At 45.6% G+C, this 144,179-nt stretch overlaps 1 protein-coding gene across 3 annotated transcripts; it reads left to right on the top strand.

The window, feature by feature from the left end:
• Positions 1-25,932: 25,932 nt before the first annotated feature.
• LOC144791326 (autophagy-related protein 16-like) lies at positions 25,933-85,685 on the top strand. 3 transcript variants are annotated; one of them, XM_078666000.1, is made up of 8 exons: positions 25,933-26,089; positions 29,690-29,771; positions 49,899-50,007; positions 54,517-54,590; positions 73,781-74,032; positions 76,962-77,024; positions 84,356-84,440; positions 85,059-85,685. In XM_078666000.1, exons 1-8 carry the CDS (start codon positions 25,999-26,001, stop codon positions 85,278-85,280), a joined length of 978 nt encoding a protein of 325 aa, XP_078522126.1. In that variant the 5' UTR covers positions 25,933-25,998; the 3' UTR covers positions 85,281-85,685. The 3 variants fall into 3 exon arrangements, with proteins under 3 accessions (XP_078522126.1, XP_078522127.1, XP_078522128.1); XM_078666001.1 differs by having other exon boundaries at positions 26,012-26,143; XM_078666002.1 differs by having other exon boundaries at positions 26,014-26,135.
• Positions 85,686-144,179: the final 58,494 nt, after the last annotated feature.

Genomic DNA, 144,179 nt, shown 5'->3' on the forward strand with positions numbered 1-144,179 from the left:
TCGTCGTGTTGCTGGCAGGTCATTGTGCAAGCAGCAACATAGTTGTTGCAGAAGTGCTGTCGTCGGCTGACGAACTGGAGTCGAAGGTGCCGGCATTTGTAGGCCAAGGTTGCGGTGCGGGATGAGGGTGGTGCGTTGTGTAAGTAATGAGTGGTGCCCTCGAACCACGGTGCAAGCAGCGGCATTGATGTCAGCGTGGAGGGTCATCATCGTGAGACCAGGGATGCGGTTTGAAGCAGGACGATGCTCCGTGTTTACCACAAGGGGCGTTCACAGGTCACTCTGCAGGCAGCGGCGCAAGTGATGGCGTTGCGGTGACTTGAGGGTTATCAAGGCGGCAGCGTGAAGTGAGCCGGTGCGAAGTGCAGTGCCCACAGGTCACGGTGCAATCAACGGCTCGGTGGTGGCGTCGGTCATCGATGAGACCAGTGTTGCAGTGCGAAGTGCAGCGGTGCCCTCTTCTGTGCCTTTAGGTCACAGAGCCGGCAGCGGTGCCATTGACGGCGTTGGGTTACCTGTTTTCTCTGTGGCAGCTGAAAAATCCAGTTCCAGAAGCCGGTACTCAGAAGAACTTGAAGTCTTTAATTTCCCTGAGACTTCCAACAGAAGGCAAGCTCTATATCAAGCCCTTGGAGAAACTCAAACAAAGAAGTTGGAGAAAGTTCAGTCCAGTCCTTTCTCTGCCCAAGAAAGAAGCAGCCACTGCAGACCTACACATCAAATTGGTAGTTCCTCCTCATAGCTTCTCCAGCTCTTCTTCTTGGCAGGTTTCTGAGTCCAAAAGAGTTCTAAAGATCTATGGTCTGGGTCCCACTATTTATACCACATTTCCCTTTGTTCTCTTGTGGCAGTCTCTGTGCCTAGTCCAAACCAGTTCCATCATCTCTGGTCCAGGTTCCTGGCAGGAGGTGGAGAGAGCATTGTGTAAGGCAGACCAGGCCTAATCAGGTGCAAGGAAATCTCCTCCCACTACTCTAAATACAGCCCAGGTCTATTCAGCCCAGCCTTGACTCATCCAGGAAAGGCAAGATACACCTCAAACCCCCCCCCCCCAGTGGCTGTCTGCAGTGAAAGCCCATCCCCAGCCCTTGTCACTCCAAAGCCAGACGACAGTCAATCCACAACCCAGCAGAGGCACACAGGATGGTTAAGCAAGAAAAAGCCTACTTTTTAAAAGCTGCATTTTCAAGCACAATTTAAAAAACATCTTTACTAAAACTATGTGTGATTAAAGTCTGAGTGCAGGCATACTAAACTCCAGTCTCCTATCGTGTCCCACTGGGAAGTTACACTTGTAAGATATTACAAAGTAACTCCATTCTATCCTATGGGACAGATAGCCTTTCAATAGTGAAAACGTAATACACTGTATTTCACTATCAGGACATGTCACACACCAGTACATGTACTACCTTTCTCATACACTGCACCCTGCCCATGGGGGTACCCTGGGCCTACCTGAAGGATACCTTACAGTAACAAAAAATGAAGGTTTGGGGCCTGGCAAGGGGGTTCACTTGCCAGGGTGACATGGCAGTTAAAAACTGCTCGCAGACACTGCAATGGCAGGTCTGAGAGACACTTACATGGCTACTTCTGTTGGTGGCGTAACCAGTGCTGCAGCCCACCAGTAGCATTTGATTTACAGGTCCTCACATACCTTGTGCACTTTACTAGGGTCTTACCAGTAAATCAAATAAACCAATCATGGAAACACCGATCCTTAAACACAATTTTCATGGAGAGCATGTGAGAAGTTGGCCTGGTATGCTGTTCACAAATTAAAGTGGGCACCTTGCACCAGTCCAAACAACACTTATGGTGTTTAAGAGGTCAAAGATAACCTTAGAAAGCTATCCAAGTGGTAGCTGTGGAGAGCAGCCTTTAGGCTTAGTCTTGAAGGAATGTTAAGCAGCTTGTTTGACCAGAATGCAACCTCATAGTATTGGTTAAATGAAAGGAGAACCACCCTGTAGCAAAAGGTGGATTCTTGTCAAAGAGTACCTGATAGCAGAGGGACAGAGTCTAGGTCACTCAGGAGTTACCAGGGGCTCGGTAGATAGATGAGCACGATGTCGGGTGTTTCAGATGCATTGAGGGTGTTCTTAACTCTGCAGCCACGGGGACCAGGAGATGTCGAGGATGACCAGGAGCCAAATACGAGCTGTCCCACAAAGGATGTGGAGTGCTGAGGAGTCGGTGTCCGGCGGGAGCATCAACAAGCCTTGGCAATGGCAACCCATGCAGAAGATCAAAGAAGGTTACGGTTCGGACCAGCAAGGTCCAGGATACTCACCACTGTTGGGGGAGTCAGGGCAGGCCTTTAGCAACCAAGGGGGCACAAGAAAAGCAATGTTGACCCTCAAGTGGACTCACAGGCCAGAGGCAAAGAAGTTGCAAGAGGACCTCAAGCAATTTCACCAAACAGCAGCCCACGGAGCACTCGGTGTGAGGAGGCCAGAGTTCTTGATAGGAAATGGTGCCAGAGGTTGGGGCTACTTGGAGAACAATGCATTTGTTCGGGAAATGCCAACAAGCGTATGCACTTGCAAAGGAACACAGTGCACAGGGGTACGGGTATTGCAGCCCCCACAAGAGATTCTGGCCTCAAACTTGGTAAGAGGGCACCCCGGACCTCGAGAGACTTAGAAACCCACCTCTTGTGTTGCTGGAGAATTCGGAGTCTGTAGGAGCTCAGGATCAGCAGACTTGTCAGTCGTGATGTGGTGCCGGCAGATGCAGGGGAGTGACTCTTTCCCTCCAAGGGAGATATCTTCAGTTGTCCTTGATTCTCCAGAGGTCCTGCATGGTTCCTGTATGGTGCACGGGCACAGACGATGCCTCAGACTGAGAGAGAGATGAAGTCGGGCCCAAACAAAGTCCAGCGAAGTCCATAGTGTCCAGACGGTCGAAGCTCAGCTCAGCGAAGTTCAGAATCTTGTCCATGTCGAATCTAGGGTCCTACAGCCAGGTAAGCCCTTTGTTACCCACAGGAGGGGGTTGGAAAGATTCAGGAGACCCTCCCAGGGGAGAGTTTGGACAGTTGGGAGGTTACTCTCATGTCCTTTGTCCAGTTTCATGCCAGAGCAGGAGCCAACGGGTCCCAGGACTGGTTTGAACTGGGCTATGCACAGGGACACCAAATGTGCCCCTCACACATTGGAGTGTAATACAGAGAATTAGATTCAAACAAGGTGACATTCAAAAGATACTAAATAATGCTGAGTAGCGATCTAACACTGATGAACCAAGAGTATATAATTAGCTTGCACATAGAATAAAGTAAAGACCAAGTCAGGGAGCTTATGCGGTGCTATGTGCCCAGAAACTAAGGCAGAAGCGTGATTAGAGTGCATGGCGCAAGTTCGTGCAAAATCAGTGTTGCTCACTGAGTGTGGATAAATCAGCATAGAAAAGTACAAAAAATGTGTTGAATCGATACAGAAGAAATGAATGACTAGTAGTGATGCCTGCGCTTTTCAGGCATGCTAACTTTACATGCCAGGTTTCTCTTCTTGTTGAAGCAAAAACCCTGGTGTAACTGTGTGCATGGTTACTGAGATGACTTTGCAGTTTTCTGTTGAAGAGTACAGCATTACTATGCAGACCCCCCAGGAAATTGCGGCATAGATTAGCAAATTTTTGCAGCACAAAAATTGACATTTTGCGGCACAATATTGGAAATTTTGCTGCGTTTTTGCGGCACTTTATTTTACTCATAATCGTTCCTTTTCAACTGAAAGAGTCAAATGTTTGGTGCCAAATACGGCAAACATCCAGATCAGAACCTCGATGTAAGTACGCCTGAAGAAAAGTTAAAAAGAAATCATCCCTAAAAGTATTTAACTAAACATGTTGATAGAGCGCGCGAGGTCACCCAACCAATAATTTCGCCGTTTCCGGCTTCGGGCCCATATACTTTCAATTCACAATATTCATTGACCGGGTGACTTCACGGGCTGCTACCAATTTGTGTGAATTCCCTACTGTTATTTCTCAGCGTACCCGACTTACCATCCACCGACACGGGTACCTATGACCACAACGGATCAGGGAGCTAGCTGTAAAGGAAAGGCAGCAAAATACAAACTCAAAATGACATTCAATACTGTTGTAAATGACCACGGACAACTGGAAGTTTTAAAATCTTTATCTAAAGTTCGTTTTCGTCTAGCATGAGATTTACAAGAATAAGACAATCAATAATCAAGATAATGAAAAGTACATAACTATAGAGAAATAAAGTCAGGGTAATCATGGAAATGCTAATATGCGATGCAACAGAAAACGCTATGCATTTAGGGCAATAGTTCTTTAGACAGTTTAAGTAAGGCCGTTCTAGACCATATCAGAAAATGACAAACTGCAATGCAAAATATGATTTCTAAAAGGTAGGGTAACATGGGAACACATTATGAAAATATGCAATGTCTTTACGTTTCAATAATTGCGGCAAAAGCATGGAAAAATCAACATATGCAAAGGTGTGTCTTTATTGAAGCAAAAGACAGAAAATAGAAAGGTGCAAGTTTAAAGATTTAGAGCAATATTTACCTAGACTGGTGTGGAAACCAAACCCTGGCCAAGGGTCAGTTAAGGACAGGAAACCCTCAAGGAAGGATACCCCTCAATGGACAGCAGGTGCAGAATGGACACCCAGGACAGGACAGGATACCCTCAGATTAGGAATCAGGACAGGACCTCAGGACAGGAACCCCTCAGGACAGGACCGCTCAGGACAGGACCGCACCCGCAGTTTGGAAGCAACGCCTGCGCTCCACCCTCTCTGCAGCTATCGATCAAGACCCCGATTGGGTCAGCGAACTCCCAGCAAAGTGCTTCGCCAGCACTTTAAGGTTCAGTAGAACCTTAGTCTATGGTCAATTTCGGACAGAGTGCTCCGCAGCTCTCTGTATCTTCAGTCACCTATTGAGTACGATGAGTCAGTGACAGGTCAGCTAAACCAGACAAGTCGGACAATTTCCCTAGGTGAACCCAGGGTAGATATACTGTTTGGGGACGGTGTACCACCCCCCAATGTTGCAAAGTGTCAGAATCCCTCAATTTGGATTGGTCCTAAGATAGGATTTGGGTAACACACCAATCAGAACACACTATTTGGAGGCCTTATTTACATCTCAGGGCACCGCCTAGCAAGATTGGGGTTCCCATGAGAAAATTGCGCAGAGTACAGGGAAAGAATACATTTTAGCAACATAATAGAACAATATTGTGATGCTGCGGGACGAAGGTGCTGCTTCCCAGGGTGGCTTCTGGTATCAACCTTCTTTGGCAGCAATTCAATGCCAAGATGACTTTTGGCGAGTCTGCGCACAAGTACCCTCCAAGATGGCTTTCGGCTCAGTCAGACCCCCATTCCCCGCGGTACATGAAAAGTAAGCGAGAACAAATTAATACATAGAAATAACATTATGAAAACACATCACAGGGTTTGTACTTTCAACTTATCACTAAGAAATATACTTATGCAGTCTAAATGTTAGCTACATACATACGAGCACAAGAGCAGTGGCACGAGCAGTGCCATGTTACTGGCAAAGCTATGCATTACGCATGCGCAACTATTTCCCTCCAAACCTGCAAACACATCAGGACACGTGAGTGTGACTGACGCATGCGCAGACACTTACTTCAAAGCAGCGGCCATTTTTATTGACTCAAATAAGTCGTTTTAGTAAAACACATAGGCAAGCTTCGTGGACCTCGTTTAAACATAAAATAAACGTTAGTAAGACGTACAAATTATTACGTTGTTACACATGAACGAGGTTCATGACAAAAGCAAGTCGCAAATGCGAAGCTTTGCTTCATCAATCCCCTCTTTGATGATATTTACTATCATCACAAAAAATAAATGGAACCAGATGCCAACTTCTCACACCTTATACAGCTCTATCTCTTCCAACAATCTGTTCAACTTTTCTTTCTCATTTTTAGTAGGGTGAGAATTCTTCACCCTTTTGTATATCTGATTATTTATCTCCTCCAATTCAAGCTCATCCACACTTCGTTTCACCCCTCTCGCATTCACTTGATGCTTTCTGGTGTGCTTAAGGCATTTGCAACAGACAAATATGAAGAATAGGATGAGACCTATAATTCCAATTGGCATCAGTACCTTAAACAATAAGCCTTTACCTACGCTAGCAAGCCAATGACCTACATTTGAGAGACCATCTACCAGTCTCTTCCAGGCACTGTCAACCTCGAGTGGTTTGAGTTCCCTTTCCAAATTGGTAATGTTTTTCACGTATCTTTTGAGCTGTACACTTTTGTCCGGAATATAAGTGCAACAATGTTGCACCTTCAACATCCGGCAGACTCCGCCCTCTTTTGCTAATAAGGTGTCAAGAGCAAGCCTGTTCTGCAAAACCATTGATCTGATCGCAACCATTTCGGTATTGACCAGCAGAAATCCATGAGCTGTGTCAGTAGACAACACATCCACTATAGTAGACAATTTGCAAATTCTGTAAGTGTTCAGAACCACTCCCACTCCAGGTATCAGTGCACTGAAAATACTACCCATTATTTCACCTACACTTTCTCTTTTACTACGCACTAAGCCATTAGTATTTTCATTGCTTCCAGCAACTCCATTCACATGGTATATTTTCGGGAAGACAATGCCAAAATAGCAGCTTCCATACCAGTGATCCGGCAATTTGAAATAAGCCTTGTCCCCACAAATATAATAAATTCCAGGAAACACAGGCTCTGACCCATTTTTGAAACCCCAACCTCCAATTACCTTGTAATTATGTTCGCATTCACTGGAACCAATGAAAATGTTATTATAATAGCTACTCTTCTCACGGTGAAGACATAGCTTGCCTTTCTTTTCAAAATCCAGCAACAGAGCAGGACCCGCCCCACCAGTTGAGGTGCCTTCCATGTTCTCTGCCCATCTTGGCCTTTTCTGTTTCTCGTCATCTGCCTTTCTTTGTATTTTAATTCTCCTTTTCTCTGCCATGTTCAGGAACATCTTTTCCTGCTCACGCAAAGAACAAGTCAAGTTATCTCTGTGTGCGTCACCTATGTCAATATTACCTATAGTCAGAAAGTATTCGCCCATATAGCGAGTAACGTCACTTTGTGTATGTACAGGATTCAAGTTCCCACGTATAGGAAGTTCAGAAAAGATCACGTCATTGTTAGAGTAATAGTACTGTAACGGTCCTCTTTTGTAAAATAAACTAGCTAAAATGCTACAGGAGATTCCATATGTCAAGGGCAGGTGATGGTATGTCACGCCTTCAGCTAAAGAGGTAGGTAGCTTCATGCAGACATAGCAATCTTCAATTTCCATAGTCTCTACATAGTGTATTAACAAGTTTGCGAAAACATTTAAGTGTGTCTTGTTCTTAACTCTGTGATAATGTAGTCCTCCCTCATCTGATGCTTCTAAGTCTTGTTTTGTTTGTCTCAGTGCTCTCTCATATCTGGCTACACTCTGTGTTGTCAGCTCCTCACTGTCAGTATTTACAATTTCAGTAGGGACAATATTAGTATTTTTGCTCACTGCAAAGGGAATGAACACTGTTAGTCCTATCCAAACTAATATCAGGACAACTATACTACATACACATACCTTGCAGCAAGTTTTGCAACAGCTGCGACTAGGTCTACCACTCACGCTTGAATCAGACATTTTTGGCTCAGAAGAAGTTTCTCGACCCCTCTTTGTGACTTTACACGAGTAGCTTACTTTGTGCAAATTCACGGTGGCTCGTCTTCTTCTTTGGCAGAGTACTCAGGGACGGGTTCTCCGTCGCTCTCGTCAGTTAGATCAAGATCTTCAAATTCTTCCAACACAAGTGTCCATTCAGGTGACTTGTACTTTTTGTTTTGTCTCTTTATTCGATCACTCCTTCTTTTGGAGGTACCTTCTTGTTGCTTAGCTATGCGAGCACTTCTCCTTTCTTCTGCACGTTTTTCTTCTACCGTTTTTATCCTTAGCCTCAATTTCTTGACAAATCCAGGCTCAATGTGTTTTCTTTTCTTAAGTCTTTTAGTTGGTACTTGGACTTCGTTTTCTTCTCTTGCCCTCTTGTTCTCCTTAGTTTGTGGCAATTCTGTTTCAGTTTCTTCCTCTTCTATCTGACTGTTTCCAGGGCTAGCATCTATTTCTTCTGCCTGGTTACTAATCTGGCCTTGTTCAGGACAGTTTTGTGTTTGTTTTTCAAATGTCTCTGTTTCTGTTTCCTGAACACGTTCTTCTAATCCTATCTGATCCTGTTCAAGCACTTCGATCTCTGGACTTTCTTCTGCTCGAACTATTACGCTATGTCTAGTCTGTCCCTTCCCGACATCAGGAGTCAGTGGAGGAGTATCAATCACTTGTTCTGTATCCTTCACTTGTTCTGTATCAATCACTTGCTCGGTATCATTCACTTGTTCTGTCCCTGTCTGACCTTCTCCTTCCTCAGTTTTGATGTGAATCTCAAGATCCTGAGGTTCTTCGCCTGTGCCTTTCTTTTCCTCTCTAGTCCACTCTCTACCTTCCCAAAGTCGCTCACTTGTTCGAATGGGGTCTTCAGTGAGATCAATCAATGGTATCCACTCCTCTGGCCATATGCTCGGCAGCTCGTCTTCAGCTACTTCTGGCTCAGCTTCTTGGACCCCTTCAGCAGGCTGGGCTCTTGGTAGTTCGTTATCAACTATTCTTGGGCCAACGTCTGCTGATTCTGCAGCTCGACTGGTACTGGGCTGTACGTCGTCAGCTACTTCTGGTCTGGCTCCTGCAGAGTCCTCTGCTGGACGCCCTTCTTCTTCAGGCTCTTCGTCTGGTAATACCTTCTGGGTGTGGCTGGCGTGTATCCAACGTGGAACCCCTGCACACTTTACTGCTGTGGTTGTTACCAGGATCACCTGACGCTTCTCTCCCCACCTGGGCTCCAGGCAGCTCTTCCGAGTATGCTTCTTTATCTTGACCCAGTCCCCCGGGACCAGTTTGTGGAGAGGAGTAGTTGGATTGAGGATGGCGTCTTCTCCGATCTGGCGAGAGATAGAACGCACTTGGTCACCCAATCTCTTGCAGTATTCAAGCACCAAATCACCAGTAATACTCAACAGTTTGCTTCCTGGCACCCATGCTTGTCTCATCACTCTTCCCATAATGATTTCATGGGGACTCAGGCCTGTCTTGCGGTCAGGAACACTTCGGAGTCCCATCAGGACCAAGGGCAGGGCCTTCACCCAGGTCATGCCAGATGCATCACACAGTTTTGCTAGTCTGTTTTTGATAGTTCCATTTACTTGTTCCACTATTCCAGAAGCCTCTGGACGGTATGCACAGTGAAGCTTTTGTGAGATTCCAAAGGCCTTACAGAGTTCGTCGATCACCTCATTCTGAAAATGTTTGCCTCTATCTGATTCAATAGTGACTGGAACCCCGAACCTAGGTATCAGTTCTTTCAGTAAACACTTGGCTACGGTCAGCGCGTCACTCTGGGGAGTAGGGAAAGCTTCCACCCACTTCGAAAATAAACAGACCATGACAAGGACATATCGCTTCCCTTCACAACGGGGCATGGTGATGAAATCAACCTGGATTCGCACAAAGGGACCCCCTGACCTCCCAATTTTTCCCAGTTCCACCACAGTTTTCTTGCCTGCGTTCATCCTTTGACATGGCAGGCACCTCTGGCAGAGGGACTCTGCTACTTTCCTGAACTTTTTACTGTACCAAGTCTGTTGGAACACTAAAATCATGGCGTCCCTACCAATGTGTGATCCTTCATGTATCAATCTCGCCATTGTGCTAAGTAAGTGTCTAGGTAACACAGGCATACCAGTTGGGCCCAAGATGACACCATCCACACGTCTTGGTCTACACCCATCTTCCTTCCATTTCTCTCTCTCTTGCCAAGGTGCCGCCTGCTGCCACTCTTTCACTTCATCCCATGTAGGCACTTCTTCAAACACTTGAAGTTGGCAGCTGGTTCCTGGCCCCCCTCGTTTTGGATTTATGATATACCGATCTCTGGCGCACCATTGGGCCACTCGATCAGCAAAATCATTTCCCAGTGATACAGTGTCCATGCCGTTCTTATGAGCAACACATTTTACCACTGCCAGTTCCTTTGGTAACTGGATTGCCTCTAAAAGGTCTTGAACCACTTTTCCATTTCGAATAGGGGTACCTGATGAAGTCAGGAACAACCTCTGTAGCCATAACTGGCCAAAGTCATGCACAACCCCATAACAGTACTGACTGTCAGTATACACTGTTATGCGTAGGTTTTTCCCAATTTTGCAAGCTTTTATCATAGCGATCAATTCGGCTACTTGTGCAGACTTTACGTCAAATAGATAACCTGCTTCTTCAATTTTGGTTAAGGAGACTACCGCATAGGCAGCACTTAGGCCTCCTTGTTCATGTCTTAGATATGAACCATCCACAAATAATTCCTTGTCATGCTCAGGCAATGGTGTTTCTTTAATGTCTGGGCGTGGCTTGGTATTGAATTCTGTTAAATCAATGCAATCATGCTCATCATCCACTCCACCTTCCATATCCATTGGGTCGGGGAGCAAAGTGGCGGGGTTCAGAATACTGCACCTAACAATGTTTACATTTGCAGCACCCACAAGAATCCTCTCGTATTTAGTCAGCCGACTAGGGGTGAGATACTGAGTTTTTGTTCTGGTCAGTAAAATTACCACTCCATGTGGAACATACACAGTTACCGGATGTCCCATGACAATGGACTCACTCTGCTCTAAACTTGCGCAGGTAGCAGCTACTGCTTTCAGACAACCTGGTAATCCAGCAGCCACTGGATCCAGGGTGGCAGAGAAATATGCCACAGGCCTTCTCGTTGTGCCATGTTCTTGTGTCAGGACTGACAACGCGCAATTATAGCGTGTGTCACAGAATAGGGCAAATTCCTTGGAATAGTCTGGCATTCCCAACGCAGGGGCTGTACACAGACAATCTCGTAGTTTGGTGAAGGCTGTTAAGCTTTCATCATCCCATTCTACAACATCTGGTGTTCCTCTCTTGGTCATTTTTATAAAGGGCCTAGCTAGGACTGCAAATCCCAGAATCCACTGCCTGCAGTATCCTATCACTCCCAGGAACATTCTGATCTCTTTCTGAGTACGGGTAACTGCATTTTTTGAATTATTCTCACTCTTTCTGAAGTTACTTTCCTGACACCTTTGTCTATCTGGTGCCCCAGATATTTCACTGATTTTGCACAAAACTGTAGCTTGTCAGGGGCCACTTTATGTCCCTTCTCACTCAAGTGATTCAGTAGGGCAATGGTGTCAATCACACAATCCCTATGACTTTTAGATGCCACCAAGAGGTCGTCTATGTATTGCACTAGGACAGAGTTTCCAGGTAAGACCAAAGTTTCCAAACATTTTTTCAAGATCTGATTAAAGATAGAGGGGCTCTCTGTGTACCCTTGAGGGACCCGGTTCCAGACATACACGTGACCATTGAAGGCAAATGAGAAAAGAAATTTGCTATCTGGATGCAAGGGAATGGAAAAGAATGCATGACATAGGTCTATCACAGTGAACCACTCAGCATCCCAGGGAATCTGATACAGAATCACTGCTGGGTTCGGGACAATATGGCAGCAGGGAACTACTATCTTGTTGACTTTTCGTAGGTCCTGCACTACTCTGTACTTGCCACTAGGCTTCTTGATGCCCATAATCGGTGAGTTACATGGGCTACTCATTACTTCCTGTATGATGTTTCCTTCTAGCAATTTCTGTATTTCCAGAGTGACACCTGTTCTCACTTCTGCATTCATCCTGTAGGGTTTAGTATTGGGGTATACTGCATTGTCCTTGATTGCTATCTGTATGGGGTCCACGTTTTTCATTAACCCTACATCTTTCCCAGTAAAGTCCCATACCTCTGGCTTCACTGCTTCTTGGAGTTCTTTGGGCAAATCCTGCATGGTCATTCGTTTAATTTCTGAGTCAGGTCTGATTAACATTAATTTATAAATGCCGTCTTCATCTGGGGTCTGAATTTCAACACCCTTTGGTGTGCAAAAGATGGTACAGTTCATTTTGCACAGCAAATCACGTCCCAGTAAGTTCACTGGACTGGTGTCGCAAACGACAAATCTATGCATCTCCTTAAAGTTTCCAATTGAGATCTCCATGGGCTTGGTAACAGGAGTACTAATCAATTGATTAGATACACCTACTACTTGGATTGCTTCTCCCGAGAGGGGTAGGTTTGGAACGTCCACTGTTCTCACAGTAGAACGGGTAGCGCCAGTGTCCAACAGAAAAGTGACATCATTTCCGTCAACCTTCCCTTCAATGTATGGTCCGGACTGGTCTACCGGCAAGGAGGCGCCAAGTACGCACTCCTCGTCCTCCCCTCTCAGGCCCCGTTAGTACTGGTCATCACAAAGGAAGGTATCGTTTAACAAATACTGCGAAGTTGCTGCATTTCTGTTCTCATTGCTTTCCCAGACTTCTATCTCATCACCCTCTGTGCCTTTTCCCTTATGTACTTGCTTTGGAGCTCGGGGCACTTGAACCGTTTTTACCTGTGGTTGAGTCTTTCTTGGTCTTTCTTTCTGCGTCTGTGGAGTTAAATCAGGTGTTTTGGGGTTATCGTCAGGCAAATAAGGACACTCGTTACGCCAGTGTCCAATTTCTCCGCACTGGTGACAGGGAAATTTCTTCATAGCCTCTTCCCTGCTCATTTTGGATCGGGGCTTACCTCCTCCCCCAACCCCAGGACCTTGGTTCTGAGTGTTTTTGACCATATTACTCAACTGTTTTTCCTGCTGTTCTGCGAGCTTCACTTGAGCCCACATGACCTTTTCCTTGAGAGCCTTTTTCTTTTCTGCCATCTCGTCCTCGCAGTACTTTGCGTACCGCAGGACCTCGTCTATCTTTTTGGAGTGCCAACAAATTTTGTTATCTTTTATCCACTGGCAAATTTCAGGCCTTAAACCGTTTACAAACCTGTAAATGAAATGCGTCATATCCTTCATCTCGATGTTATCTATACCACTGTATGTTTTAAACACCTGCAACAGCCTTTCATAATAGGAGTGCACTGTCTCGTCTCTCTCCTGCGTTGTTCTATCTATCCTGGTCCAATCAGTTTCCTTTGCGGGCACCTTATTTTTCAAATGCAGCATTACTTGTTCGTATTTTTTCATCACTTCAATCGACGGCTCCCCTGTGTTGGAGTCCCTCGGGTACTCCTCACTAGGCCAGCCTATGGCTATTTTACACTCGGTCCATAGATCTACCGGGACCACAATGTCGAAAAATCCATCCAGGTCTTTCCATAGGCACTTTTGCACCTTTACGAACCTTTCCACCTGCCGATACCAGTCGACTGGCTTTTCGCGCAATTTCGGGAAATCGTTAGTAAAGGACACAATATCCTGTCTGGACCATGGAACGTGCACATACCTCCCACCTGGTACTTCACGCATGGGGCATAACGTTTCGGGCTTGTCTACTTCTCTCAAAGGGAACTCAGGGGTCGCTTGTCTGGATCGAGCCTCATCTTTCTTTCGTGCCCACCTACTTTTCCATTTTTCCACGTCTCCCCATTTTTGCAAAATTGCAAGCAACTCCTTAATCTGCAGCTTTTTCCCTGACACATTCAAGTTCTCTATATCTTTGTCTGAGAATTCAGCTCGGTATGGTTTTTGCAAGGGCTTGGATCTGGAAATATCTACCCCCATACTAGCTGCAGTGTCTGTCAGTTTTTCGTGGAGCACTCTGGTACTTCTGGTAAGGCTTTTGCACATAAACAGTAACTCTTCTTCAGAGTAGGTATTTAACCTGTCTAATCCCACATTTCCTGCCATTAATTCCTCTATTTCTACCCTCAGTTTGTAGAGGTCTAAAGGTTTCGTTTGCGGAGTCTGTTTTTCTAATTCACGACTCCAATTTTCAATTTCTTCCGGAGTTACCAAAGAAACATTCCTAGTACCTGACGTTGATTCTAATTTAATTTCTTTCGCATTAAAAGGATTATGCCTCTTCTGCACTCCCTTTCCGTTCTGTTTGTTTGGCAGGTCCAAGAACACAACTTCGGACTCGCACTCACTGGACTGATCGTCTATCAGTAGGGGCTCTTGCCTCGGCGGGGCCATGATTGGGTTCATAACTGGAGGGTTTGGACTTCCTTGATTATTCCCATACAACGGAACCACTGGTCCGATTGTTACCGGAATAGTCAAAGCTTCAGGACTGGCATTTAACTGGGAGATTTTCTGAATTATTTCTGTCCTCTGTCTAGCTATGGCCTCTTGCTCCCTTTCATCTAGTACTCTTCCTAAGGTTCGGTCAGGTATTATCTGTGGGGTCAGGTGAAGGGTAAAACTCGGGGCAGTAGGATGCGTTTCACTTGGTCCTCCACCATAATTTGGTTTAGGGAACAAAGTTCCGGTACCAAATGACCTGCGCTCTTTCCCATATGGAGGCTGTAAAAAGGGCATTCCTGAACCTAATGGCTTTTCTTCGTTTTCATAAAGAGGTCTGGGGAAAAATGCTCTTTCACGGGAATATTTTTCCTCCGGGCTTACGGGCATTCTAGGATATATATCTCGTACCTCCGCGGGTCCGGGATTCTCAAAATAGGGCAGCACCTGGCCACCTCCCCCCCTACTTAGGGATCTGTCCTCCTCCTTGATAGATGGACGCTGGGGATTCTCTCCTACACTGGAAGGTCGGGCTCCCTCATTATAAGGGGGCGGGCTTCGCGTAAAAATGTCATCTAATAATACATCGTCTGACTCCCCAAGCGCTCCCCAATGCTTACTCCTTTCTGTCTTTTTCTCTCCCGCAGAAGGGGTACCCGCTGGCATCATGGGAAACAGACCCTCAACAATCATGCTCTGTCTCCACTGTTTCATCCTTTTATCCCTGGTCTCTTGTTTCAGCCTTGGGTACCACTTGGTCAGACCTTTGTCCAACCGGGGTTTCTCTCTCTCAAAAGCCTCAATCTCCCATTCCTCTAATGCCTCATACTGCGTTAGTCTCGGTCTGGGATGCAATTCATTCATGCGGGTTCTCAAATTAAATAAAATCCTGCCATTGAAAGTACCGTCTAACGGAAAAGCCAATATTCCGTCATCTTTTGTGTACTTCACCCAATTTTCCAACCACACACAGGTATTGTACCCTCGGTCAAACATCATGAACGAGGCGGGAGTATTCGGTGGCGGGACAATAACGCCTTCTCTGGACTTAATTGGTTTGTCCGTTTTGAAATAATTCTTTACACTATTTACAAGGGACAATTTTCTCTTAGTTCCGTACATAATATCCTATCTTTTGGCTTTCCACTGATCCCTTTCAAACCCTTGGCTTCTTGGATCGGGTCTAGTCTCTGGACAATACGAGTGCCACATACGATTTCTACGCTTAATTCTGTTTACAAAGTTACCTCCAATCAGAACGCGTCTTGCAATTCCGTGCGACCAATGGGGTGCACGCGTTCAAATAATTTCGGCCAATGGGTGCGCGGCCCCTTCGTGAGACTGTCCTCACGCTCCGGCGCTTCACCCCTCCTTTACAATTCCAGCCCCGCTACCCGCCCGCTGCTTCTACCAATCCCAGCGCGGCACGGAGTGACGTCAGAGACGCTTCGCGGCTGACTCCCTCCCTTCACAAGGTAACGGAAACTTTCTTTCTTTCTAAAGTGCTAGTGCTTGGTTATTTAACAACGAATACACATTCGCCACAGTGCTCAAGTGTCTAGACAGGAAAGATTTCTTTTACTGCAAGTAAACTACTTCCATTTACTTTTCACGCGCTGCGGGTAGATCTCTTCCGCCTACCCTTCACTCTAGCATCGGTGAACCTGTTATTCCCCTAAACTCATCCACTTCTCCGGGATATATCCGAGTCTAAGGTTTCCCAGCGGACCCCTCTGCTTTCACCCAAGCTCCGAGGAACCTGCTACTCTTCCGATGTGACCCTTACTAGGTTACGCCACAATGGGAATTTTGCCAATGAACCTCGTTACTGACATTTATTCACACATGTATTCAGAAAAACCCTAGTTAGTGCTTCCCGGTTATCCTAACCTGCACCTAACTTTTCCTTAAGCCTGCGACCTCAAGGCAATGGATTCTATTCACCACTTGCCCTTTCAATTCCCCGGGGAGTTCGGACAACAATGAACGAGACGGTTTACAAATGCATGGATTAGTACATATAACAATATAAGAACAAGAATAACGATGATAAAACAATTCATGAATTTCAAAGCAGCGTATTCACAAGAGATTGATCAGGTCCCTCGGAACAGCCGCTCTTATAGCAGCATTAATATACTAGCAGCTACCGACTTAACTAGCCTAACTAATCCTGCCGAACCTTCAACTAGTCCCTAACCATCCTCTGCTAGCCAGAAAAACTGATAGAGCGCGCGAGGTCACCCAACCAATAATTTCGCCGTTTCCGGCTTCGGGCCCATATACTTTCAATTCACAATATTCATTGACCGGGTGACTTCACGGGCTGCTACCAATTTGTGTGAATTCCCTACTGTTATTTCTCAGCGTACCCGACTTACCATCCACCGACACGGGTACCTATGACCACAACGGATCAGGGAGCTAGCTGTAAAGGAAAGGCAGCAAAATACAAACTCAAAATGACATTCAATACTGTTGTAAATGACCACGGACAACTGGAAGTTTTAAAATCTTTATCTAAAGTTCGTTTTCTTCTAGCATGAGATTTACAAGAATAAGACAATCAATAATCAAGATAATGAAAAGTACATAACTATAGAGAAATAAAGTCAGGGTAATCATGGAAATGCTAATATGCGATGCAACAGAAAACGCTATGCATTTAGGGCAATAGTTCTTTAGACAGTTTAAGTAAGGCCGTTCTAGACCATATCAGAAAATGACAAACTGCAATGCAAAATATGATTTCTAAAAGGTAGGGTAACATGGGAACACGTTATGAAAATATGCAATGTCTTTACGTTTCAATAATTGCGGCAAAAGCATGGAAAAATCAACATATGCAAAGGTGTGTCTTTATTGAAGCAAAAGACAGAAAATAGAAAGGTGCAAGTTTAAAGATTTAGAGCAATATTTACCTAGACTGGTGTGGAAACCAAACCCTGGCCAAGGGTCAGTTAAGCACAGGAAACCCTCAAGGAAGGATACCCCTCAATGGACAGCAGGTGCAGAATGGACACCCAGGACAGGACAGGATACCCTCAGATTAGGAATCAGGACAGGACCTCAGGACAGGAACCCCTCAGGACAGGACCGCTCAGGACAGGACCGCACCCGCAGTTTGGAAGCAACGCCTGCGCTCCACCCTCTCTGCAGCTATCGATCAAGACCCCGATTGGGTCAGCGAACTCCCAGCAAAGTGCTTCGCCAGCACTTTAAGGTTCAGTAGAACCTTAGTCTATGGTCAATTTCGGACAGAGTGCTCCGCAGCTCTCTGTATCTTCAGTCACCTATTGAGTACGATGGGTCAGTGACAGGTCAGCTAAACCAGACAAGTCGGACAATTTCCCTAGGTGAACCCAGGGTAGATATACTGTTTGGGGACGGTGTACCACCCCCCAATGTTGCAAAGTGTCAGAATCCCTCAATTTGGATTGGTCCTAAGATAGGATTTGGGTAACACACCAATCAGAACACACTATTTGGAGGCCTTATTTACATCTCAGGGCACCGCCTAGCAAGATTGGGGTTCCCATGAGAAAATTGCGCAGAGTACAGGGAAAGAATACATTTTAGCAACATAATAGAACAATATCGTGATGCTGCGGGACGAAGGTGCTGCTTCCCAGGGTGGCTTCTGGTATCAACCTTCTTTGGCAGCAATTCAATGCCAAGATGACTTTTGGCGAGTCTGCGCACAAGTACCCTCCAAGATGGCTTTCGGCTCAGTCAGACCCCCATTCCCCGCGGTACATGAAAAGTAAGCGAGAACAAATTAATACATAGAAATAACATTATGAAAACACATCACAGGGTTTGTACTTTCAACTTATCACTAAGAAATATACTTATGCAGTCTAAATGTTAGCTACATACATACGAGCACAAGAGCAGTGGCACGAGCAGTACCACGTTACTGGCAAAGCTATGCATTACGCATGCGCAACTATTTCCCTCCAAACCTGCAAACACATCAGGACACGTGAGAGTGACTGACGCATGCGCAGACACTTACTTCAAAGCAGCGGCCATTTTTATTGACTCAAATAAGTCGTTTTAGTAAAACACATAGGCAAGCTTCGTGGACCTCGTTTAAACATAAAATAAACGTTAGTAAGACGTACAAATTATTACGTTGTTACACATGAACGAGGTTCATGACAAAAGCAAGTCGCAAATGCGAAGCTTTGCTTCATCAATGTAAAGGGTCCATACTGTGCTTACTAGAAACGTGGGGCATAAATGTACCTGTTCATAACAGATGCAGAAGAGGCAGAACCACTTCAAGCTGTAACCAGGGGCGTAACACAGGCCCCGCAGCCCACGTGGTGCAGGGGGACCTAGCGCCAAGGCAGAGCTCCTGATTGAGCCCGGAGGGGGCCCCCCTAAGTACAGTGCAGGGAGGCCCCCTCACTTTTCGTTACGCCAGTGGCTGTAACAACACACTGTCAGCAAAGAGGAAGGGAGTATCTTAATCTCAGTGTAGGCCTCTAACTTTCGGGGCTGTAAATCAAAGCCCACGAGTGTACAAATGATAGTTCATTAATGCACTGCTAAACTCAAATGATTTCTGTAGACCGAATGTCTTTCGAACAGCGTCAAAACGAACACAGACACATGGCAAGAAGCACAAAAAAAGACACACCTTCGGAGAAATGTCAAAAACACCATTTTCTTATCTCCAAATATTATGCAAGCTGCATCCAGCCAGACCTACCACGTGCCCAGATTATGTCCACAATGCCATTTAGCAGCGGTTTAAAACTATCGGTTTCGATACCCTTCCTGCTCCAGGTGACTCCTGCGTGTCCTCATATCACAGCGCTCTATCTCTTTGATGTTAACTGGAGGCGCTGGGTCCTGAGGTATGTTAACAATTGATACAGATTACCACTAATCTGCCCCCGAGGTGCTTGCAACACCCGATTTTGAGGGCACTTTTGTAAAAAGCGCAGCCTTTTTGCAAAAGTGCCATTTCGTGATTATTTTGCAAATCACGAAATCCTGGGGGGTCTGGCTATGCATGTCCTCTAGTTTGCTTCTTTAAGGACAGAGAAAGGCCGCACAAAAAGCCATATTTTTGAAGATCCACAGACTGGAGACTTCTTTCAGACCCTCCAGGATTTCGGGATTTCGCAATTAGCAAAATAATCGTGAAATTGGCACTTTTGCAAAAAGGCTGCGCTTTTTACAAAAGTCCCCCTGAAATCGGGTGTTTTCTGTTATTTTTTGGAAATAGATCAAATGTTTCGTAAATTCTTTTGGTCAGGCAAGAGACCTTGCACTAAATTAGAAACCCTACAGCTGAGATCGGAAGAATGCGGGATTGGGCTGCCCCATATTAAAAAATATTTTCGGGTTGCAGTTATGGTTTGGTGTGGACGTGCAGCTGCGTCTCACGATTTTGGATTTAATTTTTATCTGCAGCAAATGTTATTAGAGAGCAACATACAGTTAGTGTCCTTTCTCAAGATCCCCAGAATACCCAAAAGCAATAGATACAAGAGTTTGCATATAATTCTAGATAGCTTTACTCAAATAAAGAAAGAGTTTTAATTTTCCATAATTCATCTGGATATCAAGTTACGGCACTGTAAGAATTTGGGATTACAGGCCGATCTGCAGACTAGTAAGAACTGGGAAAGGCTAGGAGCCCATCAAATAAAAGACCTAGTGATCAAGGGGACGTTGAAGACCTGCGATCAAGTCAAAAGGGGCAGTACAGGGCAATTTTCTGCTCTATTATCCTCTTATAGGCAGATATGTAGTCTGGTAAGAAAATTACCATTTCCAGAGGGTCCACTCCCCAAGGCAATTAGCTATGCCTTATATGTAAGGGAAATGGTGGGGATAGGGAACTGGTATTGAATCCTCCAGGGGTAATTCTACAATCGGATAGTCCCCACTACTCTGCAAAAAGTGGAGGGGTCCACGAGGTGTCGATAGATGCATCATTATGGAAAGCTTATAGTGAAGGGTCTAATATGGCCATTCGCGGACTAACTTTTAACGCATGGCCCATTTCTGTAAATGGCAATTACACTAAACCCCGTCTAAGCTTAATAAAAAGGCCCCAGTGGTGTAATCCCAATGTTTTAGATGCAATTACTCGATAGGAGATTGGACTCGTGTCTGATTCACTTGCTTCAAGTTGACAGACTACTGGAGCCAGATTTTGCAATGGGTCAGTAGGAAACTTTCTATAAGACTAGCCCGCGATCCCCTGGTTGCCTTTTTTAGGATTCCAAATTCAAATTTAACAAGTCCTATAAAGCAGTTGTTTTTATTGCTTCTCTTGTAGCTAAACCCCTGATTTTACAAAATTTGAGACTGTCGGAACCACACAGATTTGGACATTGGGTAGTATAGATGAGTCAAGTTAAAAACAAGAAAATACTCTACTCATTAAGGGTGGGGGCAGTTCACAAGTTTATCCAGATTTGGGGAGAAGATTAAATCTCCCAAGAATAGTAGCAACAAAGGGGAATATAAGGCATATACAAGGTGGGTAATGGTGAGTTAGAGGTAACCATAGAAAGACTCTATCAGGCTGCCAATAAGTCTGCTCGGAAAACTAGAATTAAGCTGCTAAAATAAGGAAAACTGATCACTCTAACGTCTTAATTTTGTAATACAATCTCTTTTAATGTATCAAGCAACTATTTTTGTACAAATGCTATTTATTTCTCCCGATCTTTTGTTTCCTCGTTCTCTGTACCATTGGTCTGTGATTACATTTATAAATAAAGCTTTAAAAAAAACATTTTTGCCATTTTTCTGTATTGTCCCTTCCTCTTTGAACCCAATTACGTCTAGGCCTTTTTCAATTAATGGGGTGAATAAAACTGGGTGGCATTACAGATGATTGACAAAAGATCAGGGTGAAGTTTGCTTTTCAGCTCTCACATAAAAACTGCTTTTACTGAAAATTTACTTTGGGTCAATCCACTGCTCATCATTGGTTGGATTTCTTCTCCGTCTCATTTGGTTGCTTTTTAATTGATAGCTTTATTGCCTCTTCTTATGTTTGTCCTTACCCTGAAGCATATTATCTTTTAGAGAGTATAACTTGTATCCTTCCATGATGTACATCAGGGAACTACATCTTTATTTAGCGCTCCGTGGGAGTGCTTGTGTTATTTCTTGTTCTCTCCCTCAAGTGATGCTTCCCACATCACGTCCCCACCCTTCTTGCTCTCCGTGTGATCTTCCTCTGAAGACAAAAGTGCCAGAAATCCTTGGCGATTTCTGCCAAAATCTTGGATTTCGTCCCGCCCAACTTGTTGGCATACCGTACCGCCAAAATAGTGTCCATGCGGAGAAGTATGCAACAATTGGTCTGGCGTGGAGATAAACAACGGATCGCAAAAGACCCTGCTAGTAGTTCCAGGCAGTTTATATGGAGAGACAACTCCTCCTGAGACCACCGACCCCCCATCAACAACGGACCGCAATGGGCTCCCCAGCCCCACAGACTGGCATCGGATTCTATCACCACCTCTGGGCATGCTCCGAACAGGGCTCGCCCATTCCTGGACTCCATATGCTCCAACCACCACAGCATCTTCCACCTCGTTTCCTCTGAAAGAGGGACCAGATCCGAATAGCAAAGGCCTTTCTGGAGATGACGGATCTTTAAACGTTGAAGCGCCCGGTAATGAAGAGGGCCTGGGAAGATTGCCTGAATGGAGGAAGCTAACAGACCGACAATCCGAGCTATAGACCTCAACGACACACTCTGTCTGGATAAAAGTGAAGTCAACTCCCTCTTGATGTAACGAGTGGCAGAGAGGGAGTTGACCTGGAAACCCAGAAATTCTATTGACTGAGGTGGAAGGAAGATCGATTTCTGAGGGATTATCAGAAAACCTAGAGATTGTGAAAGAGTGATGGACCACTCCAGGTGCGTCACCAACTTTTGAGGACAATCCGCCATGCTCAGAATGTCGCCCAGATAGATAATTAGACGAACACCCCGGGCTTGCAATGATTCTACAACGGGCCTCAGAAGCTTTGTGAAGCACCAAGGTGCCGACGAGAGGCCGAACAGGAGAACCTTGTACTCGAACCAACTCTCCCGCCATTGGAATTGCAGGAACCGACGATGAGGACCGTAAATGGGAATCGATAAGTACGCATCCTTCAGGTCGAGGCTGACCATCCAGTCCTCTTCCCAAAGAAGATCCCTCAGAAGATGGATGCCTTTCATCTTGAAGTGGCGATAAACCACTCCTCCGTTGAATTCTTTGAGATTGAGAACTAACCGGGATCCGCCCCCTTTCTTCTGGACCAGGAAAACTGTGCTTGCGAAACCCTGAGGATGACGAGAAGTTCGCAGAATGGCCCCTTTTTGCAGAAGTGTATCGATCTCCGCTGAAATGAACTCTTGTTCTTGAAGGGAAAAAACTAGGGGAGTAGGAGAATGAGACTGATGTTGGGAACTGTAGAATTCTATCCTGTAACCCTGAACAGTCTCCAACTCCCATGCATCGCTGGAGATCAGACGCCAATTTGAGAGAAAAAACTGAATCCTGCCCCCTAAGACAACCTCTGAAGCTGGGATCAATCTCACCTGAAGCGTTGGAGTCATGATGCTCTCCTTGGGCACCACCGTAGCGACCTTTCTTGTATTGACCTCTCCCTTTACGAGAGGGATAGAAGGAGGCTCTGGTATTGTAGCCAGAGTCTTGTCCTCCACCCCTTTGGGACTAGAATCCCCGCTGGGTATTCTGTTGAGAGCCGCGGCCGCATGATCGTCCCCTGTATCGCCCGGCCCTTGCAAAAACCGGGCGAAAGGCTCTCCTAAAGGACGCTTGAGCCTTATCCAGCCCACTGAAAGTTGCAACAAATTTCGTTAACTCCCTTAGGAATGGTTGGCCAAACAACAAACCCTGAGCTAACGGGCCGGACTCGGGCGAGGACAGTTCCGTCAGTTTGGGATCCAACTTAAGAAGAATGGAGCGGCGACGCTCACAGGACATCGCACAATTGGCATTCCCTAGTTGGCATATTGCCCTCTGGGACCATTCAATCAATTCGTTCGGATCCACAAGAGCTGAAGACTCCTTGGCCAGAAACCCCTGGTCCAAGATCTTCGAAAGGGGTCCTAGCAAATCCAACAACTGATCTTGGCAGGAACGCCATGCCCTGTCAATACCCTTTTTTGAGTCTTTTGCATATTTTTAAAGATATGTGACCATAGTAGGGTCCACCTCCGGAGTGTCAGCCAAATTGTTCGCCAAGTCAGGACTCTGACACGCATACCGAAGGTGAGCCCTAACACCTTTTTCAAAAGGCTGTCGAATATGTGCTTGAACATATTCAGCCACGGCTGGAGACGGAAGCCAAGAGGAGGAATTAGGATGAATAATATCAGAGGGCTTGAAAGTGAGAAGCTGAGGATGCGTCGGCGCATCAACAAAATGCTCTTTACGAGCTTTCTTAGAAGGTAGAGGACCATCTTGATCCGAAGAAGAAGGTGACGTGGAACCATCTGTATCCGTCAATGGAACCTGCGAGGACAAAACCTCTTTGGAGGATTTACTACCAGAATGGTCACTGGACAAAGCCTTCGCTAATTTTTTTTAATCGGACTTATGAGGATTGTGGGGGGACTTTGAAGAGGAAGTAGGCCCGGACGTGGAAGGCAACCAACCCTGTTGCATGGTGTATTTAGAGAAGTGGCGCTTCAATGGTGTTATTGCGTGAACCAGCACCTTTTTCACAGAGTGCTGAATGCCCTGGTCCAGAGCATCAACTAAAACCTGCTTCATGGAACCAGAAGCATCTTCGTCATAGTACTCATCTTCCTCATAGTATTCTTCCATGTTTACACAAAGTGTACAAAGTAATGCCCACTAGAGGAAGGAAGTATGGATTGCCGAAGGCAAAAAATCAGGGGGAGTGGCTCAAGGCCCCAAAAGAAAGCCAAATGTGACAGGAATGAACATGACTGAAATAAAAGTAAATAGAAAGTGGAGGGAGGGCTTGCTTGAAACAGCCACTCTAGGCAAAGCCTATGATGATTATGCAGCCCAAAAGTGGATTTTCAGAAATGTGGGCGTAATTGGGGACAACACAAGCAGGCTGGTGGGCAATTGCGCTAAAAAGGGGCTTTTCTCCGGTGAAATCCGTGAGATACGGACATAAACACACAAAATGGCTGCCGCGCATGCGCGGAACGGCCGCCTGCCGATCTAAACACAAAGAAAGGACTACGCGATGTAATCGCGTAGTCCTTTCAGTCCCCCAAACTCCCTCTCCACAAAAATACAGATACGGGTGCACAGCGCCCGACCGGAGGGAGTTGAACACACGCTCCCCGCCAAGCACCGCTGAAGAAACGAAGCGGAAGGAAAACCTGACACCGACGCGAGCAGCACTAACGCGGCGGCATGAAAACGCCTAAATACAGCTGGCACACAGCGCCGACATAAGCAGCAGTCAAGCGGATGCAAAAGGCAAACAAAATAACATGAAAAGAACGAGAATAAAGTCATAAGCACAATTCAAGATAACATGAGGCACTTAACTAGCTGCGGAGCAGCAACGAAAGAGGATTTGGTATTCTCCATAGGACGTTTTATACTGGTGACTCTATGATCTGTCATGTGATACCCAAATACTCATGGGTATTGTAGTTTTGTTTTTTCCATACTGTTTTCTAATTGGCTGCTGAGCATTTCTATTAAAAGAAATGAGAAAGCATAATCGGAGCTCCGGTCCTGACATAGAATTTACAAGCATGGATTGGGACTTGAGTAACACAGCTGTGTGATAATTATGGTGGCAGCATACTCCGTCATTACAGGAATTAGAAAGTGATATACACGTTATGTCTTTAGCATTGATTTTTAATTGAAAGTACCTGGTTCGTGCTGAAGACTACAGTGCTTGTTTGAGGGACATACTAGCACCAGCTCTTGTTAGATAAACATTTTGCTAAGCCACTAACTTTTAGCCTTCCTGCACAGCAGCCACCCTGGTGTACAACACGTATAAAGCAAATTGGCAAAGTCAATAGGTCTTGCATGAAAGGCGAGATCTATTGACTTTGCCAATGCTTGTTTCCAACTGTTATCTCTACCCGATCAAAAGATTCTCTCAGCAGCGCCATTTAGTGGTCATACAAGGGTTTTGGCACAGTACAATATAAACAAAGACTAAGTTGTGTCACACCAATTCATTGAAAGCATGATTGATTTGGATAATGAGAACTAGCTATACTGACGTAGTCATCTTAGAAAGAACCTATAGCTGTACCAGTTATTCCCAACCAAAATAAAAACAGGACTAACAATTTCGGCGTGAGACTACAGAAATGAATCGACATAGAAAAGGAGACAACTCGGAAGTCGGCCATCCTAGAGGAACTAGACAATACCGAGTGCGCGATTGCCATCTTGGAGTGGAGGTACTTTCCCCAAACTCACCAGCAAATAATATAGTATTTCCTGAAATGGATAAATATTTCTACAGATTTCTGACAATGGAAGAAATCTAATTATTTTTATTGATTCACTCCACGATCATGTGGCCCCAAGGTTGGACACGGGTTCAGGGGCACTCTTCGTGGTTCATTTTCTCTGTCTGGATTGCACAGTGGGCGTACCTAATTTGTATGGTATTACAATACCTAATTTGGTCTAATTTGTGAAAACAACTTGTTGGTGTTTCCTGTTTCTTATTATCCAAGAAGAACATTTGTAACACACGCAGAGATTGTGAATTCACAACAGGGAACTAAACCTCCTATGATGCACTCTTGTTTTGACGTAGAAACGCTCATCCGCAGCACTGGGCTCTTTAAACTGAAACTGACATGGAGTTGACCTGGAAAAGGCACATCAGAGCCGAGCTGCAGAGGAGGGACAGAAACCAGAAGGAGGGCTACGAGGGGCTGCTGGAGACATGTAACTAAAACCCACCCACTGCGCCACGAGGGTTGCTGAAAGTATGGTGGGAAAGTTAGTTGTTACTGGAGATATGTAAACGTTGGCATCCGATCCAGCTGTGTTCTGGCAGCTATTAAGGCATATTTGGAAATCGGGTGCCCACGGCAGCATGCGGAAATGTGTACCCCTCTGTCCAGCCCGGTTAAGCGAATCATGCTGGAAAGCAAAACCAGGGGACGTTTTAGACCAATAACCATACATTTCCACAGTGCGATCCTTTAGGAAAAAGTGTGTGTGTGGTGGAGGGAGGGGTGAGTCGTGTTGGGAAGAGCTAAGTTTACAATGGCAGTCTGAGCGGGGCTCACGTACCCTGTGTATTTTTCTTGCATTCTGGTACTTGTAGTCCCGTGTATCCGATTTTAAATGCAGGATAATATTTTCATATCTGTCAAGTTTTAAGATTGGGTAGTGTGGCATTTTCATATTTTTACCGTTTTGGAAAAAGTAGCATTTCTAATCTGAGTCACTATTCTGTTACCCATCTTTACTCGCCCAGGTCGACACTCCATCTCAGATCCTCTCACTCATTATATGTCCGCCGTAGTACTATGGCAGAACATTGTACAACACAGATGCTGTCAGAGATAAACATAAAGCAGAGTTCACTGGTCAAATTCCCAAACTGCAGGCAGCGTGGACCCTACAGTTGCACATTTGTTTTTATCTGGAAATGTCAAGGGATTCATCAGGACGCCGAGAAGGAAGGAAGTGCCAAACAAGCATTGGCATAGCCAATAGGTCTTGCTTTTGGGGCCTTATATGTATTTAGCTATGCAGCACAAAATCCTTGGTGCAACAAAATCACCTGTTGCATGGCTAAACACTTATAAGGTACAAGGTTTAGCCATGCAACAGCTGATGTTGTTGCACCAAGGATATTGTGCTGCAAAACTAAATACTTATAAGGTCCTAAAGGCGAGACCTATTGGCTATGCCAATGCTTGTTTAGTAGGGTCGTTCAGTTGTACATTATGTCTTTTTGGTATATGTAGAGCAAGAAAAATGCTTATAACACTTTTTCATTATAACTTTGAACATGCTCCATAGCAGCCATGCTGCTCTTCAACACAGCTTAAAAACATTGGCAAATGCAATAGCTTTCGTAAAACACCTATAAGGTCCCAAAGGCGAGACCTATTGGCTATGCCAATGCTTGTTTAACCCACTGTCATCTTTGTGCATGCCTTGCCCGTTTCGAGTTTATTTTTAACAAAGCTTCTGAATGTTTTCGCTTTTTTTTTAGTGCACGTTGGGCTTGCCAAAAACATCACATTTTTAGCCCAGCGATACTGTTTGCGTCTCAGAAAAGGAGCCAGCGGTCATGCCGTCGCTGTAAAGGTGTTAGCCAATGAAAGAACGCTTGCGGTTCAAACCTCGTTTTCTAACCCAATCAACCTGTCATAGTTGAGCTAATGCGCTGTCATTGAGGGTAGAAACAAACTTTTTTTTAAAAATAACAAGAACATGTGCTGCAGGGGATAGGAGTGCTGAGAGCAATCGCTGCAGGACTTATTGGCCTTATATGGAGCGGTAAATAAGAAAAATACATTTATATTTGAACCAATTACTGTCTTTTCTAAAGCGAACCAACCCGGTAGCAAATAGCATCTGCGAGACTCTCCAAAATATTGAAGAAGACATTTTTTTTTTTTTAAAGAGCTGCGAGGGGTGTGGAAGAGCAGGTTGAGGGAACTGGAGGCAGGGAGGAATAGGGAGTGGGCCGGGCGGAGTTACAGGTGAGCTTTAGGCTGAAGGCAGGGGAATAACCATTATCTAAAAAAAAAAAGCCAGTGTGGGCAGAAAAAAATAGTGGTGCGGGGAAAGAAGGAGCAGTGTGGAGTGTGTGTGAGGGAATATTGGAGGGCAGAAGCAGCAGACAAGAAAGAGATCATGTGGGGAAAGGAGGAAGCAGCATAGAGCGCACAAGAGGCAGTGCTTGAGAGGGCAGGAGCATAAGGAGGGAGAGAGCGACCACAGCACCAAATCGCCAGCTAGTTAAACCTCTGTTTAAGCCCCTTTATATCGAGCTCCCGCTCAATGCGCATGCGCATTGAGATAGGTCGCTCGACCTAAATAAAACAACATAAAAACAAGCATTGGCGCCAAGTGAATAGGCCTGGTGTTGGCTTTCAGGTTTTAGACTTACGCAGTCATTGTTTTGTTGCCAGGTCCTACCAGTCTTTAAAAAAGAAAAAACACTGTCTAAATAACAAAAACATTTCAGTCTCAAAATGCACATTTGCCACAGTAGTACCTGGCACTTGAAGGATACTGCTTGTGTGTGGATGTGCTTCTTGAACAAGGGCAGAATGCCTCAATCAGTGAAGTTAGCAATAGCTGGAGTCAGCTAACCCATTACCTCATGCTGTAAAGTAAACTGTAGTGGGCGGAATTAAAATCTGAATGACGCAATAACATATCGATGCTTGAAATTGTTAAAGTCAATACCGTAGCAGAAGTATTACTCAGTACACCAAGTGGGGTGGAAGAGGGCATTCTTGACCATGAAGAATTAAGCAAAGACTGAAAATTACTAGGCCCAAGTTATATACCTTCTCGGCTTTATCTTTGAGTAGGAGAAATTCAGGTCAAGTGAAAGGAAGATGTGACAAGTCATTGTTGACAAGTAGCCTCCCTGTCTTCTCACCATAAATAGAGGTTCAGTTTAGCTGCATCCAGTCCCTGTTATACATGATGACGATATTTTACTTGCCAGGTATGTCCATGTGGTGTGGGGTGGTGTGAAATAGCCGAGGCTAGTGAAATGGAAACACTTTCTTGCTGTAAAATGAGGTGTGGCATATTCCAAGATGTTTTGTAGCTGTCGAAGAAACAGCATAGTGGGTGGCGGATGTGTGCAAGCCTCAATTCTTCTTTAAGGCAGCTGTAGGGTTGCCACCGTTCTCAGCAAAAAAAAAAATGCCATTTGTTTGTGTCATGCTATTTTTGAAGGACTAAGAATGAATTTGTGTAAAATTCTTGGTGTTCTTTTGCAATATTTTCACTATCCAGCTGTATGCTTGAATGAAGATTGGGAAATAATTTAGGCAGCTCTGAAATACTTTGACATTTTTTCATCAGTGTTCGCTGGTTTAGGTTTATATTTCAAAAAGGAAAAAAAATACCGGTTTCACTGCTTTTCCCATTTTTTTTGACTGGCATTGACATTGAACAGTAAAATAGCAGCTAGGGAGCAATATTAGGAGGCGTTAAATGTGAACATGGACATAACACGTGTAACTAAATCTGCCTTTGGACGTAGGGTAACTGAGGCAAGCTGCGGATCATTAGCTGGAGAAAGGTTTCACTCGCTTCTCTCAGTAACATGGGAATTACTTGGGCACACTGTGGAATCAGGACTCTAGGTAATGAAGTCTACAAGCATGAAACCTCCCTTCATAATATGTGCGTGATTGGGGCATGCTGGCAAGACTAGACTAATGGAAACTCATGCTTAATCGCTTCAAGTGGCGTTGACTTGGTCCTTTGGAGTCATGTGAAGCATAGAGAAAACCGAGCTCCTTTGTCATTTTTCTTATTTCATGTGTTTTCTCGTAGATCTGAAACTCCTAGATCGCCTGGACTTGCAAAACTTTCTAGCAGAGAAACTGCAGCTGGAAACCCACAGGAATGACTTCAGGTGAGTCGCTGAGTGGTTCGTGGAGGTAGGGTATGTGGGGGACTGTCAGTATGGGTAGAGGTTGTGGGCTGTGAAGATGAAGGAATTGCATGGGGAGAATAGTTAATGTCTGGAGTGGAGAGATGGTGTGGGGTAGAGAGAAAGGATGTAGAGGGTGTGGGTATTGAGGGTAGGGTGCACAGGGAGCAGGGTACAGAGGAAAGGAAGGATATAGGGAGGGGTAATGGCTGGCGGAAATATGACCGGGTTGGAAGTTTGTTGTGCTGTGGGTGGAGAAGAGTGTAGTAAGACTGGTTGCATTAAAAGGGACATGGTATAGGGTGTGACAGTGAGACGAGGCAGATTCCCCCATAAACACACACCCCATGAACATATTTTATTATCCCTGCTATCGCAGTTGTGATGGTTGCTAGAGTCTGAATGTCTTTGTGCATATTAGTTCATATATTTATTTTCCATTTTACCCTACTCTTGGTTGTAAGTTAGCTAAGAGTGGTATGTGATCGGTTACCATTTGGACAAGGTAGCCACAGTGGTAGGTGGGAAAGTATCACAAGTACTTGTTCTTGATTTGTGATTAGCCCTTCATGTCACCCAGCATCTTTCTTTGTTGTTCCAACCCCCCCCCCCCCGGGCTATGCAGGTTTGTTATGAATTATCTAGAGTAGTTGGCCAGGCCCAGGAAATGTGTGGTCTCATTAATTTTTTGGATGGAAGTGAGGAACGGAGAGGCCAATCACACCGTCTCCCATGGAGAGGACATATGCAAACAGCTCCACTTGGAGTTTTCGGCGTTTTGATTTGCCTCTGTGTGTCAGTGTTCTTTCAGATGTTACAATGTCCCTTCAGTCGCTGATTGTGGTCATTAGCAATTGTTGCCATCCATCAAGCTATCCATTACAGACTTCCAAAGCCCTGACAGCACTACTTAAATGGTTTTGAAGTCCCTCTTACATCAAATAATACCCTGAATGTGAGGCAGCAATACACTCGAAGCTCGCTTGCTTTGAGGATGTCATCATATTGCCTGATTTGGTATCTCATTTCAATAGGTTGTATTCAGTGTTGGTGTCCAATTTGAGAAAAAACTGGACTCATTGATATAGGCATGAATTGCTGTTATAGTGAGGACCTTTCCCTTTTGATTGCTTGTTTGGGATCCTCATGTCCCTGCAAATAATGATCTGGCAGGATTGGTTGGCCTTGCACGTGACTGCTACGGAGGGTATGCCATGGGTGGTGTTGATGGCACCTCCTAACTACAGCTCTTGCTCTGCTTGATAACCATTTTGAAACAGATCCTCTTACATTGTATCACCATTGGTTGGACAGTGGGAGTCGCATGCAGTATATCCGATCCTCCATGAGGTATGCAAGAGCCTGGAAAATGCTATGTATTTTTAAGTAGGTCTGCCAACCTACACTGGCTGACTGTTAGGGCAAATTCAGTTAGCTACTTGTTGTTTTGCAGCACAAGCACATCCTAAAGCCTGCCTCCATCACAGAAATATATGCTGGATTCTCCTTGTCACCATGTCCTATGGTTCAGAGCTCACTGTGACATAGGACTCAAATTACAGCTACTAGATGAGGCCCAGCAAGGTTGAATTTAGTCTGGAGTTGCTTGTATTCTTGTTCAGAGAGGATATAGGCTTGAAGCTCGGCATGGACTATCCCTTTTGGAACGTGTCCAAACTGATTTCTGTATGGTTGGTCATTGTCTCTAATGGTACCGACAAGCTAAAAACAATGGACTTAAATGCACCTCAGAATGATTACAAGTTGCAAAGATTAATTCAAGCATTCCATCCATTAGTCTTTGTACTATTTTAGCATGGTGCATTCAAAGTACCCATTGAGGAGAAGTAATTCCAAACTTTTTTTAAAGAAAGATCCTTGAGAGTGTGGCTGTCAGGAGTGTACTGGGTTTGAGCTGTCTGTATTAGATAAATGACATGGGGTGGACGATAATGTCCACTTTGTTACTCTGGAGTGTGAGCACCCTTGCTCTGAGTTACCCAAGTAGCAAGTCTGTGACTATTTGTGGTTTTTGGTGTCAGAAATATGACAGTTATGCTTTTATCCGACAAGGTTTGCAACCCAGACATGTGCTTTGTGGTCTGGTGGGGTAGACCATGTGCACCTCTCCATCACTGTGCATGGATGCTGGCAGCTAATCAAGCTATAAAGATCAGGCATTGGTAGCAGCAACTGATTATGTAGCAGAGCAGGCTATTGTAATGGTGCCTGTACAGGGATAGTTGCCCCCTAGCCTCTTCTTTTTAAAGTGTTACTTTAGTCCCTTACACCAGGTGCACCATCCTTTTGTTCATGGGTGTTGCATGTATGTTTAAATTGCGTAGTGTTGTGTGAATTAGCGATTACAGGACCCTTTTTGTTCCTGATAGACTCTGTAGAACTATGACGTAAGTGTTCGGGTGTGGTGAATATAGTTCATATTTAGAATGTTGTGTTCAGAGTTACACACTGAGGAATAAAGACATGTAATACTAATCTTCGTGTGTGCCGTATTCATTTTTGAGTACCCAGGCTGGGAAGGACGCTACAACTGGCGACGAGATAGGGGATAAATAACCCAAAGATCAATAGTGCTCTCCTAGAGACTTTGCCATGGCCCAGCAAACTGCTTGTTCGTGCCACACGTGCCTCAGTCGAAGTAAAGATCGATATTTGGCATATGTGGAGTCAAAGCGCCGCTCTAGCCAATGTAAAATATTTGATGATAATGAAAGTCCTACTGAGAAGGGTACTCATCATTGGCCAGAAACCTGCTGTCATTGCCGCAATATAGGTACTCTGCCACAATGCTACACAGTGCTATAAGTCATACAGAACGTTAACGCTAAAGGCGAAAACAACCAGGTATACAGAGAAGCGCAAGAAGCAGCGACAGACAAATGTTAGAAAGTGCCAGCAGCAAAAATAGCCAAATACAGAAAACACTAAAGGCAGTAAAAACCAGGTTGAGAAATCATTGTGGTACTTACCAAGAGCTGAGTAAGAAGAGTCATCATAACACAGCTGTGGGCACCTTGACCCAAGTAGAAGACCCGGGGTTGTGAATATCGAGCAGTTGATCCATGAAGTGGACACCACCAAAAGTGCCAGGTGTACGCCGCTCAACTCGAAAGACATTCAAGAGTTGAAACGCACAGATGATCACGTAAAAAGAAGCTCTACACATCAAGATTGGCCATAAAGACCCTGAAGCAAGCATGTTGCAAGGACTTTCTGATCGTATGAATGGTGCAAGTCTAGGTGAGCAGCATAGACTCTCGATGTCTGTAAGTTTCACAACTGGTTATACAGCTGCTGCCTTCCTGAAACCACCACCTCCATTTTACACTGCTAAAAGGCAGTATATTGGTGGCAGAAGGACTGCCTGTATAGAAACGTTTGATGAGTTGATCGATGCACTGGAAGAAACAGACAACAAAAAGATTGTCAAATACCTTTAAAAATCTTGCTGGTGAAGGATAAAAAGAGGAATAAGGCAAAGTCACATATCGTCAAATCAAATAGCATTGAATCTCAGTTCAATCCAATGTTGAATGTTGATTACAAAAGATATATTTTCCGTCAAAAATGTCAGAAAGCTGGTGAATCAGTTGACAGATTTATTGAGAGCCTTTATATGCCCATCGAACACTAAATTTAATGATGAAGAAGCTAAACGTCTTCGAGTTATCGACAAATGTCTGTCCGATTCATTCAGACGACAATTGCTGAGAGAAACCCTAAGTCTGGAGCAAGTTCTCATGACTGCCAGAGCCGAAGAAAGTGCTGATTGACAAGCTGTGACATGGAGGCTGGCGGTGCCCAGGATGAGTCGGTTATGAACATGAAAAGTAAGCAGAAACACAAAGCTAATGGACACAAAGTGATGTCCCTAAAGAAAGAGAAACTATGCTTTAGGTGTGGGTTTTTGTTTCTGCACAAATATAAATGTCCAGCCATTGGAGAATTATGCAAAGGCTGTGGGAAGGAGAATCATTTTGTAACTGTTTTCAAGGTGAAGGTAAGCCAAGTGTGTCATGATGAGAAAACAAAATGGACGCTCAAAAGTTCCAGAAGTGACGGTCTACGCAAGCCCACAAGGCTAAGCAGCAACATCAGCTGAGGTAAAGTGACACTAAACGAAGTCGATCGTCGTCTTAATCTTCGTCCAAAAGTTTGTCAGTTGCATTGTCAAGTAACAGTGAGAAAGATGTGTGTTTGAAGTTGATGTTTATCTCAGAAAAGCATGAGCATGTCGCACTTGCTGCAAGAAAACACGTCAAAGAAAAGTCAAGGAAAAATCGACGAGTGCATTCACAAAAGTCATTTAAACATTGTCTGAAAATTACACTTCGAGTAAACAATTGCTTAATACATTTTATTATTGACAGTGGTGCGTCGATAAATATCATGCCCGAGGAGAAATTCAATGAACTGTCTCCATTGCCCCGTCTGACACCATCGAAGACTAAAGTGTATACATAGGCTGCATCGATGTTCATTTGCAACCATGAAACACACAAGAACAAAAGTACAAGTACACATTCATATACTGCAACATACTGCGTCAAGTGCCTGTTTTCTCAGTTGCAATACTGCTACTGATACAGGACTGATGTCTGTGAACTGCAATATGAATGCTCATCATGAAATAGTAAGTCAGTTCCCATTGTTGTTTCATGGATTGGGAAAATTTAAGACCAGTGCAATTGCATATCAATAAGGACGTAGACTAATTGCATTTCATTTACAAGAAGCTATTGAGAAAGAACTTGAAACCTTACTAAAGAATAACATCATTGAGCAATCTAATGGTCCAGCTCGTGTGTTTCGCCCATAGTGGTAGTCCCCAAAAAGGACAGTGAATGAGCTGTACGCATCTGTGTTGATATGCGTCAAGCCAGCAAGGCAATTGAAAGAGAATGACATCCTGATCCGCACATTGCCAATGCGTCAAGCCAGCAAGGCAATTGAAAGAGAATGACATCCTGATCCACACATTGCCAACATGACCACACAGCTAAATGGTGACAAGTACATGATGATATATTCTTTTTTGGAGCTACACAAAGGGAACATGATAAAGCTCTTACACAAATGTGTCATTTACTTGATTATGCAGGTGTTACTTTGAATGCAGAGAAATTTGAGTTCCTCAAAACAAAACTCCAATTCTTTGGCCATATCTTTTCCGATGGGGGCACGACTCTGGATCCTGCTAAAGTACCAGATTTGTCTGCTACCAAACCCCCACAAGATGTTACTATGTTATGTTTGTTCCTTGGCATGCCCAATTACTGAGATACATAAGAGACTTCACATAAAGAAATGTTTCATTCTACTGGTCGCATGAATGTGAACAAAATTTTAGGAAAACAAGCATTCAATTGAGAATGCCACTAAATCGGCCTACTTTAATGCAAAGCTCCATACAAAGGTTGTTGCTGACGCAAGCCCGGTTGGGTTGGGTGTGATCTTTGCCCAACACAGTGGACACCCAAATGCTCAAAAGCAAGCAGAAGTTTGTCACAAACTGAGCATGCCTATTTCCAACCAGAGAAAGAAAGTTTAGCAGTGATGTAGACTTGTGAATAATTTGATGCATTTCTATATGAAAAACCTTTCACTCTTGTAACAGATCATCAAACATTGCTTTCCATTTTTGTTAACCCAAAAGCCAAGATGCCTCTTAGAATTACATGTTGGCGTTTGCGACTACAGGAATATGACTACACAATCATACACAGACCAGGTCGATATCAAAACCCTGCTGACTACTTTTCACGAGTGCGAGCACAGTGCCCTGGTAAACCCTTCCAAAGCGGCCAAAGCCTACATTAACTTCATCGTAAAGTCCAATACACCTGCCGCTATTTCATTAGAGCAAATCATTGCTGCAACTTGCAAAGATAATGACATTTTTACGCTGACATCATTGCACATCAATACTGAAAACAGCTCATTTGACCTCTCCCATGTGACAATGAATATCAAAAGTTCAAAAATGTGAAAGGTGAACTGTCCGTTACTCCAGAAGGTTTTGTCTTAGGAGGTTCAAGAATTGTCATACCAGAGAGTCTATGACATGAGGTTAATTGAAATGGCTCATGAAGGACATCATGGAATTGTTGCCATTACATTAGCTGTCCGAGATAGAGTTTGGTTTCTTTTGTCCCATACCTTATCTCCCAAAACCACTCAACATGCCTTGACATGCCTCGACTATGTATGATCTGCCAAAACATGCATGGGAAAGAATCACTTTTGGTTTCTTTGGTCCTTTTGACAATGGACATCAACTGATGGTGGACATCAATGAATGCCCCTGTTTTTCATTGGTAGAAGATCTCTCATTAACTACTCAAGAATGAGTCATCGAAAGGTTAGATGGTATTTTTACAACATGGGGCGTTCCTTCAATTCTAAAGTCTCACAATGGCCCACCATCAACAGTCGAGACTTTCTTACTCATCTCAATGTGAAGCATCAGAAAAGCAGACCTCTTTGCCTACAAGATAACTGCACTCAAACGCTTTATGAGCACACTTAAAAAGAATGTCCAGCGTGCTACATTGGAGAAGCTTGATTTGAAGTTCGCTCTCCATGCTGCTCTTCAAGCTTACCTGTTAACTCCTCATTTAGCAACTGGTGAAAGTCCTGCTACGCTGATGATCGGGAGAGCCATGACGACCAAGTTACCACAACTGTCCAACAGAAGATCAATAACAGCTGGTGAACCTCGTCAAGCAGACTTGTGCTGTAAGCAAAATATGAAAGTATATGCAGACAAATGTCAATGTGCACACATTTATTTCAATAAAGGTGATCGAGTATTTGTGTGACAACAGAGAAAACAAAAATCTGATGCTCTCTTTGATGCTTAACCCCTTCAAAGTTGTGACTGGTAAAGGACACATGGTGACTGCTCACCTTCCCGGAAAGTCCTTTTTGCAAGATTCTTCACACCTCAGGCAACTGCCTCATCATTCGCTAGTACTAGATGTCAGAGATGAGACTGTAGAGAGCCCTTTGATTGCGCCTGACCCTACATCCCCAGTGCAAGTCATGGATGCTTCTCTTCTCTCTTCCCAGTCAACACGTTATGAACATTTGGTCAGAGCCCCACGATGAAAAAAAATAAAAATATATATATTTTCAACAAACATCCAAAAGTTAGAGGGACGTTATAGTTAGGAATTAGCATTTAAAAAAACCTTAGAAAAACAAAGGTTACAGAGATGTTCTAGTTAGGCTCAGGATTCACTTGTACAAAACCAAAGAAATTCAGAAGTTCTAGTTAGCTGAGCAAACTATAACTTTTGCCCCCCGCAATGCACTGCTTATGACCTCACATATAACATCAGCTAAATGGCCCACTGTCCCCAGGGCTGTACCCCTTGGGGCCCGGCCTTTTATTTATTCGTGTGTATGTACTAATATCCTAGTGGCCCCCTCCCAGGCCATTTTCTAATGAAAACAAAGGTGACACTGCCCCCCTCCCGGGCAAATAAGGCCTTTATTTATTTTTAAAAAATTCAGAGGGGGGCCCGAGCAGTCCCCCTCCCTGGGCCAACTTCGGCACCGGGGTCTGATCTCTTTGTTGAGAACCGTGGGGGGAGTCTCAAGTTCCCCGTGGTCCTAGACGGCTCCCAGCCGCCTGCGGGAGCCAGCACTGCTTTAGGATTCTGGGGGCTGCTGAACATGCAGCTCCCTGGATCCCTAAGCAATGTCTGTCCCCCTGTTCATTTCACATCTGGCAGGGAAACAGACACTGCTCTGCTTTCAGCAAGCAAGAGCATTTTTGCTCTTGTTTTCTGAAAGCAGAGGAGGTTTTCTATGACTTTGCGGGAGCGGTGCTCACGCCATGCCATAGCAAACTGTAATGTTTTGGGGGTGGCCAGCCCAGGGCATTGCTAGAGCCGACCCTGGGGGGTGGTGGTTCCCAGGGCCATGTAGGGCTCCGCAAGGGGGTCCGCGTGGGACCCTCCTTTATAAAGTAAGCCCGGAGGAGGTAATGGTGGTTGTCCTCATGTCCAGGGATCCACAGCGGACTCCATTATTGTATTTGTGCCCCAATGAGGGGGCGGTCCTCGGGGCTGCATGGTGGTGTCATAGCCTCCCCACGCATTATTTATTTGAACCCTGGGGAGGTGGCAGTCCCCAGGGCTGAGGGGGAGACCTAGGGCCTTCCCGCATAGTTTAAAAAAAATTATTTAAGGTACGTGCCGTGGGGAGAGGGCATTCTCTGGGGCAGCGGGGGCTGAGCTGTCCCCCGGATTTTTATACAACCATGCCCTGAATTGGTGCTCCAGGGAGGTGGTGGTACCCGGGGCAGCGAGGGAGCCACGAGGCTCCACTGCTTATAATTACATTACTGCCGCAGGGAGGTGGTGGTTCCTTGGGCTGCGGGGTAGGCCATAGGACCTCCCCAGCATTATTTTTAGATAACATTTGTGCCCAAGGGAGGTGGTGGTCCCTGGAGAGCCACAAGGCTCCTCCGCATACATTAATGATACTGCCCCAGGCAGGTGGCAGTCTCAGAGTCTTTAAATAGCTGTAGGAAGGGCGCGCCCCTCCTCCTTCCTGTGCACAGTTCCCCCCCCCCCCCCACCGCCGGTCCTGATGCACCTGTTTTTTTTTTTTTAAAGCAAGCGTGGGAGCCTACGCTTGCTTGCTATTTTAAAAAAAGAATTTGCAGCAGATCCTCTGCAAAATTACAAAAAAGGCTTTTTATCTGGGAGTCTTGGTATTCTTACCGTGCCCCCTTTTCTTTTTTTTTTAAAAACTTGTTATCTGGGACCCAGCTTCCAGCCGAGTCCCAAGATGGCTGCCAACACTTCCTGGTTGTTGACAGACAATCACATTTTAGTAGGATTTGCAAGTCCCCAGATATCTATATTTTTTAAAGATAGATATCTTAAAAACTACTGAATGGATTTACACCAAATCACAAAAAGCACGCTTTCTGGATCAACATCTAGCTTTCTGCCATTTTTGATGTCATTCTGTTCAGCAGTTCGGGCTGTAGTCGTGTTCAAAAAATGAAAAATCACCATATAATTAACATGGGAAAAATGTGTTTTGGGACTCCCCTTTTTTCTCGGCGCCCGCTTGACAGATCACCCGAAACTTTCAACACAGCATCTGAACCAAAAAGAGGACGTTTTGTGAAAATTTAGTGGAGATTCATCAAGCGGCCAAAGTTATTAGCAAAACAAAAAACGCTATTCCTATGGAAACTGTGGTCTTAACTACACCAGTAGGTAATATATATCTGTAAAAAATATATATTTTACAAGGGGGGAGTTATAGTGTTTTGTGAGTTAGCGATGACTGGACCCTTTTGGTTCCTGATGGACTCTGTAGAACTATCACGTAAGTGATCGGGTGTGGTGAATAGAGTTCATGTTTAGTACGTTGCATTTGCAGTTACACCCTGAGGAATAAAGGCGTGTAATACTAAACCCCAGGTGTGTCGCATTCATTTATGAGGACCCAGGCTGGAGAGGACACTGCACATGGTATAGGTGTGATAACATGAGCATGGTGAGTATGTGCTGAGAGTGACTAATGGTACACCAGAATCCAATTTGCATCTCCTGGCTGTTCATGGTGTTCAAGATAGAGGTTGGAAAGAGCATATGGGACAGAAATGTGAATTGCGAGGCTCCTTGAAACCCTTCCTGATGCCGTGGGAGTAAACCAGACTTAACGGTGCAGAGGGACAGGATACCGAACAACCTTTTGAAATGTAGGGTTAGTCTTTGCCTCGTCCTACTCCTTTGTTCCCAGATGTGTTACCTCCAACATGTAGAGCGGTAGCTGCTGAATGTAGCAACCTCACTCCTTTGTGCCATTAATTTGGGTTTCTATGGCAGATTAAGACTCCTAGCCCCAACCTTCCTGCCCTTCATCCCTAAAAGACAAAGATTGAAGAAAGCGCAAATATCAGGGACTTCATTAACCCAGTCCCATATCTGTGCCTATGGAATCCATAATCTCTCCATGAAAACGAAATATAAACCTTAGACTCATTGTCAGTTACCCAGGAATTCTCAATGTCTCCATCCCGTGTGTTGGAGACAAATGTATGTGATCCACAGCTGGTGTGATTGACTGCCTGCTTCCCAGCCAGGTCAAAGGACGTAAATGGAGTCCAAAAGATCTTACTAAAAGGGCTGACCACCTTTCCTAAGGAGAGTCACATGCCCTTGCTGCTGAAAAGAGAAGCACTGGGAGTGTCACCTCTGGTCAAGGAAACTGCTAATGGAGATCCCAACCCAGTTGCCAGGAAGAAGAGGGGCTGATGAGAGGATGTACGGAGTAGACCTTATCTTGCACCACCTGCACTTGAAAGGCAAGATGGAGATAAATAGTTCAAGAAACCATGGTGAACCTCTGCTATCTGTTTGGAAAATGGGTGTTCCTGATTTCCACAAAAGCGGCCTCGAATCTGACTTGACCCTCTTGCCTGGCCTGAGAGTTTGACCAGATTTACCAATGCAGTTAAAATGTTGAACCCTTTCCCCAGCTGTGTTTTGCCTTTCCCAGTGGCTGAACATGACGGTGCGCTGGGTAACCCCATGGCTGTGGCACCTGCAATGAGTGGATGGGTTCTGTGAAACTCCCTCAGACAAACCTCTGGAACTGAAACTGGACTGGTGGTTTTAGAGCAGTGCTGCAAAGTATTCCTCTATGATCTTTGACTCATCTGGGTATTCTGGATTGTGGACTTCATAGGGCAATTTCAATAATCCTTCTGGACTCCCATTTTATGTGTCGGTGGAGTCTCCCCAGTGATCAATTTTGTGATGACTCTTTTTTTTGTTGTTTTTTTGTTTTTTGTTTACCGTTGGGGTATGATTGGGCTTGTGGCAGCTACGAAACCCGCTTGCTCCTGACTCCATTATAGCAGCTCTAAAGCCATCGGAATTATACAGGAAAAAGCCAGCCAAGAGGACCTGAGAACTGATTGGGTTGCCACAGTGGTGGCAGACCCTTCCCAACTGAACTAGCAACATAGAATTTACAAAGTAAAGGCATATATAAAACACAAGCATGAGTAAGACTTACAATATCCAGATTCGAGCCATTACTGCCTAACTATTACAGGAAACGGCACACCGGCATATACATTTTTATGGACAGACCCCCACAGTCGTACCAAGAGAATACTCTGTCACCACAACCCAGTCTGAAACATTGCTTTTCATTTTCTCACTTACTTATATTTACTAGCAAAGTTTGGTATCCACCGATATTTGTCAGTGTTGAATTATTTTGTATGCAGAGTAAAGTCCATTTTCTTTTTATTATTCTGTGCTTTACTGGTTTCTGAGTCTGTATTCACACACCGCCTCCCTGAGTAAGTTTTGGACTGATCTGCCCTTCTATCATGAGGGCCAAGTGCTAAAACTGTGTACTTGGGGCTCTGTTTTACACTTCTTAATATGATGGCCCCACGACATCATGGGTAAACTGACCTAATTGATACAGGTGGTGCCCAGTAGCCCCTTTTTGACCTACGACCCCCAAAGCATTTCTAGCGTCCCCGTGGTTTCAATCACAGGCATTATTGGCTAGTATTTGGATCGGCCCCTGGAAGTTGGGGTGAGTGCAGAGAACTTTGTTGTATTTTTGGACTATTCAGATGGAATTGATTTTTATCTGTTTTTTCAGTGAAAACCTGTCTCTCCCTACCCTGACCCCTCTATCCCTTTGGGTTCCAACCAGCAAAAATGATAATTCGCCTAACATCAAGTTGATGCTAGACTCTGCTGAGTAGCATCCCCTTGCACATTGAATTTCTTTGCCACACATGGTGCATCTTCTTCCTTTTTCAAACAGTCTTTCTTCTCACTGTAGCTGCAGAACCTCAGTCCCTTTTGCTCTGGGTTTCAGCAGCCATGTGTGAGTAAAGGGACTATGGGGCTGATTACTAGTACGGCAGTCTTGGGACCCCCGTACCATTGTTGGTGGCCTGCGCGCCTAATTACTAGCAGTGCGCTCGGACCACAAGAAGCCTGCCCTCACCACCAGTATCTCGGGCCCTGCCGCGGTGGGAAAAATGACGGTCTGCGAAGGAGCGGTGCCCGCATCGGCACCACAGTGGGATCACAACCTGCCTTTCAGCCCACCTTTTCATGGCGGGGTCCCTGCCTTGAAATGGTCGGCAGAAAGGCAGGGAAGGGGCCATAAAAACGGTCCGAGAGCAATTCAGCAAATTGGGAATGTGACTGGGGGCACATGTTGTGCCCCTCCTATGTCTGCACTGTCGTGCGCACACTGTGCGCCATGCACGACATGGTGCATGAAACAGTGCCCCCGACGTGCAAGTGACAATTCACTGAGGCGGCATGTGCTTCGGGCTTTCTCTATGAGCCGAAGCATGCGGCTGCCATGGCACTGCTGCTGCAACACCGCCAGCCCCGTGGCAACATTGTAATGCGGCATCTGGAATGCGACTGGCTTGGCGGCATTCTCCCTTCTGCCGCCGATGCGCCCGCACAAGTCATATTCGGGCCGTAAGTGTCCGCTTGTCAGCCTGCTCTGGTAGTTCTTTTATTGCTACAGATCCAAAAACAGCTTCAGTTTTTTCTTTGCTTGCAAGAGCATGTGGCCTGAAATAGGCTCGACATTGCTGGTAGTTCGATGCACGGTTCCTTCAGGAACTGTTATCATGTGGTGCATAGTTATCCAACACATAAATATTTCAGCTCTAGATAAGAACAATTGTTAAGGTATTTTGATTCTTGGCCCTACCCAGTGATACTCAAACTACGAGTAACCCCTCCGACATATTCATTAACTAAGTCAGTCAAAAAGTGAACGGGGAGCAGTTCCAAAATATATCACACGATTAAATCATGAATACATTATCTTAATATATTGGTTTTTTTTTTTACCAATTTATTTATTACAGAAGCCATGTCACAAAAAAATCTCATTTTGTTACGGATATACTGCTCCCAGGAAAATAATTTCACTTCCATTCAAGTTTCTTATATTTTCTCTGTTTCAAATAGCCTATTTTTTTTACTCTTCCGGATGTTTTTCGACAGCTGTAACATTCTTTGAAATCTTCATAGTGTCCTCTACTACAGTTGTTCTCTTAATTAGTGTCTCCACTATTAATGTCTTGTATTTTAAATCAAGAACTAACCCTTCACATTGATAAAACTCACCTTTACCTCCTACTTTTTGCTGCACTATCTGCAGGATTAAGAACTCATTGGCAGATTGACTTGCAGAACCAAGTGTGCGTTCAGTTTTTCGCAATCTTCCATGTAGTCATTGTTCACGGCCATCTTCGGGAGTGTGAAGAAAAGTTTGCGATCTTCCTACCTTGCCTGTTGAATGTGGAGGAGAAATTACTTTAGCAAAATGTACACATTGCAAAGGATGCCACAACCAAAATTCCCTGTTATCCCTAATAAACACCACACTAACAACGGCCATTATTGCACTTACTTGGCAAACACAGAAATTGGAAATACAGTTGGATACAATGCAGGCACTTGCAATAGCCATGATTAATATTGAAGCTAAAATCGACGTCCTAACTGAAAAACTGGATTCAATGAGGACACAACCGATCGCCAGATGTTTGTGCCTTCTAATTGTGGAGAAGCTGAGCTCATTACCAGAAGTCCTAACATCTATTGTTACAGAACTAAAGCAAAGACAACAGGACATCATAGCCCAGCTATGGGATAGGGATCAAAGAATAACCGAAAGATTTTCAAAAGATGGTAAACAAAAAGGAATGAATAACTCTGCGGACGCAGCTAGCTCCTCCAATGCGACGCTGCAAACTCTAACAGAAACGAGGGGAGTAAATCTTCTCGTGGGTAATTCCGATCTAGTAGAATTGATCTTGACACCTATGAATACACAAGTCAGTAAACCACTCCTGACGTCTAGGAATACACAAGTGAGTAAACAGGATTTGCTCAAGGTTACTTTCCAACTATTCTTGCACCGTTGTCCAGCCAAAATATAGCCACAAATGAGGAATCCGTAACAAGCAAGACCGTGCACAGCAATGCCGATGGGTCACCAACTTGGAGTATACTTTAGAACCCTGCAAAACCTTCTCCAGAAGGGCAAAGAAACGTTTGAAAAAACACGCAAAAAAAACAAAACAACAAAACAGGGCAAAGGAACTACTGTCAGGCTCGAGAGAACCCCTTGACACTCAGTGTCAAAAAGCAAATGTCAAAATGGTTCTAATTCAAAAGAACCCGGTACCACAGAAACTTGTCCCGATTTTTCAAAAGAAAAGCCAGACAAAAAATAAATGTGAACCCAAATTGATCATAACCCCGACCATCGAGGAAAGTCCGGCTAAAAACATAGCCAAATTAATCATAACCCCGACCTCGGAGAAAAGGACGGCCAAAATTACAGTCGAACAACCAGAGCAAGAATTAAAAAATGACTTTGCAACTAATTACCACAGACAGCCACCCTGCGGAGCAGCACCAGGAAAACCAGCGGGAAACTTGGCACGAGGCTCCAGAGGGGGGGAACGACAGCAATCACATTAATGAACTATACCGAGCCTTGGGGTTTACATGATGTTAACGGCGACTCTGGAGCAAAAGCAATACCTGCACAAAGCCAGGCATTACACTCCGCTGCCACTAGCCAAATGCTCCAAGAGCACAGGAATGCGGAGAATACCATCATAATCTTTACACCAGAATACACCTCACGGGGAACTTCCGACATTTTAAATAGGTCCATCTTACAAATCCTAAAACATATCCAAGAGCTCTCCTCTATCGTGACGGAAGATCTCATCCAAGTCCAATTTAAAACGTTGGACAACAATACATGAAGAGAATCAACCATACTAAAATGGAACAATGGTTCCATCCCACAAAGAATCATGAAAGAGAGAGACCGATTTGCAAACTGGGGTATATGCCTAAAGAGGAGAAATACCCATTCATGCTAAAAAGTGGATTTTACCCTAAATCAGTACAGAGCCACGGAAGTCTTAAAAGGGATAAATTACGTTCCTCGCACCATAACATTTCTCAACTTAAGAATTCACTTCTCGCCCAATTCCAGTCAAATAAGGCAAACGTGTTCCTAGCACACAAGGAAAGGGCCATCCTAACAACAAACTGAGCAGAGCCTTGAAAGTAATCTCCTGGACCGTTTTTGGGCTAATAACCACACTAAATAACAAGAAAGCACTTGAATTTCTACAGTCTGGGGACCTGTTATGCCTTCAAAAAACCTGGCTACTTGCCCCAGAGGTGATACCCGGTTTCACGGAATTTCAGGAGCCAGCAAAAAAATACAATATATACAGAAGACCTTCGGGGGGTTTATCGATATACATACGCATCAGCAGCAATATAAAAATAAAACCCCTACTTAAAACGGACACGGTTCAAGTGGTTTTATTGCAAGGCATGAAATTAAATGGAGGTCCAGTAAAGATTGTACTCTTGAACATTTATTTTAACAGCAAAAAGTCTCCCAGACATATCGATATGAGGACACTAGTGGATATGCTTGAAGAGCTACTAAGCACCCAGCCAAACTGTGGGATCATAATGGCTGGGGATTTTAACACCCAAAATCTTGGAATGGCACCAGATGAAGCACTGCCCACGGACAGAGCAGGAATGGTAATGAATTCATTCTTAAATACGCATAGATTACAATCAATACAAAGGAGTCAGCAGCCGGCAACAGCCATGACTAACGATCCGCAGAGGATGATCAAATTAACGATTGATTATATTTTTGTGTGCAATCTTTTGTACGGTCAGGTGTCGGAATTTCAAACGCCTTTCATCCAGAGCAGTGATCATCTCCCCATGGCCATAGTTATCACTCTACAAGCGAGTTAGCTCCAGCCCACTGTTCTTGTGGGCAATACAAATGGGGAAGAAATCCATGTTTTACCGAGGAGACTAAAGTGGAACAAAATAGACACATTAGTCCTAAGTAGGTGGAAAAGCGATTGGCCGAAAACAGCCGAAGAATTCACAAGTGGCAATATCCCTGAGAATTGGATCAAACTGTCAACCAAGGTATATCATCTCTTAATAGGTAAATAAAGAGGGAACCCCCCAACATTTAGAGAAAGGCCTTGTTGCCAATTCCAACCTCGGTGTAAAAAAGCAGAGCAAAGTAAGAGGCTACTTAGAACAACCTTACGCAACCACAAGCCAGAGGGAAAAAAACAAAACACATCAAAACCTACTTTTAGCAAGGAAAACACACAGAAAAAATGTCTGGGATCACACAAGGAAACAAGACTCTGAATGGCTGCACGTCTTCACTTTGCTCACTCCAAGCAAACAGGCGACATTCTGGTTGTATATTAACAGGCTCTCGGGGCACGGCCATGATCGACGCAATGTGGTCGCCAGTGACAAATGGATAAACCATGTAACTTCACTATACTGCGGAGCCCCTAACCCGCCATCATGGGGCACTCAAAGGCCCCTCATTATCAAGAGTTGGCCTGACACTTCTTCCGTAGATACACCTGGACTATTAGTGGCAGGGAAATTGACAACCATTGAAGAAACATCTGAAGCATTAACCTCAGGGAATCGTGTGTTGGCATTCTTAAAAAATATCAGAAAAGATGGGGCACCCGGCCCTAATGGCCTACCAGGCCATCTTTTCAAAGAAGATTGCGACTTCTGGGGAACCGTACTCACGCCACTTAGTACTGTCTGACAAACTCAACAGTCCCAACGAGACTTGGAAAGGCTCCTTGTTACAACCTATCCACAAGAAGGGAGACACTGGGGACCCCTCTAATTACAGGCTTATTGCCCTTCTGGACATTGAGGTGAAAGGATACGCCAGTCTCCTCCTGCAAGACCTGCAGGACTGGGCTAATGAAAATTAAATTCTACCTGCGTACCAAACCGGCTTCAGGCCAGGAGCATCTACAACGGACAATATTTTAGCTCTCGCCTACTTAATAGAACAGTCCGTGCAGAAAAACTTGCCTCCTCTCTTTGCATGTTTCGTGGATTACTCTGCTGCTTTTGATGGAGTCAATCAGAGTCTGTTGTGGCAGAAACTGCAAGACTGGGGGATACCGGCAAACCTGTTGACAGCCTCAATCAGTCTCTACACAGGAACTTGGGTACGGATAAAACCCGCGACAAATTCAGCCACTAAAAAGGTTACAACAGACAGAGGGTTAAAGCAAGTTTGCGTATTGGATCCTCTGCTTTTTAATCTTTACGTGGCAGACTTCTGAAAAATTATATCTATCGCTAACCTTTTACCCCTAAAATCGGCCCAAATAGATTATGTTTAATGCAGTACGCAGACAATATGGTGTTACTGGACCACACAAAAATGGGCATAAAAAATGAACGCAGGAAAAACAAAGGTAGTGATATTTGGAAAATATACCAACAAACTCAGACAGCAGTGGAGACTGGGTAATTTTATAATGGTAACAGCGACCAAATACAACTACCTGGGGGTGTGGCTGATGAGCAACAGGAAACCGACAGCACATATTGCTTCCGTTGAAACAAAAGCCAAAGCAGTAACGTTCGCTCTGTGCAAACTGTACTCCAAGTTAAGCAGCCCTTCGACCAAAGCAGTTAGAAAGGTTATAAATGCCAAATTCCTCCCGGCAATCACATACGGTCAGATAGCATTCCCAGCAGCTTTCTTTAACACCATGGAACATGCCAACTGTCATGCATTTAAACAAATCTTTCAGATTCCCGCTCACGCTCGCAGTGCTCTGGTGCGATTGGAATTTGGGCTGAATAAACAGAGTTATGAGCATTGGGCCTCAATGGTGCTGTTCCATCGAGGGGTTTGCGAAGCCCACCGCACACAATGAAGTCAATTTTAAAGATCATTTTTATGAAAGGAAACAATCTGTGGCGTGAAGGCCTGCATACTGCCTGTAGTGAATTGAATCGCGACATGACCAAACTGCAGAATTTTATTGACAAGCCTGGTATCCTAAAGTCCATACTGAAAAAAAAAGTCCGATTATTATAAAAGGAAGAGGACATGAACAAACTGAACTCATCCAGTAGTAATATTGGAATACTTGCAAGTTCCTATGAAGACCACCTACGGCACCCATACCTCGACACGGCATTAAACAAGGCGATTTTAAAACAATTTTTTATGGTGAGACTTCTGGTTTTGCCGATTAAAGACATCAACAAGCGCTGGAAAGCCTTAGCGGCAATAACAACTTGCCGACTTTGCCACCAACACAAGGAATCCTTGGTCCATCTAGTTTGTAGATGTTATTGTTTGTTACACGCATGACGCACTTAATTGAAACATTTGTTTCTAAAACATGGGATTGGCAAGGTTTGCAAAGTTTGCATATAAGGCTAAAGAACTCTTAAGTAAAGCCGCACATCACACCTCTTTGAAATGAAATTCTTGGTACGAAGAACCCACGCTTCATTTAGGATTGTACATCTTTTACTTTATTGGAATGAAATCGCCTAAGTATATTTATTACTCGGTTTATTTATGCCACTGTCGGACTCATGTTCTTTAACATCGAAACTTTTAAATTAAAATATGGTTTGAACATTTCGAAGATTATTATGAATGCATATTATAACTCGGTGACTCCAACCCTCTCCTGCAAGACTCGCAAAGTTTGCACACAAAGGGAAGGACCCTTCAGTATTGAATTGATTTATTGGCTTTATACCAGTTCTTTATTGATCTTATCTGTTTTTAAGTGCCGTTTGTAAAAATCATCTTCGTTTGTTTTAGTATATACAATATATCACAACTCGCTAGCCATGCATTCATTGTAACGAAGTGAGTGAGTCCTGGGGAGATTTTATTTAAAAAAAATTGTAACAATTTTTATTAATTGACACAATAAACTACACATTCATTCATTCATACTTAAGAAATTTATAAGTTTTTTTGTGGCTGGGAGAAGTGTGCCCTGTCCATGATAATATTCGTCCTTCTCCCACACTGTTCTGTCTCATACGTGGATATTAGATGGTGGTCTTAGCAAAGGGCTCCTGATGTCAGAGGAACAAGAGGGCTGCAGAGCAAGTACAGACTCAGTCAGAAAGTTAGCATCTCCTGCACAGATTTGCACCTATGCACAAGAAAGTCCCTTTTATTACTCGAACCCTCATACCTGGCATCCCCGATACATGCTTGTGTGCAAGAGCTGGCGTGTTGACTCTCAGTGCACAGCAGACTTGCCGCCTATAAAATAGTATGTCCATTCTGCCCCGAAAATCTTTTACGGAACACAGAATGGTGAGTTCACAGATGTCCACAGATCATATTCATGCTGCAGAACAATGCACTTGACAATTTCTATTTTGGTGTTTTATATAGGAAATCAAACAAGTGTCAATGCTCAACTCTGCCTTGAAAATGTGTGAAGTGCTGGGCACCTACCCAAAAGACGCACTGGGTGAGCGGTCAGTTAGTCCCACGTCATGAGGGTGACCGTTAGCCAGTCAGAGTGCTTAATTTGCACCGGTGCTCAGCACCGGAATTTAATTCTTAACACTGCACTAATTTATGGCGGTTAACCACATGGTGGCACTGTCTGTCTATTTTTTAGGAGCCCACATTAGTTTAACAACTGAATACACACTTATAAAATAACTACAGTGTGTCCACTGTCCTGGCAACGTTTATCGTTATTGGTGGCCTGAAATTGTACAAACTGTCACATTTGTAGTAGTGGGTGGCTTAGTAGGAAGCGTTTATACTGGCATTTGGAAGCGATGGCAAGAGCAGTGGGTAGTGCAAGTTGTAGTGGCCTTGTGGGCTATACCTTGGGCCATGGCACTTGCTTTTATTACGAATTCAGCACTAGCCAGTCTTGCTTTTTTCCAGCATGCTCGAGAGGCATCCTGTGGCTCAGAAGACTAAACATAAAATGAGAACAGTGAAAATCCAAGTCCTACCGTGTTTAGTGCTTTAGCCGGAAAAATCAAGGCTGACAGACTGAAGGTCATCCTCTTGACCTGAGGGCTGGTAGGTAGGTGTGTGAACTCCCATATGGTGTACAGGCGGTGTGTGTGGCAAAGGGCATGGGCGCCAAGTTGCGAAATCTCCACCATTAATACCTTTTTTGTTTTTCAGTGGTTCCCCCACACATCACATGACCCATGATACCCTGTGCCTAGAAGCAGTACATCTACGCATACAGCACCAGCTGGATCTGGCAGAGCTGCTCAAGGCCCGCGCAGAGGTAAGCTGGGTATGCACCAAACTGCACAGGGAAAAGGCTGCTCTAAGCATGCACAAAACTGCAGATACTGCCCATGTTCAAGACTAGAGACAAGACCCTGTGCAAACTTGAGACTGCTATGAACACCCCTGAGTCTGTATATACACAAGAGGAGTGTGTATCCAGAGCAGTCTGTTACAAGACCTCACAAGCAACTCAAGGCTTTTCTCTTCAGTGGTGCCGGAACAATTTTTAGAGTGGGGGTGCTACCATCAATGTTACAAATGTAGCTACTGAGCCACGCACATTCAGCGGGACAGTGGTAAGGAAGGGGTATGTAGACTCACAAATATATCACTAAAGCTTGGTGTGGTAGTGCACTGTCAATTACCGAAAGCATATTTTCCATTGAACGGGCCACTAAATTTGAACAGATATACAGTTTTCCTGAAAAAATGATATGGTGTACAGATGACAATGTGAGGAAATCGTGTTTCAGTGAAAAAATGTCTTTTGCACATCACAAGCTAACTGTCTTTTTTTTTATTCTATTAAAATGTTTGTTTCCAATTCACTTCAGAATTACAAAACAAATGCTTCATTTGCGCTTTCTCAACTGCTGATGTATTTTGAAATATTTCTACAGTTATTTACTAGCTATTTGAATGTTATGTGTTGGAAAAAAAAAATAGCACCCTACAGCCTTTCCTTTCACACTTCTTGTACTGCAGCAAGATTGTCACACAGTCCACTTTAAAAAATCCTTTCACTTTGTACTCACCGACTGAAAAGTAAACATTAATCTTCGTGTTAAGGGAAAAAGCAACAATTTGGCAGAAGGCATAGCCTAACTTTTGACTTCTGTCTTTCAATGCACTTCGAGATAAAGACAGTTTAAAGGCATCGTTATTGGTTATTCACCTTCAGAACACCAGCTTGGTTATTTCGGAGGTGCCTCCGCATCCACTGCACTTCTACTTCCAGCGCCTATGCTTCTCACACTAGAAGATGCACACGAGACGTCTGGGTCCTGCATCAGATATGTGAGAGCTTGAAGTGCACCACTCTGCGTTCATACAGAGTGATGAGATCAGTTTGTAAAGAATAGAGCTTCAAGTATTTTTAAGAGAGGATGCCCTCCGGGGTCTGATCTGCCCCAAGGTTGTTACTCACTGCTGCAGTCTGCACAGTACCGGGTAGCCCATACCATTAAGGTGGTCATTAGTAACTCCTTACCCAAGGCAAAAGTCACTGACCAGGTCAGATGCCTTCTATCCTTGTAACCGGGGGCGTAGCACAGGCACCTGCAGCTCTTGTAAAGCAGGATAGCCAGTGGTTAGTTTGTAAAAAAGAAAAAAAAAGTAGTAGTACTAGGGTTCTTGTCAGGGTGAGGGTGTGGCATAATGACCAGAGCTGCCGACTTCGGAGCCGGGGAACTAGGTTCGAGTCTTGGCGTTGGCTCCACATCCTGTGATTCTGGGCAAATCACTTAATCTCCCCGTAAATGAATGTGTGGTGCTCATGAAAAGCACCAGTATTGAAGATTAAGTGCCGCACAAGAAACCACCGGCTTAAATTAAGCACTGAGAATGCCCCTCCCCGACCCTTTAGGGGCATCTTCCATTCTTGAGGGGGGACACTTTTTAGGTCTCGGCCTGCGTAGGCTGCGCTTGCGCAGTTTCGCTGGCGAGATCTTATGTTTTCCAGAGTGGGGCTTGAACCCACCCCTCTTCTCCATTGGCTGGCTTACTAAACGGAGGCCAGCCATTGGAGGAGAGGGGCGTCTGTCCATTTAAGCCCAGTCTTTTTGGGTTTGAGGGGTGTGTTTTTTCGTTTCTTTCTCTCCTCTTCCCATTGGCTGGAATTTTACATTCCAGCCAATGGGAAGAGGAGAGAAAGAAAAACACGCCCCCCAGTCGGAAAATGACTGGGCGTTTCTCCGAGGCATTTCTGCTGGACCTCGGAGAAACATGGTGGTGTAGAGCACTCCTCTCTTGTTTTTCATTCGCTTCGGTTTAGCTGCTCCATCACTATTTTCTCTTCTCTTGTGTGCTCGTTCTCTTCTCTGCCTTTCTTATCCCCTCCCTATGCTCTGTTGCTAAAGGAAGGCCGTCACGCATCGAGTTCAGGCTTCGTTCTCCAGACCGAGCAACACCCCCCTGCCTGCGGAGAGAATGGAGGAGCCCGACCTGGCCAATCGAGGAATACGGGAGTTGGAGGGTGTGCCGTTGTGCTGCAGAGGCCCAGAGAGATGGGCACGTTGGTGCTCAGGGAAGGACGAGGGCACCTTCCAATAGGCGGTTTGCTTTCCTGCGCGAGGCTCCAGCGCCGATCAGGAAAGGGTCTCAGGAGCAGCAGCCTGCTTGTGATCGTTTTTAGGCCCCGGCGGCGCCCTCGGCTTGAGCTGCGGCGTGGTTTGCCTGGGTCTTTCCCCGAAGCTCAGTTGCTGCCAGCCTTGTTAGTCCGGGTTTACGGTGGGGGATGGGCCTCACGTTTCAGTCTGGGAGAGCGCCCACCTTTAACTAACATCTAGGAGTCGTGTGGGGCAAAATGGCGGCAGCCGTGGCCTATGGCGCAGCAGCCCCCCCTCTCTACCGGCCCCCACCTGTACCTCCCGAGAGTTGGAGGTGGTGCGGGGAGCTGGATGCCGAAGAGATCCAGAACCGGCTGCAGAAAACACTCTGGGAGCTGTGCACCCGCACAAAGATCCTGATCAGGAATTTACCACAGGACTGCAGCAGCCAGGTATCTCCTTGGATGTAAATGGAAAGCGTTTTTAGTGCCTCTGTTCCCTGCTTGTGATCGTTTTTAGTGCCTCTGTTCCCTGCTTGTGATCGTTTTTAGTGCCTCTGTTCCCGTGCCTCTGTTCCCTGCTTGTGATCGTTTTTAGTGCCTCTGTTCCCTGCTTGGGATCGTTTTAGTGCCTCTGTTCCCTGCTTGTGATCAATTTTAGTGCCTCTGTTCCCGTGCCTCTGTTCCCTGCTTGTGAACATTTTTATTGCCTCTCTTCCCTGGGGCGCTACTGGGCAGAGGTGGGCGTGTGGTGAGGGGCAGTGGGTGCCCAGGGCATGGACGCCAGCGCACCGGCTGACCTGTGTCTCTGTCTGTGTGTGTGTGTGTGTGTGTGTGTGCGTGTGTGTGTGTGTGGTTCTGTATGTGTGGCTCTGTGTGTTTGTGTGGATCTGTGTGTTTGTGTGGATCTGTGTGTGTGTGGCTCTGTGTGTGTGGCTCTGTGTGTGTGTGTGTGTGTGTGTGTGTGGCTCTGTGTGTGTGTGTGTGTGTGTGTGTGTGTGTGTGTGGCTCTCTGTGTGTGGCTCTGTGGGTGTGTGTGTGTGGCTCTGTGTGTGTGTGTGGCTCTGTGTGTGTGTGGCTCTGTGTGTGTGTGGCTCTGTGTGTGTGGCTCTGTGTGTGTGGCTGTGTGTGTGTGGCTCTCTGTGTGGGTGTGGGTGTGTGGCTCTGTGTGTGTGTGTGTGTGTGGCTCTGTGTGTGTGTGGCTCTGTGTGTGTGTGGCTCTGTGTGTGTGTGTGTGGCTCTGTGTGTGTGTGTGGCTCTGTGTGTGTGTGTGGCTCTGTGTGTGTGTGTGGGGCTCTCTGTGTGTGTGGGGCTCTGTGTGTGTGTGTGGCTCTGTGTGTGTGTGGGGCTCTGTGTGTGTGTGTGGCTCTGTGTGTGTGTGGCTGTGTGTGTGTGTGGTTCTGTGTGTGTGTGTGGTTCTGTGTGTGTGTGTGGTTCCCTGTGTGTGTCTCACTGTGTGTGTGTGTGTGTGTGTGTGTGTGTGTGTGTGTGTGTGTGGCTCTGTGTGTGTGTGTGGCTCTGTGTGTGTGTGTGGCTCTGTGTGAGTGTGTGGCTGTGTGTTTGTGTGTGTGGCTCTCTGGGTGTGTGTGGCTCTCTGGGTGTGTGTGGCTCTGTGTGTGTGTGTGGCTCTGTGTGTGTGTGTGTGGCTCTGTGTGTGTGTGTGGCTCTGTGTGTGTGTGTGGCTCTGTGTGTGTGTGGGGGGCTCTGTGTGTGTGTTGGGCTCTGTGTGTGTGTGGGGCTCTGTGTCTGCTAATACTCTCTACTACTCTGTAATGCTCACCTATTGCCATTGTAAATGACAATACCGTTTATTTATGTTAAAAAAAACAAAAAATGAAAGAAATGCCATTTGAAATGCCAATAGCTCTAACTTTAACAAAGACGAGACCATTGCATTGTAAATGCTTGTTAGTCCAAGGCCCGTGAATATCTGTGAGATATAGAAGACTGCGGGGCCTTTCTTCACAGTCTCCAGGGCAGACCGTTCATGATTTTTTGTTACACCACTGTCTATATCTGAGGACTCCAAACATTGGCAGCATAATAGAACTGCCCTGTAATTAAAGGTAAAGTTCCTGATTGTGGCTCAGTTGTGCAATAGGTGATGGTCCTCTCAGGGGTCAGTGCTCTGCATTTCTGCACTGGGGCAAAGAGTCTCCACATGTCTCATCAATGATGGAGCACTGCCAGAGACCACACAGCATAACCAGGCACTAATACTTCTTATCTTCACCACAGCTTGCACAGACTGTCCTCGAGCTCAATAGAACCCTCCAGCTGAAGGACGTAGAGATCCAGGATCATCGTGCACGGTGAGACTCTGATTTACATGGGGCTGGGGCAGCAGGAGGAGGGGACACAAGGAGGCTTCACGGTCTTAGGGGCAGATAGCTGGGCACAATGAGGAGGGGGGGGAGTCTGTGTTGGGGCAGCAGGGCGATCAGCATGTCATCCAGTGTTTACATGGCCACAGAGCCTCTCTGCTATGTTTTTCAGGGGAAAATATGAGTTCCAACTCGAATATTAGTTTTTAAAAGTGGCAAGGTGAACTTGAACAAGTGCGTCCAATTTCACATTCATGTTGCATTTTGATCCATAGTGCAGGTAGGAATGAGAGAGGTATTCATTATTGGGAGAGGCTTTTTCCATTATCATGATTCAGGCCATGGATACAGACTACCTGTTATTGTGTGCCAGAAAATAATTATCTATGCCATGCACGAGAACGAGCAAAATGCCCACATTATTGGCTCTTAGCTATACCAAAACAGGGAAGAGTCACCAGCTTTACACACAACACCTTTTAAGTAAGCATAAAATCAGAACGTAACTGTCTTTGATAGAGATGTGACAGTGTCCTTACACTGCAAAGTGACACACATGTACTTTATACATTAAAGGGGCACAGTGCTGTTCAATAACCAAAATGATATCCATATTAGTGGGGCAGGTCTTGATCAGTCCATCTCAACTCTGGAGGTTCATGCGCATCTGGACCAGGAGTGAGAATGCCCCCGGTACAATTATGTGTCTACTAGACAAAGGTTGTCACCCCATGTCCCCACAGTTCAGCTTTTTTTGCATTTTGTTTTTCTTTTCAATCGAAGTCTATTTTGTCGTGTGAGAATTTTAGGAGAGGTATAGATATCGTTTTGTATATCTCTGGTTATTACTTCTGATGACCTCACCAACTACCGGCTTATCACTCACCAACCATTCATCTGCAAGATAATTGAAAAAAACTGTCTATGTTTAACTCCAAGATCACATCAAAGATAACCATGTTCTGCACAACTACCAGTCTGGCTTCCCATCATGCTGCAGCACAGAAACTGTTATCTTACACATCTTAGACGATGCCCTCCCGACCACAGATGGACATGACCCCTGCCTCCTGATTTTGTTGGACCTCTCCGGTGCCTTTGATGCAATTGACACTCCACCCTCATGCACACCCTCCAGTCTCAAATGAGATTTACCAGCAATGTCCTTCACTGGTTCTCCTCTTACCTTTCCAACCAACAGCAATTTGTGCACATGGGCACCTCCAGGTCCTAAAGAATCCCTATCACCTGCAGAGTTCCACAGGGTTCTCTACTGTCAACTCTCATCTATCTTCAAATGCTACATGGAGCCACTTGGTGCTCTACTCACAGATGCCAGAATCAAGTTTTACCAGTATCCTGATGATACACAACCCAACTTAAGTCTCCTCAGCTTTAGATATCTTATGCCTCACACACTATAGGTGCATCATCCAGACCTGGATGTCTAACATCTACCTGAAGCTCAACCCAGCCAAGCCAAGGTTCCTTTTATTTGCCAAAAAGCACATACAAGAAACAATACAAACCTGGCCCAATGACATGAACCATGAAGGCTTCACACTCCAACTTTCACCAAATACCAAGTCATTTGGATTCACCTTGTCCACCAACCTCACCCTCAGGGAATGCATTACCTAAAAAACAAAGAGGGCCTGGTAACTGCACTCTCTTTTAAAGAAAGTATAACCATTTCTTCAATAGAGCAGATTCAGAACTGTTGTTTAAGACCCGGTACTCTTATATATAGATGGTGGTAATGCTCCATGGACTCCCAGACTCAACTCTTACGGCCATGAGAAGGCATCCACCAGCCCCTTTGAAAAACATCCAAGCTGTTCTATTTGTGAACACAAGGTCTTCACACAGAGACCTCTCCAAAGTGTTGCAATTGCTACTGGACATAAATGTTCTGGGACCACCTTCCTCTACCCCTTTATTATTCCTCAGTTCTAAATCCCCCTAGATACCGTGATAAAGTAGGGATCAAAGGATCAGTCTATGATTTTGCCTTAATGCCAAATCAGTAAGTTTGTGGTCTGTTCATTTTTCTGGTAGTGCCATCATGCCCTATTCACATTCCCAGAGTTGAAAGGGTCGAGTGATAATAGGTTTTACTGATGCTAAAGGATTCCATAACTCCGTGACTCGTTTTTACTTTTGGCTCTCCAGACTCTGGAAAAACTTAACAGAGGGACTCCTATACAAATATGTCACTATAGGTTACTCTTCTATATATACTGCTGAGTGAGAACATTGAGCATCTAATATTTTGTAAGCTACAGGGGGCTTCCTTCCCAAATCGTGAGGGCCGTTGTCTTCCTGAAACCATTTTTTGCAAGATCTAAACAACTTAGAATGCTCAAAAACCTCTAGGTTTCATTCAGACACTCAATCTCGGTATCACTCTGCCTTGATAGAAGAGCACCTGTATATTCACAAATCACCCTGGTTGTCATCTTGTGTGACCTCCTTGTTCATTAAGGAGTGGGGCAGTGCAGCTCATGTGAAATAATGCCCCTGCGTCTATGCCGTTATGGTACTGATCCTCGTGATCATAATCTGCGAAGGCATCTACTTTTGCGGTGGGGCCTGGACCTCCCCATGCTCAGTCTCTCTGAGCTCAGTCTCTGTGCAGATGGAATCAGGTCCTAGGGCATTCTGTCATAGTTTTTCTTCACCTTTTCAGTTCAGAAACAAATGAGGCTCTGGTGCTTTGTGAGAGAAATGCCCACCATCCGTGTCTGCAGACAACTGCTGACCGGCCTTACACATGAAGAGTCTTGCTTACTTCATGTGAGGAGGGGTAGCTGCCTTTGTACAGGCTTGTCTTTTGTTCCTCTTCTGCTGTTCACTCCGATCAGGAGTCTGGCTGATGAGGGGTGATACCCCGAAACCGGTCCCAGGATGCTTGTTTCTGGTCCAGTGAGGTCCTGGCCGGGCAGTTCAGACTGGACTGTTCCCATGGGGCCCACGGTCAAGACTGATTTGCATATGGCTGGATATAAACTGGAATGGCTTGGGGAACACAAAAACGATGGATTTAGGCCCATCCCATATCTCTGTACTGGGGTTAATGTATGACATTGTTCAGCATTCTGTCCATCAATTATTCTTTTAGCATTTGTTGCTCCGATCAGGAGCAGACGGCATCAGCCTGCATACCTATCTCAGGAAACCTTTCCTAGTCAGCCTGCTGCACCAATAGCCTTGTTCCCCATGTCCACACACATCCCACTCCTCTGCACACACTGATCTTGGATGGCCCTTCTAAGGTGCTCTCCCCTGCTCAGTGCAAGGTAGACTGTTCTTTGTCGCTGCAAACCTCTCCCTGCAGCTTTCCTTTGGCTTGCATGTGCATTGATGTGGCTTGGGGATGACTGCTGCAGTAAACTAACTTCTTCAGTCCAACTGACTGGTCATATTCCTGCCTCTGGCCTGTTCCTAGCTCAGTTGCACACAGCACCTCCTCCTCGTGGTGCTGAGAAGACCTTTAGACCAGTCTAACACCACCAGGCCTTGAGCTTCAAAGGACTGCATCTGTTTCTTTGTTTTCAGAGACCACCTCTGAGATCATGTATCATTCTCTTCCATCATTTCAGGCTTTTTCTATATTCAGGCTTCTTTGGAACGTAACAGGTGAGCGAGTGAGTCTCGCAAGGAATTTTTTTTTTGTTGTGGCCACAAACCCTTAATCCACAACTTAAACAGAAAATACAGTTTCCTACATTACTTTCATGGTGTACATATTCTTCCAAATAATGTATTTTATTTCCAAATTCATGGCATCATTATGAGTAAGCTTACATTATGCAACTGTAGTATTAACAACATCTTCATATCCTAGGAATCATAGTTATCCTCATCGTTTTCCATTCTGTGTTATGGCACGAACTAGTCCAGAGTCTCTTTGACTGCTGACTATCCAGTCAATGTTTAGTTTGTTCAAAATAATACTGTTTTAAACACTTTCTAGAATTCGAGAATGGAGTAAACATCAAATACTAGTGTAGGTAACCAGACCAAACACGCTGTTTACCTGGTGTTGCTGACTGCGGAGGGAGCCTTGTCCCTGGGCAGAGAAGCACTTCGGACCTATGCGTGGCCGCTGAGAAGGGGAAAAACTACACATCCCAGCATTCCCGGCCATAGGAGTGCAGCGGGACCACGCCCACAACCGCGCCTGGTCGCGCTAAAAGCGCGAGACTCTTTCGGTGCAGCGGGGGACCAAACACGCTGTTTACCTGGTGTTGCTGACTGCGGAGGGAGCCTTGTCCCTGGGCAGAGAAGCTCCGTTGTTGCTGCGCTGACCCCTCGCCGCCACCGCACTTTGGACCTGTGCGTGGCCGCTGAGAAGGGGTAAAACTACACATCCCAGCATTCCCGGCCATAGGAGTGCAGCGGGACCATGCCCACAACCGCGCCTGGTCGCGCTAAAAGCGCGAGACTCTTTCGGTGGAGCGGGGGACCAAACACGCTGTTTACCTGGTGTTGCTGACTGCGGAGGGAGCCTTGTCCCTGGGCAGAGAAGCTCCGTTGTTGCTGCGCTGACCCCTCGCCGCCACCGCACTTCGGACCTGTGCGTGGCCGCTGAGAAGGGGTAAAACTACACATCCCAGCATTCCCGGCCATATAGTGCAGCGGCACCACGCCCACAACCGCGCCTGGTCGCGCTAAAAGCGCGAGACTCTTTCGGTGGAGCGGGGGACCAAACACGCTGTTTACCTGGTGTTGCTGACTGCGGAGGGAGCCTTGTCCCTGGGCAGAGAAGCTCCGTTGTTGCTGCGCTGACCCCTCGCCGCCACCGCACTTCGGACCTGTGCGTGGCCGCTGAGAAGGGGTAAAACTACACATCCCAGCATTCCCGGCCATAGGAGTGCAGCGGGACCACGCCCACAACCGCGCCTGGTCGCGCTAAAAGCGCGAGACTCTTTCGGTGGAGCGGGGGACCAAACACGCTGTTTACCTGGTGTTGCTGACTGCGGAGGGAGCCTTGTCCCTGGGCAGAGAAGCTCCGTTGTTGCTGCGCTGACCCCTCGCCGCCACCGCACTTTGGTTCTGTGCGTGGCAGCTGAGAAGGGGTAAAACTACACATCCCAGCATTCCCGGCCATAGGAGTGCAGCGGGACCACGCCCACAACCGCGCCTGGTCGCGCTAAAAGCGCGAGACTCTTCCCGCGTCGCGGGAGCGCCGGGCGAAGCCCGGGCAAAGGGCGGGCGTCTGTGGCCGTCCGAGGCAGGAGGAGGACGGGCAGGGCCACCTCCCTGATTATTGACTCCTGTTGCCAGGTACCCCAAGTGACTCTTTGTTGTAGGTTTAAGGTTATCGCCATGGGTATTGTATCCTCATCTGGGTTGGTCCTGTTATAGCAATGGCAACTCGCTCAGGCAAAAGCCTGAGGAGAGAAGGGGGGGGGGCATGGTTGGCACCATGGACCAGTTCATCACCAGTGTGGCCACTGTTATTGACAAGGAAATTGCTATGGCGGAGCGCCGCCTCTCTCAAGATCACTCTGGTGACAGGCGGTCATCGCTGGGCTCGATAGCTTTGGTGCACTCCCCAGTGCGACTGCTTGATCCATTGGCCCCCGACCATTCGCCCTTGGACCACTCCCGGGTGGCCGCTCTGAGAGCTAGCATAGATGGGTTGGAAATTTTGACGGCCACTGTACTCCATGCTGAAAAAAACGCTGCCCCAGACTCAATGGTTAGCGAGATAGCCACCCCTATCTTACCCCTGGCTAATTCTGTCATTCACCCGGTGTTGACCCCTCTATCGGCCCTTGTGGTGCAAGCGGAAATTCACTCAGTTCCCACCAAAAGAAAAAGATTACCTAGCCCACGGAAAGGCAGATTGGCTAAAGCACACATGGTACCCCGGAGGCTTGGCACTAGGACGGGTGGCCTGCACAAGGCAGGGGGGCGGGATACTAGCTCGTTACAGGGAGAGAAGGGGGAGGGCCCACCTGGAAGGCCAGTGGATAATGTCTGCAAAGAACAGACTGGTGATCCTGCAGGGCCTCAACCCCCAGACTCTCTCTTAGTTGTGAACATGGAGAAAATGATGAAATCTTTGCTGCTCCCGGTGCTAGATTTCAAGGGTTATCAGATCGGGTGGATAAATTGGAATAGACAACTTTAGATAATTTTTTCTCCCTAAAATCATTAATTAAACTACAGTTAAGAATTAGGGAGGATGGGCTGGGGGGAATCAGATAGTAGGCAGATCCTTATAGTCCCACAAGGCTTAACTACCATAACAAGCCCTACACCAGCTGTGCCTGTGGTGAATGATCTTACATTGCACCCTGCTGTTACTCTTACAGGGGTAGTCAGGAAACCTGGGACATCACTAACCAAGGCCGCAGAGAAACAAAAGACTCCTAAGGCTAACAATATTATTTCAGACAAAAAGACGGCACGACCTAGAGCTGCTGGCACTCTTGGTCGTGCAAACCCTAATACTTCAGCCGCCACTCCAGCACCCTCTATTGCACCCGAGAATGTAACCCCAAAAATAGATAAACCCGCAAAGGCCCATGCAGTGCAGTCAGGTGAGGGTCACAAGGCCAGAAGGACCCCTAATGCTAACCTACCCCCTGACTGCCAGCCTTTTGTGGCAGTATTGACCGGGGTGCCCGTCCTTAGTCCAGGTAAGCACGAGACATTTGTTGAATTGTATAATAAGACCCTATTCTGGCTTAAAGAAAACAGACCCTTGCCGAATTCCTGGGAGGGACGGGTCATTCATGTAAAGAGAGTTGGCTGGATAGGCACTAGGCAAAAAAACATAAGCGGGGATTGTATTATAGTAAACTTTGAGGACCCAAGAGTTGCTAGTTATGTGTGTTGTTTCCCTGCTAGGGAACACAGTCTACCAGGTAGTGGGGGAACAATTGGCATTCGTGATCTTAGCTATTTTAACCCCCTAAATTTACCAGTGAGTTCAGTTGGAACCCCTGTGTGGGAGGACCGGGGTGGCAGGCAAACTCGCGGAAGTCTCTCTCAATTTAGCTTACTCTGCAATACCCCATGCCAGCCGCATGGTCGGTTTTGGCATGGCTATTGACATTCTATCTGCCCAATACGGGAGAAGCATGAAGAGGCACATGGGGACATGCTAAGTAGCAGTTTAACGCTGAGAGAGGAGCAGGTGAGACCACCTACTAGCATCTTTTCCTTACCAACCATCTCCAGGGGGCACACACCTGCAGCCTGCTCTGAAGACCTCGCGTCGGCTCTGACCACTATGGAGGCGCTTGAGGGGGAGATTCCACCATCGGTCTCTGTGGCGCTGCCCACCACAGAGGGGGCTCTTGCTATTGCGTATGCCCCCCTTGTAAGTTAAGTAGCGGTAGGGCGGGGAGGGACCGGTGGTGTGCCCCTGAAGGTGGTGAGTTGGAATATAGCGGGTCTCGCACGGAACATAGGCATACCAGATTGGAATTCATTTATTGAATCATTCGGGATCTGCTTGTTCCAGGGAAACCTGGTGTCTGGAACCACGCCATAAGGTGGGTTACTCCACCTACTTTGTCCCTGCCGTACAATCTCCTGGAGGGAAGGGAGGCCCTTCAGGCGGTCTACTAATCTGGGCATCCATTTCCCTGGGGTGCTCTATTAAATGTACAGTCACCAAGTCACCTGACCTGCAGAGGCTAACTGTGAGAGGGCCATCTGGAGGGAGAGCGCTCGAAATTTTTAATATCGATGTCAGGGGCACAAGGGGCGGTACGTCCACACTGACTGCTATTGGCATTGATGAGGAATTCAGAACTGTCAGCGCTGATTCCTTTGTCATGCTAGCTGGGGATTTCAATTGCACATTTGAACCCCTCGCTGTGGAGGATGTGCTAGGCACATGTGATGATGATGCAAGGAGAGGTATCCCACCCCGATCAATCACCCCAATTAGAAGTTGGACCCAAAGTGTTATTGATCTTAATGCCCTCTGCTCGGAATATGGCCTTAGAGCAACAAATGGCAGATCAAACTCAGACCAATCGGGGGCCCATACGTTCAACAGAGTAGGTCATTCCTCACGGATTGATTATATTCTGCTGAACTATCAATTGTGGGCCTACCTGATAGATATGGTGGTCTTGCCGTCCACTGACAGCGACCACAATCCTTTGTTCCCTGTCTTTGTCCCCCTTGTGGATGGGAAGTTCCCAATCCTCAATCCCTCACGTGTGGAAAGCAACACACGAAGTATGCCCCTCAAATTGTAGTAGGCGACTGAAATGGAAGAACATTATTGGCAATGAGGGTAAGATCCTGGAAGTAAAATCTATAATGGCTAATATTATGCCCCACTTAGACTCCCCTTCTATCAGTGCGCACGAAGTATCCGCATTGTTTGCCCAAACTACGAACGCCCTGGGTGAATTGTTTCTAGTTCGCAGTGCAGGAAAAAGGGGTAACATGAGAGGTGGCATTAAGGGCAATGTTGGCTGGTTCTCACCAGCATGTCGAGATGCCAAAAGGGAACTAATAAAGGCAGTGAAAGCCAAGGATGGAGGCTTGATTAGTATTACAAGGGGTAATTACAGGAAGGCGATAACTAAGGCAAAGGCTGAGTGGGAGAACCAGTTTTGGTGTGACCTGAAGGTGGCAAGCCTAAGGAAGGACGCAAAGGGTTTCTGGGACCTAATAAGAGTTCGGGATAAACCAGTGGATTCCATGATAACATTTAATATACCGAAGGGTGCGTGGTTTGACCATTTTTCCCAGCTCTATACACTGGTCCCGGGCAATGGGGCTATCCCGCCTGAACGGAATCCCTTGGATTGTATCGAGCTTAATGATGAGCTCTTGTTTACAACTAAGGAAGTTGTGGGGGCGATCAAGTGTCTTGTCCCCAATAAGGCAGCGGGCCTGGATGGCCTCCCAGGGGACCTGCTACGTATCAACCCGGAGGAGTGGGGGAAACTAAATTGCTTCCTTGCTGAATGCTAGTTTTGTGGGGGCAGCTATCCCGGACTCATGGAAGGGAGCGGAGGTCGTCCCTATCTTTAAGAAAGGGAGTCGGGACGACCCATCCAACTATCGCCCCATAAGCCTCCTAGATTCCCCGCAGAAGGTGGCAGGAAAAGTCGTCTTAGAAAGGGTCTTGCAGTGGGTTGAGGAAAAGGGTATTCTTTCTGATTTTCAGACCGGTTTTAGATCAGGTATGGGGACAATAGAGCAATCTTTTCGGCTCATGATGCTCTATTGGAAAGTGGTTGTACTGGGCAAAGGCAGTCTGTATTTGGCATTTATAGATCTACGGACTGCCTTTGACCTGGTCCCACGCAGCCAACTCTGGAGTGTGCTCGATGAGCTCGGAATCCCGCCTTATCTATTAACTATGCTGATTAAATTGCATGCTGATAATTTTGCGCAGATCAGGTGGGGTAACCAGGGGCAAGAAACATCACGAATACCTGTAAATACAGGTGTCCGCCAGGGATGTGTTTTAGCCCCCACTCTGTTTTCATTGTATGTCAACGGAGTGGTGGAGCACCTGCTACAACATCCTACAGATGCACCATCCCTGGCTGGCAGAAGAATGCCTACCCTCCTATTTGCAGATGACACCCTCCTGATCTCGAAAACCCCGGTAGGCCTGCAAGTCTTCTAACTAGTTTTAAGTCCTTCTGTGATGCAAGGGGCTTAGTTATTAATACAGAGAAGATGAAGTACCTAGTCCTAAACCCCCCGAAGAAGACAGTTAAACCACCAATCTTAGACTCAGTCTCCCTCGAGAGGGTTACGGAGTTCGATTACCTCGGTATTCGCCTCTGTGACTCCATGAGTTGGAAATGTCACAACCAAAAGATGCTGCTGACCCATAAGAGGGTGGTGGGGGCCCTTCTTAAGGAACAACATGCCTCATCCCTCAAACCTGTTGCACCTGTATTAGACATCTACAGGGCAAGGTGTGTTAGTGCAGCGCTCTATGGGGCCGAACTCTGGGGGGTACAAAATGTGGATCAGCTATCCCGCTCAGAAAGCAAATTTCATAAGGACCTAATGGGGCTCCCCTACAGTACCCCAACTCTCCCACTGCTCTTAGATATGGGTACTAGGCCAATTAGTGACCAGGCTAAGCTCTGTCCCCTTCTCTTGTGGGCGTGAATCTGGAGAGTTCCAGAAATGTCTAGCTATGCAGATGGCCTAAGAGAGGTGTTGGGGTTGCCTGGTTGGACTAAGATCTGTTGGTTGAGAGAAGTCAAGCGTCTTCTTGTTAATCTTGGCCTTGGCGACGCTTGGATTACCAGAACTGCCCCCCCAAAGCCAGTCCTGAAGAAGTTATACTGGAACTGGGTAGCTGATGGCAGAAACAGTAATGCCAATTTGTGCAGGACCACCATGGACTTCCTCTTGGTAAAGGATGTGTTTTTCTGTGAGCCATATTTGGACGTTATCTCAAATCAAATGGAAAGGGCTCTATATTTTAAATTTAGGATAGGTCTACTTCCCGTTGGTGAACTGACCTCTAGGTGGAAGGTCCCGGCACAGACAACTTCTTCCTGTCCATTCTGTGAGAATAGGATAGAGTCAGTCCCTCATTTGTTGTTCGAATGTGCGGCCTATGTAGCTCCCCGCTGCAGATGGTTAAAGCCACTGTGTAGAGAACTTGGGACCAGACATTATAAGGAGGCCCTGCGAATTTTGAAAATCGATCCACGGCCCCTGTTTGCATGTGGCTTAGCAAAGTTTCTAGGCTGGGCCTGGCGTATTAGATCAACTAGGCTTTTGTATCTTGTTTAATTTGCATTTTAAACTGTTCCTATCTAATTTATTGGCGCCACTAGTAGTATGAAATGTATGATTATTTTTCTATGTATTGGCTCCTTTTATCGCTTTTAAGTGTATCCACTGCTTTTTAAGATATGTATTATATCGAAATAAAGCCAACTTGATGATGATGATGATGTAGGTAACCGCGGCAAAAGTGTACAGGCATGTCTACCAAACGATCTTGCTCTAGGTCTATGCTTGATGGTGCGTATCACTTCGGTTGATTTTTTTTATTTTTATTATTTTTTTATTTTTAGCTCTGCTTGCTCAAAGTCATTAATGAGCTTATTGGTCTGTGGCTCAAAATCAGTTCTGGCTTCTGCTGTTAATGGGTCTGATATATTTCACTGCACATGACTTAACATTTATTTGAGAATTCCATTCTTGAATTGCTGAGTTTGTATTGAAATGCCAATTTGACTTATTTTTAGTGTGTCAGGCCAACAGCATCAATTATTTTTTCCAAACATTTTTAATTCTTTCGTAACGGGAAATAGCATGGCAAATACAATCCACCACACTCAAGACGATCAAAGAAAAAACAAATCATGTGGAGCCCTTCAAACATATTCTTCCTTTCAGACAGGTTTTAACACAATTATCATGTATAGCATCCACAATCCTATAAGTTGCAGGAGCCACCTCTAACACGGGTCTCTGTTGGTATAGACTTGTCTTAGAGCTCATTAGATTATACATGTCACAACAGTAAGTCCGGGTAGTCCAGAGTCAACCGCACATCACATCATGCTAAACCAGGTGCCCCAGATTCTTGCATGTTTCTGTGGGCAGCCTCTGGCCTTGTAGGCAACAATTTTTCTTGATATTGTAAATAATAAGCTAATTGTACAATGTGTTTTGTAAGTCCAATTCTAGGTAAGTCTGCACTTAATCTGAGTGCCATGATCTTAGTTGTGGAAACCACCCCCAGAGCATGAAAAATTGGTGTACAGGCTGCGCACAGATGTAAAAAAAATAGTGGCAATAAGTACTATCCCTCGTTGACTTCACAGCCAAAGTATTCCGTAACATTTCTTTGCTTTTAATGAAGCGTAGCATTGCACTTCACAATTTTGATGCCTCCATCAACTCTTAGATAATAATATTAAATGGCCGAAGATGTTAAAGTCAGATGTTTGGTCAAAAAGCACCAAAATGACAACACATTTGTGATAAAAAAATTCTGAACCAGAAAATGGGACATTAAGAAGAGTTGGCGGGGAGTTGTTCCCTTGTTATATTTATTTTAACTCCAGTTTGCAAGACACTTCATACTTGTGAATCTGTAGTATGTTCACTTTCTTCAGACTGAAGCTGTAGTATGTCCACTTTCTTCAGATATCTCTTTTGTAAAGGTTCCTTTGCAGTGGGGTTGCAGCTCCTGCGGTCAGTAGGATTTACTGAAGATTTTTAGGATGAGCATAAGTCAGGCCTTAAAGAATTTAGGAATTAGGTCTGCATGAAGAATACTGTTTATAACGCCAGCGATCGATGACACGCATTTTTCATTATATTCTTCGATCAGCTTTGTTGGACAAGAGCACAGCCCAACTTGTTAGATTTGAAGTCTTAATTATGAATCTCATATTATCTAATGTATTTTACGGAAGTCAAAAGTTGTAAGGGAGTCATTATTAGACAGGACCCATGAGTCATTTTTATCTAGACAATAGGACAAAACTATGCTTCTCACAATTTACTGTGTGGAGAAGTGTGGCTCACTGGTTAGAGGAGGCAGACCTGGTAGCAGAGGTCAGCCCGGGACCAGGGTTCAGTTCCCGTCTCGGCGGGGTCTTGAGTCCTAAAATGTCCATGGACTCGACAATTCTCGCTCCGGTGCCTACTCGATTCACGGGTTCACACTCTGCGACTCTGGGCAATAGCTTGCTTAATCTCCACAACGGCCCCTCGCGGCGGGATGCCTGGCTTTCACCTTGCGGATACCCTGCCAGGGTTATCTCACAGGGGAATACCAGGACAGGTTCCCTAAGCAAGCGCTTAGAAACCGCTTGGTGATTTGCGCTATATAAATTCCTGTACATTACTCAAAAATTTTGTATCCACACATCCGCTTGATCTACTGCTGTGATATCACTCAGTGGACACTCTAATATTTATATTATTTCAAATAGCGTTTTTAAAACAAAATTCTACAGGCATTTTCTGACTGTAAAAGGCTTACATAAGATTGAATGATAGGTGTTTTATGGCCCTCATAACTTTTTTAGCTCACTAAGCAAGATCTTGGATTTTAAAATGATTTTTATTGACAAGCATATTGGTATTTTGGCAACCACATCTGTAACGTCCTCCCCAGCCAGGGTACATGCAAATGATCACATCACGCACGAAGTTTGATATTAAACATCTTTATTCCTCAGGTTGAAACCATTAACTGAACATTCTACACCAGTGATTCTATCACCGACACCCAAGCACTTACGTCACTGTTCTACGGAGTCCTTCAGGAACCAAAAGGGTCCATTTCATCTCTAACTCACAAGAAAATACATTTCCCTCTATGTTCAATAAAAAGTACAAATAATACATGTATACATCACAACTCTTCAATAAGTCGTTTTGGTGCTCCAATCAATTGGGCAAATCGGGTCATGTGAGGTTGTGGAGATACAGGAGAGGTGTCCATGACTGGCACTGGTGACAGAGAAACTGGTATAGTCATTGGGCTCTCCGGATTCTCAGGTAGATGAGTCTCACTTCTGACATCTGGAGCTGGCGAAGGTCGAGGCAGGTCCTTAAAATACGAAGAATCTTGCATAGTGGACTTTGCAGGACGGTTAGCAGTCTCCATGTGTCCTTTATTGGTCACAACCCTCAGTGGGTCAGCATCAAAAGGAGAATCAGACTTGCATTGTCGTTTCTGCCTAACGATTACTCAATCTCCTCTTTTGAATACAGTGATTCAAGAATGGCGGCGTCTATCCGCATAGGTCTTCATTTTGTGTTTGTGATATGAGTCAGTGGTGCAAAGTTTATAAATATCAATAGATTACTCATTGGTCCATTGTGGCAGTTTGGTTCCTATGGCTCTCCCAAACATTAAGGTGGCAGGGCTTTCATCTCTGGTCGAACAGAGAGTTGACCTGCATGCACAAAGTGTTGCCAGAAGAACTGATTTGAGTACAAGCTTTTCCAGTGCAGTATGCTGAATGGTCTTCTTTAGGGTGCTCATAAATCTCTCAACCACACCATTCATTCACCTGTGGCCAGAGATGTGTGCTTTTCTGATGCTTGACATTTAGATGAGTGAGAGCATCTTTAAATTCTGGACCATTGAAAGGAGGGCCTTTGTCAAATTTCAAAATTGAAGGAACACCCCATATTGCAAAAATACTTTCCAATTTCTCAATGACTGTCATGAGTAATTGACGGCAGATCTTCAAGAGGAAAGCGAGAATATACATCAACAATTACTTGTAGATGTCTGTTGTCAAGAGGTCCAAAGAAGAAAATTGCAATCTTCTCCCATGCATGCTTTGGAAGATCAGACACTTTTAATGGATGTGGGGATGTCCTGGATGACAAGCAGTTGCACAAAGGACATGCCTTTAACTCTTTTTCAACTTTTTCGTCAAGAGGAGGGGCCCACACCCAGTTCCGTAGAGCTCGTTTAGTAGCAACAACTCCATGATGTCCCTCATGAGCCAGTTCAATAACCTGTTCTCTCAGACTCTTGGGTATGACAATAATAATAATCCTGTATTTGTAAAGCGCACAGCTACCCGTAGGTTTCCCGGCGCTGGGGGCAGTCTGGAAGATTAAGCAAGCATTTGCCCAGAGTCACATGGTGCTGGGCAGACGCCTGCCGCCGGTGCCGGGGATCGAACCGTGATCCCCAGCGTCCGGCATCAGTCGCCCTGGCCGTTGCGCCACACCTCTTCCTCATTCTTCCAATTCTCGACTCTTGTAAGATGATGCCTTCTGGGATAACTGAAAGTTCTTCCTGCACATTTTTGAATGTCTGGTATTCAAAGTCATCATGAAGGGGTGGAGTATGGTTTTGCCACGATTGACGTGTAATAAGGTCTTTAAGTATCAGCAAATCTCTGTCAGTGCTCGTGTCAGAAATTATTTGTTCCACCAATATGGCAGCTTGGGTACTGGATTGCCCAATAAAGTTAACATAGGCATCTGCTGCTTTAAAAGTAGTGCCATGATACTGTATTGGTACACGTGAGAAGTAGTCAGCAGGGTTTTTATCTTTTCCTGGACGATGTGAAAACATATAATCATACTCCTGCAATCGCAAACTCCACCTCTCAATGCGAGGGGGCATCTTGGCTTTAGGATTGCCAAACATTGTGAGCAATGCTTGGTGGTCGGTGACAATGGTGAAATGTTTTCCATACAGGAACACATGAAAATGCTTACAAGCCCACACCACAGCAAGGCTTTCTTTTTCAGGTAGTGAATAAGCACGTTCCGTTTAAGACAGACTTCGGCTAGCATAAGCCACAAAGTCCCTTAGAGCATTGGGATGTCCAGTGTGCTGAGCAAGGATGGCAACCAACCCCACTGGGCTTGCATTAACAACAACCTCCATTTGTAGTTTTGGATCAAAGTTTGCCTTTTTTAGTGGCGTTCTCAATTGCATGTGTGATTTTCTTGAAGCTGTGCTCACATTCACTTGACCATTGAAATGGGCCATATCATTTTGTTAAGTCTCTCAGTGGGGCACTTACAATGGCAAGGCCATGTGTGTATACCTTGAACAGTAACTGCCAATACCACAGCAGGATCGCAGCATAGTTGCATCTTGTAGGGGAGAAGTGGATGACAAGACTTGTGCTTTATTAGGATCCAGAGTCATTCCCCCATCTGAAAAGATATGACCAAAGAACTTAGTTTGGTTTGATGAAACTCACACTTTGCCACATTTAACGTGAGACCTGCATCGGCAAGTATACAACACACTTGTGTAAGAGCTTTATCATGTTCCTTTTGTGTGGCCCCGCAAATGTGTATGTCATGATTGTAATTAAAAGCATTTGTGACTGGCTGTATTATGCGACATATATGACATCCTGAAAACATTCTGCAGCTGATGACACTCTGAAACTTAGCCTTTTATATCTAAATAAACCAGCATGAGTCGAAAAGGTGGTAATGTACCTCAAGTTTTGTTCTGGTTTGAGTTGATGATACCCTTTGTTCAAATCAAGGGCGATAAAGACCATTCAGCAGCATACTCATGTCAGCAATATGTGGACCTGGATGTTGTTCCCTTTCAATTGCCTTGTTCCTTTGGCACATTTCAATGCATATGCATACAGCTCCTTCACCGTCCCTCTTTCACACTACCATGATGGGTGATACCCATGGCGTCGGACCAGTGGATCACTCAATGATATTGTATTTTACTAGTGTCTCAAGCTCTTTCTCAGCAGCCTCTTGTAAATGAAATGCAATTCGACAATGCCGTTGAGCACCAGGACGAATGCCCTAATTTATGTGAAGTTGCACTTTGATCTTCTTGAGTCTTCCTAGTCCATGAAACAAAAATGGAAACTGATTCACTGTATCATGATGGGCATTGAAATTGTAGTCTACAGAAACCAACCCCATGGCTGCAGCAGTATTGAAACCGAGTAAACATGCACTCAGTGAAGTGCCTGGCAAGACCTGAATTGGTGGTAGTACTTTCGTCTTTTTATGCTTCGCATTTGCTATGACTGAACCTTGACTTTGCAGTGGCGTCGAAGCAGCCTGTGCATACACTTTCGTTTTCAACAGGGTTGAACAGGGCACTGGAGACAGTTCATTGTACTTTTCCGCTTGCATAATGTTTATCAACGTGCCACTGTCTATGATAAAAGGTATGGAGCACCCATTCACTTTCAGTGTGATCTTGGGACAGTGTCCATATGAATTTTACACTTTCACTTGTCGACCTTGCTTCGACCGACATTCTTCTTTGCACAAAGCTAAACCTACATGTGCACTTCTTCAAAGCAGTCAACATTAATATCGCACACCCTTCTTCCTCACTGTCGCATTACAATGACAAACTTTTAGACGAGAAATATGATGACAATCGACATTGTTCAGTTTCTACTTGCCTTAACTGAGCTTCGAGCGTCACTTCTTAAACGTTCTGGCATCTATCTTGTTTTCTCAACGAGACACACTTGATCTTTCTTCCATTTTGTTTTCTTGATGTGACGCACTTGATCTTTCCCTCCCTTTGCAAACCGTTACAAAATGGTTCTCTTTCCCACAGCCTTTACACAATGTCCAATGGCGGGACATTTACCTTCATGTGGAAAGGAAACTCCACATTGGAAAACTTATTTTTCTTTAGAGAAATTACTTCATAGCCTTCAACCTTGTGTTTTGGTTTCATTTCACACTCCAAACTGATTCATTTGGGCCATTCCAGCCTCCATGTTAGCTGCTTGTCTGTCAACTGTTTCTTCCGCAGCCAACAGTACTGGCTCCAAGCTGAGTGTCTCTTTCAGCATTCGTCGGTTCAAGAAATCAGAGAGACAACTGTCTATTACTCTGAGATGTATGGCCTATTCATTATTGAATTAGTTGAACTTGCAATGTTAGATGAGCGAATCGAGTCTTTCTAAAAACTCATTCATCGTTTCACCAGCTCACTACCTTTCCTGACTGAAAATGTACCTCTCAGTCGACATTTGGCATGGGATTGAACGTGGTGTTTAATTTGACGGTAAATCACTTCACCTTGTGGTATTTTCTTTATCACTTCCTTTACTCCTTCACCTGCTAAATTCTTTAGATATTTAATGAACTTTTTGTCATTTGCTTCTTACAGCGTATCAATGAAATTATCAAAGATTTCGATCCAGGCAGTCCATCTATCACCAATAGTTCGCCTTTTGGCGGTATCGAAGAGGGGTGGTGGTTTTAGGAAGGCAGCAGTATCCTCACCTGTGGAACTTTTCTGCTGTCTGGAGCATAGCACCCTCAGGCTGCGTCTGCTGCCAGCTGGTACTGTCACCTTCGTTAAGCACTAGCTGTGTGCTGACATTTCAGTTGTTGCGTCGCTCTCTGCTTGTGAGGCACTGTCTTCTTCTTTGGTGGAATGTAGCGGCTTTGTTTCTTGTATGGGTTCTTCACCTTTCTCTCCTTTTTTATTGTATCCGATTTCCACTGCCTTTAGAGTTTCATTGCGATAGAAATGTTTTCACTTTTATATCTTTCTTGCATTTGGCTATCACTACCTTTAGCTCTTCTCTGTACCTGGTTGTCACTGCTTTTAGCGTGGTCATATTGTATGAACGACAGCTCTGTGTCTGGTTGTGGCACATTATCTCTTGTCTAGACTTTACCAGCAAATTTCTAGCCAACGACAAACAAACTTGCTGTAAGGCTTTCACTGTCTTCACTGGCCTGCACTGGCTGGAGTAGTTCTTTGAACCCACATACACCAACTGTCGATTTTCAATTCGACTGAGGCATACGTGGAATGCAGCAAGCAGTTTGCTCAATCACAGCATCTCTCCGGGAGAGCACTCTTGGTTCTTTGGGTTGTGGGGTTTACGTAATCCCCTATCTCATCGCCATTTGTAGTGTCCTCCCCAGCCCCGGTACGTGCAAAAGATCACACCTCACACGGAGCTTGGTATTAGACGTCTCTATTCATCAGTGTGTAACCATTAACTGAACATTCTACATCAGGTATTCTATCACCCACACCCAAGCACTTAGGTCACTGTTCTACGGAGTCCGCACTTAGGTCACTGTTCTACGGAGTCCGCCTGGAACCAAAAGGGCCAGCCTTCTCTAACTCGCAAGACACTGCAATGTCTTAAGCAGTTTAGCTACTGAATTTGTTTGCCACCTTTCTTTGAGCGAAATACTGGCCAGTTGTTCACATTCTGGGGTTATGGAAGGGTCTGGAGATGGTCCTTGAGTAACATGCTGTTTAATCCTCTCTCATTTTATAAAACAGCAGTTTCTGCACCTTCTTACTATAGTAATGATTTATGAATATTGTGGGTAGCTAGGAACTGCTTCTGAGATGATTTCCTCTTTGATTTGTTGTTTTGGGCTTATATTTCATGGAAGAAGAAATACCGGCTTTACTAATTTAGTGCAGTCTGTACATTTTCTCAAATTTTTGCTTTTTAGCAGTGCTTGCTTCTCTCTGGTTGAGGGAAAGGATCAGTGAATGTGTATAGCCTCTTTTTTATGACTAATGGAACCTGCTGAGATATAACTCAAAAAGGGGGTCAAATGCAGGAGTTATTAATGAGACCATACTCTAGTAACAGAGCGTACGTAGAGCGTCACACACCTGTATACTTAGGAATATGTAGTGAGCTTTGTAGTGATGGGCGCCTGCCTTTACCTCTTGACTAAACCATGGACTGCAACTGTGTTTTTCCCCCTCTCTTTTGCAGGATTTCCAAGCAGGCGCAGGACATCTTGTCTCTGGCCAAGAGGTGCCAAGATCAAAAGGCATACGTGGAGGAGCTTGAACGACAGCATGAGCTGCTGCAGGATGAGCACAGTGTCCTGCAGCTCACTTACCTGGCAGTGGACGAGAGGCTGCAGAAGACAGAGAGCGAGAACAAGCAGCTTTTAGCACGATGGATGGAGGAGAAGGCCTTGGAAGCTGATCGTCTCAACCGCTGCAATGAACAAGAGGAAAAGTAAGGTTCCTAAGTTGAAAATGGGCGGCTGACAGCTCTGCTGCCAGTAAGGAGTGACTAAGGCTCATGCAGCCATTGGGAAGGCAGTGGACCATACCCTCTCAGGGACAAGACTGAGCACAATAGGAGCATGCTGAAGGAAGTAGGGGAGTCAGACACCTATGAGAGGGGCCAAAAAGTTATACTCCCATGGTAGAGCTGGGCAGCTATCTACCCAGACAGTGAGTGGCTTTCTACAGTGAGGGATAGTGAGCAATGCATACAAGAGTGAGACTGGTATCTACACAACCAAGTAGACCGACACCTCTCTGCCACTGAGCAGGAGAGCTAGGACCTGCTCACCCGAGGGCAGAGATGGTGTGAAGGAATCGAGTTGCTTACCCAAAGACATCAGATACTCAGAATCCAGATGAAGTCACACACTCAGGGAAGATGCAAGGATCTATGCATCAAAGCCACAGATATACGCCTGGAGTAAAGGCATGTATCTATACAACCTGAGGAAGAGGCAGGGAGTTTTCTAGCCATGAGATAGGGAATTGTCCTCCAAGGGAGAAGGCATAAAGTTCAGCACTTAAGTTCAAATAAAACGAGCCACACATCCGGCGATGACAGGAAGGCACGCACCCAAGGTTGGCAGGAGAACCATACTCCTAGGGAGGAAACAGCCATGCATTAAGGGGAAGACAAGGACTGGCACATCCTGGTTGTAGAGGTGGGGGCCTTTGCATCCAAGAGGTAGAAGAAGGGAGTGTCCTGCTTAAGGGGAAACAGAGAGCAAGGAGACTTAATAGATAGCTGTACACCCATGTTGTATATGGAAAATACTTCCAGAACAAGAGAAAAAGGCAGACAACTTCACACCCAAGGTGTAGAGGTAGGGACCTGCAGACATTAGCAAGAGTTAAAGACCTGCACCAACAAAAGGAATAAGGAACCCATCCAGAATGTTATGGAGGTGAGTGCTTGTAATGGTAAGGGGAGAAAAAGGGGCAGGGTGCAGCTTGCTCATGTGGAAGAAGATGAGACGAGAGATGTATGCCCTATATCGTAAGAACCAAAGAGCTGTATTCGTAGAGGGGACGAGGCAATGAACTGCATGCCCAGAGTAGGTAAACAGAGTGGGAAAAGGCATGGAGCCTCAGCACCTGGGAAAAGGTAACGCGCTTTTGCACCCATGCAGGTGCATTCAGAAGGCAGAAGCAGACACCCCAAATACTTGAGAAGTACTGAAAGCCACTCATGCAATGCCTGATTCACAGGGACGTGGAGATGCGTCTCTATGACTGAAAGTAGGTATCTGTACACTGTGAAAGAGTAATTTAGAATCCTCTACACAAAAAGAGAAAAGGAGGTTTAACCACTGCACATTCTTTTAACCAAAGCATGTCAACACTACAGTGTGTTGCTGAAGCCAAACAGATACTATCAATTTAATCAATGTGTTTTACCGCTCCCTAGGCTAACAGTTCAATCTTATTGGATGAGGAGGCTTCACACACACTTTGTGGAATGCTTCGTCGTTGGCCACTTCACCTCACCCTAGTGAGACAGTACTACCAGGGCGGATTCAACCTCATTTTGATGTAATTCTTGATTATGCTTCAACTGGATAGAGCTGGGATCCAGATATATAAAGATTCCTTGGGGTAAACGTAAAGGAAATACCTTTTATTCACAGGTATACCCCAGATACGATTTAAAATAGAGGGTGGGATGAATATGGGTACATTGCCCTGTTCATCCGCTAATGAGCCAAAAGCTCATTAGCTGATGAACGGTGCATAGTACCTTTACGTTTACCCCAAGGTATTTTTTAGATATCCGAATCCCAGCTTTATCCAGTGGAAGCTTTATCAAGAGTTCCCTCAAACTGAGATCAAGTCCTCCCTGGTAGCACCATCTTACCTGGGTAGGTTGAAGTGGCCTGTGATGCAGCATGCCACTAAGTGTGGGTGAGGCCTCCTCATCCAATACGCTTGGGCTGTTAGCATAGGGGATGAAACTAATTGAGCAAATTGATAGTATCTATGTGGCTTCACCACCATACTATAGTGTTCACAGGGAATTGTGTATCCATATGGAAGACAAGGAACTATTTTGTTATGCTGATTACAAAATTAAACCTGATTGCCTTTATTTATATTTATTTATGACTCTTTTAACACATACCTCACAGATCAAACTGTCTCCAGGTACATACCAGGGATAAAGGAAGATGGTTCTCCTATATCTATTAGAGCAAGAGGTAGTTTATGAATCTCTCTGAAAGCCAGTAGGGTCAGGGTGTTTCAATATTAAGGAAATGATGATTTCGATAGGTATGGAACCACCTCCAGGAAGCTTCAGTCTTCGATTCATAAAACTATAAAAGTGGGAACAGTTTGAAAGCTGTAGTTAGAGGACCAATGTGTGGGAAAGCTTTGCTACATGGCCACTGGGGTACGAGCTAAGCCAAGCCTTTATAAATGTTGCAAACAACTTTAAACCTGATTATGCCACCACCAGGCAGCCATCAGGGGCTTCTGTGAATAGGGCAAATGAAATCAATGTTATAAAGTCTTTTTGTCAGCCTACAAACTGTATTTTGAATACTCTGTAAGCAGTGGTGTTACTCCATACACACTTTTGATTGCTGCATAACAATGTATTACCATTGCTTCCTAAACCATGCTTCAGCTGTGCACATACTGCATACCCTGGTCCATATTTAGCTGCTGTTGATTTTGGTGATGTTGTCTGTGATTGTCCTACAATGCCAAAATGGAGCTGTGACTGTTTTCTTTTCTTTGTATTTCTTTTCGTTTTCTAAATCTGACTTTAAAATCTAGTATGAAGATTGATTGTTTTTGCTCAAGAATGTATGAGATATCCTTCTCTGAAAAATCCATCCTATTTGCTTAGCTGTCTCTTGTCTCTCTGTCATCAGGTATGGGAAATTACTGACCAAGCTTCGGCGCAAACTGGAAAAGATGAAGAAATCATCCATGACGTAAGCAATGATAATGAGTAATAGCATATATGATGTCTGTTGAAAATAAGCGTACAGGTAGCCATCTCTGGTCAACTGTTTTTGAAGTACAAAATGTGTTACCCATCACTAAAGAACTGATGGGCAAATCTCAACTTTGAACTCCATAAAGCGCTTTTCCCAAACTGTGGGTGATGACCCCCTGGCGGGTTGTGAGTTGTATTTTGGTGGGTAGTGAAAGTCCAATCAAGAAGTAAAAATGGCTTTAAATTCTGTATTTATCTTATCACATTTGCTGTGCTTCAAAGACAGAGGTGAAATGTCAGGCCATGTGTGAGAAGGTGGCCTGGTATATGCTGTCCACTAATTAAAGTGGGCTCCCTGTACCAGTCCACACGACCCTTATGATGTATGAGGTCAAAGATAATCTTTAGAAAGCTATCCTAGTGGTAGCTGTGGTGAGCAGCCTTCAGGCTTAATCTTGAAGGAATGTAAAGCAGCTTGTTTTACCAGAATATTGCCTCGTAAATGACGATATGAAAGAACCACACAGTAATTATATAAAAATATGTATTTATGAATATAACACTCTCTACTAGTCTCTATGTGAGACTAGGGCACAAAGTACACAATACTGAATCAATAGAACATTCGTAAATGGCAAATTACACAGCGGGCTCCGGGGGAGGCCTAACCATATACTAAAAAAATGGTATAACAATAACGACTTGACTAGAAACAGTGCCTAGAGCACGTAGGATTGCTGCGACCCCACGGAACCACCCAAAGGAGTGACACCGGGAGCTCGTGGAGGACGGGTGTAGTGAGGAAACACGACCGCGAGCTCCGTACACCTCTATGGGGGAAAGTCGCGGTTGTAAAGTTACAAGTTAAGGACACTTCTACGAGGACCTCGAGCAAACCCTCTGGAACATAGGAGGTTCTTAAGCCAACCCACCAGTGAGTACCGAGGTACCTGTGTTACCTATCCCTGTGGAGCCGGGTGCATAGGAGTCAAGTGGTGTCGGAAACCTTTGTCGTTTTTCAGTGGAGAGTTGCAAAGAAGTACTGCTGCCAGGAGGGCGAAGAGTGTCTGGTGGAATCCAAGCCTGGATTTAAGGTGGGAGGAACCTGAAAGCAGAGGGGACAGAGGCTGGGTCACTTCAGGTGACCAGGGGCTTGGTAGTAAAATGCCCACCGATGTCGGATGCTTCAGGTGTGAAGAAGTGTTGCTTGACTCTGCAGCCACGGGAACCAGGAGACGTCGGGGATGACCAGGATCTGAAGGTGAGCTGTCCCACGAAGGATGCCGAGTGCTGAGGAGTCGATGTCCGGCTGGAGCACCAACAAGCCTTGGCAAATGCAACCCAAGCGGCCAGAGTAAACAGGTTACGGTGTGGACCAGCAAGGTCCAGGGGACTCTCCAAGCAATGGAGAGTCGGGCTTGTCTGGAGCAACCAGGTAAGCCCAAGAACGAACAAGGTGACCCTCGCCAGGACCCACAGGACTACGGACCAGGGATCGCAAGGAGACCTCAAGCAAGTTTGCAAAGTACCAGCCCACAGGACACATGGTGAGTGGAGGCCGGAAATCTTCTGTGCAAATATTGCTCTGGAGCAGGACTACACGGAGTCCAATGCACAAGCTCAGGAATCGTCAACAAACATATGCAACTGCAAATGTACGCAGTACACAGGGGTTCGGGTTGCACGCAGTGGTGGCTGGTGACATTTGAAAGTGGTAGGGCGTAAACTTTCTGTGGGAGTGCACAGCAGCGAGCGCAGCGAGGGAGCCCAACATCTTAAGGGGGCCGGGGGGTTGGGGGGATCACTCTGAACTTCAAAGAGTGTTAGTGTTTGGAGTGGGAATGTGACCCGTAGGTAATTCAGAACTGCTTTTGATGAAGGCACACATTTGCTTTGTGCGACTGTCCTTTAATTGTTCCAATTGCCTCTCACGGTCAGAGGAGGCAATTAGAACAATTAAAGGACAGTCTCACAAAGCAAATGGGTGCCTTCATTAAAAGCAGTTAGTTCTGATAGTTATAGGCCCCACCTGGAAAATGATACGAAGCAGAACAAAAAGTGTGGGGTTTATATTTGACATGCTCAAGTCTCCGGTTTGCGCAGAATAGTGATAGAACTTCCAAAAGGTAATGCACAAAAGTAAACATTCTTTATGGCCTTTGCTGCGAAGGAATGGTGAATGTCTCAGGCTTTTTCTGCTGGTGCAGCAGTTCAGGGAATGAAAGAATGAAGGAGTGAATAAAAGAGGAATTGGGTACAGCACTGAAAACTGAATGTCTTGGCGGAATGAGGGCAACATTGCGGGTGTATGCGTTTCCTCAGAAGGCAACAGATAATTTTTACTTAAGTCCTTTCTTCCTGCGCTGGTGAGAAAAGAGGCCGTTAATGGTGAAAGAAGAGGCTGTTAATGGTGCGGGGTACAAATGTTCTCTCCTTACAAGTTTGTGGAACCCCCTTTTCATGGTACTGTTATTGTGCTTAGGAAGGAGTGCAGGGGCAGACATCTGGAAAAATTTTACATCCTTTGAAATTTGAACTTCAGTGCTGCAGGGTATTCTTTTATGTTTTTGTTGTGGAGTTTTATATACCGCGAACTAGACCAGGAGGTATCCGAGCGCTTTACATGCGCACCAGTTTCGTTACAGATGGACACATTTTTGTTGGGCACGAGGAGATAAAGTGATTTTTCCAGAATCACAGGATGTTGAGCGTTCCTGCGGAGACTCTAACGATCCCCCACCTCCAATGTCGACTGCCCTAGTTGTAAGGCCTCAAGGTACAGAGTATGATTATATATATATCCACAGCCCTCTGAGAGGCTCCAATGCCCCCCCCCCTGTGGAGCGGCTCAAAGCGCCGTCAAGGGTCGTCACAAGAGAAAACTGGAGATATATAGGCACCAATTTCAACAGCAGCAGATTAAAGTGAGCTGCTTTTAGAGTTTGGAGCATGCACGCATCAGACATATAACGCAAACATCTCGCTGGCTGCAGGAGTAATTTACAACAACGTGCCGCCAAAACAGTTGAATGAAAACACGTCTAATGTACATTATGCAAATATATTTTGACTAACACAATCATTACATTGTCAATAGTTATTCACTTTTCGTACATTTTAACTAACGTATGCTTCTCTCAAATGAAGACGGGTTAGTTAGGTTTTCTTTTGAGTATAGCCCACTGGTACGGCCTCTTTTGTGCGGCCCATTGTCCTATTTACGCTTTGTCACTCTACTCTGGGATGTCCCAAGAAATGTTAGCGCAAGTGCTGGGCTGACAATGGAAAGGTATTTATCCAAGGTGCAGTCGGGTCCGGCATGACTCATGTGTGGGGGGGATTTGGGGGGGTGTAAATGTACAGGTCCGTCTCTCCAGTCACGGCCAGCATGTCTCGGGGGTATGCGCCGGGTGGGGGATTGGGGGGGCTTGTTTAATTAAATAAAATAAAAACAAGTACACTTACCAGGATGAGGAATCTCCTCCGTCAGTCCCGCGTTGCTCGCACCACGTTTCCGATTCAAGGTGGCAAATCAAAAGACTGGGGGCAGCTACTCGGCAGTATCCTGTCATTTGACAGGGTATGGGGCGACTGCAAGTCACCGCCCGAGTAGGTTCTTACTTACAGACTACTGCACTACACTAGGCATGCACAGCATGCCTAATGTACTGTCAATGGAGTGGCCGTGCTAAACTAAAAGCGCCCCTGGCTCGCAGTTGCGCAGTAGGAATCCACTTCTGGACTCCTGCTGCTCTCGCCTCCGTGCATGCGCTGTTTGTTTTTTTGTTGAATGAGTGACTCATGCGCACTTGAAGCAGCTGCCAGCACAGGCCGGAAATGTAAACAGACTGCCGTCTGCTTACATTTCTTGCTGCCCGTGAACAGCGTTTGCTTTTGATTCTAACTAGTGGGGCGCTGCCCCGGCGCCCCTATGGACCAGCCGCCACTGGTTGCACGGTCCCCACGAGGGATACTGGTCTCGGAATCGCTGAGAGGGCAGATCGAACTCAGGGACCTTCGGGAACCTACCTTTTGTGTTTCTGAAATCTCCCGAGTCCTTAGGAGCTTGGGAGAACCAAACCGGTCAGATGCGTCTAGGTGCCCGCTTTTGCAGGGGAGTAACTCCTTTACTCCAAGGAAGATTCTTCAGTCGTCCAGTGTCATGCAGGCAGTCAAAGTACTTGGTTTCTTCTTAGCAGAATCTTGTCCAGGTAAAATCTAAAGTCCTGTAGCCAGGTAACCCACTTTATACCCATGGGAAGGGGTTGGACCCTATTCTGTGAACCCTCCTGAGGGTTGCAGGACAGAGGGATGGCTACACCCATGTCCTTTGTCCAGTTTCGCGCCAGAGCAGGAGCCAATGGCTCCCAGAACTGGTTTGAGCTGGACGATGCACAGGGACACCAAATGTGCCCCCAGTGCAGACTTTCTGGCACTCTGAGTGCACCCCCCCTGCCCCAACGCACGAAATCCTGTCTGGGAGGTGGTCACACCTCCCTGTGACAGGATACCTATTGTCATGGCTTCCTCTGCTCGAGCTTGGCTCAGCAGCAGGAGAGCAGAATCGTGTCTGTGGCTGGCAGCATCCATTTTGTGCTGCCCAGGTCGTGAAAGCTGGTACAGGGTAAACTGGTGACCCACAGTAGTTGTTCTAGAAGGCTGTAATCATACCTCCCACACCAGTTGCTGGTGTGGAGGTATGCTTCCAAGGTGTTAGACACCAAACACGACATGTTTCTAAGCAGCTGTTTTAATGTTAGCATTTACCACGAGGTTATAATGCACTTAAACATATATGTCTGGCTCCATCACAGACAACCCCGGCGAAGGGTCTCCGAAAACTGCAGAGGGGCTCTGCTCATGCAGGGGCACCCTCACACGTAAAACCCAGCACCCTGTCTTCAGGATTGTTACGGCCTGCCATAGGGGTGACTGATGGGTATTTAAGTTAGTGATTTAAATAGATATAGTGAACCTATATCTTAAGTAAGTGGGGCAAGCACCAGCCTACACAGTCTGCTGTAGCAGGCTTGTCGTGTCAATTTAAATGGCCTCTCATGGGTGGCATAACACATGCTTCAGCCCATGGGAGGCCTCTGAGGTACCTATGCCCTGGGTATATGGTGTACCATATACTAGGGACTGATAAGTGTACCCCAGTATCCAATTTGGAGTGTACCTAAAGTACATACATTCAATTTAAGGGAGAAAGCAGATAGACTGGGGTCCTGGATAGCAGGATCCCAGTCAGACTAGGCCAAAAGCAGTGATACTTCAGCAAAAAGTGGGGGGGAACCATAAGAAGCAGATCCAACTATGTCTTCTGACTTATTGCTGCTTGTGTTTTTTAACATGGAGATTAGTGTTTACAAACTCTTACTTTTCATTTGGAGAAAGAAGCGTAAAGTGAATTATGTGACAATCTTTCAAAGGTACAGGGAGTGTGAAAGGAAAGGCTGTGGGATGTCATTTGTTTGTAGCGCACAACAAAATGTAAATGCAGGGAAACAAACTATACACATTCAGCAGTTAGAAAAGCAAAAATAAAGCACATTTTTTGTAATTGTGAAATGGTGTGGAAACAAATAATTTATTCGTAGCAAAGGAGACCAAGACACTTTACTTGGTGATGCACAAATGATAAATATTCACTGAAACCTGGATTTTCAAATATTGTCATTTGTGTGCAATATAGTTTTATTTGTAAAACTGTATACCTGTCCAAATTTAGTCACCATTTCAATGGGAAAATGTGCAGTCTGTAAATGATAGTGCACTACCACATGATACTTAAGTTACATAAAAAAATATCTCCTGCCTCAGGTACATTAAAGCTAGGTGGGACGCAAACGTTTGTCATTCTAAGAATTGGGTTGTGGTTCTAAAAAGCTTGGGAATACTCTTTGAGACGCTCATACTAATCACTCACTCATAGTCACAATTTCAGCATCTGTGAGATGCACTTCAGGCTCTCTGTACCACCTCTTATGGAGAAAGAGCCTCTGAGAAGAGAAATACAAGGACACTGGCTGCAGACTCAGGCCTGATGTGAGTGTGCAGTAGTGGTTACCAGGTGATCAGGAGAGGAAGGTATAGGACAGAACAAAAAAGGATGCAAGAGGAAGAGTGATCATGAGCAGAACCCTGGCATGTCAGAGATCGCATCACACCAATTCAGAGATATTTAGCCTAAGAGGCTTACGTAGCCGGAATTGGAGGTAGTGATAATTGGAGACAGCATTCCCTTCGTTGAGGTTTGAGAGGTGAGCCATATTGTGTTGAAAACATGTAGAATTCAAGACCGTAGCGCGCTGACAGCTTTTAGAACTCAAGACAGCTAGCCCGCTGCTCAAGTGAGAGTGAGGCCCTGTGTTGTATTGTTCAGTTTTGGGATAATGGAAGACTAATTGCACAGGATTTTGCCTGTTTCCGTCTATTATTTCTTTTAAGATAGGACTGAGATTTCCAGGACCTGTAGTTCTATGGCTTGTGGGCTGCTGGCTCCAACATGGATTGTCCTACCGTTGCAACAGAATAGTACAGGTCCCACTATTGTTGCCAAAGTGGTCACTTGGCCATATAGAGTGGCACATAAAATATATTTATGTGCCACTCTTTATTTTTTTGCTGTTACCTATGAAATGTAATTGTGGGTGGCAGCAAAGGTTTGTATTTCTCTTGTCTTTCACAGCTTCCATCTTGCACTTGTGGTGTCGCTAAGCCAATAATGGTCACACTCAATAGGTTTCCAGTGGCTCCCAGGCAGTGCAGGTGCACATATAACACCCTGCTACAGGTACAATTTAAAAACATGTTGATTCCACTTCAGCACTATGGTTAAATATCCATTTGGATCCTTTCTTTGCTACTTCTTGTTTTCATTAGATTTCACAGTTTTGCCTAATGAACAATGGTTGCATTTTGGCCAACAGTGTGCCTCTGGGGCTGAATCTATCTTGCTAGTGACTGTCTTTTAATGAACCCCAAAGTCTCGGGTTCACAATTGTCCAGTTCTGTGTGGGAATTCTGAGGAGTTACAAATCCTAATTTGCCAGGGTAAAAAGGTGAGGGTTGTATTTACTGGAAACCTTCCCTACTCTAATTTTCTCATCCAGTGACTTTCGCTGCTTACTTAAAGTCTCGTCTAGCCTGGAGCGGGCTCCTCTCAAGGGCTGTAACGAAAGTCAGCGGAGCTTTTGTCCCATCTACTCCATTGTGCTTTTTGATTCCTGAACATTGGTGGGACTTCTGAGATTGGTATGAATGTTTATCGTATTATCTTCATAGATTCTTGTCCAGCTGCAACACATTGTTTATATCCCATAGGTCTCAAGCTCATGCTGTGGAGGAGCTAGTCACTGACCCACAGAGTGGGGATACAACTTCAGAATACGACTGCATTGCCGAGCAGGTAAGACTCGCGATTGAAACCCATAATGAGCATTAGTAATTTCAACATTGATCAGAAGCATAAAGCTTTACATTGAAACACGTGCTGCAAGTGATTTACATTGCATGTCGTTGCAACGCAAAAGGTGTGCAACAGTGGGTAGAAGGTGTTGGATTTAACTCCAACATCGTCCCTACTGTTGCACACACTGGAGTTGGAATAGAAAATTAATCTATTCCAACTTTCAGCACCCCCCTGACAGAAAGTCGGAGTAAAAATTTGCGTTGCAACGGCATGCGATGTATTAGCATGCGTTGTAACGTCACATATTCGATACTCTATGTTCATGAATACATGTACATACATTACCTAAAGCAGGGTAGACCAGCACATGTCCAGATACATAAATGGTTTCAGGATAACCTCTGATGGATGGATATGATTTCAATGGAGATTAATTGTATGTGAATGTAGCTTATTGGGATATCCTGAATTTCTAGCATGAAGCTAGTTGTTGTAGACTTACGTTGGGCATGTGTGACCTACAGTCAAGCGAACATAAGCTGTGAACATTCAGCGCAAACTTGGAACCTGTCCTGCATCTACTTGTTTCAAATTGCGATCTTTATCTCTCTCTAGGAGCTCTGGGAAGTCCAAACCGATGTTCTTGACCCCTCTGCAATGCAAGAAGACACAAAACCAGGCACTGGCTGCTGTTATGTAGCCACTGAAGGAGACCAGGCATCCCCATACTTCCTGTGCACCGCGGACGCATCCTTGGACCCTGTACCCTCAGGAGCAGATGGGGAGTCATTGGGAGAAGTAGCAACAGAACACCAAGTGGAGAAGGTCATCCCATGAGGGTCTGTGATTGACGTTGCCGTCTTCGGAAGGCCAGGTGCTGCAACAGAGGCATTCAGTTTCCCAGGGATTTGCATCAATATAGGACAGTATTAGGGCAAACTCACTTGACCTCAGTCACTTGATCTCGCTTCAGCTTGAAGGTTGACTACGCAATGGGATGTGGGCACTTGTGGAGGGGGCACTCCCGCTTTCATTTTTCGTAAAAAGTATTCTGTTGGATTTCAGACCTTTTAATTTTACTATTTAAGATTCGCTCTCTGTACATTCTCGCCAAGCCTCCCTGCAGCACCGGCAGGTCCGTCTGCAGCCTACTTTAGAACCAAACTATGATTGCTTTCAAAAGCGAGACCCATTTTAGTGTTATAAATACAATAAAGCAATTTCTTGTTCTTCGGTTTTGGTCGGGAGTATCTGTTGTTGAAGAGTTCCACAAAATACAGCTAGCTACCAAGATATTCACGGGAGATGCGCAACCACCTGGACCAGCTACTTTCCCATTTGCTGGTGTCCCCAAACTATGAATAGTCCATGGAGATGCCAGCTGTCTTTATTCTTTCACTACAAATTACTCGCCCTTGTCTCTTCCATTGCATTTTTTTTAATTCTTTTACAAATGTTTCCCAAATATTTAACTCTAGATGGTGATTCTGTGCATTCACAGCCCTTACGCCATGTAGGACAATGTGCGCAGGTGGTGAGAACCCCCACCCTTGTTTGGGGCTGGGACTTGATTTTCATTGTTAAACTTTGTCCCAAGGCAAGTGTGATAACAGTAGAAAAGGGAGAAGGAGACGGAAGAGAACATAGGAAAACAGTGACAAAGGGAGAAAGCAGAGTTATAAAAGAGCCTGAAAGAGAAAGCATTGGGTGGTGAAACAGGCATGAGGTGGAGTAAAGACTAGGCATGCTTGGTAATCTGCAACCCTGGCTTTTGCAGCACGGGGGGGCTACTAAGAAAGACTTCAGGCCTCTGAATTTATTTTTATTTATTCTTAGAAATTAAACATTCAGGCGAAAAGAATGTAAACTGCATTATGGCTAACATGAGTGACAGCCAAAGTTTGCAAGATTTGATCTTAGTGGTGATGTGTTTTATGGGCATTTGCGCTTGACAGCTCCTTAAAAGCTAATAATGTTATTTTGGATTTAACTTTGAAATTCTTTGTACCTCATGAAGCTTTCTCCTCAGGAGTGTTTTGAAGTAGCCCACGTTTTTTACATCCAGTGCAGTATACCATAACACTTTGAGCCTCCCATGCAAAACATGTTAAATTCTATTTACAGCACAAGATACTGCCAGTGGTGCTATGTGAACAGGGCACAGACTGCAAACAACCTTCTTACAACATTTAATAATAGGTGATAAAACTCAGCAAACCATACAAACTAGATCAAATAACAATTCTATTGTGAGATGTCAACAACAGGGGCTCAATTCTGGTGACTCAAAACACCCGAACAGAGGAGTGAAGAAAAACGGTAGGATTTCATAGCAGATCAATGTTTTCCAGTATTCAGTTCTTGACAATGCTTGTACACAGGTCAATATTTATCCGAGCTGTTTGAGCCACTGGGGATGTTCCAGAGGAGAGACCTCTGTACCATCATCCTGTAAATGTTGCAACAAAAGAAATGCTCAGGTGCATATGTATGATTGACATGAACTATGAAAAAGACATGTTCTAAAGCAGCCACCATTGAAAGCAATTATCCTCACCACGCTGTAACCTGTCACCAATAATCCTCAATTACGTTCTCCCCACAAAAGCCAGTCAATATCCTGTTATGTTACAAAATAAAACCCCTTTTCCAACATTCAGTCAAAATAGGGACATAACTGTTGGTCAACACGCTAACCAATAGGTCCTTCATCACACAGGCCCGCAAACACAGCTATGCACAAAACACCTAATACCTATACATCTTTGAGTTCTATATTGGCCCCACTATCTTCTCAACAATCACTAACAAAGTAGCCAGTCATCACTTGCAAGCTGGTGCCGTTTAATACCCCAACACTCTTAACGCTTAACACGGTTAACACTGTCCACTTAGCACCCCAGCATTTTAGAAAGTCAATCTCTTGTCATACCAGCTCGTAAATGTCCTTTTCAAGATGAGGTTATTATATTTGATCATTCATAATATAACCATCTAGTAAAAGCTACCTGGTATGCTGCCCATCTTGTTGCACAGGTTCCCTCAGGTTCAGCAGTGAGCCAATAACTTGAGCAGCTTCAATGGACATGTGACACTAAATGAAGAAGTTCAAATGTTTTCAATGCTTTTTAAGCGGCATACCTCTCATGTCACCTATAGAATGGCATCCAATACTGAGGCCTGCTGATCCCCTGTTATGTTCATTGTCATACGTAGTATCTCTGCTTTGTTGAAAGTTAGTATGCAAAGATGACAAAGGTTGGTCAATTGGTCAATGCATGTGCCAACTGCCCGCCTGAAGTCGGATCCAAGAAGGACAGTATTTTCTTTGATTGGCCAGTTTTGGAGGTTGTTTATCAAAAGGCTGCATGAAATGCTTTTGCCATTTATTAGTTATTTATTTATTTATTTTATTTATTTAAAGAGTTTTATATAGCGCTGGCTAGACCCGAAGGTATCAGAGCACTTTACATAAGGTTCCACGTAGTTGCAAACTTACATCAGTTACAAGTTACCAAAGGTACCAGTAAAAACATTTAAGGAGCATAAAGAGAAGGTGAATGGGGTGGGGAAGGGAGAGGGGGTAAGGAAAAAGGTAGATACGACGGAGAGGCAAAGGGAAAGTCTGCCCAAGGTCCGCCTGGATAGGTGACTGCCTATGCATATTTGAGCTGATTTGCAGATGGGGTTCAATTTGTAAATAGGTGGGTGCATGAATTCTTGGGCTGCTGTGTGTAGGAAAAGGCCTTTTAATAGTAGAGTATGCTTCAAGTACAAAATAGGACGACTCAGGAAGAGGGCTATGGAGGTGACTCTTGAAGTGGTCAAAGGTGCAAAGAGTTGGAAATGTTTGCCCATGAATTTTATATAGACCTCAGTTTCAGGCTGGAGTGATAGGCTGTGCTGTAAGTTGGTGGGAGGTGTGGTAAGGGGCATCTTGGCATGTTCCCTCCGCCATTCTTGGCCTAAAGCTGGAGTGTTTTTGGCGGTTAAGCTTGGGGTGGGATGCGAAGGATGCCTATATGGAATGGACGAGGGGGAGGATATCCCGAGAGAGCAGGAAGAGGTATGCAAGGGCGTGTCATGAAAGTCCCTCGGGGCATCATCGGACATAGCAGGGATCCACAAAATGGAGGTTGCCACACATGGAGAGCTGCTGAGGCTGAATGACAATGATCCAATCGTGGTGGTTACTCTGACCTGGGAAGTAGCATCAGAGAGCGAGGCCTCAAAAGCTGCACAAACGCTTGTGACCCCAGCCAACAATTAGCTTTATGGAACAAGCTTTCAGTGGATGAGAGTGAAAGTGTATTTCAAGCCCAGGAGACATTAGAAGATATGTACTTAAATACAGGGTTCTATACCATTCAGGGTGGAATATGGCACCAGCGGCCCCCCACTGTAAATAAGTCTTATTTGTTCTCATAATAATATGCAAACGTCAGTCCAGTTTCTTGTTTATGCAAACTTGCCTTATAGATCCTGGTAATTAGCAACAGGTAGTTAGGGATATATATATATATATATATATATATATATATTCACTGAAAAAACCATAGGTTATACACCATATATAGTTAGGAATTAGCATTTAAAAAACCTTATTTTACTCACACAAAACCATTGAAATTCCATATATAGTTAGTTGCACTAACTATATATCGCGCACCCGCAATCCACTGCTGATCATGTCACATATTACATCATTCATGACATGGTCAGTGACATCACTGATGACATCTCAAATGACATCACTGATGAGATCACTGATGACATCATCCAGTGACTGTGTGTTTCTGTAAAGTTTAAATATGTTTTACATATTGAAGAATGAGTAGATGTATAAGTGTCTGGACGAAGGATTTAGTAGGTGCATGACTGAATGTATGAGTGAGTGATTAAATGTGTCTCACTGAGTGCATGGGTTAGTGACTAAACTGTCTTAATTTGTGCATCATTATGTCTGTTGTTCTGTAAACTGCTGCATGTGTTGATCAGTAGCTATATGATTAACTATATGGGTTATTGATTGATTGTCCAAGTATTTGTATAGGAGACTGAGTGTGTGTGTGGCTGGCTGGGAGGTGTGTGACTCTGTGCAGATCAATGTGTACTTGTATCAATGATTGTATAAGAAAGTAAGTATGTGTTAGTATATGTTTGAAAATGTAAGGTGCTCTATGTTTAACTGTATAGACAAGAAAATGGAAGTGTGATTGATTCTTTACAGGACTGACTAGGTGTGTGAGTAACTCCATGGATGAGTGGCAGAGTGTAAGTGTCTGTATAGGTGTATGAGTGCATATGATAGTGTTGTAAAGATGAGTGATTGTATGTATGAATGATTGTATGGGTGAATGAGTGAATGTGTGTGTAGACGTAGGAATCAGTGAGTACGTATGTAGTAACTAGTATTGGTGTGTCAATGGTTTCAAAAATTATACTCTGTATTTAACACTGGGTGAAACAGAGGTTATATTAAAACGTGAGGAGATGCATTGTATTGTCACATGAATGATATCATCAGTGATGTGGTCATTGATGTCAAATGAGATGTCATCAGTGATCTCATCAGTGATGTCATTTGAGATGTCATCAGTGATGTCACTGACCATGTCATGAATGATGTAATATGTGACATGATCAGCAGTGGATTGCGGGTGCGCGATATATAGTTAGTGCAACTAACTATATATGGAATTTCAATGGTTTTGTGTGAGTAAAATAAGGTTTTTTAAATGCTAATTCCTAACTATATATGGTGTATAACCTATGGTTTTTTCAGTGAATTTTCAAGGTTTTGTAAATGCTAATTCCTAACTATATATGGTCTATAACCTATGGTTTTTTCAGTGAATTTCAATGGTTTTTTAATAGCAAATATCATAAGCTGTCGAATGTCAAGTACGTGGTAAGTAAAAACATTTTCGTGTTTATGCACACTGATCTGCTTTGAATGCTGCCCCCCACCCCTCATTTCTATTAGGAGTACTCTCTCTTTGCAGATAGTGAAGGGTAGTTAACGCAGCCCTTTGCCCCCTTTGTAATCCGTCGTGCCTGCTTCTCTCTCCATTTGATTGATTGTTCTCTTTGGTTCATTCTCTATTTACAAACAAGCACAGAGTCGCAATACTCTGTTTAGTCTTTGCAGATAGCGAAAAATCGTGTAAAAAACCAAAAGGAATCGAGCAAAATCAGTAGGCCACTAATGGGATCTCTTTTTGACCTCGCTAAAATAGAAACATTAGGAACAACCTGTTGAAAATAGCAATGCGTATGTACATAAGCGGCGTTCATTTGTGTTCACAGTACCCCTTGTTGATTGTTTGAATCGAGCATTGAATTGTTCGAAGTTAATTCTCTTAAGGATCTTCTCTGCCTGCAAACGAGGAAGAATAGGAATATTCTCTCTCCCTTTGCAGATAGTGAAGGGTAGGTAACGCAAGCCTTTAACACGTCGTACCTATTTCATTCCTCATTGATTGATTGATTGTCCTAACATTGACTGTTTGGGAATTAGTTCTTTTTGGAGGTATTCCCTGTTTGCAAATAAACGTAGGAAAATCTTTGCAAGTAGTGAAAGGGTACGTAATGCGGACCTTTCTCCCCCGTTGTAATCTGTCATGCCTATCTACTCCCCACTGATTGATGCACCTGTTTCACCCGGACCATTTACTAGAGATACGTCATCTGGCCCGACCAGAGAGCACCCCTAGTGAAAAGGACATATGCAATAATAACGAAGTGATCACTGTATCCTGTTAACAGAAACTTTAGCATGAAACAACCTGGAAAGAAAAGAATAGGAAAACGAAAATCAGTAGGCCACTGATGAACATGAACTTTTATTAAACAACGAACAAAGAAACGATAACATAACGTAATGATAAAACCTATTAATGTCCTAGAAACAAGAAAACGTTAAAATATGCCAGTGGTGAGAGACCAGAAAAACAGTAAGAGAAACCAAATCACCCCTCGCTGTCCCACCGCCTGCCACGCCAAAAAAATCGATAGACTAGGGAAAATGCAAGTCAGTAGAACATCCGCCCCCACTCTGGAAACTTCCAAGGTGGGGCAGGGTTCCGTCTACGCCCAGCCGGGAGCAGCCCATATAAGGCAGGTCCTGCTGCCACGCCTCGGCCAGGAGATCCTAACGTAGGGTGTAGCCGGAGGAGAGGCCGAGGCCAGCGGGACCCGGCCAGGGGATTGCCTTTACAACGCTGAACAGTTGAAGGGGGGGGGAATGTCTCCTCGACCCTCCCCTCTCTCTCCCAGTCCGGCCGCGGTGGCCCTTGAGAGTTGCAGGTAGTCCCGCCACATGCTCTTCTGGTCCGGCCACCAACGGTAGGGGGGCCGAGGCCGACGGGATCCGGCTGCAGCCGATAAACCAAGAAACCCGTTCATGGGGCCAGAGCCAGGGGCGTCCGGCCGACATCTACCGGAAGCCCGGCCCGAAGACGGACGGGACACTTCTTCTTTCTTGAATAATGGCTGCGACAACACTGGGGGGGGGGATGTCTTGCACATGCCTCCGACCCCCCCCCCCTCGTCCTCATCGCCTGGTCCGGCCATAACAAATCTCAAGCGAGACGCCGTGGGGTGCACTGGGAGGGAGAGACGGTGCGAACAGGCCTCTCCCGCCTCCCCAGGTGGAGGCTTCCCAGCTGCACCCTCAGCGCTCCAGGCGCCCGGAAAAGGGTTCTTCCACTGTGGCCATGCTGCAACGTCTCGCCCGGCAGGGTGGAGCCCGTCCGCTCATGTGACCCCGCGATCGCCGGTAGCTGCCGAACTCTCAAAATGGCGGTCGACCTGGCAAGAGCGGGCCCAGCATAAAGAAATGGCCCGGTCACTGGTTGACTCCACCACCGTAGTCCTCCACGACCTTGAAGATTCTAGAGGAGCCGCGGGAGTCTCCGACCCCCGATCGGGAATGACTGCCATGATCGCCCGTGGAGTGACGAAACTGTATCCGCGGGACGTTGGCGCTCCCATGCTGGCGCCAGCCTCACTTTGAATTACTAGAATCCTGCAGACCTCACTTCCGGTGAAAGCACAGTGTGACCCGGTAGGAAAAATTATTGCACCCCCTCCCCTTTTTGACTGATAGTTCAAACCACCGATCCTTTCCTTTGCCCTTTTAACGGAACTTTGGACTGCCTCCCCCTCTTTTACATTTTCTAGAGAAAACAAAACATTAACCACTACATTAGCATAGCAGTTGACACCAGAACTGTTTTCAAATTGAAAACCAACAACATCTTCAACAGAATCCTTTTTGTTTCTGCTGTGACCCTGCTACAGCACAGGCATTGTCCCCAGCAGTAATTCTGCAATGCCGGTAAGAATAGCTGTGGTGCCTACTGGACTCACTCACCCCCGCGGCGCCCCACGCCGTTATTTGCTGGGCGGCAACTTACTAGACATCACCTTCGTGCCATCTAGATTTCAGCGCGTTCTGCTGCCTTGGAACTATTCGCACAACAGACCGCTACTGACAAGAATATTTCATTATTGGTGCTGTCAATTTCAATAAATCTATTGGATAATTCAAAAGAAATTGCCACGGTCTCTTCGTTGTTTAAATGTTTTTACTGTTTTTGTTTTGTTGTATATATTTATATGTTATTAAAGTTTTATATTCCTACTACTTTCTTGGAGTGCTATATATTTTTAATGTGACACATAATTGTAAAAACTTTGATGTACAAAGAGTCATTCCTGGAATCTTCCGCTTCAGGCTCGGTCCCCTCCCCAATCACAATACAGGATGGTTTTCAGATAGTAGGAACACGTGTGGTGTGACGGATCTCATCGGGTGTGGGCCTTGATCTACTATAACTCCTTTGAAGAGGGGTCATTCTTTACAGCTGGGGCCATAAACTACATCTGCAGGGCTAGCTGATAGCCTGGACAATCGGACACAGAGGAAGAGGAGTGTCAGAGGGTGCGGTAGTGAATAGGGCGAAAGGGAGGTGTCGGGCGGGCACAGAGTGTGATTCTCAGGGAAGAGCAGCGCAGATGGGGGGAGGTTTATTGCCCATGCATAAGACAGAGAGCGGTGGTGACCAGTGCCTGGGGAAGATGCTTGCGTGGGTGAGGAGCCATGCTACGAATCGACAGCGTGCAGAGAGTGGGTCTGGTCAGAACATCTAAAATGGCTGCCGTGCACGACAAAAGTGTGGCATTTCAAAAAAGGCAAGATGGCGCAGACAATGTTTTTCAACACTTCCTCATTTCCTTCGAATCGAACGTTAACAGACGTTGGGGCATATTACCAAAGTTAAGCGATATTTATCGCTAACGATGCTTACCAACGAATTTTTTACCACTAAGCATCGTCAGAAATTATCGAAGATAAACCTTGCTATTATCAAGGTTTATCGCAAATGCGATAATAAACGGCCGCAATGCATGAATATCGCTAAAAACTCAGCGATATTCATGCATTACCGAGCTAATGCTCTTAGCCATGTTATCCACCTACCATTGGATAACATGGCTAAGAACTGCTCAGGGCAGGTGTTACTTTTTGGAGATATTCGCGCTTAGCGCGAATATCTCCAAAAGTTGGTAATAGGAGATAGATATCTTGCATGTTGTAATGCAAGTTATTGTGGTATATGGAACTCATACCATAATCTCTCAGGAAAGCAGAAACTGATCCTTTTGGGACCGCCTAAAAAGGCCTAGGGGGTGAGGAGTACTCTACTTTGCCCCCTTTTCACGTTCCGAACTATTTTATTTTACTCTCTTCTGTAATTACACAAAATAGCAGCGATAAGATGCATCGGAGACACACAGTGAGAGAAAGGAGGCCGGAGATGAAGAAGAGATGTCAAATACACATTGGAGATAATATAGTGGCAGAAGGGAAGTAAATATGAGTAAACTTACCATGTAACATAAAAATGTTGCACTCTATACTATAAGTCTCATTTTATACTACAATCACTTCGCTACAACCTCATAAATTAAAAATAAAAATGAATAATGTCTCAAACAATTTTTGATTTCTAAATATAAATTTATTCTTCAGAATTTTCTAAATTTGAAAGAACTAGTAACATGTCCTCATCAGCAATGTCCTCATGAAAAGTCTCCAATGATGATTCTTGTAACTCTATGGTCTCCAAACACTCGATAAATTCGCCATCAAGAGATTGATCAAAAAAATCATTCAAGTCATCTCCTCCTTGTGACAATATTTCATTATTGGTGCTGTCAATTTCAATCAATGTAGTGGAATCATTCAAGTCATCTCCTCGTGACAATATTTCATTATTGGTGCTCTCAATTTCAATCAATGTAGTGGAATCATTCAAGTCATCTCCTCCTTGTGACAATATTTCATTATTGGTGCTGTCCATTTCAATCAATCTAATGGAATCATACAAGTCATCTCCTCCTTGTGACAATATTTCATTATTGGTGCTCTCAATTTCAATCAATGTAGTGGAATCATTCAAGTCATCTCCTTGTGACAATATTTCATTATTGGTGCTGTCCATTTCAATCAATCTAATGGAATCATACAAGTCATGTCCTCCTTGTGACAATATTTCATTATTGGTGCTCTCAATTTCAATCAATGTAGTGGACAATTCAAAAGAAATTGCCACGGTCTCTTCATTGTGAGCCATTTTATTTTGAAATTGCTTGCTGTAAATTGCAGAAAAAAATAATCACTTTCATTTATCGTTTTTAGTAATACATAATATAAAACTAACTTTATCAAGTATTTAGTATAACAGAAGGACTGCAAATAAATAACAGAAAACATTTTTCAAATTATCTTCAAGTGTACAACATAGTTCCCCTTACAAATTAACAACTCACCTTTTTAAAAGTAGGAGAAGTGTTAGTACTGTGTAAATCAAACACCAGAAATTCACCACCAAAAATTCCTCACAAATGTACCTCAGACAGTAGTATCACAAAATGGCTGTGGTTTCCTCTCATTTGAAATATATACATAACCAATTAACTTTCATCACACACAAATACAAAACCAAAGTAACATTTTAATTGGTTCTAAATTTCAACACTTTCAAATGTGGTTTCCCCATGCAATTTTCCATAGGACATTTACATACGTCTACAGCCTGAATGGCTGAACGGAATTACACCAAACTTGGCAAAATGGTACATCAAACCTAAGAGGTCAGGAAGGATCTACTATGCCCCCTTATGGTCATTTCCCCCTTCGCTTTGGCCTCCTCTTGTCTCTCAATCCTACCGAGAGACAAGATGGCGGCCGCTACGGACTGTTTGGAATGTTGACAGACGCCGGAGAACCAATCAGCTTCGCAAAGCTCCGTAACGCAAAAAGTACGCGAAGCGGAGCGCTGTTACAGATATATATCTTTTTTTGAACGTTAATTTCTCAAAATCCACTGGAGCACATATATTGAGACCTAGCAAAGGCACATCGGGCTACCAGTCCCTAATATTTTGCCAAGTTTCGTGCAAATCCATTCAGCCGTTCGATTATTATTATTATTATTTTTTTTGCCCCGCGGGGCCCTTTTAAAACCTCCACATCAAACCTAGGGGGTCAGCGAGGATCTACTATGCCCCCTTATGGTTATTTCCCCCTTCGTTTTGGCCTCCTCTTGTCTCTCGATCCTACCGAGAGACAAGATGGCGGCCGCTACGGACTTTTTGGAATGTTGACAGACGCCAGAGAACCAATCAGCTTCGCTTCACAAAAAAGTACGCGTCCTGGGACGCTTCCCGGTCCGCTGTTACAGATATATATCTTTTTTTAAACGTTAATTTCTCAAAATCCACTGGAGCACATATATTGAGACCTACAAAAGGCACATCGGGCTACCAGTCCCTACAATTTTGCCAAGTTTCGTGCAAATCCATTCAGCCGTTCGGGCTAAAAGTGAGGCCAACCGCCCTATGGAAAACTCAATGTTAAAAACACGTTTTGGGACCCCCCTTTTTTCTCAGCCCCCCCTTGACGAACCCCCCCAAATTTTCAAGGGCTGCTCAGAAACAAAATGTGCCATTTTCCTGAAAATTTCAGCCAATTCCGTCCACAAACGCCAAAGTTATTAGACATAGAATTTTCAAAAAACCCATAGAGAAAAAATCCTAACTATATATACCTACTGGCGACCGCCAGTAGGTAATATATATATATATATATATATATATATATATATATTTGGAAAACAGAAGTCCAAATTAAATAAGGAAACAACCTGTGATAGGGAAAGCAGGACATTATTCCAAATGACCAGAATTACTTTGAGAGACAATCAATAAAACTTTATTCGGTTTCAATTATTTTGAAACCATAAAAGTGCAGAGGAGAGAAAAAAGACATAGATCCTAAATCACATCATATTTGCAGAAAGACAAACTACTGCATAACTTTTTAAGCTTTGAAACAAAGATTAACATGTGGATTAAGAATAATTAATTTAATCTCGAATTAAAACCACCAATCATAAAAGTCAGGCACAAACAATTAAATCATAATCTTTGGCAGTCATAGAGCAGACAAGGGAGTAGGGGCTCTGTGTAATGAAATGTGTGAGCTGTTTAAGTAAATATTATCTTACGGCAAGAATATAAATAATTGTTCTATTGGGAAAACATGTTGTGATGCACCACCACAAGAAACCACTGCACAAGCTCCTCAGCAAAGGGAATGCCTGGAGGGAAATCCGAGATTGGTGGATGGAGTGGGGTGATTGGTAGGTCATCACTTGACCCGAAAGGAATAGTGTGATCTCTCCTCTATCAGCCTGTTCTTATTTTTTGTTTGGTCTGTCTGGCAAGAAGAATAACAAGTAGTCTGCTTCATTAGCAGGTGCAGCAACCAGGATTTTTACAGGCAGGTATCTTACGTTGTTTCTAGAAAAAGGTTGAAGCATGGGTGCCTGAAGAAATGGGAAGCCAGAAAAGAGAGAGAGAGTACATGTATAACTTTTGGCTTCTTTCTGCTTATTAAAAAAACATATCTTACCTTCTTCTGCATTAGTCACAACATCTGAGAATGCCTGAACTTCAAAATCACAGTAATCTGTAGGTCGTTCTTTTATTTATTTATTTTTTTTTTTTTTATGTCCTCATTTTGCCAACCCTCTTGCTAGGATGGCTCTTGTCCTTTAAGTAACCAAGGAGGGGAGATAAGAGCACTTCCACACCAGGATTCTGCTGTTTCCGCCCCATCTCCTTCGCCTTAACAATAGGGGACCAACAAGCGAGGAGAGGCTGAGACTAACAACGTGTTTGACTTAATCATAGGGCCTGCTCACCTTCTCTCTCCAATCAACCAACATTGTCTAGCTCTTATCTTGTGTTAGAAAGGCGATCCCAGGGGAGACAGAAGATGTCTGACTGACCACCCTGAGACCCACCAATCTTTTATGGAATAGGCCGAGCGCCGTCGAGAGGCCTCCTTGGTGATTTCCCTCTCCTATAATCGTAGCAGACTAGCAACCCCACCCCTACAAAGGGACACCACACAAGAGTAGATTCTTAAGAGTCTTTATATACGGAATAAAGGCAAGTTCTCGCAGCAATATACATGCAACGGGGTCGAAGAACCCTTAAAGTCTTGGTATCAGGGAAAAAGGGGTAGCGGTCCAACGGACACTAGGATACCCGGCGCACAGCTCTCAATCCTTGAGCTGGGGGGTGCAAGGAGCCGCGACAGCGTCAGCAGGGCTCCGAGGATGGTTCAGCGTGGTCGGGCCGCGACAGCGTCAGCAGGGCTCCGAGGATGGTTCAGCGTGGTCGGGCCGCGACAGCAGGGCTCCGAGGATGGTTCAGCGTGGTCGGGCCGCGACAGCGTCAGCAGGGCTCCGAGGAAGGTTCAAAGTACAAGAGTTCTTATCAGGATCAGCCGCGACGAGGTCAGCAGGGCTTCGACTCCAAGATACAACTGGCGTCTTAATCCAGGGCTGGCCCGGATATAGGACTGGAGTCCTTTGATGTCCGGACCCTCGCGCCTGGGGGTCAGAGGGGCCGGGATGAGGGTGTCCAGACACCCAGCAGGGGGGCGGAGCCAGCGCCCAGGGAGGCCGGAGGGCGATCGATACCAGGCGTCCGGGGACGGCTGGAGGGCCATCGAAACTCCCCTCCTCTTAGATCCGTCGAGTGGCCACTCTACCACCTGGGGGGATCTTGGTGCCTCGATGTCGGGGCTTCGCTGGGGCCGTGGCCGGGGTCGGGCGAGGCCTCGTGCTCGGGACGTGATGGGCCCAAGATGGAGTCGGGCCTGAAATGGTGGTCCGGAGTTGTAGCCGGACCTGCAGAGTTGGGGCGCGTAGGGTTCGCCCGCTTCCAGGGGGGCACCGTGGGTTGCCCGGTTGGCTGCTCTCGTCGAGAGTTCGTGGAGGGTAGTGCCAGGGGGTGACAGTGGGTCGATGGAGGGCCGATGTCGTCCTGGGCCCGTCATGCGGGAGGGGTAGGACCACGCCACGAGGCCGGGTCCAACACACGTCCCCTCCAGCTGAAGGCAGGGAGAGTCACCCATCTTCTTGGGGGTTCTCCTCGCCGAGGCGGAAGAAGCGGGACAGGCCATCAGCGTTGGAGTGGTCGTTGCCAGGGCGATGCTCCACAGTGAAGTCCATACCTTGGAGAGAGATGGACCGGGTTCTCGCCCCGCATCTGCATCAGCCACCGCAGGGGAAGGTGGTCGGTCTGTACCCGAAAGTGGGTGCCGAAGAGGTAGGGCCGGAGTTTCTTTAGGGCCCACACGACGGCGAAGGCTTCTCTCTCGATGGTGCTCCACGGTTGTTCTCTAGCCGGCAGGCGCCGGCTGATGAAGGCCACAGGATGGTCAACTCCCTCGGGGTTAACTTGCGATAGGACCGCCCCGATGCCGTGCTCCGAGGCGTCGGTTTGGACCACAAACTCTCGGCTGTAGTCGGGGGCTTGGAGCACAGGGGCGGTGCACATGGCAGTTTTCAGAGTCTCAAAGGCTGTTTGACACTCGGGGATCCAGTGCACCTTCTGTGGTTGTCTTTTGGAGGTCAGTTCAGTGAGGGGCCCCACAATGCTCCCATAGTCTTTTATGAAGCGCCGGTAATATCCCGTGAGCCCCAGGAAGGCTCGTACTGCTGTCTGGGTGACCGGGGGCTCCCAGGCCACGATGGCGTCAATCTTTGGTTGGAGGGGAGCCACCTGGCCGCTCCCTACTTGGTGCCCCAGATAGGTCACAGACCCTTGGCCTATCTGGCACTTGCTGGCTTTTATTGTCAGTCCGGCCCGTTGGAGGGCCGTCAGGACCTCCCAGAGGTGCGTCAGGTGCTCGTCCTAGTGGAGGCTGTACACCGCAATATCGTCCAGGTATGCGGCACTGAACTCTTCTAGCCCCGCCAGCACCCTATTTACCAGTCTCTGGAAGGTGGCCGGGGCGTTTTTCATACCGAAGGGCATCACCTTGAAATGGAAGTGGCCATCGGGGGTCGAGAAGGCAGATCGCTCTTGGGCACCAGGGGTGAGGCCGATCTGCCAATACCCGGCCGTGAGGTCGAAGGTGCTGAGGTACCTGGCGGCCCCCAGGCGATCGATCAGTTCATCGGCCCGAGGGATGGGATGGGCGTCGGTCCTGGTGACGGCATTCAGCCCCCGGTAGTCGACACAAAACCGGAGTTCCGGGGGGGTGCCGGGGGCGGCGGTCTTCGGGACCAGGACAACTAGACTGGCCCAGGGACTGTCTGAGGGCTCGACCACCCCGAGGGCTAGCATCTTGGCAACTTCGGACTGGATGCAGGCCCGAACTCGGTCGGGTACTCGGAAAGCCCGATGTCGCACGGGCGGGCTGTACCCGGTGTCGACATCGTGGACACACCACTGGGTGACCCCGGGAGTGAGTGAAAACAGGTCCGCAAATTGCCCCAGCAGCTTTCGGCAGTCCTGGCGTTGTTCGGGGGTTAGGGCGGAGGAGAGGGGTATTCCCTCGACGGAGCCGTCTTTTTCAGAGCACTTCAGGAGGTCGGGCAGGGGCTCGGAGTCGTCTTCGGCTCCGTCATCCGTAGCCTACAGCAGGGTCAGCTCCGTGCGGGCAAAGTGAGGCTTGAGCCGGTTGGCGTGCAGAACCCGGAGGGGGTTCCTGGGGGACTCCATGTCCACCAGGTAGGTGATGGGGCTCTTGTGCTCCACCACCTTGAAGGGTCCCGTCCATTTGTCCTGGAGGGCACAAGGTTCGACCGGGGACATGACCCAGACCTGCTGGCCCGGCTCGAACTCGATGGACGAGGCGTTCTGGTCATACCAGCGTTTCATTTCCTCCTGACTGGCCTCAAGGTTGGCCTCGGCAAGTTCCCGGGATTCCGAGTCTGGTTGCGGAGGGTCAGGAGGTACCGGTAGACATCAGGTGGAGCATCTCGGACTGTAGTCTCCCAGGCTTCTTTGACCAGGCTGAGGGGACCTCGGACAGGGTACCCGTACAATAGTTCAAAGGGGCTGAACCCCAGGGACTTCTGGGGCACCTCCCGATAGGCAAACAGGAGGCAGGGCAGCAGGACGTCCCATTTGCGGCGTAGGGGCTCTTCTAGGCCCTTTATCATCCCCTTGAGTGTTCGGTTAAACCGCTCCACAAGTCCATTCCCTTGGGGGTGATACGGGGTGGTGAATTTATATGTGACCCCGCACTGTTGCCACAGGGACCGCATATATTTGGATATAAAGTTTGTGCCCCGATCACTCACGACCTCTCGGGGGAATCCTACTCTGGAGAAGATTCCCATCAGCGCCCGGCCCACCACGGGGCCGTTATGGTCCGGAGGGGGATGGCTTCTGGGTAGGGGGTGGCATGGTCCACCAGGACGAGGATGAAGCGGTGTCCCTGAGAGGTGCGGGGGTCTAGGGGCCCCACTATGTCGATCCCCACTCGCTCGAAGGGGGTGGTTACCACGGGAAAGTGTTGGAGCAGGGCCTTGACTTTTCCCCCGCTCTTCCTGCTGGCTTGACAGGTCGGACATGTTCTGCAGTGATTGTGCTCATCGTTGCGCATTTTTGGCCAGTAAAAATGGGTCACTAGGCGGCTCTAGGTTTTGTCCTGCCCCAGGTGCCCGGCGAGGGGCACGTCGTGTGCCAGGTTTAAGAGGAAGTCTCTGAATCGTAGGGGGACCACCAACACTCGGCTGGCCCCCAGTTCGGCAATTTTCTGTTCGCTGTATAGGAGGTCGTGGTCCCAGTAGACCCAGTGGGACCCCAATGTGTCCCCGGCGGCTTGAGCTGCGGCTTGCTGCCGGGTTCCTTCGGGGGAGGGGCAGGCCTTCTGTTCCTGCCGGAATTGTTCTCGGGTGGACCACCTTCCTGGCGCCATTGGGCTAGTTCGGGGATATCGCCGAGCTCGGTGAGGTCGTCGCGGTGTGGCTCCGGTGGCCCGGACTCAGGGTCGGTTTCTTCATCGACCGCGGGAGGCGGCGGCGCGGGCCACTCCTGTTCTTCGATCGGGTGGTCGCGCACACCCACTCGGGTAATCCCAACATCCCCAGGTGTTCTCTCCGCTCGACTAGGGCCCAGGGGGAACTCTGGAGGTCATTCCCGAGGAGGCAGTCCACGGGGGCGTCGTCCCGGACGGTCACCTTTAGCGTGCCCGACACCCCTCCCCACTCGAAGGGGATTCGGGCCATCTGGCACAGGGTCTCGGAATTGTCGGCGGCCAGCACGGGGCATAGCACATTCGGTAGGATCTGTTCGGGGGTCACTAAGTGGCAGCGGACGGCTGTCACACTGGCTCCAGTGTCACGGAGTGCTTCGGCCCGTCGTCCATTAATGTTGACCCACTGACGGTATTTTTGGGTGTTGCTCGTGAGTGGAGCCCGGGGGATCATGTCTCTTTCGCCGAGACAGACTAGGGCCATGGCGGCCGGCTCCCACTCAGTCTGGTCCTCGGGGTAGGCCTCTTCTTCTTCTTCTCCTTCTCCCAGGGCGGCGGCCGCGATCTGGCGGGTCGGAGGTCCGGTGGTGCCAGTACGCTGGATCATGGGACAGTGGGGGTCACTAGAGAAGTGACCTGGCCGCTGGCATCTGTGGCAGGTAACGTTCCGGCGGGGCCCCGGCCGTGCTGGGGAGACCCCTCTTCTGGTCAGGGATGGCGAAGTGTTGTTCTGGGGCGATCCCAGGCGCGGACTCCGGGGTGGCGCAGACGGGAAGTCTCGGCTCCGGTTCTGGCCTCCTCCGCCGCCTCGCTGGCGGGGGTGCCCCTGGGGGTTCCGTCCTGATTCTCCTATCGGGGCCCGGGGGGACCCGGGTGCTCACCCATCGATCGGCCTCGACGGTGAGTTTCCGTGGCTCGGTCAGTTTGCTATCGAGTAGATGCTGTCGGAGCTCGACAAAGCAGTTGTTGGAGAGGTGCTCCCATACGATGAGGTCGAACAGCTGTTCGTAGGTGGTCACTTTGCTGCCCTTGATCCATCCTTCCAGGGCCCGGCTATAAAAGTTTACGTACTCCACCCATGTGGTACCGGGGATCTTTCTACAGTCTTGGAATCTCTGCCGGTACATCTCAGGAGTGAGACCATAACGGGTGAGCAGGGCGTCCTTCATGTGATCATAGGAGGACATCACGTCGTTGGCCAGTTCCAGCAGGGTGTCTCTTCCTTCGCTGACGAACTTCCCCCATAAGCCGGCACCCCAATCTTGTCGGGGTATGCGGTGCGGGTCATAGCGACTTCGTAGGCCTTAAACCACTGCTGGATGTCGTCATTTTTATAGTACTCTTTGACGACATCCTTGGGAATGTGGACCTTCATGTCGGTAGGAGGTGGGGGGCTTCGGTTCACAGCGGCGCCAGCTTCTTCGCTCTTGGCCTTAATCTCCAGTTCTTTGAGGCCACGCTCGTGCTCGAACGCGAGTTTCTTTTCCTCCAATTCTCTCTGCCTCCGTCTCTCCTCTAGGTCTCCTTGCAGCCGGAGTTGCTCGATGGCCATTTTTTTTTCTGCTAGTTGGAGTTCTCCGTTCAGCCGGAGTCGGGCGAGCTCCAACTCATGGAGCGGGCTTCTCTCTCGCTCTTGGGCGTCTTCGTGAGAGAGGCCCGTGTCTCTGCTGGTGGTTCTCTCTTCCGCTGGGGCTGTTATGGTTCCTGGGGGCACTCTTGGGACAGTGTCATCTTCAGTTCGGGGTGGTGTCGCTCCGGCCTCCACCCATGTTTGCAGCGCTTCTTTAAAATCCTCTTTGGTGCTTAGTCCGGTGGTAGCGATACCTAAGTCTTTGCAAAATTGTTTGAGTTCTTTATGGGTGTACTCCTCCAATAGTTATTTTTGGAACTGCAGAGTTGTTCCGGCTTCTTTAGTACTCATGGTTGCTGTGGGTCTCTGTTAGTAGTGGGCGAGTTACTCGCTGTACGATTTGCGTCGGCTCGGATCCCGTCGCCTGCCACCAATGTTAGAAAGGCGATTCCGGGGGAGACAGAAGATGTCTGACTGACCACCCCGAGACCCACCAATCTTTTATGGAATAGGCCGAGCGCCGTCGAGAGGCCTCCTTGGTGAGGTCCCTCTCCTATAATCGTAGCAGACGAGCAACCCCACCCCTACAAAGGGACACCACACGAGAGTAGATTCTTAAGAGTCTTTATATACGGAATAAAGGCAAGTTCTCGCGGCAATATACATGCAACGGGGTCGAAGGACCCTTAAAGTCTTGGTATCAGGGAAAAAGGGGTAGCGGGACAGTCTTGGTCCAACGGACACTAGGATACCCGGCGCACAGCTCTCAATCCTTGAGCTGGGGGGTGCAAGGAGCCGCGACAGCGTCAGCAGGGCTCCGAGGATGGTTCAGCGTGGTCGGGCCGCGACAGCGGCAGCAGGGCTCCGAGGATGGTTCAGCGTGGTCGGGCCACGACAGCATCAGCAGGGCTCCGAGGATGGTTCAGCGTGGTCGGGCCGCGACAGCGTCAGCAGGGCTCCGAGGATGGTTCAGCGTGGTCGGGCCGCGACAGCGTCAGCAGGGCTCCGAGGAAGGTTCCAAGTACAAGAGTTCTTATCAGGATCAGCCGGGACGAGGTCAGCAGGGCTTCGACTCCAAGATACAACTGGCGTCTTAATCCAGGGCTCGCCCAGATGTAGGACCGAAGTCCTTTGATGTCCGGACCCTCGCGCCTGGGGGTCAGAGGGGCCGGGATGAGGGTGTCCAGACACCCAGCAGGGGGGTGGAGCCAGCGCCCAGGGAGGCCGAAGGGCGATCGATACCAGGCGTCCGGGGACGGCTGGAGGGCCATCGAAACTCCCCTCCTCTTAGATCCGTCGAGTGGCCACTCTACCACCTGGGGGGATCTTGGCACCTCGATGTCGGGGCTTCGCTGGGGCCGTGGCCGGGGTCGGGCCGAGGCCACGTGCTCGGGACGTGATGGGCCCAATATGGAGTCGGGCCTGAAATGGTGGTCCGGAGTTGTAGCCGGACCTGCAGAGTTGGGGCGCGTAGGGTTCGCCCGGTTCCAGGGGGGCACCGTGGGTTGCCCGGGTGGCTGCTCTCATCGAGAGTTCGTGGAGGGTAGTGCCAGGGGGCGACAGTGGGTCGATGGAGGGCCGATGTCGTCCCGGGCCCGTCATGCGGGAGGGGTAGGACCACGCCACGAGGCCGGGTCCAACATCTTGATTCCTTGGGTCACATGCCATATCTGACTGGCTCGTATATATAATACTTTTAAGGCACTCAGCAAAGGATGGAGGACCTTTGGCTTTCCAAAGCCTACAAATCTCCCGCCTCGCCAACAAAACCACATAGAAAATAAACTTGGAAGCAACTGAGTTTATCCGCATAATCTCATCTTGATTTACCCCAAAAAATACAAGCCACAGCCTTACCTTGATCTGTTTACCAGTCACCTCGCTAAGAAAATCACACACCGAGGTCCAGTAAGAGGCAATCTTCGGGCACTGCAAATATAAGTGTAGATCATCTGCTGATGAAAGCATACACCTTGGGCAGTTGTAGATATTGCCTGTGATCTTTGATAACTTCGCTGGAGACCAATAGGCCCTATGGGTGGTAAAAAGATGATTACGTTTAAGCGAAGCAGGTTTTACAACTGTTCATAAAAAGGACAAGGAATCAAACCAGATTTGCTTCAATTCACTATCGCCAACCTCATCTTCCCATAGGTTTGAGATGTCATTGTTGATCTTCTCATCCGCCTCCAAGAGGACCCAATACCAATATGAGACTTCCTTTACCCATCAATCACTTCTCATTATCTGGTCAAGCTCCCAATCATCTTCCTCTCTTACCCAGTCCTGTGTTGCCCACCAAGAACGTAGTTGATAATACTTAAGTCTCGTTAGCTGTCCCCTGGTGCAGTTGCTTAACACTTCCCAGCTCAAAAGGCTTGAACCCGTTTTAAGGTCTGCCCAAAAGTATATCCCCCCCCCCATTTTAAAGGCTGACTAAGTTGATCTCTCAGACATTCCAGGGTACCTAGGGATTCCCAAATTGGAGCCCGTGTTGAATAATGTGGGACTCCCAGCCTTTTCTGCAGACACACTCACGTTCTTAAGGCAGACCTCAGAATCTTCAACCTCACTTTTTTGAAAAACGTTGGATCTCCGTACTTAAAGAGGAAGTAATGCTGGCCTTGAGAAACATCAGCCAACATTGCTTCAAAAAACAGACCCATAGATGACCCATCTATCTTATTTGCAAGCATATGAAAATTCTTAAAATGAAAAGCATAACAATACACCAGTAGATCAGGCAAAGCCAAACCTCCTGCCTCTAGCCTCCTCCTCAACTTTTTCCAGCATATCCTCGGACCCTTTGAAGCCCAAATAAAACTCCCAATTTTCATCTCAAGCTTCCCAAAATCCTCTTTCTGAAAAGTTAATGGGATTGAGTTGAAAAGAAAAGTGATTTTGGGGAGGATAATCATTTTTATAAGATTCACCCGACCATAGATGTTTAGAGGTAGGTTAACCCATTTTAGCAGCAGATTAGCTATCTCCTGACTGATTTTCTTCCAGTTTGTTTTAGGAACATCTTCTAGTTTCTGCGTAATCAGTACTCCTAAATAATGCATTTGAGTTTTAACCCCCCTACTCCTCATGCTCTGATTCCACTCCATTATTTCCATTTTTCCGTATTCACCTTATAGCCTGAGATTAGACCAACACTCTCTGCCTTCTCCATGAGATTAGGGATTGCACAATGCAGATTGGTGGTATATACGATCAAGTCATCTGCATAAAGAGGTAATTTAGCCTTAAACCCACCGGACTTAAAGGGTATGAACTTTTTATCTTCCCTGATCAAATTAGCAAAAGGCTCTGTATACAGATTGAAAAGGGGAAAGTGGGCAGCCTTGTCTGGTGCACATTGAGATGGTAAACCAGTCTGACAATTCTTCATTAACCAGGACCTTAGCTCTAGGAATATAGTAAAGATTTTGTACAGCCCTCACAATATTCGGCGGGAAGCCAAATCTACTTAAAGTTTCCGAGAGATATGCCCAATGCACTTGGTCAAAAGCCTCTATAGCGAAGATATGCAACCTAGGCGGGAATGTATAGAGACATGGTTAAAAAAAGACTGACCTCCCACAACTCTCATATGAACAGAAGAAAGTGCTAGTGATCCAGCGGCTTACCAGCAACAGATACTCCAATACCATTCACTCACCTGGGCCCATAAACACACATGCACAATTTGAGTAAACCGCTGGAGTCAAAGTTTATACATTTTTCCATACCTTAAGATTGATTATATTCTTACTTTTAACCAATCTTTCACTGATCAAAAAGTTCTTTCTTCTGGTCAATGGACCATTAGTTGAACTAGTTGATGGTGAAAATTAACTAAATTCTAACCTTTATACTTTAAATTAAATAATCACAAGCTCGGCAAAGTTTTAAATCTTTATCTAAATTATTTGTTTGTGAACCACTTCACAGCACATTCCCCATTCCTCATAGGAGAGGAGGTTCAATTAATGAAATCATCAACACATACTTCAAACTTGCAATGGCTTCTGCTCAGAAAGGAGAGGACAGCGAGAAAAGAACATCTGCAAACTCGCGCAATTGATAGTTACCTAGGATGGTGTGAAGACTAACCCCCTGGCCAAAGGGCTGGTAGGGGTCCCTTGGGATAGTTCAGGAGACTAAGCATAGGCGGATCTAGCGGATCTTGCTTACGCGAATGTGCGAATTTACGGATTCGCAATCCGCCAAAATACGCAAACTCTTGTGGATTTGTGGATTTTTACGGTTTTTGTGTTGGCGAGCGTTCGCGAGGATTTGTGGACCATTTCGCAATTGCGAACTTACTTTTCGGCTCGCAACGGCCGCGACTATGTTGTTTCTACGTCTGGTTTATCATCACAGGTTCACAGCACCCTCTGTTTCACCACTGCCACCCTCTGGTACACCCATGCCACCCTCTGGTACATCCTCACTGCCACCCATTAGGTTTGTTTATCACTGTAGATTATGGGGGTGAAAAAAAGCAAGCACACCTGCCCTGCTTCAACTGCCATGAATTAATTTGGGGTTGATTAATGTGTCAGTGATTTTGAAACTTCCAGTCTGGCTGGCACCTGCTTCCTTCCTTATCTGTAATTTGCTTTCTGCTGCAGTGAAAGCAAGCACACCTGCCCTTCTTCAACTGCCATGAATTAATTTGGGGGTGATTATTGTGTCAGTAATTTTGAAACTTCCAGTCTGGCTGGCACCTGCTTCCTTCCTTATCTGTAATTTGCTTTCTGTTGCAGTGCAATTTTTTTTCACAGGACCTTTATGGTCTACTTGTAGCTATTCTATGAGCCTGCTGTTTGGGTCATAGCAGGGTCATAGAATAGTTGCAAATAGGCAACTGAACTCTGGAGGGGCCCCTCAGGAAGCACTAGAGTGAATGGTTACTAATGTTAAGTTTGAACTTTTGCACCTGGTGATTGCTTTCAGTTTAGCAAAAATCGATTTTCTGCAATTTCGCGCGATTTGCGGGGCGCGAATCCGTGCGAGATCGATTTCGGAAGACGCGAATGCGTGCGAATACACTATTTTTTTTTTTTGCGGCGTGTATGTTCGCGTGATTTTTTGCGTGTTCGCAAGGCGCTTGTAGTGATACGTTTGCGAAGTTACCCTAGCGGTCGTACACGGGCGCGGCCATCTTGTTTGCGTGACGTAATTCCGTTTCCGGCCGCTATGTGTAATCTCGCAAAGTGTGCTGCTCGCTAGTACAATTTCGCGCGTGATCGCGAGGAAAATCTCGCGCGAACTTACCCACGCAGTCATGAATGGGCGCGGCCATCTTGTTTCTCATTCATTGCTATGGTTCTGGGCATGCTTTCTGTATCCTCTCTGAATCTCTGCCATCCTTTGCTTGTTTGAAGTTTATTTGATCTATTTGACTTATTATCTATCCCTCTATTTTTCTAGCTCTCTATTTTTGTGTTTTCTGCTACTTTTTGTTAATTTTAAACTACTTTTTTAAACTCTTTTCTTTTCTTCTTCCCTATTCTATTTCTTCTTTATTATTTAACTTAATTTCTGCCCAGACCATGGTAAAGGGAGCCGGGAAGCACCCTGAGAAGGGGAAGGGTCCCGCACCCCGTGCCCGGCTCCTGTGCGGGCGTTTGAGGGGGGAGCTAGTGATGCCACGGGAGATCTTTAGCGCGGAGGAGGTGGCCGCACTAATCTTCCACGTCCAGCGCCGCCTCCCCAAGACCATCCTGGGAGGCGGCAAGATCGCAACCGGCTATGGCATCCGGGAGCGCCGGAAGCGGTGGGAGAAGGTGTGCCGGGCCATGTTTAAGCTCTCTGGGGTCCGGCGCACCTATAACCAGGCCACCCACCGCTGGACGGATGTCATGGACCGGGAACGGGACTTGCTGGACGCGCTCGGCGTAGAGGTCCCCGGGCTTGGTGAGTAGTAGTAGCTATTTCTAGCTATTTCATCACTACTCTGTTTTATCCGGCTCTGTTATTTGCAAATCTTTGTTCTTTACCAAGAGCAATAATGCTGCCGATTACATTTTAGGTAAATTATATTTCAAAATCTTCTATGCATTTCAGGTGCACTGCTCTCCTTCTCAGTAGCCTTGCTTGCTACTATGCTTATTTGTTTTGTATTTTGTGTTCATTTCATTGGCCTGAGAAATTATGTATGAGTGTAGTGTAAAGAACTGCGTAATGCCAGACACTAAGGGTCATATTTTCAATTACCGGCGCATCCCTGCAAAGTAGCAGGGATGCGGCAGTAATTGTGCGCCATGCCACCACCACCACCCATGGGCCCAAAACGTCACAGAAGCCTTACGCATCTGTGCCATAAAGGCGGCGCATTGTTGGAGTTGCGTGCCAACGATGGCGCAGCTGCAGCAATGCTCTGGGGTGCCCTATCTCCCCAATGCTGCATCAAGCCGTACGTCGGCTTCAAGCAGGCGCAGGGTTTCAATCACGCATCATTGTCCTAAAAGTGACTGATTGACATCTTGTAGATTTCCCTCAGCCACTTTTAGGATTCGTTCCTGCGCAGGAGGCCCTCCCTTGCGCCGGAACGCCCCCTGATGGCGCAGGGCTTTACAACGTGATGCATCTCCCATATGTGTAATTTTTTTTTTATATACGCCGCACCATGGCGCCTCTTTTGTTCTGCCGCTGCGTCACAAAAGTCACGCAACAATGGAGGAAAATGAGCCGCAAGGGACTTTTAAATCAGCCCCAACAGACTGAAGTCCAGTACTTCCTTTAGACACATGGCTATAAGAAGAAATAGTGGTGGTGGTCGGTGGATTGATAGTTTGAGTATTCACTGATCTGCAAGCACGATGGACTTTGTCTGTCACTTCGCGTGCTGCGGACTGCTGCCTGCCAGGGCTAGGCAAACCTTTTTAGTAGTCTGTTTAGTGAGTTACATAGGAACTTTCAAAGTCAACGGTCCGCAAATCAGGCAATACGAATAACGTAGTATACCACATGAGATTGGTCAATATATCCCGTGGAATAGTTGTCTATCTATTTGCTATTTCTCCAAAATATTTTGTTATTGTTCTTTTGAAATGTTTGATTTGGTTGACAAATCTCATCCATGTTTTCTGGTCTTTCTTTCTTTCATGTTGTACATCAGCTCCCCCCAAGGGCAAGAGGACACAGGAGGAGGAGGGTGCTGTTCAGGAGGATGCAGGCCAGGATCGGGCAGGCGAGGGCTCCTTTGCTGGCCCCAGTAAGTTTTAATTTTAATATAGAGTACCTTTTTTTTCCTAGCGTTCCTCATTCGATTTTTTCTAAATCGTCTTTGATCTTCTTGTAGACTGGATCTAAATTCTTATCCTGCCTCGACTATGACTCCCTGTGGTATTACTAGATTATTCTTATTAGTCTGTCTGTGTAGCTAACTAAGATTGCACATTTGGCAATTCCATTGGACTCCCATTCTAGTCAGCAATAGCTCTATGCACTGAGTGCAGTCCTCTGGGATTGTCCATAATGTCTTTTCAAGTCTTCTAAATGTTTATGCTTTGACAATTGCCAAAAATAAAAAGGTGAATGACCACCAAGAAAGAATAAGAAACTACTTTACTTTTGGTTTGGATAGTAGGACAATCCATTCTACTACTGTTGCAGGGACAAATCTGCACAAACAGAACTATGGACACTAAATAATGCATTGCTTAGCTTATCAATTATAATAGGTGCTGTTAGACTTTCCACATACCTCAGTGATAACAGACTTTGTAGTTGAATCCCCAATCTCCTTACTGACTAGATAGTGTGGCAGAGTCATTTAGCTCCCAAAGTCACCGATGATTTATCCCCAATGATGATTAGATTATCCAACGCAGGACAAGAGTACGGAGTCAGAGTCAAGAAGTGTCAGAGGCACGGACTCATGCTTGCAAAAATTCCAAAACCTTTAGCTCATCCACTCTAGTCTGGAGGACCAAAAACCACAGAGTCTATTTAAGTTTAAAAGCTTTATTAAAAGTAAACACATTTATTAAAATCAACTTTGTCATAAAACTAAACGTTTAACTGAAAATGGAAAAGTGCTTAGTGCTGATGCTGACGATTAATTGGACACATTTCTTGTGGTCGAGCCGAGCTCTCACCTGGTTTGAACTTGATCCTGCTCGTGTTCTTAGAAGTCAAGCTTCTGTCTGTTAGGAGAAAAAGTGGTGCGTGTTAAAAATAAAAAGCAAGCATTCATCAGTTGTGCCAAAAAGTGCTGCAAGACAACAGCCTTCCCTGGAAAAAGGGACATTTTTACTTTAGAGTATACAGTTACAAATTATTACATTGTATTTCGTTTTTTTAACATTTCTTTATTCCTCCTAGACCAAATATTATATAGTAGTGAGTGGTGTATTTCTAACATTCTTAAATGTACTTTGTAGGTGTAACATCTGGTGGCGGGGCCAGCGCGGAGGTGGTGGTGTTGGACGAGGACTCTGGGGAGGATGCGGTGCAAGTGCCTGACGTTCCTGTGAGGGTTCACACGGTGGTGGCGGGAAGAGGTAAGCTATATATTCCTTACTTATTGAGATTGAAGACTGCATAGTGTGCTTTCTGCACGGGTGTATTATAAATCAACCAGGTAGTATCCTCCTCTAAATGTACTTCGACTTAGCTGTGAAGTTTTTGGTGAGAAGAATCCCAATAAGATCTTAGATGAACTTGATGGATGGGATGATCGAAAAGCGAAAGAAGGGTGTAAATAAGTGTGGAAGGACGAGAAATTTTTATGATGGCTGGCAAAGAAGAATGATATGTGTTTGCTTGGTCCCCGAGGTGGCTGGGAAGGAAAGAATATGGTATGGTGCATGGCTGGGTCAATGATGAAGCAAGGATGGGTGGAAGGAGAACAGCCTGGGTGGGTGAAACAGAAACTGTATGTGTGCATATACTTTGAATGGATGGATGCCTGGAGCATGGTATTATCTGACTCTTAGATAGCATATGTGTATCTAGAGATAGTAGATGGTCACTGGATGAACTAAGTGTTACCTTGAAGAGCATGTAACACCGCACCCGCACGTCCGTTCCAGTGTAGGGAAGGCAAGGAAAAGAAGTTGTAAATTTGTCCAATGCTACCATGAATAGTAGCAGTAGTTTGTATTGCAACTGCAAGCACTGCATATATCCGGTTATTACGGTGGACACTCTGTACCTCTCTTAATAACTTTAGTTTAGTAGTAGTACGTCATTCATGTGTGGGTGTATCACTGTTCACTCAATAATAAGCAAAGCACCTAAAGTCATCCCATATGTCATCAAATACATCCCATGTGAAGTGATAGATAATCAAATTATTTAGCTTCTTCATTTTCCTTTACTAGTACTTATTTGCACTGTAGGGTGAAAGGTAAATTAATTAAGCAGTAGCCCTTGTAACAGAGTATTCTCAGTGCCACCCGTAATAGAAAAGTAATAGCTTCACCACCTGCATGTACTGGACCGGTACAGTAACGCAAGTCTGTCTCACTCATCATGGTGTGCGTCTGTTTTTCTCGGGTGCAAGTTCACTGCGCTGGCATTCTGCCGGCTTGCATAAGATAACGTACCAATTTTCCTAAACAAGAGAGAAGAAGAAGAATAAGACTGGTGTACTGTCATAGTCGACTGTAATGGAAGTCCATAGTGGTCGTAGAATTTGTTCATTAAACTCCCACTAATGTTAGAGCAAGGATGCAGAAGTGGGAGGTTAGATAGATACTGTCCTCAATAGTTATGTACTGTGCTTTCAATTTGCTACTTGTACTGTGACACAACTTTCGGCTCAATCACTTTGTGTTATTAATGTTAAGGAGCATTGGTTACAGACTATGTCTTTCTTTCTTCATATAGTTGCTCCTTCCAAATCGACATCACGGAGGGAGCAGGCTCGAATGGCCCGGCAACGGAGGCTGGATGCCACTGTCGCCGAATATCGGCGGCTGGTGGCCCTGGAGGAGGAGGACACGCAGTCAACCGGTGGAACCACAACATCCTCCACTGGGACAGCTGCATCCTCCTCCGTGCCCCCACGGGCTGCCAGACAGCGCAGTGCTCCAGCGGTACGGAGCCGGGCTACCAAAGCCAACCGCCACCGCCAAGCAGCAAAGACATCAGCTGCCCCCCACAGGAGTTGCAAGGCACGCCAGCGCCGCTTATCCCTAAGAATGTCCTACCTGGAGCAGGAGGTCCTTAGCTACAAGAACTTGGTGGAGGGCCTCCGCTTCGACCATGCCACCCTCCGCAAGGAGTATGATGCCCTGGCCGCTAAATTCAACAGCACCCTCCAGTAGTGTAGTGTCCCTTGCCCTTTTTTTTAGAGACTTTGGGGGGGTGGGATTTGGGAGTTGGGTTCTTTTTGGGACTTTTGAAAGACAATCGTTGGGGTTAGGGAGGGTCTTGAGGGAGATTATTTTGTTAGGGCTACATAAATATAATTTTTTAAACTTTATCTGACCATACCTGTTTTTTACTGCTTTTGAGTCTGGTGGGTGGGGGACGGGGGTTTAACAGTAAGTTTGTTTTCCTGAAGAGTCCTAGGACTTTAGTAGTACTACCGTCAATCTCTCGTCTAGTCCTAATAGTCCATTATACTACCTCCCACCAAACGCTTATCTTACCTGTAATTTGTGTTGTAAAGTAGGGCTAGGCCCAAGGCTGGCTCCACGGGAAATGGGGATTAAGGTTGGCAATCCTGGGCGGATGAAATGTCCTCATTGCGGTGGTACTAGTGGTATGACACAGTGGCAGTTGCATGCCTATGGAAAAAAAGAAAACGAAACCTGGTTTGTCCTTACTGTAGCATTACAACGGTTACGGTACGATAGAGAATATAGCAGGTGACAGTACACTAGAACAGTGCCACAATGTAGCCTAACAAATGGTAAAGTATTGCAAGTATAACTAGTACTTGCGTTGAATTTATTTGACATTGGCTCCTACTACTACAAGAAATAGTACTGAAGCTGAGTAAGTCTAGAATATATCCTCTGATTCCTTCACCAGCCTGTTGCTATGACCTTATCCTCCCCAGCAAGTGTGTGGAATTATTGATGTCATTTAGTCACACATCAAGCAAAACCACACAGCCCGGGGGAAGAGGGTTAGGGTTTGGAAAATGGATGGGAATGGGGGTTTCTTTTTGGGTAGGTTTTGTTGAGAGAAGAAAAAAAAAGCACAGCATGGTCAAACAATAATTGAAGATAAAGAAATCTGGGATCAATTTAGAAGCAGAGAGAGATCCAAGAAATGCAGTCACACTCATAGAAGAAAACAATGGATACTGTATCTGTATGTTGTTGGAGTTGTCCTGTTGAATTTGGTAAGTAAGTTGCATGCAGCAAACAATTCCTCTTATTAGCGGCACTCCTCCATTCAAGCTGACGCTTCGTCCATCAATGTTGGTGACCACTGACAGAAGACACCCTGTCCACTGCCTGCCTGGCGGATGTTGAATTGCGGCTCGTTAATGTGAAGCCTGACTCCATCTTTTTTCCCCATTGCACAGACTGAAACCCGGCCTGTAATTATTGAACGGAAAACAGGAAGTGCTATTACAATACCACTGATAAATAAATATAAGGTATGTACGCTGTGTGGTGCAAAAAGTCACACTTTGATTTTCCTAATAGACAGTACAATATTTTTGAAATTGCGTACTCTGTCTGAGTCACCTTTTGAAGGATAAATAAGTATGGCCAAATTAATTTAGCGGATCTTTCCCCTCAAGCTCGGTGTACTGTGAACTGTGTTTTAGAACAAAATTAGACCTTCCCAGCAGTGCTCCCACTCAGACCCTTACTAAAGGCAGTCGGAAAAATGTAGAAGACCCCCAATCAGATCTCAAAAAACGAGGCCTAGCAGAAAAATGGTGACAAAACGTACTTTGAAAGTAAAAGTAGGCCCAAATACCCCCTTACCCACCGTGGATTGTATTCAAAGCACTTGCAAGCAAGCAAAAGTATCCATAGCCAGCATCGCTCCAAGAGTGCTCTAAGACCCCAGAACTCAGTTGCAAAAATCTAGAACACACCGAAACACATGCAATCCTGCTGCTAGGGCTAACCCTAACGAACCCTAAGTTACAAAAAGTGCCAAAAGGCTTTTCCTTATGGATTTTGTCCAAACCACTTCTATCCGGTATTAGACCTTCACAGGAATGCCCCAAGAGACCCGCCAACCCACCCGCAAAAAAGCACGCGGCAACACCCCCAAAAAGCCAAAAAGCAAAATCTCATACTTACAATATCTCTCGGCCTTCGGTCCAAACGCGCTGTGCAGCTAGGTCATCATCATAACTCCTGGTTTCCACCACGGATTTCCTGAAAAGCAAATGCAATCAAGATTAGACTGTCGCAGCAGTGCTCCGACAGAGACACCAAAACTCACCCACAAACACCAGGAAGCCCCCCAAACAGGCCCCCGGAAACGCTACATTGAGCAAGAAGAAATAGCAAAAAAAAATTCTGCATGGATTTTGTCCAAACCACTTCTATCCGGTATTAGACCTTCACATGAATGCCCCAAGAGACCCGCCAACCCACCCGCAAAAAAGCACGCGACAACACCCCCAAACAGCCAAAAAGCAAAATCTCATACTTACAATATCTCTCGGCCTTCGGTCCAAACGCGCTGTGCAGGTAGGTCATCATCATAACTCCTGTTTTCCACCACGGATTTCCTGAAAAGCAAATGCAATCAAGATTAGACTGTCGCAGCAGTGCTCCGACAGAGACACCAAAACCCACCCACAAACACCAGGAAGCCCCCCAAACAGGCCCCCGAAAACGCTACATTGAGCAAGATGTCAGAAGAAATAGCAAAAAAAAATTCTGCATGGATTTTGTCCAAACCACTTCTATCCGGTATTAGACCTTCACAGGAATGCCCCAAGAGACCCGCCAACCCACCCGCAAAAAAGCACGCGACAACACCCCCAAAAAGCCAAAAAGCAAAATCTCATACTTACAATATCTCTCGGCCTTCGGTCCAAACGCGCTGTGCAGCTAGGTCATCATCATAACTCCTGTTTTCCACCACGGATTTCCTGAAAAGCAAATGCAATCAAGATTAGACTGTCGCAGCAGTGCTCCCAGACCCCAAAACTCACCCACAAATACCCGGAACCCCGCCAAAGAGCACCTCAAAGGCAAGCAAGTCAGCAAAAACGGCAAGAAATTTTCGCCTCATATTTGGTCCAAAACACTTTTATCCGTTATTAGAGCTTCACAGCAATGGGCCCAGAGCCGTCAACTCACCCGCAAAGAAGTAGAACACCTCCACAAGTGCTGAGTCTTTCTTCATTGGGCGTAATCCAGCCCTCTGCTTTGAGGGAAATAGGAGTCTGGAGGAGGAGGATAGAGGAGCATGTTCTTCTGAACTTGTGAACCTGAGGAATGTAGACTGCGGCACCTTCAAATCAATAAGCAAACAAGTGAAGACAGTTCTGCTGATGGGCTTGTTTTTGTGATTAGGTGATTAAAGTTTGAATTAAATTAACTGTGCAAAACAAAGAAAGACAGACACACAGGAATAAAAGTGAATAAGGAGGAAAAAGAAAGTTATTGATTCATTGTCTCATTTTCAGGGCTCGGTGTCCGGGAATAAGAATAAGAGTTCGTCATCATACTCTGCGAATTCAGGCAGGATGAGGTCAGCGTCACCGAACAGAGAACAAATTCCCTCATCTACGTTGCTGTCCTCCTCGTCTTCATGCTGCGTGCTTTCTCGTACTTTGTAATCTGGTGGTATGAGGTGCTGATTCATCTTGATCATTGTTAGCCTCTCCACATTTTTGGGCAGAGGCGGCTCCGTTTGGGAGTTACAATGCCACCAGCAGCACTGAAAACACGTTCACAAGACACACTTGCGAGTGGGCAAGACAAGTAGTTTATAGCCAGGTTGGAGAGCTGTGGCCACAATTGTTTTTTCCCATGCCAATACTGCAATGGCTCATCATTAAGAAAGACCTCTGTTGAGTCATTCAGATAGTCCTGCACCATCGACTCAAGGTCCTCAACGGTTCCTCCACTTTGGTTACTTTTTGCTGTGCTTGTGACCTCTTTTCGAGAACCATACCCAAGCAAAGTTAGCCAATCCTCTTCAGCAGCCAATGTTAATCTTGTGAGTGGTGCAGATGATCCGGTTGCCGGTGTCTTTAACGGCTGAGAGGTCACTTGTGCCAGAGCCACAGGTGCAGAAGTGGATTCTTTTGACTGGGGATGGCCTGCTGATGCTGATGCTGATGTACTGCCTTCTCCTTCAAGATCCTGCTGTTCTTTTTCAAACCTCTTGGCTGACCAGGCTAGCCAACGTTTGTACTTTTTAACATCTTCATCAGCAAAAGGAAAGAATGCTTGGCCTGCCAGCGCCTTTTTGTAGCGTGGATCCAGAATAGTAGCACAAATGTAATGCTGTTCTGAGTTGATCATTTTAAGACGTTCATCACCACGTAGGCGCTCTAATAATTTCTCCGACAAAACAAAAGGGTCTTTGTTTTTTTCATCTTTTTCTAACTCAGAAGACACCGCCTTCAGTTGGTGCTCCAGCATGCACAACAATGGGATAGCTTTTCCCAAATTACAGTCCTCCTTGCTGACTGCACGCGTGAAGACCTCAAAAGGATGAAGCATGTCTGTCAGGCTTTTAACTATGTCCCATTGCGCCGCACCCATCCTCAGGTCCTTCTGAGCTGTACCCTGTTTTAAGAAATAGTGATCGAGTACCGTATACTGCTCATACAGACGCTCAAGCATGTAGAAGGTTGAGTTCCAACGTGTTGCCACCTCCTGGATGAGTGTTTTCACTGGCATTCGACGTTCATGTAGCAGGCTCCTCAGATGCTTCCGGGCCTTAAAAGAATGGCTGAAATGGTTGCACATTTTTCGGCAGGTGGCCATTACCTCGCACGCTGGACTGTCTTTATCACTCAAGAATTTTTGAACTACCAGGTTGATACAGTGCGCCAAACACGGCACTCTGAAATAGTCACCCAGCGACATGGCCTTAACTACATTGGCGCCATTATCTGTGGAAACATAACCAATCTTGCGTTTTTTTGGGGACAGCCAGTGAAAGACCTTTTTGTTAAACTCGTCCAAAATGTTTCGTGCTGTGTGACTTTTCTCCAAGCCAAACATGGCTAGTGTTGCATGTTTCCGAGCAGCTTTAAAAACTTGGTCCGGGTCAACACCTGCGTTTAGCTTTGCTTTAACCCCTGAAAAAGAGACCCAGTGTGCAGTGATGCACATGTAATCAGCGCCTGCGCCACTAGTCCACATGTCTGTTGTCAGATGTATAGTGTGAACAGCACTCTTCTGCAAAGCTGCCCCAATCACCTCCAGCACATCTTCATGTAGTGCTGGAACCGCAACTCTGGCAAAATAGAACCGGCTAGGAACCTTCCATTTAGGGCAGAGCGCTGCCACTAATTCTAGAAAACCTACCGCTTCTACAAAAGAAAAAGGGAGAAGGTCCACGGCTAGCATTTTAGCCAGCTTAGTGTTATACAGACGCGTCAGTGGGTGGTTGCGTTCATATGGCGCGTCTGAACAAACATGGTTCTAATGTTGCCCTGGACCAAGCATTTACGGGATGATAATGACTTCGTTGACCCAATTATGCTCGCTGGTGAACTTTTTCGCGTTGGTGTCTCACTCGCTCCAACACTCTTAGTGTGCCTCACATGGGGTGTGCTGCTGACAGGGGTACTGGGTGTAAGTGAAGTGTTTGACACGTCTTCTTCCTCCTCGTCATCATCCGATGAAACATCAACGTTTTCTTGACTTCCAATTCGGGCTTCCTTGATCGCCTTAAGGTGCGCAAACCATTGGACAGTGTGCTGTCTCCTAAGATGACCTCTCTGGCCTCCGGTACCATAGTTGGTACCTAACTTACCACGACTAACTGCAAGCTTACAAAGGGTACAAATGGCGAACTTTTCCCTTTTTGGGCAAACAGTAAAGAAGTCCCAAACTGGGGACTTGAAGTGTCTGTGGGGCCTGGAGGAGGCGGCGATACTGGTGGTGGTGGTCATGCTGCTAATGCCAGATGAAGTGGAGGATCTGGATTGCCCAACTTTTGTACGTTGTGCACTTTCACCGCCACTAATTAAGGTCGAGGTGGATGGAGGTCCCTTCTTGTGAGAGAGAAATATGGAAGCGGTACGAGTTGGTGTACTACTTAACTCCAATGATTGTGGTTTTTCCACTGCCTCCTCGTCGACAACATCATCATCATCACGCTCAGCAGCTTTTCGGGCTAGGGTCAAAATGTCTGTTTGCTGCATGCCCGCTGGGGCTGCAGTGACCTTTATGATGACTGGGTTGTCGTTGTCAGAGTCTTCATCAGCAGCAGTATCCGCCACTTCTTGTTGAGCCTCATCATCACACTCCATAACTCTGAGACTTTGGACAAGCTTCCTTTTACGCTTAACTACCTTTGTCAGATCATCGTGTGCCTCACTCTCAGACGGCAGTGGTGCTGGCTCCCAATTTTGATCCGTATCATCAGAAGGAGGTGTGCTTGAAGAAGATGTAGACACCACCCTTGATCTCTTCCTTGCTAGGGGTGTGGAAGACAATGAATGATCATCAGGAGGAGTGTCTTCCTCAAATGATACCTCGCCTTGATTGTCGATTTCCTGATGTGCCCCTACTTCGGGAGGAACAACTATTGTGGGCACTTGTGACCCTCTCCATGCACCTCTGCTTACGCATCTCCTTGCGCTGCCTCTCCTTCCACATGTACTTGGGCTTGTACTTGCACATGTGGTTTTTGTTGCGGCTGTGGTTGTTCAACACTCATCAGATGAGTTACAACAACCTGTGTTGATTGAGGGACATTGCTGCTACTTTCTTGCGATGAGCCAACATCACTGGTCGATGGTGATTGAACAACTAGACTAAGTGCCTCTGCAGCAGTCAAGGGTTCGGACTTAAGTTGGCGTGGTGGTGGTGGTGGCACTGAGCCCAATGTAGCGGGGGTGCTGCTCCCAGCTTGGTCCCCAGCAGATCCCGCTGCTGCTGCAGGCGTACTTTTTTTTTTCCTCCCAAAAAAAGGGGCGGCCGGCACACCAGTCTCCTTGGTAACTTGCTTCTTCTGCTCCTTACTGGCAACTTTCTTGCTAGAGGAGCTACGGGAACTTTTTTTGGGGCCATCTTCTTCAGAGCAGGTCAGAACAGCAGGCAGCAGTTGCACGAGTTGCAGAGTTGTCTGTGTCCAGACGTGACGTCGCGTGACGTTATGCTGCACACACACACCGCTGCAGGACTTCTTCCTGGCACTGGTGGTTCTCTTGAGTCTTGTGCACCTAAAAGCAATGGAAGACAGAGGAACATCAGTTCAGTTGTACACCCCAAAAAATGGAAAAACACAGAAAAATCAGCACAATCCCATGTCATCCATGATGTTTACATTCAAGACACCACACAGAAAGACTAGGCCCATGCAACACTCACTACCCCTGGGCATAATGGATGAAAAGTAGGCAAAATAAGTGCAGGCCTCAGACACTGCCTCTCTTCAAAATGGCCCCTTGCACCCCAAGCACATGTTGCCTGTACCAGCCAGCACTCAAGATGGCCACCACCCACATGGCCAGTCCACATCAACAGTACACCCCAGAAAAACACCCACAAATCACCACAATCCAATGCCATCCAGGATGTTTACATTAAAGAGAGTGAGACCCCACAGGCACACTCAGTCCATGCATCACTACCCCTTGGCAAAAGGCCACACCAGCAGCCCCAAAAAACGACAAAACCCACAAAAAACAGCACAATCCCAGCCCATCCATGGCCTCAATGGTGTTTAAATTCAAGAAGACACCCCACAGAAAGACTAGGCCCATGCAACACTCACCACCCCTGGGCAAAGGGCCCCACCAGCAGCCCCAAAAAACGACGACAAAAACCACAAAATTCAGCACAATCCCAGCCCATCCATGGCCTCAATGGTGTTTAAATTCAAGAAGACATCCCACAGAAAGACTGGGCCCATGCAACACTCACTACCCCTGGGGATAATGGATGAAAAGTAGGCAAAATAAGTGCAGGCCTCAGACACTGCCTCTATTCAAAATGGCCCCTTGCACCCCAAGCACATGTTGCCTGTACCAGCCAGCACTCAAGATGGCCACCACCACCACCCACATGGCCAGTCCACATCAACAGTACACCCCAAAAGAACAGAAAAACACCCAAAAATCACCACAATCCAATGCCATCCAGGATGTTTACATTGAAGAGAGTGAGACCACACCACAGGCACACTCAGTCCATGCATCACTACCCCTTGGCAAAAGGCCACACCAGCAGCCCCCAAAAAATGACAAAAAAACACAAAAAACAGCACAATCCCAGCCCATCCATGGCCTCAATGGTGTTTAAATTCAAGAAGACACCCCACAGAAAGACTAGGCCCATGCAACACTTACTACCCCTGGGGATAATGGATGAAAAGTAGGCAAAATAAGTGCAGGCCTCAGACACTGCTTCTCTTCAAAATGGCCCCTTGCACCCCAAGCACATGTTGCCTGTACCAGCCAGCACTCAAGATGGCCACCACCACCACCCACATGGCCAGTCCACATCAACAGTACACCCCAAAAAAACAGAAAAACACCCAAAAATCACCACAATCCAATGCCATCCAGGATGTTTACATTAAAGAGAGTGAGACCCCACAGGCACACTCAGTCCATGCATCACTACCCCTTGGCAAAAGGCCACACCAGCAGCCCCAAAAAAACGACAAAAAACACAAAAAACAGCACAATCCCAGCCCATCCATGGCCTCAATGGTGTTTAAATTCAAGAAGACACCCCACAGAAAGACTAGGCCCATGCAACACTCACCACCCCTGGGCAAAGGGCCCCACCAGCAGCCCCAAAAAACGACAAAAACCACAAAATTCAGCACAATCCCAGCCCATCCATGGCCTCAATGGTGTTTAAATTCAAGAAAACACCCCACCGAAAGACTAGGCCCATGCAACACTCACTACCCCTGGGGATAATGGATGAAAAGTAGGCAAAATAAGTGCTGGCCTCAGACACTGCCTCTCTTCAAAATGGCCCCTTGCACCCCAAGCACATGTTGCCTGTACCAGCCAGCACTCAAGATGGCCACCACCACCACCCACATGGCCAGTCCACATCAACAGTACACCCCAAAAAAACAGAAAAACACCCAAATATCACCACAATCCAATGCCATCCAGTATGTTTACATTAAAGAGAGTGAGACCACACCACAGGCACACTCAGTCCATGCACCACTACCCCTGGGCAAAAGGCCACACCAGCAGCCCCAAAAAAACAACAAAAAACACAAAAATCAGCACAATCCCAGCCCATCCATGGCCTCAATGGTGTTTAAATTCAAGAAGACACTCCACAGAAAGACTAGGCCCATGCAACACTCCCCACCCCTGGGCAAAGGGCCCCACCAGCAGCCCCAAAAAACGGCAAAAACAACAAAAATCAGCACAATCCCAGCCCATCCATGGCCTTAATGGTGTTTAAATTCAACAAAACAGTTGTATCATGCACCCATAACCAACCCTGGTCCTACTGGATACTGTGGCTACCCACAATATATTTTATTTAATGTTCTGAAAAAGTTCCAAAATTGTAGTTGCAGCAACTGTAATGCCCCAAACAAACTTACAAACTGATCCAAAGAAAGTCAAAAAGGCCTCAAATCCAAATATCCAGCAGCACCCACAAAAAGTAATCCTTCCAGGTCAAGGTCCAAATGGAAGTGACCAGCACATGAAGAAAGCACTGGGAGGAGCCTGCTAGACAGGAACAGGAAGTTGGAGACTGTGGGGCACTTCCTCCCCCCCCCCCAAAATGGACTCCTTGCAAAAAAAAAGGCCATGCAAATGTCAACCTGAGGAGTGATTCTGATAAAAATCATCATTTTCTGAAGGTTTATCCTGTTTGCTGGTGAATTTCTTGTGCAGAATTGCAAAATCTCTATTTCGCGAGTGCGAGATTGTTCCTGTCCGCCGCAACTACGTGTTCGCAATTGCGAACTCTCGCGAGGCGTGCTGTGCAAGGTGGCAAGCCGCGATTACGTATTCGCGGGCGCCAAACTCCCGCGGGATCCCGCAGCAAGATCCAAAATGGCACAGCACTCGCAAAATATGATCGAAAAAAACAACTCGGCAAACGCTAAATGACGGAAAGTGAATGCCGTGCACCACGCCGCGCGCCGCAATATTGTATCACCAAGCAAAAAATCCGCCGCGAGCGAATTCACGGATTTTCGACAAATTCGTGAGAGTTCGCGGATTGCGAATTTGCCGAAAATCCGAAAAATCCGCGATCGGAGCGGATTTTACGCCCATGCTTACAGGAGACCAAGACTTCAGGACAGGATAGATGACCTCTCTAGCACCGACGGTCACGCCGCACCCCTCTCTGACACTCATCCTCCTCGAGATTCTTCCGCAATCTTCTTTCTAATCCTAATAATTTTGGATATTAAGCTCTGCATCCAGTTCTTCATCAGCATCACTCGCTACTCCGGCAGCATCCTGAGCTCTGCAGCATTCAGCATCAATGTCTCGCTAACTAACTAAAAACTACCTCAATTATACCTTTTCGTTCATCATGTACCACCCATTAATGTTTCAAAATCGTAAAATACAAACTCTGATTGGTCAGGCAAGGGGGAAAGATCATCACACCATGCTTACATATCACACTTTTCAGTTAGCCCTTTGTTAATAAATTCATCCCCTTAATTTTTATTCGTACTTTATTTTCCCACCCGCATTCGCATTACATCCGATACAAATGTTTAACTTTAATATGTGGTCTTATTCATTCAGTTCTTGTATTGCTGGTTTCTCAAGCTTCAGGCAGGCTGTGGCCTTGCACTCTTCTAGAACCACACGTCATCCTTCCGGGCTGACTTCCACTTGCCATGCGCAAAACTCATGTGACACAGCTCACTCCAGACATACCCAAGAGGCCCAAATGCGCACTAATAAGAAAGTCCGAAAGACAGATGTTACTTTCAAGAATAAATAGTTTCATTGTATGCCACCTATTTCTACTCTAATCCCCTTTACTTATTAATACTTTCCTCGCAGTGGCATTAGTAAATTAACTCAATTTAGTTTCATGCAAGCAGATGCAAAGCACGTAAGTTTGTGAGACTCCATATTAGTACCTTCTGCTCATGCGCAAGATTTTCCCTCCAAGCAATAGCTCGTCATACTGCGTAGATGCCGTTTACGCAAGCGCATTAAAGATTTCCCTTTGCAGCCATTTTAGAAAGCCACTCGTGTTATTCATTTTAGGAAACACATATGCAAGCTTCTCTAACCCTCGTTTTTTTTTTGTTTTGCATATTAGTTTTACACAAAACATAATTAGTAACATGTTAAGGAGTTAAATGAGAGGATTGCTTCCGAGCAAGTCTTTTTTACTAGGAGTCCTTGCTCCATCAATCCCCTCTCTGATGGCATTTTGAGCCATCACAAATTACCCATCCAATCAGATGCCAACTTTAGCATATCTCCGTTTCTGTTTCTCCTTTTTCGTTCTTAATCCCATCTTTCAACTTTGTATGCAGTTTCGCTTCATTTCCTTTAGCTGATTCTCTTCATACTTCCTTTTCTTTCCTTTTTCATTCACTTCATATCTTCCCTTTCCTTTGTTTCTGCAACATTTACACCATATCATTATTGTTAAAACTATTATTGCTATACTAACTAACCTAAGAATTATTTGACCTAAAATACTTTTCCCTAAATCAGAAAAAACAAGTCCCTATTGAAGAAATACTTTTTGTTAGTCTTTCCCATACACTTTCAACCTCCAGTGGTTTCAAATCTTCATGAAGTTTTGGAATATTTTTAATATATCCTCTAATTTTCCTGCTATTATCAGGCATTGAAGTGCAACAATGTTGGACTTTCAACATTTTACAGACTCCGCCCTCTTTTGCCAATAAGATATCAAGAGCAAGTTGATTTTGTAAAACCATAGATCTAATCGCAACCATTTCCGTATTAATCATCGAGAAACCCCCAGCAGTATCAGTCGAGACTATCACTGTTGAAAACTGACAAATTGTATGTAAATTTAGAATGACTCCCACTGAAGGTATCAATGCACCAAAAATGTCCCTATTATTTCTGAAAAACAAGCTCTCTTTCTTTGTGTTAGTTCATTAGTGCTTTCATTGCTTCCATTGATTCTTTTTACGTGATATATTTTCGGAAATACTATGCCAAAGTAGCAACTTCCGTACCACCGTGCAGGCAGCTTATAGCAAACATAATTCCCACACACATAGTAAACCCCAGGAAATACTGGATCGGTTCCCCCTTTTAGACCTCAACCGCCCAGAATTAGGAAGTTTTGTTCACATTCACTTGAACCAATAAATATGTTATTATAATCTGTCTTTAACCTAGGGAGGCAGGTTTTCCCTTTCTTTGCAAAGTCTAAGGACATTGCAGCATGAGCCTTGCCAGTTGCATACATTCCTTCTTTCCCAGCCCATAGTGGTACATGGGTTTTCTGTTCACTGGTCAGCAGCTTTCTTTTGGAAAGCCTGTCTCTTTTCATCAACTAAATTCAAAAACACTTTCTTGTGAGCCTTGACTAAATCTGTTGATTTTATCGTTAGAAAAAATTCACTCATAAACTGTTCATCTTGACTACTAAGTACTGGATTCATATTCTTTTGAATAGGAAGGTCTGAAAATACTACATCTAAGTTTAAAAAAGATAGCTGAAGCTTCCCTGTTCTATAGAACAAAATTGTTAATATACTAAATGAGATACCATATGTTAAAGGTAAGTGGTGGTATGTGACACCTTCTGATACCGAAGCTGGTAATTTCATATATACATAACAATAACTAATCTCCATTGTATCTACGTATTGGAATAATAACTTTGTGAAGACATTTAAAGATCTGTCATTATCTGATACAGTGTGATGTACACCTATCTCATCTGCTGCTTCTAATTCTACTCAATCTCCTTTTATTGTTTATTGTTGCTATATATCCACTATTAACTGTATCATTCATTCTATTAGCTATCATCAAATTAGGCACCACTACTGTTAGAAATATCCATACTGTAATTACTAACAAAACGCTACTTATACAAACTCTACAGCAATTTTGTATGCAATTTCGTTTTGGTCGTTCAGTTACCCTGTTTTTAGCCATTTTAGTCTAAGAAGATTTCTCTTCTTTTATTTTCTTTACTCGTAAATTCAGACTTTTGATTTTCAAGGAGGCCTCACTTTCCCTTTATCAATCTGTGCAGCATTTATTTCTTCCTCAGTCTCTTTGCTCAAATCTAAACTTTCAAATTCTTCCAATATTACGTAGGTCCACTCAGGACCCTTGAACTTATTGTTCAAAATTCTCAGCCTTGGACTTCTTCGAGTATTTTTCACAATCGACTGCTTTGACTGAGTTTGACTAGTAACCTCATTTACTTGCTCAGGTCTTTTATTTATTTTTCTCCGATAGTATTTTAATCTTTTCACTCCAACCTGGCCAGTTGTCACCTTTTCTGACCCTTTTAACTCGTACTGCACTTTCACCCTCTTTGTCTTTCTCTAGAGCTCTTTTATTTTCATTAATTTTAGGCACAATCGGTTCTTCTTATGTATCACTCTTTAATTGTTCCTGTTCAGGTCCTAGATTTGTTTATCCATTCACCTGAACATGTTCTTCTTCCTTTATCTGATCCTGTTCAGATCTTATTTCAAATTGGTCTTCTTCTGCCAGAACCTGTTCTTCTTCTCCTAACTGATTCTGTTCAGGTTTTACTACAATTGGTTTTTCTGCTGCCTGAACGTGTTCTTCTATTCCTGTCTGTCTCTGCTCAGGACCTTTGGTATGTCTGTTTGCCTGAGTATGTTCTTCTTTCCCTTTCTGGTCCTGCTCAGGGTCTTGAGTAACTTTGTTCACTTCTTCCTGAGCGTGTTCTTCTATACCTATCTGGTCCTCACTACTTTCCTGTATGTCTAATCTTGTTCTGCTTCTTGTTTGAATAATAACTTCTGTTATGTCCACCACTGGTATCCAGCCCTCCTGACTTGTGCGCGGTTGTTCCTCGTCTATTGGTTCAGAATCTATCACTCTAGATTCTTCGACTTTCCAACCTTCAGCTATTTCAACTAGTTCATTCAGTTGTTGTCCCTTTTCAACAGGGCCTGGTACCTTTTTGGTGTGACTGGCATGAATCCAATTAGGTACTTCACACTTCACTGCTGTAGTAGTGACCAGTATGACTTGTTGTGGTTCATCCCACCTGGGTGCTAAGCACGATTTTCTGGTGTGTTTCTCCACTACCACCCAGTCGCCAGGATTCAAATCATGCGCTTGTGCTGGCTGCCTGGCAACTGCGTCTTCTCCAACCTGGTGAGAGACAGAAAGCACTAAGTTAGCCAATGTTTTGCAATAATCCAATACCAGATCATCAGTTATATTCATTAATTTGTCAACAGGAATAAATGCTTGTCTCATTGTCCTTCCCATAAGGATTTTTGGGGGATTCAATCCTGTTTTTCTGTCAGGAATACTTTGGACTCCCATCAACACAAGAGGCAATGCATCTGGCCATTTCAGTGATGTGGATGCACACACTTTGCTTAGCCTTGATTTGATTGTGCCATTTAATTGCTCAACCACTCCAGAAGCTTCTGGGCGGTTTGCACAGTGCAGTTTTTGCTCAATTTTCAAATGCTTCTCAGATTAGACTAATTATTTCATTACTAAACTGAGGTCCTCTATCTGATTACAGAGTGACTGGAAAACCAAAATGAGGTATCTACTCCCTCAACAGTAGTTTGGCAACTGTGAGGCTGTCATTTCTCCTCATGGGGTATGCTTCTACCCATCATGAAAACAAGCACACTATAACAAGATCATATTTCATTACGTTGCTTGGAGGCAACTCTATGAAATCTAGTTGTAATCTCGTGAATGGTCCTTCTGCCTTCCCAATTTTTCCCCAACTGACCACTGTCTTCCTGCCATGATTTTGCTGCTGACAGATTAAGCATCTTTGGCAAAGGCTCTCTGCAAGTGCCCTAAACTTTGGATTGTACCAATTCTGTCTGAATAGTCTGATCATGACGTCCCTACCTACATGTGTATCTTCATGATATATTCTTTCCATTTGAGAAAGTAGGCAGTCTGGCATGATGGGTCTGCCATCAGTGTACACCCATACATCATCCTCTGTTCTCCTTTCACAACCTGATTTTATTCAGTTTTCCTTTTCACTTAACTCCACTTCATCTTGCAACTGTCTCACCTTATCCCATGTTTCTAAGGCTGAGAAAAACATAAGTTGGCAGCTGATTTCATTTGTTTCAGTTTTTCTGTTTAGTGGCATGTTATTTCTCGCACAATATAGAGCAATCAGGTCAGCGTATCTGTTACCTGCGTCACATAGTCATTTCCTGACTGGTGAGTAGCACACTTGATTACTGATATTTCTTTTGGCAATTGTATTGCTTCCAGCAATTCTTTAACATTTTCACCATTTCTAATAGGGGATCCTGAAGAAGTCAGAAATCCCCTCTGCATCCATAACTGGCCAACCCTTAAACCATATTATCTGTCCTTAAATATGGTTACTTTCCAATTTTTCCCAATTTTGCATGCCTTTGTTAAGGCCACCAATTTGGCTACTTGTACAGACGTGACTCCTGGTAAACAGGATACATCAATAACCCAAGATACTTTGCATACAACATACGCTGCACTGAATTCTCCTCCCTCCATTCTCAGGCATGCGCCATCTACAAATAATTCATGACCTGGGTCTTTCAGAGGTTCTTCTTTTATATCAGAGCAGGGCTTGGTGCACATCTCAGTCACATCCAAGCAATCATGATCTACCTCATCTTTCACTTCTTCACAACGTGGGTCTGGTAATAGTGTGGCAGGGTTTACCATTTTACACCTGATTACTGTAACGTTTTCTGCTCCAAGAATCACTCTTTCATACTTAGTCATCCAACTAGGGGTAGGGTGCAGAATGTGGGACATAGACTTTAACTGGATGTCCCATCACACTTGACTCACTCTGCTCCAAACTCATACAGGTAGCAGCTACTGCTTTTAAGCAGCCAGGTAAAGCTGAAGCCACAGGATCCAAAGTAGCAGACAAATATGCCACTGGACGTCTGCTTAATCTATGCCTTTGTGTCAAGACTGAAAGTGCGCAACTCTCTCGTTCACAACAGAAAAGTGCAAACTCTTTCGTATAATCAGGCATACCTAAAGCAGGGGCCTCACACAAAGAATTTTGCAATCTCACAAATGCTTCCACACTTTCATCGTTTCAGACATTTGGATCTTTCACTCTCTTTCGTGTCTTCTGAATCAATGGCTTTGCCAGCAGGGAAAAACCAACAATCCACTGCCGACAGTATCCACCAACTCTGAGAAAGATTCTTATCTCCCTTTGCATTTGTGGTAACTGCATTTGCTTAATAATTTGCAGCACGCCTTGCCGATCCCTCTGACAGTGAGCCAAGCTAGGGTGTGGGAGAAGTGGGAGAAGCGCAGAGTCCTTTGTGCTGAATCATCATGCTCCTACCAGCATCAGCAGAGCGCCAGGAGGCGCAGTTAAAAGGGCACAGGGGGCTCCCGCAGTGAGGGACGCCCATTTGCAGCAAGCCTTGCCGATCCCTCTGACAGTGAGCCAAGCTAGTGTGCGGGAGAAGCGCAGCAGACTGAGGAGTATCTGAGATCAGAAACCACACTTCCCAGGGTCCTTTGCGCTGAATCGTCACGCACCTACCAGCATCAGCGAGCGCCAGGAGGCGCAGTTAAAAGGGCACAGGGGGCTCCCGCAGTCCGGGCCGCGTGCGGGTATGCCCGGGCCACCCGTGAGTGTGCCCGGGCCGCTCCCAGTCTAAGGACGGGCCTGTCTGCGCCCATCAGAGGCCGGGCAGGGCCATACCATTGATCAAGGTCACAGGAGAGACTTGCAGCGGAATTACTTCGACAAGGTACTGTTGTACAGCCGCATTGACTCTGGGAGATTACCGCACTTTGGAACTTATAACGCTGATCTTAACATGAGTAAAAAGTTTACATCAGAGCAGGGTGTTGTCGGGACTCTGGACGCTTTCCTTACAAGGGCTGAATCTGTCCTAATTCACAAGATTGAATTAACTGAAAGGAGGCTATCCCTGGATCCCCAGAGTACACTCATACGAGTTGCCCCTCCCACCACTTTACCCTCTTTCAGTGTGGTGGAAATTGAAGAAGTTTCACTCCCCGCAATTGGTTTAGAAGTTACAGCCCCAGCCGCAGTGGTTGTGGCAGCACCATAATTAGTGATACAGCACACAGGTCCCCAGTTGCAACAAGTGGTCAGAATGCCAAGGCTAAGTCTGCGCAGGGTCACTCCCTTGAGCCACCATCAAAGAAAAGGAAAGGTCAGAGTAACTACAAACCAGCCCTTTCTACCCATAAATCCACCTTAAAATTTGCAGGTCGGATTATCTGCCAACCCAACAGTGAGCACACCTAAAACAATATACTAGTGCCGAATGAGGGAGCTAGCGTGGAAATTTCTAACAATTTAACGCAAGGAGACTTTACATTTAAGCTGGAATTAATCTTATCTACTCTTCTGGACCCTGTCATTCTAAAACTTAACCACATTGAAGCAAGGTTAGTTAACCTTGAAAAACTCGAAAAACTCATATCGACTCCTCCGCAATTGCCAACTAAGAACCAACTTGATAATCAGCCAGGTTGTAGTGGTCCTGGTAATATGCCTGCGGTAGGCCCTGGCAACTCGGAGAACGGAAGAGTATCTTCCACTCCATCCACGGGTGGTGTATCGCAAAGTCAGGTTATATCCTCACGAGAACCATCTGGTAGCAATATAAGCAGGGATAATTGTTCTCAAATGGGGAGAAGCTTGCTTCCAATAACAGCGGGGAGAAAGTGTCCTGCTTGTGAGGTTGGCCAGTGCTCAGTCACCAATCTAAATTTACCCCCCGATATAACACCGTATACCGTGGTGATGTCAAATGTCCCTATGTTGCCGGTTGGTAACATTGAGTACTGGTCAAGCTTGCGGAACAAATCTCTCCACTTTCTTAGTGCTAGGACAGGATTAACATCAACCTCCTATACTCAGAATACAAGACGGCACGCAGAATTGGTTGGGTGGGCCAGTCCAGGAAGTCACTAAAAGGGTATTGTATTGTTTTATCCTTCAGGACCCCAGACTTTGCACACTTAATACTGGACAGGGCGGGCAAAGCACCAGTTAGACTCAGATGAGTCGGTTATATTACCCGTGGGGTATTTTTACCCGCCATCTCACTGTCGTCCATTTATTCATCCATGGCATACGTCTAGGGAGATGGAGCATACTCATGGAGGCCAGCCAACGTATACAGTCCCAATTAGTAATAGTTATGACATTTTTAATATGCTTGACGATATTGATTGACCACGAAATAAGAGGAATCATTGTAGCCCTACTGAGGGACAAAAAAGACAGTGGATAGATAGGGTGTGGGTGAGAACACAAGTAAATAGACCCTGCATTTATTAGAGGAGTCAATTTTTAAACCCCCAATGGAACACAAAGCAGTTGAAGATAAGGGAAATGGGCTTCTCCTTAGGGACCAGAACATACTTAAATCAGATCTGCCTCAAGGGGTTCAGACTTCTTTACAAGTATTGCCTAACATTCAGCCTGAATTAAGGCAGCAGAGAAGATGTGAAGCTGACAGTCCTGAAGTTATAGCAGCAGCCAGCATCCCCGCCACCAATAAAATCACTGGCTGTAGTCTTGTATCATGGAACATAGCAGGTTTACGAGCGAAATTTAGTAATCCCTTGTGGTTAGAATATATTTTAAAATATCAAATTATTTGTCGTCAAGAAACATGGCTGAAGGACCCCATTCACATGAATGGCTACAGAACATTTAACACCCAAGCGACAGGGGGTCTGCATGGCAGAGCCAAAGGTGGGCTCTGTGTATATGTTTCTAACCAGTTAAACTTTGTCAAAATTGAATCTAAGCTTGAGTCCCCTTATTATCAAGTATTAACGTTGTATTTAACTGCTTCTCGTTTTGTGACTCTGGGTAATTTTTATAATAATATTCCACCTGACAGCATCTCTAGGGTGGTTGATTCACTTTATAAAGAATTAAGAACAACGAGTAATGCAAAGGGCCCCAAGAATACTGGACTGGGCGGGCAAATCATCAGTTAGACTAGATAAGTCTGTTACATTACCCTTGGGGTATTTTTACCCGCCATCTCACTGTCGTCCATTTATTCGTCCATGGCATACGTCTAGGGAGATGGAGCATACTCATGGAGGCCAGCCAATGTATACAGTCCCAATTAGTAATCGTTATGACATTTTTAATATGCTGGATGATATTGATTGACCACGAAATGAGAGGTATCATTGTAGCCCTACTGAGTGACAAAAAACACAGTGGATAGATAGGGTGTGGGTGAGAACACAAGTAACTAGACCCTGCATTTATTAGAGGAGTCAACTTTTAAACCCCCAATGGAACGCAAAGTGGTTGAAGCCAGGATAAAGGCAATGGGCTTCTCCTTAGGGACCAGAACATACTTACATCAGATCTGCCTCAAGGGGTTCAGACTTCTTTAGAAGTATTGCCCAACATTCAGCCTGAATTAAGGCTGCAGAGAAGATGTGAAGCTGACAGTCCTACAATTATAGCATCAGCCAGCATCCTTGCCACCAATAAAATCACTGGCTGTAGTCTTGTATCATGGAACATAGCAGGTTTACAAGCGAAGTTTAGTAATCCCTTGTGGTTAGAATATATTTTAAAATATGAAATTATTTGTCGTAAAAAAAAACATGGCTGAAGGACCCCATTCACATGAATGGCTACAGAGCATTTAACACCCAAGCAATAGGGGGTCTGCATGGCAGAGCCAAAGGTGGGCTCTGCCACCAATTAAACTTTGTCAAAATCGAATCTAAGCTCGAGTCCCCTTTTTATCAAGTATTAACATTGTATTTAACGGCTTCTCATTTTGTGACTCTGGGTAATTTTTATAATAATATTCCACCTGACAGCGTCTCTAGGGTGGTTGATTCACTTTATAAAGAATTAAGAACAACGTGTTATGCAAAGGGCCCCAAGAATATGCTCCTTATGTGTGGGGATTTTAATTGCGCCCTGTACTATGAGTATGACAGGATATGTGGTTTTAACGCTGAGGAAGGCACACGTGGCACTCCTTTTTGTCACTCTAGTGCAGGGGGACTTTTTAACGAATTAGTTTTCAACCTAGATATAGGTTTTGCCAACAACCAATGCTCTAGACCTATTCGGATGCCGCAGCCTTTTAATGGCAGAGGCCTTAGCTCAACTATAGATTATATTTTGGTGTCAACGTGTGCGCCTCTATACTACTTACCTTCTTAGTAGGCACAAATTCAGTGAGCGATCATTTCCCTTTATATATTACTGTCAAACTCCCCGCGAGTAGTCAGAGAAGTGACAAATAGGTGGTAGATGAGCCCTTAGCTAACTTAAAACTTGACAAAGGTAATGGGTACACCCTTCGATGGAACATGATGGAACCTGAGATAGTCAATAAATTATTAATTACAAGGTACAGATCTGCCTTTGTCACCTGCATGAATGACCTAGCTTCCCCTGAGAGCATTCTATCCTCTTTCCAAGACGTAGCAGCCGCGGTTAGGGATGTAATGTTCAAACAAGGTGGTAAAAAGCAAGTCCCTCCGTGGTGGTTTGACTCAATGTGCACTCGTGCACATTCCCACCTGAAACAAGAGCTCCACAACATCCCAAGGAATATTATTAAAATCAGAGAAGCCAGAAGGAACTATCAATCAGTGCTTTTAGAGAGGAAGAATGCCCTCAGGAAAGAAGTCTGGGAGCTGCTGACCACAGCCGTACAAATGAAAGATAGCGCCGCATTCTGGAAGGCTGTCAAAACACCTTTCTTGACCCCGGCGGGGGGCCCTACCGTTGAAGTAGCGATCACAGAGGGCCAATGGATCGAACATTTTCTTAAGATATATAATGGTCCCTGTTCCACTAACATTCACGATACTGATAGCATAGGCCCTTATTGTCAGCCACTGAACCTATGCTTTAGTATTAGCGAAGTAAGTGCAGGTGGGAAAGCTTCCGGTCCCGATGGGATACCCGTGGACTTGTACAAGTCCAACGTTACCTTATGGATCCCTATCATTACACAAATAATCAGCGCTAGCTGTAAGGATGCTTTCCCGTTAACCTGGGTGGAATCCACCATTCTCCCCATATTTAAGAAGGGAGGCCGTCAGGATCTGACCTGCTACAGGCCCATTTCCCTATTGGACTCCATGGCCAAAGGTTGCAGGACCCATCGTTTTGGAATGACTGCAGCACTGGGCAGAGGAAAACCTAATCCTATCTGACATCCAATATGGTTTCAGAGAAGGATTAGGGACTGTGAAGCAGAGTCTAAATCTAGCAATCCTCATGGGAAAGTATGTCCGGGCCAAAAAGGAAAACTTGTACTTAGTTTTTGTTGATCTCACAGCGGCCTTTGACTGCATGAGGCATTCAAAGCTTTGGGAAATTCTGGAATCACTTGGGGTCGACAAAAATACTATCCATTTTATCCGCCGCTTTTACAACGGAGCGAAATCACGCGTGCGATTTGGCCTAGGAGGTGAGTGTACTGCCTCTTTTCCCATTGGAAGGGGGTTAGGCAAGGCTGTGTCCTAGCCCCCTTCCTTTTTAATTTTTATATCAATGGGTTAGGACAGGCCCTCCTTAAAGACGTGCAAGATGCTCCCAAGTAGGTAATCGCCCCATTCCAGCATCACTCTACGTGGACGATGCTGTAATCATGTCCCGTACCCAGATTGGCCTACAAAAGACCCTAAACAATTTTTTTTAATTCATGAAGGAGCTGGATTTTAGGATTAACATCTCTAAAACCTTTGTAATGAGATGTGGTTGTGGGACTAAGAAATGCAGGGATATTTTTGTGGAGGGAAAACCGATAGCCTCAACTAATAGTTTCTCTTATCTAGGCATTTTGTTTAGTCACAATGACACCTGGGCCCAAGCTGTTGTAGCAAAAATGCTGGCCTCCATTAGAACATCTGCTTTAGCCAGCTTCGCGAAACAATTGGGATGTAAACCACCTTCGGAACTTAAAAAACTTCATAAAGCAAAATGTGTTGCAACTGTTACCTGTGGGGCCGGGATCTGGGGTTTTGTTAACACAAACTCAATACAATTAGTGGAGAATTATTTTATTAAATATATTGTGTCAGCATCCTGTAGTACCTCCACCTATGTCTGCCATGCCAAATTGGGTATTTCTTACATATCAGACCTCATAAAAATGGAACCAATTCTTCTTTGGCAGAGGATTTGTTTAAGAGACTAAACTAAATTTAATAGGGACCTACTACAGGATAGTCTGAGATTAGAGGGTGTGTTAAGGATACCGTGGTTTAAGTTCATCCAAGACTTTACAAAAGACATGGGCAACCCGGAATACTTCACTAACCCCAGTACTATTGCCCTGGTTTCCAGGAAAATTCTAAGAAAGGAGGTTCTCTCTTTCCTGGAAAGTAAAAGACTATCTGGAGAAGTTTGTAAACCTAGTGTTTTGAACCACCAGATGGTCCTTACAACTTTCAGTTTGCAGCCATACTTGGATTTCGTGCCAGCTGGCTTTGATAGGTTTTTACTATTCAGATTCAGATTAGGGACAATACATAGACTTGTCTCCTTTCCGAAGATGAATGACTGGGGAAGTGAGTTACATGTATGCCCATGTGATAACATGTCATCTCAATTATCTATGCACCTGGTTTTATTTTGTAAATTTTATACGGAGGCAAGAACGTTTTGGATAATCCCGATTTTACAGAACTGGGGCCTAAGACAATGTCGCCCTGCTTTTATTAAGCTCCAGCTTCTAGAAAAGGAACATGTTGCCTGGAGGATATCCATGTTTTAAAAAAAAACTCTCCACTATAGGAAGAGCATTGTTATTTAGGATCGTAGAGGAGGCCCCTTGCAAACACTCTCTTGATACATTTTTACCTGTTTTAATTCGTGTAAATATTCAGGTCATGTATTTTAATATGAAAATTATTACATATGGAAATTACTTTTTAAATCCACAGATGACAATCTTTGTTCTAACTAGGTTTATCTTTTTGTCACGTGCTTTTTAGGTCTCGCCCTCGAGACCTATTGTTGCCGAGATGCCTCTCAAGGGAGAGAAACCGGGGCACGCGCAGCGATTCGGTTCTGTGGACGCGCACGTCCTGCCCAGCGCTGTGCACGCCCCTCACGCACCCTACAGGTCTTCTCTGCTCCCCAGAGTCCCTCACACACCCCACAGGTCTTCTCTGCTCCCCCAGAGTCCCTCACGCACCCCACAGGTCTACTCTGCTCCCCCAGAGACCCTCACGCACCGCACAGCTCCTCTCTGCCCCCCAGAGCCCCTCACGCAGCCATGAATGCCCCTACCAGTAGCACGGCCCCTTCTCTCGCCCGCAGCTCGTGCCCCTCACTGCCCCCCTCACTCACCTTCTCTGCACCGGGCTGGGCCATGATTCCTCGGCTCGGGGGGGTACCGTGAGGGGTGAAGCGCAAGCTTTGTGCAGAGACCGCGGCAGGTGCACAAGCAGAGCAGACTCCAAACACACCGCTCGCTCTGCGAGATCCACCAATGGGAGGCCGCATGACGTCACCGACCGAGGACGAATGCGAACAGCTCGAAACAATACTCGTCAGAGCGTGCGCATAGCGCATGCTGCCGCAGAGACCAGGGCAGGTGCATGAGAAGAGCAGACTACAAACCCAGCTCGCTCTGCGAGATCCACCAATGGGAGGCCGGATGACGTGTGTGGCTCCGGGCGCATGCGCGCAGCTGGAAACACCTCTCGTCACAGCGTGCGCAAACCGGGTGACACCAAAATGCAAAATAATGGGACTCCCTGCCCCGCCCGTGGACCAGCCTGCACGGGAGAGCCCCGCGCCCGGCGCCCAGGCAGGGACAGCATGGCATCCATAGGGCACTTTGACCCGGTGACCACCAACGTGACGGCTACCAAGATCGGGATCACAGTGTCCTGCAGGTAAGACCCCCTGTCGTGTATTTCTATAGGTTCTGAATCGATCCCCCTATTCCTGACCCTATTCTGGTTAAACTTACTAGCTAGTTAACTAACAGTCAGCCCATGAGGCAAGAAATCCCCCATGATGCAGATACCGTTATCTGACGCAGTCACACTACGGCACAGGAACGTGTTATCTGATTAGGTCATAACGCTTGAGATCTAATTAGACAAGCGATATTCCTCCAGCCCCTGATAAGGCATACGACGTTCTCATAACAAATCAAACCTATGACAACCTGGATAATCCGTGCGGCCATTGTTTTGATTTCACAGAGAACTTTAGTAAAGAATGTGCTAACGAGCAAGTCGTATGACATCTTTATTGACGTACCTATGTCCATCCTTACGTCAATCCCGGCACCTTTAAGGTATAAATATTGCCGACCTTGCCCTATGCAAACACACGCGTGGTGACAAGACGGAGCAGCCACCCTTGCCGAAGCCAAGAGCAGAAGCAGACCCCGCAGGCAGCAGCCCCGCCTTCCTGACGCGCTGAGAGACGCGCTGCTATCTCAAGCCGAGAGACCCAGCACCGGCGCTTCCGGGTAGCCCTCGCAGGCAGCCTGGAATATCGAGAGCAGAGAAAGAGATACCATTCCTCATCCATCCTAAATTCCAGGTACAGAACTGAATAACCCCTCCTAGAGAATTCTTTAGTTATTCACTTGGCAAAAGCAAACTTAACTTAAACTGTAACTTTCTATTCCCGCCCACGCATTAGACTTAGGTCAGGTACACGGGGTAGGCGTAGTTAGAAACACCAGTTGAGTACGTTTAGTCAAATGTATATGTGTATATAAATATATTTTAATCATTTTAAACATCATATGGCTCAGAAACCATATCAATGTTTTTACAGTATTATTTTATACTATTGCTTCTAATGTATGCACTTTACTTAACTATAAGTATCGCAATAATATCGATCCATTTCTCTTGTACGAGAAAAGAGACTGATCAATAAATAACACCTTTTATTGAACACGCCCGTCTCTTCCTTTTCTCTACATTCTGATGAGACTAAGAATGCACGTACTGACTGAGTAAAATAATTGCCTTGTGCTCACACGACTCTCGAGATTGACTCTTGATTAGGGGAGAGCAAAGTTGTCATGTTCTATGGTTGTCAGAAACTAAATCCCTTCTTGTCTAATCAGGGAAGTTAATCCTTCCTTGAACATTCGAGAAAGTTTCTAGCGAACTCTGAGCTTAGCTGGCAAACCCAAAAATTAAGTCTAGTATCGACAGTAGTAGACCTAGTTAACGTCTGGCCTAGGCCTTTACTGCTGTAGGTACTATTCCAATGCGCAGAGCCTATTGGGAAAATAGGAACTACACTACATGGCGCCCAACGCGTTTGGAAAGGGCGATAAAACTAACGTAAGACATTTAGAGTAACTCAGTCGTGCTTTCTCACTCAGACCCCTTTTCCCAAATACTCCAAAGACGTCTGGAGTGGGTGAAAGGTTATTATATCCTCCAAAACCTCGCAGGAGGGAACTCCTATGTACGGTTCTTGGTCTAGTCAACGTTGAAGGATAAAACAGTTCCAGAATATTGTGCATCTAATCTCTGTTTCCATAAAGAAACCTGATCTGCAAATAAAAATAATACCATCCTGTCAGTAAAATGGGAGACAGTGATGGAGAAAGAGAGGCAATTAGATTAGCTACTGAAATAGCAGATGCTGATGCTACCATGCAAGCAGCAGACCCGGATATAATACTCATCCAGGTCGCCAAAAGGAGATCTATAACCTTAAAACTTATAGAAAATGGACTGACACCTAGAGGTGGCACAGTCATATTCGTAATTGAGGCACACGAATATCGGCAGACAGAGGTATACTATACATGGATACATTTTCCAGCAGCAAATGCTGTAACAAAGTACTTCCACTATTACAAAGTAGAGGAACCTCCTGAAACGTACACTCCTTTCGAGGAGGTGGAAGTACCACTCAAATTCCAAGAGCATTTGCTCTTATTTGATGGCGCCCTAAAACATAATAATCACATTACAAGGCTCGGTCCTTTAGGAAGACCAGGAGCAACGTGGCCGGTCTTAGCCGGATACACACCACATCCAGACATCGACGAGATGACTGCACCAGAGCTATTAATACAGCTAAAACAACTACTAAAAATTCACAGACAATTAGTTCAGTATGTAATGCGGACTTCTACAATTCAGCCAGCGATTAAACTACCACAGCTGACCTCTCACCAGGGGAACACAAATAAAATTACACCACAGAACATCCAATCCTGCCTAGGTAAGGTTCCAGCTAAAAGGGAACAGATACCATTCTGGTTGGCACAGAAAATCACCCAAATAGAGGCGGTGTTTCCTGACACCACCCCGCTAGAGAAACACAGGATTCTGACTATATGTCTCCCAATGGGAATCGCACCACACATTGAGGACTGTGACACTTGGGGTACAGTCTTTGCTTCCATCTACACAAAAACGCACGGTGTTCCATCCATTTCGGTAATACCAGATGTGCTAAAACAAATTCAAGATGAATATGGTCCAGAACCTGCTTTAACTCTTGGTATGAAATTACTGAAAGACTTCAAGCAGGTCTCGGCTATATTACTAGCCAACATAAAGGGTGAAGCAGCAAACGTGGCGATCCGCCAGAGGTTAAAAGAGACAGATATAGCAGACCAACCAGCTGAAATTGCCAGAATCATAGAAAAATCCTATGAAGAACTAGGCAGAGATAGTCTAGGTGGAATACCAGTAAAACCGCAACTGACTACAAGTCCAGAAAAAATGTTTTTTAATAATAATAATAATTCACCAAAAAAGAACTGGGATGGGAACAAACAATCCAATCCTAAAGAAAAGAAATTCCAGTCCAGAGGAAGGTCTCCTAGGCGAAGAGAGAAATCTCCAAACCCGAGACAAAGGTCACCTCAGAGTGAACCCTCTGGGAATAGATATAACCTTAGAAATAGGGATAATATTAAAAAACCTGATAGATATCAAGACATTGATACACGTCCCTCTCAATCTTTTCAGAATTCCTCGCAGAAATCGGAAAGAAGAGGACGATCAGAAGAGCACGCCAAGTCCAAAGACAAGGAACCTGCTCAACTGAAAAAGAAATCACAATTTCCAAAAAAGAAGGTAGCCAGTATCAAGGTAGTTAACAATGCCGAGAATACTGAGGACACAATTGAAAAACGGAGAGTGGGCTCAGACAATGCTAGACAGCGCAGCAGAGGTGAGCATAGCTCGCAAAGTCCTTATGAATCATCTGGAGACAGTGGACACGAATGAATACCTTCAAGTGGAAACTGCAGATACCAGAGTTAGCAAGCCCCACAAAATATACGAGATAACATTACGTATAGAGGGAGATAAGACTAGGAAAATAAGGGGACTATTTTGGGATAACCTATCCAAGGGCTATGACATCCTTCTAGCTGAAAAAGACTGGCCACCGGAGTTTGTCAGGGAGTGCCCTCATGGCGAAGAAGTAATTATGCCTGCCTTCTCGAATCAAATACCGATTCATAAAAAATACACACTTGCTAGAAAGTGGGCAGTGGCCTTAGCACCTGCTTTATATAAAAATCACGTAGGATGGGATGAGGATTCTCCTCCTCACAAAGTCCAGCTAAAATCACAACCAACTGCACAAAGGCAGTACCCAATTAAGCAAGAAGCTAAAAAACAAGTAAATGAAATACTAGATCAGCTAGAATACCAAGGGGTGATTGAAACTTGCACCTCACAAATGAACAATCCTTTGTTTCCGGTCTCCAAACCAGACAATTTGTACCGTCTAGTTTTGGATTACCGACACCTTAACACATGTTGCAAAACCTTTGCAGTGCAAAACTCACACAGTGCTGCACTAATGAATAACATAGTGCGCAAAAAATACAAAACAACCTTGGACATCTCCAACGGATTCTTTTGTCAAAACATAGCACCAGAGAGCAGATATTTAACTGCATTCTCAGTAAATGGCACTCAAAAACAATTCTGTCGGTTAGCCCAGGGGTACAAGAATAGCCCGGGGGTATTCTCAGCGAGAGTAACAGAATTACTACAACATTATGATGATGAAGCATTATCTTATGTCGATGACATTTACTTAACAGATGATGACTTGGAGACTCACTTGAAAAGAGTGAACACCATAATACTTGGTTTCGCTGCAGAGGGTTACAAATTCAACTTCAAAAAGTCCAGAATTGCCCATCTGACGGTCCTATTCTTAGGATATGAGTTATCAAGTGAAGGCAAAAGCCTGGCAGACAATTTCCTAGAGAAATGTGCCGTAATCCAAGCTCCTAAAACACTAAAAAACCTACAGTCAATTCTAGGCTTCCTAAATTTCGGAAGAACTTACATTGCTAATTACGCAGAAAGGGTCAAGCCCCTTTACGATCTAATTAAACCAGACTTTAAAAGATCCAGTTGGACTCAAACTCACACAGAAATTTTGAGATCCTTACAAACAGACATGCTAATTAAAACAAAATTAGAAACCCGTGATAATACACGCAACCTTGTGATCCGAGTCATCCCAGGGAAATGCGGATACACATACCTGACCTCTAATGAGGGAGATAAGGTACCAATTGCATTTAAATCGCACTTGTACACTAAGGCTGAAATGAAATTTAGCCCAACGGAAAAAATTCTTACAGCAACACAGACAGCTATAGCAAAAGAACGAGCCCTGGCACAAGGTAAACGAATAATAATCGTGACACCAATACCAGCCTTAGAGGCGGTAACAAAGGCAAGCATTCCAAATGCTAAAGCACTCCATCCAAGATGGATACAATGGGCTAACTCTCTTGCTGCAACAGACGTGGTGTACGAATTTGATCCTTACTTAAAAACACAAGAATTTCTACAATATGAATTCGAATGTCCTCTGCCAACCGAAATTCTGCCTCTAGACCAATACGGCTGTATAATATATACAGACGGATCAGCACAACCCGCAGTAGGGGGTAAACAAGCTTACAGTGCTGCGTGCGCGATTGTTAAAGGTCGTTGGCACGAAGGGAAATTTAAACCAACCCTGACTAAGACCCAATCTCTAGGAGATTGCACAGCTCAGCGAGCTGAATTACTAGCATTCAAGATGGCGCTTGAAAATACCGATCGAGAATTCCCCACACTCATAGTGTGCGATTCGTATTATTGCGTTCAATCTTACAATGAATACTTGCAGATCTGGCTTCAAAATGGTTTCAAGGATGCGAAAGGAGGCACAATCAAGCATAAAATGCTATGGGAACAAGTAGCTCTTTTACAAAAAGAACTACCAAAGACTCACGTGATACATACACTGAGTCATCAACGTGATGGCGTTCACGTTGCAGGGAATTCATTGGCTGATGAGGCCGCGAAGGCAGCTGTGCAAACGGCTTCCGTAGCTGCCATCACCCGGTCAAAAACAAAAATAGACAGCGAAATATTACAAGCTGTCAGCGCTTCAGAAAAGGATTCGATAGAACCACTCCCTAAAGGCTTTCCAGTAAAATACTCATACATAACTGATGAAAACAATGTTCCTTTTGCTCAAATCCCTGGAGTGGGGGATAGGGCGATTCCAAACATGGAACACAGATTAGGACTAATAATAGCGGCACACGAAGGGCTTGCTTCTACCCATGCTGGCGTCTCAGCCACAGTATCATTATTAAAACAGAGATACTGGTGGCCGCAAATGAGAAGACAAACAAGGAACTATGTTCTAGCATGTGAAATATGTCAAAAAATGAAAGTATCAACTGTGAGACGTCCAGCACAGACGCCCCTTCTAATCTCGGATAAACCATTAGCCTGTGTTTATCTAGACCACTGCGGTCCCTTACAAAGGGACGGTAACTATAAATATATCTTGGTCGCAGTGGACTCATGCACGAGATTCATATGGATGTGGCCACAGCGAACGGCTGACGCCAGAACTGTTATAAAAGATTTGCGGGTCTTTATCGGCACATACGCAATTGGCATTCTGCATTCGGACAATGGTCCTGCTTTTAGCTCTCGGGCTTATAAGGAGGCCATGGTCAGCATGGGCGTGCAATTGCGGTACTCTTGTCCATTTCACCCTGAGGGGAACGGAATTGTTGAAAGAAAAAACCGTGACATAAAGCAATCTATAACGGCAAAGGTATTAGGTTCGGGAGCTGGGTGGGTCAAACATCTAATAAGTGTCCAACGTAGTCTAAATAACTTGCCAAGAAATTCTCTGAAGGGATTCAGTCCGTACGAATTATTATTCGGAACTAGGATGTTGATCTCTGACCTTGATAGTCAGACTTCAGTGGTAATAGAAAAAACCTTTGATGTCAAAGACCGTTTGGCTATTTTGCAGGACTTAAACAAAACAAGAAAAGACCTGAGCAACATACAGTTGAAACAACAGCCAACAACCACTGAAGAATCACCACCTGTCCCAGCAAGACCTGTCTGGATTCCAAAAGTCGGGGATCTAGTCAGGGAAAAGATCGCGGTAAAGAAGGAATTTGGGCCTTCTTACAGAAAAGCAGTTCCTGTCTTGTCTGTCAACGGGACAAGATCAGTTGTACTACCGCCACTTGCTGGAAAAAAGGAGAACCGAGTTGTATCCATCGACCTGGTAAAACC

The sequence above is a fragment of the Lissotriton helveticus genome, chromosome 11, assembly GCF_964261635.1.
Source record: "Lissotriton helveticus chromosome 11, aLisHel1.1, whole genome shotgun sequence".
NCBI classification, from domain to species: Eukaryota; Metazoa; Chordata; class Amphibia; order Caudata; family Salamandridae; genus Lissotriton; species Lissotriton helveticus.

What these genes read in the sequence shown, in the direction of transcription:
- LOC144791326 (XM_078666000.1), top strand. Translation starts at nt 25,999, where the DNA reads ATGGAGTTGACCTGGAAAAGGCACATCAGAGCCGAGCTGCAGAGGAGG. An exon ending in TGCTCAAGGCCCGCGCAGAG is followed by an intron (nt 50,008 to 54,516) that starts GTAAGCTGGGTA and finishes TCTTCACCACAG; the next exon opens with CTTGCACAGACTGTCCTCGA. An exon ending in ACGACTGCATTGCCGAGCAG is followed by an intron (nt 84,441 to 85,058) that starts GTAAGACTCGCG and finishes ATCTCTCTCTAG; the next exon opens with GAGCTCTGGGAAGTCCAAAC.